Source organism: Cryptomeria japonica, chromosome 4 (assembly GCF_030272615.1).
Source record: "Cryptomeria japonica chromosome 4, Sugi_1.0, whole genome shotgun sequence".
Taxonomy (NCBI): domain Eukaryota; kingdom Viridiplantae; phylum Streptophyta; class Pinopsida; order Cupressales; family Cupressaceae; genus Cryptomeria; species Cryptomeria japonica.
Genome location: NC_081408.1, coordinates 264,382,596 through 264,526,774, shown reverse-complemented (window position 1 = coordinate 264,526,774; position 144,179 = coordinate 264,382,596).

Here is a 144,179-nt window from a genome sequence, read left to right as displayed (position 1 = left end):
TAAGAGTTTCTAAAATTTCATTCGCCTTGGCCACAAAGGATGATTATACATTTCCAAAGCTAGGTGATACTTATCATGTTGATCATCTTTTCTACACCAAACCTCCATCCTCTATTGAGCTTTATGGAGTCTATAGTACAAGGTATAACCTTGTCACAAAAATCGGCTATGATGGTATAATTTGTGGACCTAATGGACAAGGTGTTCGAATTCCTTTGGAACCTAGACCCATTGTCATAACATTGGACCTGGATATTGACCCACATCTTGTAGGAAAAACCATGGTTAAATGTTAATATGATTTCTATGGGTGTTCTCTCTCTTAAGTGTGTACATCCTGAACACCTCGATAGTGTTGCATCACTTGATGAAGTCCCTTTGGACCTTTTCCCTTCTGAGGAGGCTTTGAAGGAATGTTTGGGCATGTACTATGGATTGCCTTCTTATCATCATAAGTGTTGATTCCCTTATTGATTAAATGATTAAGAATAATTTGGAGATTCCATTATGAATGTTGGTGAAACGCATCCCTTATCTCATGATGAGTAAAATGTAACTTTGTCTCATCTCAAACATTGTAGTATGATCCTTAAAGGAGACAATAATGATGTTATCATAGGTACTAAGGATTTGAGAGAATTTATCAAAATTGGAAAATCTTTATCTTCTGAGGAAGATAAGCTACATTCAGATCTCCTACATCAGTATCATAATGTTTTTCTTGGTTGTATGAGGACATGCCAGGGGTTGTTGAGTATGTTGTGATTCACAATATTGTGTTAATTCCCAATGCCAAGCCTATAAAACAAAATATTTAAAAGATGAATCCTAGGGTATATTTATTAGTCAAGATAGAGATAGAGAAGATTCTAAAAACTGGCTTTATCTGTCATATTGACTACTCTCCTTAGATATCGAATATCATTTTAGTAGGTAAGCCTGATGGTCAAATCTGAATATGCATTAATTTTCATGATATAAATAATGCTTCTCTTAAAGATAAATTTCCACTCCTAAATATCAATATTATTGTTGATTTGATTATAGGTCATGGCTTGCTATTCTTCATGAATGGTTTTTCTAGGTTATAATCAGATTCGTATTAATCTGAAGATCAATACAAGATATCTTTTACAACCCCTTGGGGTACCTTTTCCTATGTATTCATGCCATTTGGGTTGAAGAACATAGGAGAAACCTATCAATGAGAAATGACCCTTAACTTTCATGATTTTACTCATAAGGTCTTAGAAGATTATGTTGATGATATCTTAGAGAAATTAGTGATTCACCAAGTTCACGTTAAAAACCTTCGACAAATATTCGAAAGGCTTCAATTGTATAAGATGAGACATAACCTTCTTAATTTTGTTTTTGGCATGGATCCTGGCAAGCTTTTAATATTTATTATTTCTCTTGAGGAATTAAAGTTGATACAAACAATATTGATGCATTTTTTAACATGACTTCATCCAAGAAGATCTCTTAATTTCATAGTTTGCAAGGGAAGATCTAAGCCATTCATAGATTTGTTTCTCAGTTGGCTGATCATACCCTTACATTCATACTTTTGTTGAAGAAAGGTGCACTATTAAAATGGATTCAAGATTGTTAAGAAGATTTTAATTCTATTTAAGAATATTTGGCTAATCCACCCATCTTAATTCTAGCTATATTGGATAGACCCTTTCTATTGTATATCTTTGCCTCATTTAATGCTCTAGTTTCTTTACTAGCTCAGTATGATGATGATTGTAGAGAAAGTATTGGCAATAACAATGAAGGAAAACTGAGAGAAGGGAGGGTGAATCAGTTTTCACTGGATTAAACAGTTTAAGAACAATCTTATATTTCAATCAACTATAGCTTGAATATAGATAAAGAAAATAAAAACAACACACATAGCACCAAGATTTTTGACATGGAAAACCTAGTTAAGGGAAAAACATGGTGGGAACCTACCCATAATAAGATGATACTCTATAGTAGTATGTGTAAATATTACAATGAGGAATGTACATGTATTCAGGACCACTGCCTAGAGCTCACTGCTCAAAATATGATGACCTAGAAGGCTCCAACCCTCAGGGAAGTTTTACTACCTTACAAAAATATTTGGACTACAAACCAGATTAAATGAACTATAAAGATAGCATCTGCTAATGCCTGATGACAATTTTGATTAAGCTCATTTGTCTGTCCTACACCAATCTCTTCTCAATATACCATACCGAAAGGTAAATGAACACTTATGCATACATACACCACTCTCTGATAATACAAAAACAACATCGACTTCCAAATTTCATGAATATATCACCTATTTATACAAGTCATCAACCTTGACTACAAGGGCGGCCAAACGCTCAACCCTTAATTACAAAATTACATCACACGATACATAAATCAACCACCATACCCATACAATGCCATAGACAACATAGTATGGACCTAAACCAAAACCTCAAACACGCATCACCACTTGAAATCTCACCAAGATCAACCTCAATAGGTGACACCTCCCAAAAATACTACATAAAATGAAGAATATGTTGGCATGATTGGCATAACTGATGCAGATGAAGAATGATGACTGAACCGGTAAAGGAATGTTTGCGATGACATTATGATGAACACATTGAGATTGTAGGATAGGATGAATTTGATAAGTTATTTGTGTTGTCATTGATGGCAACTAATATTTACTATGTTGTATTTTGTCATCTTAGTCTTTTTTGGTCTATCGAAAGGAGCTTACCGGTAAAGAAATAGGAAATTGGGAATTAGGACCTTAAAAGGTAAATGAGGAAATGTTTTGATTAGATTTGGCGATTGGTGATGATTGAAGTGTTGCAGTTTGGAATTGTTAGACACAATGTACCACTGAGAGGAGGGTGAATCCGTGGTTCTCAAACTTTTCCCTTTAACTACCCTATGTGAGTATACTGGTTAATAGATCTAACTGAATACAAACTTATCAGTTAGTGAGGAGACTAATCACAAATTAATTCACACAAGAGGGACATCACATAACACCAACATATACGAGGAAAACCCAAGATGGGAAAAATATCGGTGTGAAATGTTGTTGGAGACTACTACTCCAATCTAGCCTTACAATCAATCTTTGATTACATTATTTAGGGCACCAACCCAAGGAGCAGCAACCCCTGATTTAGGGCACCAACCCAAGGAGCTACAACCCCTGCACCGAGCTCCAACTTAGTGAATACCAAATATAATCATTTACAAGTTAATATCCTTGTTACAAATGGATTTGTAACTCTTCTTCAAATCACTCTACTGGATCTTCTATCCAGTTCACTTTTGGTTCTCTCTCTACCAATTCTCTCTTTTGGTTGCCTCTTCTCTCTACTACTCTGCTTCTCTCCACTGATACTACACTCTTTCGGTTCAATACTTTCCTTCTCTACAGTCTTTTGCAATTATCCTATGCCGGTATGGCCACTGTCGGTTTTCTCATTGTTGTTGCCAGTTTAACACTTCAACCCTGTTCTTCCTCACACTCAATCTATTATACTTCTTCTTTTTCTTCTTCTTCTTCATGAGAACTTGATCAATTTCACCTTACATATAGAAACACTCCCTCATCTAGTGGCATGCTTCAATGATTTAGGCTTGCATATTTATAACCTAGTTTTCCTACCAAAAGCCAATTCAAATTTCAGGCGGTTAGGGTTTTCTCATCAACCTCGAGACAAACCAAATCCAATCAGATCTCATCTGATCTAATCACCTGGATTGATGAACTATAACTCATCAATCAATCCTTCCATTATCGTGCCTTCTTGATCATGCCTTCTATCTTTGGGAACCTTCTTTTGACCTGTCAACTGATTTCTTGGTCGATCACCAAGATTGGTCTTTTGGTTTCCTTCACTTTCCTTGATCTCCTCAATCAATCTGAGCTGGATCTCTATTGTCCTCTTGACCTTGAGCCGCAAACCTCTATAGTGCATCCCATGAATCTCATAGTCGATATAAATGTGGACTTGTCACCATCTACCTCACCACCTGACACTTCATTGACTTAACATACCGACCTGTGCATGAATGCCACTTCACCTCCACATGGAAACTATGTTGACATCCACCTTTACTTGAACATCTATGTTAGTATGGATTGGATCACTGACCAACTCCATTACTGGGTTCATCTACTGGCTTACTAACCCTACAGGTTAAACCCTCAAACCTGTCTATCATCAACCGTACACTCTTCTTCTCTTCCAGTGTAATACTCAACCAGTCAACACTCTTGCTAACCTACCTTATGCACATCTTCATCAGATGGGAAGTATTTTGCATCTACACCTTGTCCATATTACTAGTGGATATACATACTAGTAAATACCTTGATGACACAATGTCATCATCCTTCAACTATTTCCATCTTCAATCCGACCATTTTCTTCTGTCTGCATCTACTCAGCTTTGCCTTCTTCTTGATCATCTCAGACCATGTTTCAACTGGTTTGTCAAAGTGAAAAACCCATCACACTTCATCTCCTTTGGCAACTCATCATGTCTTCTATGTCGGTCTAGTGCATATCTCTGATGTTATGCACTTGAGGCATCCCTTTGGTTTACTGGTAGATTTGGTGTGAGCCTTCAAACATCTGCCTTTACCTCTTCTGTCTTATCTCATAGAACTATGATGCACACTTTACATAATAGGAGATAATCTCCACTTATTGGTGGTAATGAATCCTTGTCATCTGCATCCTACAATGCACTCAAGTGTCTTCCTTGTTTGTGCAACATATCTTCAAACAGAAACATGTGATCCGGTGTGGGCACATTCATTGTTAGTCATTACTTCACATGGTGATTGCATCTTTATTCGGTGGGAGTCTTGTTTTTCAATATCCACACAACATACTAGTGACCTGTACATCCTTCTCCTCGTGTGTTGATTTGATTTGGGTAGTATTCTGCCTCTTCATCACAAACAATAGCTCAAGCACCTTTCTCATCCTTCTTGTACACTAGTCATAAGCTTGCCAGTTGGCAGCTACTCACTATCAACACATCACTTACCGGTTGACATCCTCTCCTTACTGGTGACATACTATACCAGTAACCTATCCATTTAATCCACACAATTCCAACACTAACTTGTGTATTGATGAATGCAGTGGTGATTCATCTAAATGACATTCTATCCCTTACCTTACCGGTGTTCTTCAACAAAAGGTGATATCAAATATATCTCATCCTGTACTCATCCATGACAATGTTGCACATACATCTCTTCTACCAGTAGTCATCCTATATTGGCTGACATCAATGAAAACACAATGCCAACAATCTACCCCTTTGGCATTGATGTTAACTCATGTATTATCTGACTTACTACATAATCTATGTCCCCCTTTGTGTGATCAACCTCTCTCCCTTTGGATAATCTATGGATTCTCACACATGTAGTATTTGGTATACTATAGACTCTTTCTCCCCATTTGACAACAATGGAATAGGGCACTGTCAGGGTCATACTCCTCCTTGTATCTTCCGGGAACTGAAAAAATCTTTCTCCCCTTTTTCTTTACCAGATGTATCTTCCCTTTGGTACATGTTACATCTTCTCAAGTCACAACACTTGAGATGGAGGACTCAACCATCAACTGACACCAATTGAGCATGAAAATATGATACTATTTGTTAAAGCACTCAATTGCAGAAGGAGGTGTTAGAGAATACTACTTACTCGCCGGTCAAACTGCATCGCCTCCTGTTTGATCAAAAATTTCTTTAGAATCAAATGTGATTGTACTATGAATACAACCAACCAAATGACAAGTAGATACCCTTAACCATGAAATTCTCCTAGGTATTCCTACAATAATTTACATCATCTATAGTTTGGGTAGTTCATATCCTCACAAGTTCAAGCATGTCAGTTCAACATAATAATCACTTGAACTCCCCTTGAGTTATACATCTTAGGTCCATAACGCCTATCAGGTCTAATATCAGGGCACCAATTATCTCCATGTACCAGTTGAGTTGTGCAACTATGATCAACTCCATTATATTCACATCCTATGACATGATCCTAGATGTACACAATGCCATACAATGTTATCATCATGCCATGAAACAAACCGGTTAGCCCAAAGCATGCATGCCTGCATGAACAATCAACCGGGCAAACATATGTCATTTAGGTCTTCATCAACACCACGTGAGACAAAACTACTCATTCCATGTTACTAGGTCTAATGCAATGATCTCCATCCTCATTGTCTTATATAACCTGCAAGTACCTGTTAACATTCATGTCGGTAACATCCTGTACATACTGGTTTCTAGTATCAGTCCATTATCACTATCAAAGCACCTTCTTGTAACTCCTATCATTTTGTGTCACTTTGCACTTGGTTTCCAATTGTTAATCTCCATACATTGACGCAAGATTAGTAATCCATCTTTCATTTGTAGGTGTGTAGCCAAGGAAACCACTACACACACTTATCTTCTTATTTACATCATTCATACCGGCAACAACTTGTTCTTTCATATGAGGGGGGTGAATGACAAGTTAAATATATTGCTCCCCCTAAGTAACTGAATCTCCTTTAAATCTTAGGAGATATCACTTGTGCATTGAATGCACAGTGTTAGTCCATGGTCTTCTTCATCCACACCTGCTTGGTCACATTCTTCTTCCCATTTTCAGTCTTGGGAGCAGGTCTTACCTTCTTTTGCTGATGGGTCCTTACATTTTTGGATTCTGCATCACAACCAGAAGTAGTACTATAGAAGCACACAACATCCATCCCAACTTCATGATTGGGGAATCTCTTAACAAACCATTTCGACCATCTTCTTCTGGTCATGTTGTTGTTGTTAGGATAACTGGTGAACAACTGAGAGGGGGGGGTGAATCAGTTGTTAACAGATTATAAATTTTAATCCACAATATAACCTTAGAGAAATAAGAGTACCAGTAAAGAACAAGCAGATGCTAGTAGAAACAAATCCCACTAAACAATACAACTTAACAATTAACCAAATAATCAATGTAATGTAACCATACCACATAACACCATGATTTGTACGTGGAAAACCCAAAAAGGGAAAAACCACGGTGGGAAGCCTATCCAGAGTTAGATGATACTTCTATAGAAAGTATGTGTTACAATGAGGGGCTTGCACTTGTAGGAAGGCACACTACCTAGAGTGTACTACTCATTACAAAAAGAGTCTCACTGACTATAGAGAGGCTACAACCTTCTCACGATAAATGGAAAACAATCCAATAGAGTGAACTGCTAGAAATAGCATCTACTATGCCTGATTACAATCCTAGTTAACCTCAATGCCAAAGGACTAAATCCTCTTATGAAACCAATCTGATCACCAATGATCGATCAACTCCTCTACCTGAATGATACTACAATATTCTCACATTACATTCCTTGACCATGACCTTTTTAATAACCATGATACTTTACAAAGAGTTTCTACCTCTTATTTATATAAAACCTAAGGCCTAAACCAATTGGGTCGGCCACCTAAAGATATTATAATTACATAATTCCTTATTACAATGATATGCCATGTTAGCCTAAGATCAAAATAGTAATACCAAATCCATAAAACATCTTGAATTATCCAGATAACATGTAGAGTACACGTTAGCATGATACTGGTCCATAACCTCGATAGGTACCAACCTATTATGGGTCCACCACACCAAAGCAATGTATTCAAGAGATTAAAGCATGATCAACAAGCATCTTCAACATCTTGAAATCCTTGAAGAAGCTGCACCAACACCAATTGTGCATCCTATCATGATTCCTCAATGAAAGCTCTGTCGGTAAAGCCATAAACCATTGTCGATAAGGGTTTACCAGAGTTTATGGTAACATGCAATTATCAAGCCAATACCAACTAACCAAAACATGCTCATGGAGAATATAAGTCATTAAATCCAATATACTTCATTAATCCAAACATGCCAGAAGTGTCCAACAGATAATCTGTTCTGCCGATAACCTGTCTGCTGGTAACAGCTAGTGTTGACATCAATGACCAAACATCAATGCCACACATAATCAATTCACCCATAATGCCAACAATCTCCCCCTTTGGCATTGATGGAAACACTAGATGTGAAAAACATCTAAGTACCAAGAAATATCAAACAAGTCTCCCCCTGTGGAAGACAACCAACAATCAATATCTCTCCCCTAGTGAATGATATCTCTGTAAGGCTCTGAAAAAATATCTCTCCCCAATGCATACAACTTATCTTTTATTTTCACATCAATATCTCTCCCCCTTTGACATCAATGCTAGAAACCTGACAAAAATATCAAAGCAATGATACAAACTTCTGAATCTCAAAGCTGACTACTTCCCCTGAGTAGTAGCACCATTCATCAATGCCAAAATTAATAATGTTTTTGTAATGCATACCGAACTAATGAGAAAATTCATCAATCAAGTCTTTGTTGGAGGGGTAGAAACCCCTAACCTGTCTCTCAAGTATTCAAATGATTCCTTAGACATCGGTTTAGTGAATATGTCTACAATTTGTTCTTTAGTGTTCACATAAACCAATTTGACTTCCTTTGCTTCTACGTTGTCCTTCAGAAAGTTATTATTTTTTGAAATATGCTTAGTCTTAGAGTGAAATAATGGATTCTTGGACATGTAAATAGCTACAGAGTTATCCCAATAGATAACTACCGGTTCACTACAATTTACCTTAGTATCCTTCAACATTTGCTTCATCCACAAAACTTGAGTGCAATTAGTTGCTGCTACAACATACTCATCTTCTGCAGTAGATAAAGAAATGCATGACTATTTTTTGCTTATCCATGAAACCAGTTTCTTTCCAAGAAAGAAAGCTATATGAGAAGTGTTTTTTCTATCATCAGTATCACCTACCCAATCTAAGTCAGTATTGTTTTTATTTTGGTATGGTTTTGTCATTAATGTCAACACCTACTAAAACTCTAGCACTTTGGAGATCCAACAACATTCACCGGCAAGCGACTTTTGCATAGTCACTGGTATATGGTACACTGGCAGGAAATAATGATCACTGGCACTTGGAATGACTTGGAAAACACTTGGTAATGTCGAAGACATTGTTTGGCCATCTTATCTTGGAGAATTGCTTATTGGCATATTCGTATTTGCATATTTGATGTTACCGACAAATAGGTCTAGGGTTACACCGACGGGATTATCTTTTCCAGATCAGCATGACACGCTATGGAGTTGATTAATTATTGTTGTAAATGCTTTAAGCTGACATGTTCAATCGGTTATTGCATTAGATATTGTAAAGTTTGTAAAATGATTTTATTGTAATATCTTGTAGAGCTGACCTACTAAAATTGGTCTTAGTTTATGGTATAAATGTAAGATCTTAATTGTAAGATCGATGGAGGAATGTGAAAAAGGTTTTGTGTGAAGGTATATGCAAGATTAAGTAGAGCTATACACACAGATATCATTTGAAGGTGAAGCTAGGTTTTTATGATAGCATATCAGAACTACACCGGTACTGAATCTAGCATATGAAGATGCTATTTTGTGTAGTACATTCTTATTGGATTTAACCATCCAACTGAAGTCAGTGTGACTCCCATTTGTGATTGAGCAGTGAACTCTAGGCGCTTGGCCTTTCTACATGTGTAGACCCCATTTATGTACACTTACTATCTACAGTAGTATCATCTGATTGTGGGTAAGGTTTCCCACCATGGTTTTTCCCCTTACAGGGTTTCCACGTACAAACATTGGTGTTATGAGTTGTGGATGATTTTGTCATTTAGTTTCATGCGTGAATCTTTACTGGTATTGTATTTATCTAATAAATATGTCCACCAATATAACAGACTGTTTCACCAGTATTAAGCAATAATTTGATTAAGTTGTTTTTGGTTTAATATTATTAGACAACTGATTCACCCCCCATGTTAGTTGTCTCCAGGACCTAACAATTGGTAACAGAGCCTAGTCCTTTTTTGCAGAAGTTTAACAACTTGAGGAGATCCAATGTCTACTAACTATTTTAGGAAGGACATTCCTAAAATTGATGGAACTAACTATGGAATATGGAAGATTAGAATGGAGACACATCTGAATTACATTGGAAAGGACATCTGGGAAATTATAAAGAATGGTTATACTACTACTACTTCCAGTCAGCCTAATCCACCTAACTTGACTAAAGATGAGGAAAATGATTGCAAAGTAAGAGAAGCACTTTTGAGTGCATTAACAGATCAACAAATCATGGGATTATCAGATAGATCAACTACTAAAGCTATTTGGGATCATTTGGAAACACTGAATGAAGGAGAATCCATAGTCAAAATTGCAAAACTTGAAAGCTTCTGGGTCAAGTATGAAAATCTGAAAATGGAAGAAGATGAAAGGATTTATGCTTTTATGGAAAGAGTTAATGAAATTGTTTCATGTATTAAATGTCGTGGAGGAACCTTAAGTGAAGATGAAATTATTTCAAAAGTTTTAAGAGGATTTCCACCGACATATAAAATGAAGGTCGCTGCTATAAATGAGTTAAGAACAATGCCTAATACATTAGTAACTAGGGATACATTGATTGGAAAACTTTCAGCCTTTGAAATTGAGGAATTTGGTCATGTTGCTACTATAAAGACTAATTTAGCCTTTAAAGAATCAACATCATCTGCATCATCATTTGACAAATCTGATTGGAAAGCTTTTTATGCAAGAGAACTTGAGGAAAGCAGGAAAGAAAATGAAGAACTTGAAGAACTTGAAGCACTATTTGCAAGAAAAATGCCTAAAGGTCCAGTTGGAAGTAAGTATGAAGGTAAAGCACCCTTTAAATGTTTTAACTGTAATAAGATTGGTCATATTGCTTCAAGATGCCCTGATAGACATGCTAGAATAAGAGAAGAAGCTAGAAGGATATACAAGCCTAATCCTGAATATCAGAGATACAGATTTAAGAAGAACAAAGACAAATCTTGTTATGTAGCTGATGAAGGAGTGACTAATGATTCTGATGATGATCCAATAGACAATGGATGGGTTTTTGTTGCTATAACAGAAGATCAACAGGCACCTGCAGTCCAACCGGTAGAGCAGGCCTTGGCAACTAAAATTGAAGTAAAGGATGAATGGATCATTGATTCTAGATGCTCACATCATATGACGGGAGATAAAAGTAAATTCTTGAACTTTCAAGAATATAATGGAGGCTTAGTAATATTTGGAGATGACAAAGCTTGTCAAATCAAAGGTAAGGGGTCAATATCTTTTGATGGTAAGCATAACACTAACAATGTCTACTATGTTGAAGGTTTAAAGAATAATCTTTTGAGTGTTGGACAATTAGTTGAGAAAGGATTTCAGTTACAATTCAAAAATGGAAAACGTAAAATCATGAAAAGAACTGGTTTAGAAATTGCAACCCGTAATCAGACTAGAGGTAATATCTTTCATTTGAATAATAGTGAAAAGACATGCTTGATTGCACACATTGATGAAAGTTGGCTATGGCATAAGAGACTCTGTCATGTAAACTTTGATTGTATGGTAAAAATCAGTACTACTAAGGCAGTTAGAGATTTACCTAAAATTGTCAAACCTCACAACACAGTATGTAAGGAATGTCAATTTGGAAAACAAGCTAGAGCTAGTTTCAAAATTATTCTAGAAAAATCCAATAATGCTCTTGATTTAATTGATACTGATTTATGTGGTCCAACTAGAATTAAAAGCTTACAAGGTGATAGATATTTCATGCTAATCATTGATGACTATTCTAGAATGTGTTGGGTTACTTTTCTCAGAGAAAAATCAGAAGCACTTGGAAAGTTTAAATTATGCAAAGCAATGGTTGAAAATGAAACTGATAAGAAAATCAAATGTTTAAGATCGGATCAAGGAGGAGAATTTACATCTAAGGAGTTTAATGCATTCTGTGAAGTGAATGGAATCAAAAGACAGCTATCAACACCTCAGACACCACAACAGAATGGAATTGTTGAAAGGAAAAACAGAACTATCTTGGATGCAGCCAAAAGTATGTTATCAGAAGCAAACATGCCACATGTATATTGGAGAGAGGCAGTAAGCACAACGGTCTATACATTCAAAAAAATTCACATCAAAGGTGAAACTGGTAAGACCCCTCATGAACTATGGTTTGGTATTACTACTACTCTTAAATATTTCAGAATATTTGGAAGTAAATGTTACATCAGAAGAGATGTGTACATTGGGAAATTTGATCCTAGAAGTGATGAAGGAATATTTCTTGGTTATTCATCTAAGAGTAAAGCATATAGATGTTTTAACAATAGATTGCAGAAAATTGTTGAGAGTACAAATGTAAAGATTGATGAACAATTTAGAGGAATTTCAAGGTATGTAGATTATGAACTAGCAATAGAAATTCTAACAAATGAACCTACACTGAATCCACCGGTACAGAGTGAAGATCCAATTACACTGGTATCATCTGAAAATTCCACTATGACTGAAGAACTACAACAAACAAAGACACGCCGGTATGTAAGATTGAATCATTCTGAAGATCAGATAATTGGAAACAAATACAAAGGAGCTATGACGAGGAAGATTGGAAAATGAAGAGGTATGTCTTATTTCTCAAATTGAACCATCATCAATTAATGAGGCATGTGAAGATAAATATTGGACTAAAGCTATGGAAGAGGAATTAGAGCAAATTGAGAAAAATAACACTTGGACATTAGTTCCCCGGCCTAAAGATAAAAATGTAATTGGAACAAAATGGGTATTCAAAAACAAACTTAATGAAGATGGTAAGGTTATCAAAAATAAAGCAAGACTAGTGTGTAACGGATATTCTCAAAAGGAAGGAGTTGACTATAATGAAACCTTTGCACCAGTAGCTAGAATTGAGGCAGTTAGATTATTTTTGGCCTTTGCAGCACACAAGAACTACAAAGTATATCAAATGGATATTAAATGTGCATTTCTGAATGGAGATCTTGAAGAAGAAGTTTACATTGAACAACCTGATGGATTTTCTTTAACAGATGACAAAGATATGGTTTGCAGGTTAAGGAAAGCTTTGTATGGATTGAAGCAAGCTCCAAGATCTTGGTATGCAAGACTAGATAAGTATCTTTTGAAGATTGGTTTTTCTAAAGGTAATGCTGATAGTAATCTATACTATAAAGTGACTAATGATGACATCTTGGCTATAGAAGTTTCTGTTGATGATATAGTATTTGGAGGAGAAGATGGATTGTGTAAAGACTTTTCTATTAAAATGCAACAAGAATTTGAAATATCTATGATTGGTGGAATAAGATTCTTTTTAGGATTGGAGATTTCATAGACTGACAAAGGTATATTCTTGACTCAATCAAAATACTTAAAAGAGTTACTTAAGAAATTTGGGATGGAGAACTCTAAACCGGTAAGCACACCCATGATTACAAATAACAAACTATCCTTAAGGGATGAAACTACACCTGTTAATCCAACAAGGTAAAAATCTATGATAGGAGGCTTACTGTATTTGACACAAAATAGACCTAATATCATGAATGCAGTATATATTGTTTCAAGATTTCAGAGTAATCCTAGAGAAAATCATGAATCAGCTGTAAAAAGGATTTTCCGATACTTACAAGGCACTACAAATCTTGGATTATGGTATCCTAGAGATGAAAACTTTGACCTATGTGCATACACAGATGCAAATTGGGTAGGATATATTGATGATAGAAAAAGCACCACTGGCGGAGCATTTTTTCTTGGAAGCATACTAGTTTTTTGGTTGAGTAAGAAATAGAGTTGTACATCTTTATCAACAATAGAATCAAAATATGTTGCAGTAGCAACTAACTGTACACAGGTACTATGGCTTAAACAAATGTTGAAAGATTTAAAGGTAAAATGCAAGGAACCTATAACTATCTATTGTGACAACACAACAGTAATTGATATATCTAAGAATCCGGTACTACATTCTAAAACAAAACATATTTCAATCAAACTGAATTTTCTAAGGGAGAAAGTTGAAGCAAAAGAAATAACTGGTTAATGTGAATACTAAAGAGCAGCTTGCAGATATTTTCACCAAACCTTTGCCTAAGGAGACCTTTGAATATCTTAGAGAACAACTTGGGGTCATACCCCCACCGGTAGACACTTAGAGAGTTGATGTCTGTCATCAACCGATAGAATTAATAGAGATATACTCTTACTTTAGCTTTGATGAGGAAGCTACTTCTCAGTTCTTTCTGGGACCTAACAAGTATATGCACATAAAGTGAAACCATCATTTCTGGGATACCATAAACCATATTTTGTTGTTCCTTGCAAATACTGGAATATCCTCTTTACTGCACATTCATGGTTATCTTTAGGATTACTTTGATATCTTGAAACAATACTTACTGCATTCATAATATCAAGTTTAGTCTGAGTTAGATATAACAAACCACCAATCATAGATTTATACCTTGTCAGATTTACCGGTGAAGAAGTATCCTTGATAGATAATTTCTCTCTTGTAGCCATAGGAGTACTTACTAGTTTGGAATTCTCCATACCGAACATTTTCAACAATTCCCTCAAATACTTAGTTTGATAGATAAAAATGCCTTTGTTAGTTTGAGTAATCTACAAACCTAAGAAAAATTTCATCTCACCAATCATGGACATTTCAAATGCATTCTTCATGTTGTTAGCAAATTCCATGCACAATTTATCTTCTCCTCCAAAAATGATATCATCAACAAAAACTTCAATAATCAAAATATCATTATCAGTGATCTTATAATATAGATTACTATCAGCACTTCCTTTAGTAAAACCAAGCTTCAAAAGATATTTATCCAACCTTGCATACCAAGCTCTAGGAGCCTGTTTCAAACCATATAAAGCTTTCTTCAATCTAAAAACCCATGTCTTTGTCATCTATCAGTATAAATCCATCAGGTTTCTCAATGTAAACTTCTTTCTCAAGTTCACCATTCAAAAATGCACATTTTGACATCCATTTGATAAACCTTATAGTTCTTATAAGCTGCATAGGCAAGAAATAGTCTAACAACTTCAATTCTAGCTACAGATGCAAATGTCTCACCATAATCAATTCCTTCCATTTGAGAATATCCTTTACAAACCAATCTAGCCTTGTTCCTTATAACTTGACCATACTCATTCAGTTTATTTCTAAAAACCCATTTAGTTCCAATAACATATTTTTAGGTCGAGAAACTAAAGACCAAGTTTCATTCTTGTCTATTTGATCTAATTCATCTTCCATAGATTTTAACCAATGTTTATCCTTACAAGCTTCAATAACAATTGCTGATTCAATTTGAGAAATAAGACATACCTCTTCATTTGCCAGTTTTCTTCTTGTCATTACTCCCTTATTCGTATCTCCAATAATTTGATCTTCAGAATGATTTAATCTTACATACCTTGGAGTATTTTGAACTTCATGTTCACCACTCTGATTATCAGTCACAGTTGAATGTTCAGACTATACTAGTGTAACTTTTTTAGCTTCCTGTACCGGTTGAGCCATTGCTAGTTCAGTTATGATCATTTCCACTGATGGCTCCCTATCATATGATATAGAATGATTTTTGTACTATTCATCCACTTTCACATTAGCACTTTCCACAATTTTCTGCAATCTTTTGTTATAACATGTATATGCTTTGCTCTGAATTGAATAACCAAGAAATATCCCTTCATCACATCTAGGATCAAACTTTCCAATTGAATCATCTCTTTTGATATAGCATTTACTTCCAAAAATTATGAAATACTTAACAGTAGGTGTATGTCCAAACCATAGTTCATAAGGGGTCTTACCAGTTTCACCTTTAATGTGAACTCTGTTGAATGTTTAGATTGTTGTACTCATTGCTTCTCTCCAGTAGATATGAGGCAATTTGGCTTCCATCATCATAGATCTAGCTGCATCAAAAATGGTTACGTTCTTTCTTTCAACTACTCCATTTTGCTGAGGAGTCCTAGGTGCAGATAGTTGTCTCTTGATTCCATTTGTCTCACAATAACTGTTAAATTCATGCGAAGTGAACTCACTACCATGATCTGATCTTAGACATTTGATTTTGAATCCAATTTCTGTTTCAACCTTTGCTTTAAAGATCTTGAATTTCTCCAAATCTTCAGACTTCTCCCTTAGAAAAGTCACCCACATCATTCTAGAATAGTCATCAATAATCAACATGAAATACCTATCACCTTGAAAGCTTCTAGTCCTTGTTGGACCACATAAATCAATGTGAATCAAATCAAGTACATCATTAGATTTATCATGTATGCTTTTAAAAGAACTTTTGACTTGCTTGCCCAATTAACATTCCTTATATACCAAATTATGAGGCTTCATAATCTTAGGTATATCTCTGACTGCCTTAGTTGAACTGATCTTAATAATACAATCAAAATTAACATGACACAACCTCTTATGTCATAGCCAACTCTCATCAATATGAGCAATCAAACATGTCTTATTACTAGTGTTCAAGTGAAAGATATTACTTCCTATATGAATACAGGTTGCAATCTCCAAACCACTTTTGTTAATGATTTTGCATTTTCTCTACTTAAACTGAAGTTGAAAACCCTTATCAACTAATTGACTAACACTCAAAAGATTATGCCTTAAACCTTCTACATAATAGACATTATCAGTGTTATGCTTTCCATCCAAAGAAATAGTACCTCTACCTTTGATCATACATGCCTTGTCATCTCCAAATATGACTTGACCACCATTGTATTCTTGCAGGAACAAAAATTTCCTTTTATCTCCAGTCATATGATGTGAGCATCCACTATCAATTACCCATTCACCCTTATCTTCAACTTTTGCTACAAGGGCCTTCTCTTCATTTGTGATAGCCTATTCTAGTTCATCTTCCTTCAAAGCATAGAACACCCATTCCTTTCCATTTGCAAATCCACTAGCCGAGTCTTCTGTTGGTTCATCTCCAAAGTCATCAGTTACTCCTTCCTCATCTTCTATGTAGCAGTGTTTGATTTTCTTGAATCTATATCTGTTTGGGTTAGGCTTGAAAGTTTTCTTAACTTTTTCCTCAAACCTTGCATTCCTTTCAGGACATCTATATGCAAAATGACCAATCTTATTACATGCAAAACATTTAAAAGGAGCTTTTCCTTCATACTTACTTCTAGTTGGACCTTTAGGTACTCTTGTAGAAAATAAGGCTTCAAGTTGCTCAAGCTCTTTATCTTCTTTCATAATGTCTTCCAATTCTTTTGCATATAGGGCTTTCCAATCACTTTTATCGATAGATATTGATGATGATGCATGAAAAGTAGGTTCAGACTTCATAGCTCTAGAAGATCCAAATTCTTCAAGCTCAAAAGTAGATAATTTCCCAACTATAATGTCTCTAATGACTGAAGTGTTTGCCATTGCTCTTAACTCATTTATTACAGTTGCCTTCATCTTGTAAGCCAGTGGAAGGGCTCTCAAGACTTTAGAAACTATTCATCTTCACTTAAAAATCCTCCACAACATTGAATTCCCATAATAATCTCATTTACTCTTTCCATAAACATAGCAATTCTTTCATTTTCTTCCATTTTCAAGTTTTCATACCTTACTCAGTAACCATCAAGTTTAGCAATTTTGACAACAGTGTCACCTTCATTCATAGTTTGCAATTTGTCCTATATAACTTTATCCAATGATTTGTCAATCAATCCCATGATTTGTTGATCAGTAAGTACACACAAGAGGGCTTCTCTAGCTCTGCAATCATTTTCAATATTCTTGTCCAGGTCTGTAGGAGCAGGATTGCCGAATGTCGGATCATAAGGTGTGTATCATTTCTCAGTGATCTCCCAAATATCCTTTCCAAGACATTTAAGATTATTCTCCATTTGAATTTTCCATATCCCATAGTTTGTTCCATCAAGCTTAGGGATTTCTCTTCTAAAAATAGCTATCGGTGGATTAGAAGTGTTATCTACCATAAGATCTACCTCAAGTGGTTAAGCTTCTGCAAAAGAGGACCAAATCTCTGATACTGATTGTTAGGATAACCAATGAACAACTAAGAGGGGGGTGAATTAGTTGTTAATAGATTACAAATTTTAATCCACAATATAACCTTAGACAAATAAGAGTACCGGTAAAGCACAAATAGATGTCGGTAGAAACATATACCAGTAAACAATACAACTTAACAATTAACCATATAATTAATGAAATGTAACCATACCACATAACACCATGATTTGTATGTGGAAAACCTAGAAAGGGAAAAACCACGGTGGGAAGCCTACCCATAGTCAGATGATACTTTTCCAGAAAGTATGTGTTACAATGAGGGGCCTACACTTGTAGGAAGGCACACTTCCTAGAGCGTATTACTCATTATAAAAAGAGTTTCACTAACTACAGAGAGGCTATGACCTTCTCAAGATAAATGGACAACAATCCAATAGAGTGAACTACTTGAAATAGGATCTATTATGCCTGATTACAGTACCAGTTGAGCTCAATGCCGAAGGACTAAATCCTCTTCTGAAACCAATCCGATCACCAATGATCGATCAACTCCTCTTCCTGAATGATATTACAATATTCACACATTACATTCCTTTACCATGACCTTTTCAATAACCATGATAATTTACAAAGAGTTTCTACCTCTTATTTATACAAAACCTAAGGCCTAAACCAATTAGGTTGGCCACCTAAAGATATTACAATTACATAATTCCTTATTACAATGATATGCCATGTCATCTTAAGACCAAAACAATAATACCAAATCCATAAAACATCTTAAATCATCCAGATAACATGTAGAGTACACGCTAGCATGATATCGGTCCATAACCTAGATAGGTAGCAGACCTATTCAGGGTCCACCATGCCAAAGCAATGTCTTCAAGCAATTAAAGCATGATCAACGGACATCTTCAACATCTTGAAATCCTTGAAGAAGCCGCACCAACACCAATTGTGCATCCTGTCATGATTCCTCAATGAAAGCTCTACCGGTAAAGCCATAAACCAGTAACAGTAAGGGTTTACCAGAGTGTATGGTAACATGCAATTATCAAGACAATACCAACTAACCAAAACATTCTCATGGAGCATATAACTCATGAAATCCAATATACTTTACTAATCCAAACATGTCGGAAGTTTCCAACAGATAATCTCTTCTTCCACTAACACTAGATCTTATACCGGTAACCTATTTGCTAGTAATATCTAGTTTTGACATCAATGACAAAACATCAATGCCACACATAATCAATTCACCCATAATACCAACAGCTGTGACTGGCAACCAATTCCAAAGGACCTCTTGATTTATATGTTGAGCATAGCTACTACATCGGTAGTCATTTGATTGCAAGTTCATTCTTCTGTAGTTATGAATTTTATGGCCAAAGCCATTACACCTCCAACAGATGACATTATTGTTTCTAGGAAGAACATATTGTCTATTCCTAGACTTCATTTTGAATTCATCTACCCTATGACTATATTCTTCGCATGCAAAATAGTAATTGGAAAGAGGGGGCACATAACTTACAATTTTTTTTTGCTAGACTTGAGGAGACCTTACCGGTTTAGTATATCCATTTCTGCTCCCCTAGGGATGAATCTTGGATTGTCCATGTTTTGCAGCTCTTCCATCCATTCTCTCCTTTTCCCATACATTCTCTATCTTGTGGGAAATAAAATTTCCTTGTTTTCTACCAGGAGGAGGTCTTTTATGCTATCTTCTCATGTTCTTGCTTTTGGTGAAGTTGCCTTCTCTCAACTTCCCTTTTCCTTTTGGATCTACATTGTTCATCCTTGTAAAACTGGTCTTCTTCTTTATGTCCTCACTAGTTGTAGTCAAATCAATCTTATTTCTTGGAGCATTCCTAACCATGAAAGTCTGACCCTTCCATTTCCATTTGAGGAGACAAATTGGGTATCTTTATGGGAGGTCTCCTTACTTGTAGAGCATTCACTAGCAGCATATTCTAATCCTCTGGTATCCTTGGAATATTTTTGCTGATTCAACATTTTGTCCAAGGCTTCTATGCTACCATCATATCAATTCCTTACCTTGAGTTTATTTTTGCACTTCTCAAGGTCTTTCCTCAAATTCTCCATTTCCTCTTTTAGCTTCTGACACTCTTAGTCTATTGTTTTCACTTCTAGCTAGAGATCCTCACATCTTCTCTCCTTAGTATCAAAGACTGATTTAAACTCACTAGTCAATCCTTTTGCCTCTTTTAGTTAAGATGTCAATATACAGATATTGTTATTGATTTTTCAAGGCATATTCTCAACTGACTACATTCTTCATGAACTAAATCTTTGTACCTTTTAAATTCATTTCTAACATTTTGCATCTCTTCTAGTGCACTTAAAAATTCACATTCAAGATCTACTTCATCTTCGTCTTCATCATCACTCCCAAACACATCTTGCTAGTGAGATCTGTCTTCCTTGTTACACTTTGATGTGTGCACTTTACTTTTTGTTTCTTGTGCCATGATGAGATGATTTTCCTCTTCATCAAACTACAATAGCTGATTGATATGCTATCAACACTTTCACACGTGTCTACTTTGTTGTTCTTCATGCTTCCACAATCTGATTCAATAGTGCATGGATCATTTCTATAAAGTTTCTTCAGTCTATCCCATAGACTCTTTACAAATATTCACTTATCCACCTATGAGGAAACATCACTGATAATTCCACTGAATATATCCTTCATTTCTTCTTCATTGCACTAGTTTCTTCTTTCTGCATCTGAATCGGTGGGAGGACAAACTTTACTATGGCATTTATTTACAACAAACATCCACACTTCAAACCCTAGGGAGGACTAGTAGACTTCCATTCTGCAACTCCAAATGGAATAGTTTGATCCATAAAAAACTGGAGAATGGATTAACACTAAACAAACCATTGTGTCCTTAAACCAGAATCTACCCAAGCTGGAGAAAGCTTGTCTAACTAGGAACCTAGGCTTTGATACCAATTCTTAGACACAGTGCACCACTGAGAGGGGCGTGAATCAGCTGTTCTCAAACTTTTCCCTTTAACAACCCAATGTGAGTATAGCAGTTAATAGATCTAACTAAATGCAGACTTACTGATTAGTGAGGAGATTAATCACAAATGCATTCACACAAGAGGGACATCACATAAAACCAACATATACAAGGAAAACCCAAGATGGAAAAAATCTCAATGAGAAATGCTGCTGGGGACTACTGCTCCAATCCAACCTCATAATCAATTTTTGATTAAACTATTTAGGGAACTAACCCAAGGAGAACCAACCCCTAATTTAGGGCACCAACCCAAGGAGCTACAACCCCTGCACCAAGCTCCAACTCAATGAATACAAAACCTAATCATTTACATGTTAATAGCCTTGTTACAAATGGATTTTGTAACTCTTCTTCAAATCTCTCTACTAGATCTTCTATCCAGTTCACTACTGGTTCTCTCTCTGCCAGTTCTATCTTCTAGTTGCCTCTTCTCTCTGCTACTCTACTGCTCTCCATTGGTAATATACTTTGTCAGTTCTATGCTTGCCTTCTCTGCAGTCTTTTGCAATTCTCCTCTGTCGGTATGGCCATTGCTGGTTTTTCTCACTGTTGTTGCCAGTTGAACACTTCAACCCTGTTCTTCCTCACACTCAGTCTCTTTTTCTTCTTCTTAATGACAACTTTATTGATTTCACCTTACATGCAGCAACACTCCCTCATCCAGCAATAGGCTTCAATGATTTTGGCTTTCATATTTATAACCTGGTTTTCCTGCCAAAAGCCAATTCAAATTTTAGGCGGTTAGGGTTTTCTCATCAACCTTGAGATAAACCAAATCTAATTAGATCTCATCTGATCTAATCACCTCAATTTATGAATTGTAAATCATCAATCAATCCTACCATTGTCATGCCTTCTTGATCATGCCTTCTATCTTTGGCAACCTTCTTTTGACCCGTCAGCTGATTTCTTGGTCGATCACCAAAATTGGTCTTGTGGTTTCCTTCACCTACTTCGATCTCCTCAATCAGTCTGAGATGGATCTCTATTGTCCTCCCTACCTTGAGATATAAAACTCTATAGTACATCCCATGAATATTGCAGTTGATATAAATGTTGACTTGTCACCATCTACCTCGCCACCTGACACTTCACCGACTTAACACACCAACCTGTCCATGCATGCCACTTCACCTGCACATGGAAACTATGTCAGCATCCACCTTTAGATGAACATATGTGTTGGTGTGGATTGGATCACTGACCAACTCCATTACTAGGTTCATCTACCAACTTACTAATCCTACAGGTTAAACCCTCAAACTGGTCTGTCATCAACCTTGCACTTTGCTTCTCTTTCGGTGGAACACTCAACTAGTCAGGACTCTTTATAACCTACTTTATGCACATCTTCATTAGATGAGAAGAATTCTACATATGTACCTTGTCCATATTACCATTGGACATACATACCAGTAAACACCTTGATGACACAATGTCATCATCCTTCAACTATTTCCATCTTCAATCTGACCATTTTCCTCTATCTGCATCTGCTCAGCTTTACCTTCTTCCTGATTAGCTCGGACCATGTCTCAATCAGTTTGTCAAAGTGACAAACCTGTCACACTTCATTTGTTCTAGCAACTCATCATGCCTTCTTTATCGATCCAGTGCATATTCCTGATGTCATGCACTTGAGGCATCCCTTTGGTTCATCGGTAGATCCGGTGTGAGCCTTCAAACATTTGCCTTTACCTCTTCTATCTTAACTCATAGAACTATGATGCACACTTTGCATAATAGGAGATAATCTCCACTTACCGGTGGTAATGAATCCTTGTCATCTGCATCTTGCAATGCACTTGTGTGGCTTCCCTATTTGTGCAACATATCTTCAAATAGGCACATGTGATCTAGTATGAGCACATTCATTGTCAGTCATTACTTCACATGGTGACTGCATCTTTATCCAGTGGGAGTCCAACTATTCTATATCCAAATAGCATACCGATGACCTGCACATCCTTCTCCTCCCGTGTTGATGTGATTTAGGTAGCATTTTTCCTCTTCATCACAAGAAGCAGCTTAAGCACCTTTCTCATCTGGCTTGTACACTGGTCATAAGGTTGCCAGTTGGCAACTACTCAATATCAACACATCACTTACCAATTGACATCCTCTCCTTACAAGTGACACACTATACTAGTAACCTATCCATTTCATCCACACAAGTCAAACATTAACTTGTGTATCGATGAATCCAATGGTCATTTATCTGAATGGCATTCTCTCCCTTACCTTACCGGTGTTCTGCAACACAAGGTGATATCAAAGATATCTCATCCTGTACTCATCCATGATAGTGTTGCACATACATCTCTTATACCGATAGTCATCCTATATTGGTTGACATCAATGATAACACAATGCCAACAAGAATGTGAGTTTTTATCATTTTAATATGTATCTGACCAGAACCTCATCATGTTTTGGTTACTAGAAGTCATGTTTATGATTTCTATTGTATTTTTGCTAGGGTTTAAGAAGGGTTTAAGGACCAGTAATGTTTTTTGGTTTGGCGGTGAGCTACATCAAGTTCAAATGTTGGTGATGACATGGTTGGAACCACATGAAGTGTTTGAATGATGTTTTGGCTTGATCAAAGAGTGAATTTGTTGGGAATGTGCGCAGTGCTTAGTGAAATGAGCTAAGGGTTTGAAGGAGTATCAGATCAAGGTGTGATGATCATTCAAAGACTCTAATTGATTTGTAATTAATTTGTAATTAATTATAATGATCCATATAATGATCTATAATGAGTTCTAAAGATCTATTATCAAGCAAGAAGTTAAGTGCTATACCCAGATCATTCACTCTTGTTCCCTAATGGCTGCAGCAGTCAAAATCCCTTAACCGGGTAGGTCCTAATAGGCCTTTCATTGTAAATTCCCTAACAAGGTAGCTCAACATTTGAGTGTTAAATCCTCTTGTGAGGTTGATCCTAACAAGTTAAAGCTCCTAACGGGGCTCATCATCTAAATCCCTTCACCGGGTGACTCCTAATAGGGTCTACTCCTAACAAGGTATCTTTGTAAGCTCCTAACCGAGCTAGGCTCCTAACAGGGTGCATTCCAAAAGAGTGCACAATTTTTGTGGGTACCAATTCCCATCGTGGTTTTTCTGTATTTGGGTTTTGACGTGGAAAACATGGTGTTCATATGGTGAAAGTTTTTATGTGATGTTATGTCTTATTTTCAGTTAATAAATGGTTTATGAACACTTAATATGAAGACTTGATAAATCAGTTTAGCAGATGATTATCAATAGATATCGGTACTATTAAATGGTTTTGTTGTTGGTTATTGTTTAATTTGGTGAAAGTTTTATAAGGTTGAGTTTTAGATTTGAATTTGTTGTTAATAATGATTCACCCCCCCTCTCAATATTAACCGGATCCTCTAAGATTAATAATTGGTATCAGAGCATTGGTCCTTTGTGTGCAAAAAGCTTAACAAATTGAGGGAAAGATCCTAAAGAAAGATGATGAAGAAGGAGGGTCCCAAGTTTACTAAGGACAACTACCAGATATGGAATGACCAGATGAAGATATAGATCAAAGGATTGGGTGCTCAGTATTGGAATCATGTGGCAAACAAGTATGTTGCTCCTACTACCAGCCCCTTGACACCAGATGAGCTTAAAGATAAAAAGAAAACATTCAAGTCTTGGAAGCAATTGTAAGTACTTTATCTAATTCTGAGTATATAGATGTTAATGGATTAGAAATTGCATTTGAGGTATGGGAGAAATTAGAATTGATTTATGGAGGAGATGGACATGTACAAAGAGAAAAAGCAGAAATTTTAAGAGGCAAATTTGATGACATGAAAATGGTTGATGGTGAGAACATTGCACAATATGGTCAAAGGATTAAAGAAGTTGTAGGTGGTATTAAGAGTGATGGAGGTAAGATTGATGATGATGATGTTGTTGTTGTTAGTAAAATGCTTAGAAATCTCCAACCACAATATGCTATTAGAGTTTCTATAATTCAAGAACTGAGATCTATTTCTAAAGATAAAGTCATTGTTGATTCTCTTATTGGAAAGTTGACTATATTTGAGTTAAACATCTTTGATAATAGTGTTTCAAAATCATTTGAATCTTCTTTTAAAGCTTTTGTAGCCAGTACATCTATCAAGAAAGGAAAGGATATTTGTCATAATCATGACTGCAGGTCTAGCCATGTTGGTAGAAAAACTGAGGATGATAATGAAGATCATATGATGGAACTTGAGGTACTATTGGCTAAAAGATTTCCTAGAGTCACTAGTAAGTATAAAGGTAAATTACCCTTGAAGTGTTTTTCCTACAATAAGATTGGACACATTGTTGCAAATTGTCTGAATGGTGATAGAAAAGAAAATTTTGGGAAATTTAAAGGAAAAGGACATAAATATTGTTATGTTGCAATTGATGAAGAAATAATTGATGAAAAATCAAAAGAAGGTGATAATGAGGAGATAGTGTTTGTTGTTGTGAAGGAAGATCTGACTGATGAAAAGGCATTGGTGTCTCTCATGGATAGAAATGATGAATGGATAATAGATAGTGGTTGCTCACACCACATGACCGGTGATAGAAATAAGTTCTTATGTAGTACCCCTACCCTAGTCAGCTTTGTAAAACTGGTTTGACCTTGGTTGAATTTTTATGTGGCAATCTTGAATGGTTGAATTACCATGAGGTAATGTTGTACTCAGATATTATGATTATTGTGCATATATGTTAATGTGCTTTCACATCGATTCTTATGTAAGTTTAAATTGTCCTCCTGATTCTTGTTATTAATCTCAAGCTAACATCTTCATCAATATATATATATATATATATATGTATGTATGTATGTATGTATGTATGTATGTATGTATGTATGTATGTATGTATGTATGTATGTATGCTTGTGTGACTCTTGGTTGCAGGAGATTGCAAGTACAGTACCACCTAGGTGCAAGCTTCGTCTTCACCTGGATTCGCAGGGTTGAGTATACCTTTTTCATCCTTAGAATTTAGGTTTAGATGGTCATAAAACCCTCAGTTTAGCCTAGTCATGCTCAAGTGAGCGTCGCCTATGTTCTGTCAGTTTCCTTTTCATTTGGGTTTGCGAGTCGAGTAATTGGTTGGCTTACTTGGTTTGCGTGTTTGGCGTGTGGTAAATAGAGTATTTAACCCTAAGTATTTATTTTGATTTAATGTGTTCATTTACGCATTAGTAATTAAGAAACTAAAGTAAATAGGTTTCTTTTATATAATTAATCATTTATTTAAACATCACTCTATTTATGTTTGTAGCAAGTTTAATTTAATGGTTAATTTTAAATAACAAATTTATTCAATTTATGCATTTTAAAAAGGAAAGATTTAAATTTATTCGAAATAGAAATGATTTAATCTCTTTTGCTTTTTCGAATAGAAAGGTTAATTTTAATTATTCAAGAAAATCAATTTTGATTAGAAAAGTGAGTTTTATTCATATTTATTTTATATAGTGTGTAAGATTGATTTTGAGAATTTAATTTAATTAAAAATATTTTACCCTCATTAATATTGTGAAATGCAACTATTAGCTTTGTTAATTAAAAATTAAATGAGGGAGAAAATCATTTCTTTTAATCAACTGAATTTAGAATCTCAATGCATAAACAATTCAACTATGAGATAATTCCATAAACTTCATTAATTAATTAATTAAATTAAGTTGCAAGCTGCATGATATTAGAAATATATTTTTATTTTAATTTTAGTGGAAAAATAAATTAGATTAATTATATTTATTGTTCTTAGAATTTTAAATAAATAAATAAAAGAATAAATTAAAAAAAAATGAATAAAAGAATTAATTGGAATTAAAGTATTGTTTTAATTATTTATTTAGAAAATTAATTAATTTGCATGAGAAAAGAAAAGAAAGAATAATGATATTTAATTATTGCATGTTAGCTTAATTTTTGTTATAGAATTAGAAAAAAAAATAAAATTACTTTTATTCTAAATTTAGGTTTTTGAGAAAATGCTATTGAACCTAGAATTTTAGTTTAAATAGGGAATAGGTCTTTATTTTAGTTACACAGGAAACAGGTTTGGAATTTAGGTGAATAAATTTATTGGAAACTTATTGAAAAGATTAGGGCTCTTCTACAGATTTCTTCCAGGAAAGCTATACCAGGTTGGGTGGCTCCTTTGGTTTGTTGATTTTTAAGAAAATAATTCTATTTTTCTCTGAATGGTGTGTGTGTAAATTATTTGTCAGATCCAAAACCCTCTTCTAGTTAATTCAGGTTTTGATTTAAAATTCTTGCCTGATATTAATTTTCTAGTTAAAGGGAGTAGTTTAATTTTGAGAAAATTAGGAAAATTATTATGAAAAAATTATTCTGTCTTGTTGATTTGTTTTGATAGTCCTTTAAATAAATCTCTGTGAAATTAGTTGATTTCTTTAGAAATAAATTTAATTGTGAATTAAATTGATTGGTTTATTTAGTTTAAAGAAAAAGTAATTGGAATAAAATTTTGTGAATGAATTTTATGGAGTTGGGAATTTTATTTCTATGTAAATTCTGTCAAAGGGGTTTTAATGAATTTGAAAATTATTTACAGGTTTAAAAAAAATAATAATAATAAAATAAATAAATAATAATAATATAGTTTGAATGTTTCAGAAAAAGGTTACAATTTTTATAATTGATAATTATGTTAAAATATATTAGGAGAATTATTTCTATGAGATCTTATTTAACTTATTGGACAAATGGAAAATGGATTTCTTTGTATTAAATAGTGGTACTTTCTCATTGTCTGGAAAATCTTTGATTGCAAGTTATTTATGCTTTTGGTTGTTTTAAAAAAAAGATTGTCTGTATTAGGATCTTGTGTAAATGGTGTTTGCAATCAAGCTTAATTTCATTGCAATTCTGGTTGAGTTGTCATTGTGTCCTAGGTTGATATTTTTGTTTGGACCCTGTCGTTCAGATGATTTGGGGTACCTATTTATGTCTTCGATTTCTAGTTTGGTTGTTACCTTGTGATGATGTTTTAACTGGTCCCGTCCTTTATGCAGGTGTCGAGTGTTGATTTGTGGTTGACCATAGTGGGTCAGAGTATTGTTGGGCAGTGGACCTTGTATTAGCTTTTAATATGTTTAGTTGGATCCATTTCTTTGTAGGGATCATTTATGTAATTATTGACCGATGTGGTCGGTTTTTTATTGGTATGATTCACCTCAATGGTAGGAATGTAAATGATGTGGAACTTATGTACCCTAAATTTATTTAATATCAGAGGGGTCTTGCAGTTGAGTAGACCCAGAGATGTAGCCCTCTAGGGGTAAACTCTAAGATCATTTTGGTGTTATGTGTTGCTTTTGTTCTTATGTTTCATGTTTTAGTGTTAGCATGTATGGATGGCATTTTGATAGAATGTGTAAGTGGATTAGATGAAATTAATTGTAAATGCATGTATTCAGTCGTCTTTTAAATGTAGTAAATTGGATCATGAAAGAATGTAGATTAGAATAATGGAATGTATTTAGTTATTGTTAAGGAAATTAAGTATGCATGGAAAGATCTCATTGGTTTATGATGAAATTCAAGTGTGTTATTAAATGGGATGCATGACTCAAATTTTAATGAAAAGTATGGATGAAGGGTATGAATAAACCTTAATGGATGAACTTTATCTTGTGATCAATATTTTGTCTTACTGAAAGAAATTATCCTTGTTTAAGAATTATCTCGTTATAAAGACAGTTGGTTTATTGGATTAATTAGCGAGTTAAGTTAATTGTGTAATAAAGTAATCACGTTGGGAAACTCTTTAGGTGTTAGTTGATGTCTTCCATTGTGTAATTTGAAATTGGATGTCTTGTTGTATCTTAATGTTGTGCTTAACTTTAAAAAAAATTTATTGCACTCCATTCGTGTGTTTTAGCTTTATCCCTTTGGGGTTTCCTGGCGGGGCATTACATTTGGTATCAGAGCCCAAGTTCCAAACACTGGGATCTCTAGTTTTGCTTGTGCCCTTAGTTGGTGTGTGGTGTATCAACCTTATGTGTATGCTTGTCCTCCTTTTTGTATGCATGTGATTGAGAAAACCTTAACTTGTGTGTAACATGTGTATTCACACCTTGTTTTCACCTTCTTGATGTGGGTGTTTTGGAGTGATTGTATATGCATTGTCTTCTTATTGAGGTCTTGGTATATGATTTCTCTTATTCTAAAGGAGAGTCGTATGCACCTTCCTTATTGATTGTTGTACTCTTTTGACTAATCCATTTGGGTTGGTTAGTATTGTCTTGAATCTAAAAGTACGAAATGTGCGTGTTTAAGAGTATGATCTAGTTTAGTGTTGTCCACTTGAAGGACTTGTATTGTAAATATTGAATGCTTATTTTGTAGCAAAGTGAATGATTATCATCCTTCCTCCTCTTTCTCTCTCTATAAATTAAATGTTTTTGTTATATGTGTATTTATCTCTTATGTGAGTTTTCTTATTGCAAGAGAAAGGTTGCGATTTCTTGAGCCCTTGTGTGAGCCTTATAACGCTTATGTTTTTTTAGATTATAAAAGGGCTTTGGTTTGAAAGTGCATATTGAATATTGAGAAAAAAAAAATTGTATGTTTACACTAAAGAATTCTCCATGTGTTTCATAGGACTAATATAATTAAATTCTATCTTAATTAAGGTGCATTAATATGCGAATAGTTGGTTTTGTGAAACTGCTTTGGTTGTAAAAGAATTATTAAAAGGGAACATGTTATAGTAGCTTCGAGAGTTTATTAATGTAATGCTACTAAAGAGTGCATTGATATAAATAGAGTGTTTATAAAACATGTGAAATTGTACTTTTTGTATTTTTGGTTTTTTATGGAAAGATGAAAGTCTTGAGCTTCATAATGAAATTTGCATAGTTAGTAATGTGGTTGTGAATGCTTAATGGATTTATAAAATATATCAGAATGATGTTATTTCCTTATGTAATGGTGAATTGTTGAGAATTTTAGTACTGGTATCTAGAGTAAACTTTATTCAGTGATTCATGTGGAAAGCATAGGTAAAATATTTCTTGAGTAGATGATAGTGTATCAAAAATTACTCCCCGTAAATGTGACTTAACCAGTAATGGTGCTATTTCTTGTGTATTGTGAGAAACCTGTGCTTGCTATGTGTGCCCATGGGATGGTGAAGTAATTAACCATGGAAGATATGTTTGTTTATGAGTATGGGAAAACCATACTATTTATGTGATGTTTCTTATTTGTTTCCTTACTGAAAGCCAACCCACGGGTTGTTGATAATTTGGTTTGTGAAGGGGTAGTATTAGAAGTCACCATTCCTTGAATAGTATGGAACGACATACGAGTAATGTCGATGCGAAGCAACTTTATCTTCTCTATTTTGAGGAAAAATATAGTTTTGTAATGAAACTGTATTATAGGTGTACTCAATACTTCCCTTGTGATGAACCAATTTATAAGGTTCATGTGTGCCAACCTATTCCTATCCTTATATTTGAGCATATTGGTGTCAGATCTTGAGCAGAATGATGGTTTTATTGGAGGATATTTTTCCTTGTCTTCATGAAAGGTATGTTATTTTGCCTTGTCTCCATGAAAGGTATATTATTTTTCATGTAGTACCCCTACCGTAATCGATCTCTAACCTTGGTTTAATTTGGATTAGTTTATCTAAATATTATGTTACAGTTAGATGTTTGAATTAACGCATAGCTATTGATGTGGTTTTCTCACTAGTTGTATGCAGGTTATTCAGTGCCCCTATTTCGTGGTATTAGTATCGGACTAATGATTTCATTAATTTTATATATGTATGCATGTATGATCGTTGGTTGCAGGAGATTTCAGGTACGAAGTCGCATGAGTGCGAGGTTCGTTGTCACCTGGTTTTGCAGGTTTGAGCATACCTTTTAATCCTTAGAGTTGGATTAGGTGGTCGTAAGACCCTAGTCGACCTTAGTCGTGCTCAAGTGAGCATCATCAGTTGTCATCGGTAATCCCTTCTTGTTTGGGTTTGCGAGTTGTCTGTTTGGTTGACCTTCTCGGTTTGTGTGCCTGGTGTGTTTGGTTAATTGATGAATTAGTCCTTAGTAATTTTCTTTATTAAATATATGCATTTGTGCATTGAGGATTAATGGATTAAATTAATCAGGTATTCGTTATGCGATTTTCGTTGTTAATGAATTGCCTATTTTAAATTGGAAGCAAATTTGATTTAATGATTGATTTGGAATATTTAATGCATTTTATATATGCTGTTGAAAAAGAAATTTTTGTATTTTATCGCAATAGACATAATTGCATTCTGTTGGATTCTGAAATTTGAAAGGTTAAATTTAATTGATTGAGGAAATCGAATTTTGAATTGAAAAGGCAAGTTATTTGTTGTGTTTGTGAGAAAGGATTAATTTTTTTGGTATTATTTTTAAATAAAAGTTTTTATTCCAAAAATAGAAAATTTTGGGTCAACTCTTCCATATAACCCAATTTGGGAAATTTGGAGAGGAGGGACATTTTTGGAGGATTTTGGATGGAGAAGGAAGAATTTGGGCAGCTGGAGATTGGGATTCTTCAGCCGGTCTTGCCAGGATTGCGTGTTAAGGTAGGATCCAACTCTCTCAATTTTGGTTTTGTTTGGAATGAAAATGGGGGTTTTATCTTGGTTTTAAATTCTCCATCGAACGCCATGTTTTGAATCAATTTGGTAAATTACCAGCTTGGCTGGAAGTGTTGTTGAGATATTGTTAATTCCTCCTTGCTTTTGGGCGTTTTGTTTTGTAATAGTTCGAACTGTGTTTTTATGGAAATGAGAACATTTAATTTATCATCGAACTGTGTGTTCAACGAAATTTTAAACGTATTTTGTTCTTTTTACGAACTGTGCGTTGTTATTTTAATGGGGAAAGAACATGGGCGTTTTAATCAAATTTGTTTTTTTTTAATCAAATTCATGTTGGGAATGAAAACAGGATTGTGTGTTCCATTTAAAAATTTTAAACGTATTATTTTTGGTCTGGGCGTGTGCGTGTAACAGTGGGTCGGGGTTTGGGAGAGCGGGGAGCGGAGCTCCACCTGCTCCCCTCCCCTTCCCCCGTGCATCCCCCGCTTGTTTCCCCCTCCGTTTCCGGGTTCCGCGTTTTGGGTGCGAGGCCGTGGCGATTGAGGCTCACGACGGTGGCCGCAGGGGCCGCGGTGGCCGCAGGGCGCTGCGGCACCTGCGGGCACCACCGCGAGCGCCGCCCTCCCTTCCCCTCGGCTAGGGTTAGGGCACGACCCCTCCCTCGCTTTCCTTCTTTGACAATGCATTTTGTGCGTTGTTTTTTTTGTTTTAAGCAAAGCTTTTTTTTAAAATAGTTTTTTTTAATGTATTTTTTTATTATTACTTAAAAAAATAAATGCATATGATATTATATCATGTTAATGAGGGTTGTTTTTAATGTTAGGTTTAATTAGTTTTTGATTCTGATTAAGGTAGCTTATATTGGCAAATGTTAATTGGATATGGATTAACCTTATAATGCAGTTTATAAGTGCATTAACTATTCAATCCCATTCCTTGACTTATGCCCTTTTTTTTTTTGATTAAGTTCTAAGACTGTAATTTTGCAATTGAATATTGTCGTTTATATTCTGATTGATCTGGGATTATTAAATCTAGACCTCACCTTCTAGCTGAATAGAGTATTTGGCTAATTGAGAAGTAGTGAAATATTTATCTTTGGGTGTTTGAATTAAACGATGTGCTTTTGGAAATGACTATCTCCATTTAGATTCTCTTTCTACATTTTTATTTCCGTAATCCGTATTATGTAACTGGAATTGAACTTATGAATCTGTAGAGATTGATTTTAGACCAGTATGTCTATGATGCTTGTTGGAGATTAAATATCTTATTTTAATTGTTTAATGGTTGTCAGAATTTGATTAATATGAATTGGTTAAAAACTCCTTACGGCTTAATTTGCCTGTTCGATGTTTTGAACCCTAAGAGTTAGAAAACCAAGAACAACTTATCCCTTGATGAGGTAGATAACTGTAACCTGTTTTTAGATCATATAGAAAACTGGACCGACTTGTAACGTTTAAATCAATTTGAGGAATATTGTCCTTTCTGATTATTGTCGTGCGAGTTTAATTTCTGTATTCGCTTTAATTATGAAATGGCATGTTTTGCTTTGTGTAAAAGGACCCTGTCGTATGGATGATTTGGTGTTCCTGTTTTAGTCCTTGATTTTCGAGTTGACTGTCGTATTGTGATGTTGTCATAGTTGGTCATATCCTCTTTGTGTGAGTCGAATGATGATTCATGGTTAACCTTAGTTGTCAGGTCTCTAGTTAGAGTACCGTCAGTAAGTGATTACTTTTGAGTCATGTGTGACCTGATGATTGTGTCTCTCTTCTTGAACTCCGTTTGTCAGACCATGTGTATTCCCTGGTTTGAGTTCGTCTGAGTTAGTCTAGTGTCGTATGGGAAAGTGGCTTTCGATTGGGGGCCGCACCCAAAGTGGCTGCTGGATAACCCGTCGAAAGTGAGTCTAATAAGTGATAACCTAAGTAGATTAGAAAATAATCTCTAAATAAGATAATGTGCCTCACACATGGGACGAATGCTATCATAGATTCGGCATGCTGTGAGAAGGCCTGAAATGGCAAACCATTTTCCTTGTCTTCACGAGAGGATGTGTGGGTCCACATGAGGCTTGGATGGGCCGGAAGTTCGGATTAGGTTGCCAGGGTTACCAGTGTATGGGCCGGGGCCTATGAAGACTTGCCAGGGTATCCATACCAGGTTGTGTGATGACACTTGTCCCTACGTTCGCTAGTGTGTTGTCGTTTTGTCCCGTTTGAGTACCTTTGTGAGTCGTCCTTTGTCGCTGCCCTTGTGAGTATCGGTTTCATATTAGACCCTTGGGTGGTGATGGCTCAGTGTTATGGATGCTCTCTTGGACCTCTTGTTTAGCTTTGATTATGTTCAGCTGGATCCTGTTCTTTTTAAGGATCGTTTATGTATTATTGACCGTTGTGGTCGTTGTATATTGCTTATGTATCGCCTTGATGGCTGGATTGTATGGTGTAACCTCTTGTACTCTTAACTTTATTATTTATCAGAGGGGGTCTTGCAGTTGAGCAGACCCGGAGATGTAGCCCTTTAGGGGTGAACTCCGAGATCATTATGGTGTTATGTGATGCATTCTCTTATGTCTCTTTATTCAGCTTTATCATGTATGATTAATTTATGTTGAATGGTTAAGTGGATAATTGGAATTAACTTTAAATGCTTATATTCAATTCTATCTTGAATGCCATGTTGTTCGAATGCATAATTGGTTGGGATGCGATTTATCGTAAATGTATGTGTGTAATCGTCCTTTAAATGCATTAAGTTGGAATATGGAAAGAATGTAACTTAGAGTAATGAATTATACTCAGTTGTTGTTAAGGAATTTAAATATGCTTGGAAAGATCTCTTGTGTTATGATGAAATCCTAATGTATTAGATTGTTAGATGTATGGTTTGTAATTTGTAATGAGAAGCTTGAATGGAGATTTTGAATGGATCTTAATGGATGAATCTTTGCTGTGATTATATTTCTGTCCTTCGAAAGAAACTATCCTGATTATGAATTATCTCGTTATTAAGATATTCAGCGTAATGGATTAATTGTGTGAGTTAAATGAATTGTGAAATTTAAGTAATCTCGTTGGGAAACTCTTTAGGAGATTGTTGAAGTCTTCCGCTATGCAATCTGAATCTTTGGTATCTTGTTGCATCTTATGTGTTGTAACTTTAAAAAAAAAAAAAATTTGCACTCTATTCTTGTGTTATAGCTTAATCCCTTCGGGGTTTCCTGGCGGGGCATTACATTTGGTATCAGAGCACATGTTGCAAACATTGGGATCTCTGGTGTCACGTGTGCCCTCTATTTGTGTGAGGTGTATCGACCTTATGTGTATGCTTGTCCTCCTTTGCATGTGAGTGATTGAGCAGACCTTAGCTGGTGTGTAACGCATGTGTGTTCACACCTGGTTTTCGCCTTCTTGATGTTGGAGTTTGAGTGCTTATTTGTGCATTGCGTGCTTATTGACGTCTTGAATCTGAAAGTGCGAATTGTGTGTGTTTAAAGATTATGATTTAGCTTAATGTTGTCCACTTGAAGGACTAGCACGGAAATTATTGTATGCTTATTTTGTAGAAAATTAAATGATCATCACCATTCCTCTCTCTCCTTCTGGAAATTAAAATGATTAGGATATGTGTAATTATCTTTGATTCGAGTTTTCTTGTTTGCAAGAGAGAAAAGGGTGTGACTTCTTGACCCCTTGTATGAGCCTTATGTTGCTTATTTTTTTTTAGATTATTAAAGGGCTATGGGTTTTAAAATTTATTTTGGTTATTGGGAGAAAAACTGTATGTGTACGTTTAAAGAATTCTCCATATGTATCTCGTAGGAGTAGCATGACTAAATTCTACCTTAGTAAGGTGCATTGCTATGCGAATAGTTGAATATGTGAAACTGCTTGGCTTGTAGAAGAAGTATTAAAAGGAGCATGTTATTGTAGCTTCGAGAGAGTATTAATGTGTTCCCTGAAAAATTGTATTATGTGTTTTCCGAAAGATTGTCTTATGTGTTTCATTAAACCAATTTGATTGAAGATTTATTTTAGCAAATGCTCCATTGAACTCGCTTTTGGGTATGTGTAATTACCTTATGTGTTTAAAAAGTGCGAATGGAAAAGCTTGTTTGGTGTGCATGCATTAATATGTTTTAATTGGGTTAATAGCTCCTTGCTTATTTTGATCGTAATGTGATCTTCTCTAGTAGGTTGCAAATTATGACATGTGTCGGAATTGTATTATTATTAGTGAGTGTTCTTAAGAGGTCTTGCATTATCGAAAAGATTGCCTTTATTGATCTCTGCTTGTTTGGAAAACTAGAACCTCCTGTTGCAACCATAATTATTGGAAATAATTTTTGTTAGGCTGATTGTCTTCCATCTAACGGTAGCGAAATGAAAACCGTGTAATTAAATGATGGGCTTATAGTGAGAAATGTTATATTATAGTGTGATCTTGTTTGATCTTGTGTCTTTGCAGGAAATAGTTTGGTTATCAAACTCTCTTTCCCTTCTCTTTGCCTAATCATAAGATTTTTATAAATGCTATTAAAGAGTGCATTGATTTAAATAGAATGTTTATAAAACATGTGAAATTGTGTGTTTGCTTTTTGGCTTCATAGTGATAGATGAAAGTCTTAAGCTTTAGAAATGAATTTGCTTAGCTAGTAATTTAATTATGAATGCTTAGTGAGATTCGAGAAAGCTATAGGAATGATGTTAATTCCTTATATAATTGTAAATTGTTAATAATTTCAGTACTTGAATCTAGAGTAAACTTGATTCAGTTATTTATATAGAAAGCATAATTGGAATCTTCCTTGTATAGATGTTAGCGTACTGAAAAGTACTCCCCGTAAATGTGACTAAACCAGTGCTGGTGTATTTGTGTGTATTGTAAGAAACCAGTGCGTATTCTATGTGCCCATGGATTGGTGAAGTAATCAACCATGGAGGATATGTTGTTTTGAGTATGGGAAACCATACTGTTTATGTGATGTTGCTTATTTGTTTCCCTGCTGAGTACCAAACCTCGGGTTGTGGGTAACTCAGTATGTTAAGGGGTAGTATTCGAAGCGACCGTTCCTTGAATAGTATGGATGGGCATACGAGTAATGTCGGCGCGAAGCGACTTTAGCTTCTCTACTTCGAGGAATGATATAGTTGTACTACTAAACTGTATCAAGGTGTACTCAATACTTTCCCTTTGATGAACCTATTTATAGGTTTATGTGTGCCAGCCTATTCCTCTCCTTTATTTGAGCATATAGATGGCAGTTTTTGAGTTTTTTGTTGGATTCTATTGGAGGATCCTTTGCCTTGTCTTCATGAAAGGTAGGTTTATTCACATGTGCTGCCAGTTAGTATGTGTTGGTGGGCATGTGGGTGGACCATAGTCATGTATACCTCTGACTTACGGCGAGTATCCTTCTAGATACGTCGCTATGCGGGATGTGACCTGCGCGTGCTTTTTCCGCGAGGTGCACTACCATGCGGGATACGTCCATTGTGTGTTTTCTCCACTTGGGGTATTGCCATGCCACGTGACGACGTGATGCGGGGTGATGTCGAGGTGCACACCTCCATGCCATGTGGATAGTGTGACTAGGTCGCACCACATGATGAGCTACTGCAATAGCTAGTCAGTTGTTCCTTCCTTCCTCGTTGGTGGCTAGATGCTAGTCACACAGTGCTGTTATGTGCAGTTGTGATATTCTTTATATTTCTTTGGGGATCAGCAATTTATTCTACTTTGACTGTGAAGGTTTAGCCACGATCTTGTGATCTTTTGCACTTTGATTTGGTGTTGAAATTCCGGATTATTTTCTTACCTTATTGTTGGAATTGATGATTTAGTATCTTTATTCATCTGTACTTTGGTGGCTGAACTGGTTTATCCTTATTGTTTTCGGATGCTGATCTTGTGTCGAAATGTGAAATTCCTCTCCAAGGACGTATGATACAGAATTGGTAGAGTGTGTGCGAGGAAGTTGTTGTAGGGAACCGTGAGGATAGGGGGTATGTGAGGCTGTGACGCAGCTAGTACCCACTACCTACCTATGTGTGGTGACTATCTCTTGGAGGCTAACCACCTTGTTCAACAAGGGATATTCACAAAGGTCTTGTATGGAAGGTAGCACCGCTATGGTGTGCCTAACACCATCAAGCCTTTGAGTGAGATATTGGATTTTTATGATCATATTGTTGATCTGAGATCAGGCATAGAGATGCTGATCGTGCATGTTATCCTTGACCGAGCATTAGACATGCTCACATGTGGCCTTTTCTGTTATGCATTCCAGTTATGTGGATGGTTATTATTTGTATCATGGAGTAAATTGTGTTAACTTGTCACTATGTTATGGGACATAGTCTTTGGAAAGGTTTTCTCATGCCTGGCAAGTGTAACCATTGAGTTATTTATGTTGCTCCTAATTATTGAAAGCTAATTTGGCTGTAGAAATTGATACTTTGAGCTAGTTCTATGTTATTAAATTTTATGATAAAGATAGATTGGTAAAGGAAATTGATCATGATGGCATGTTTTCCTGTCATTTTTGGTCGATGATTATGGTAATTGTTGTTACCTCCTTGTAATGTTTTAATTTGGTGCAATGAAAGGAAGGAATTTCCTGTTTCTCTGCTATGATTGTGGATAATTCCTAGAAAATCTTTAAGGAACGTATGGTTTAGATGTATCTTGCCAATGGATAATGGCGTTTGTAAAGGATTTTGCAATTATATTTCATTTATTTATGGAAAGTTTTCTATGTGCAATTTGATCTTGTTGAATAAGTTTCAGGGCTGATGCGTACGACATGTTCTTCATCTAGCCTTACGACTTCCAGGAGTAAGTCGGAACCTAGGGGGGGAGAATGTAGTACCCCTACCGTAATCGATCTCTAACCTTGGTTTAATCTGGATTAGTTTATCGAAATATTATGTTATAGTTAGATGTTTGAATTAACGCATAGCTATTGATGTGGTTTTCTCACTAGTTGTATGCAGGTTATTCAGTGTCCCTATTTCGTGGTATTAGTATCGGACTAATGATTTCATTAATTTTATATATGTATGCATGTATGATCGTTGGTTGCAGGAGATTTCAGGTACGAAGTCGCATGAGTGCGAGGTTCGTCGTCACCTGGTTTTGCAGGTTTGAGCATACCTTTTAATCCTTAGAGTTGGATTAGGTGGTCGTAAGACCCTAGTCGACCTTAGTCGTGCTCAAGTGAGCATCGTCAGTTGTCGTCGGTAATCCCTTCTTGTTTGGGTTTGCGAGTCGTCTGTTTGGTTGACCTTCTCGATTTGCGTGCCTGGTGTGTTTGGTTAATTGATGAATTAGTCCTTAGTAATTTTCTTTATTAAATATATGCGTTTGTGCATTGAGGATTAATGGATTAAATTAATCAGGTATTCGTTATGCGATTTTCGTTGTTAATGAATTGCCTATTTTAAATTGGAAGCAAATTTGATTTAATGATTGATTTGGAATATTTAATACATTTTATATATGCTGTTGAAAAAGAAATTTTTGTATTTTATCGCAATAGACGTAATTGCATTCTGTTGGATTCTAAAATTTGAAAGGTTAAATTTAATTGATTGAGGAAATCGAATTTTGAATTGAAAAGGCAAGTTATTTGTTGTGTTTGTGAGAAAGGATTAATTTTTTTGGTATTATTTTTAAATAAAAGTTTTTATTCCAAAAATAGAAAATTTTGGGTCAACTCTTCCATATAACCCAATTTGGGAAATTTGGAGAGGAGGGACATTTTTGGAGGATTTTGGATGGAGAAGGAAGAATTTGGGTAGCTGGAGATTGGGATTCTTCAGCCGGTCTTGCCAGGATTGCGTGTTAAGGTAGGATCCAACTCTCTCAATTTTGGTTTTGTTTGGAATGAAAATGGGGGTTTTATCTTGGTTTTAAATTCTCCATCGAACGCCATGTTTTGAATCAATTTGGTAAATTACTAGCTTGGCTGGAAGTGTTGTTGAGATATTGTTAATTCCTCCTTGCTTTTGGGCGTTTTGTTTTGTAATAGTTCGAACTGTGTTTTTATGGAAATGAGAACATTTAATTTATCATCGAACTGTGTGTTCAACGAAATTTTAAACGTATTTTGTTCTTTTTACGAACTGTGCGTTGTTATTTTAATGGGGAACGAACATGGGCGTTTTAATCAAATTTGTTTTTTTTTTATCAAATTCATGTTGGGAATGAAAACCGGACTGTGTGTTCCATTTAAAAATTTTAAACGTATTATTTTTGGTCTGGGCATGTGCGTGTAACAGTGGGTCAGGGTTTGGGAGAGCGGGGAGCGGAGCTCCACCCGCTCCCCTCCCCTTCCCCCGTGCGTCCCCCGCTTGTTTCCCCCTCCGTTTCCGGGTTCCGCGTTTTGGGTGCGAGGCCGTGGCAATTGCGGCTCACGGCGGTGGCCGCAGGGGCCGCAGTGGCCGCAGGGCGCTGCGGCACTTGTGGGCACCACCGCGAGCGCCGCCCTCCCTTCCCCTCGGCTAAGGTTAGGGCACGACCCCTCCCTCGCTTTCCTTCTTTGACAATGCGTTTTGTGCGTTGTTTTTTTTGTTTTAAGCAAAGCTTTTTTTTTTAAATAGTTTTTTTTAATGTATTTTTTTATTATTACTTAAAAAAATAAATGCATATGATATTATATCATGTTAATGAGGGTTGTTTTTAATGTTAGGTTTAATTAGTTTTTGATTCTGATTAAGGTAGCTTATATTGGCAAATGTTAATTGGATATGGACTAACCTTATAATGGAGTTTATAAGTGCATTAACTATTCAATCCCATTCCTTGACTTATGCCCTTTTTTTTTTTTGATTAAGTTCTAAGACTGTAATTTTGCAATTGAATATTGTCGTTTATATTCTGATTGATCTGGGATTATTAAATCTAGACCTCACCTTCTAGCTGAATAGAGTATTTGGCTAATTGAGAAGTAGTGAAATATTTATCTTTGGGTGTTTGAATTAAACGATGTGCTTTTGGAAATGACTATCTCCATTTAGATTCTCTTTCTACATTTTTATTTCCGTAATCCGTATTATGTAACTGGAATTGAACTTATGAATCTGTAGAGATTGATTTTAGACCAGTATGTCTATGATGCTTGTTGGAGATTAAATATCTTATTTTAATTGTTTAATGGTTGTCAGAATTTGATTAATATGAATTGGTTAAAAACTCCTTACGGCTTAATTTGCCTGTTCAATGTTTTGAACCCTAAGAGTTAGAAAACCAAGAACAACTTATCCCTTGATGAGGTAGATAACTGTAACCTGTTTTTAGATCATATAGAAAACTGGATCGACTTGTAACGTTTAAATCAATTTGAGGAATATTGTCCTTTCTGATTATTGTCGTGCGAGTTTAATTTCTGTATTCGCTTTAATTATGAAATGGCATGTTTTGCTTTGTGTAAAAGGACCCTGTCGTATGGATGATTTGGTGTTCCTGTTTTAGTCCTCGATTTTCGAGTTGACTGTCGTATTGTGATGTTGTCATAGTTGGTCATATCCTCTTTGTGTGAGTCGAATGATGATTCATGGTTAACCTTAGTTGTCAGGTCTCTAGTTAGAGTACCGTCAGTAAGTGATTACTTTTGAGTCATGTGTGACCTGATGATTGTGTCTCTCTTCTTGAACTCCGTTTGTCAGACCATGTGTATTCCCTGGTTTGAGTTCGTCTGAGTTAGTCTAGTGTCGTATGGGAAAGTGGCTTTCGATTGGGGGCCGCACCCAAAGTGGCTGCTGGATAACCCGTCGAAAGTGAGTCTAATAAGTGATAACCTAAGTAGATTAGAAAATAATCTCTAAATAAGATAATGTGCCTCACACATGGGACGAATGCTATCATAGATTCGGCATGCTGTGAGAAGGCCTGAAATGGCAAACCATTTTCCTTGTCTTCACGAGAGGATGTGTGGGTCCACATGAGGCTTGGATGGGCCGGAAGTTCGGATTAGGTTGCCAGGGTTACCAGTGTATGGGCCGGGGCCTATGAAGACTTGCCAGGGTATCCATACCAGGTTGTGTGATGACACTTGTCCCTACGTTCGCTAGTGTGTTGTCGTTTTGTCCTGTTTGAGTACCTTTGTGAGTCGTCCTTTGTCGCTGCCCTTGTGAGTATCGGTTTCATATTAGACCCTTGGGTGGTGATGGCTCAGTGTTATGGATGCTCTCTTGGACCTCTTGTTTAGCTTTGATTATGTTCAGCTGGATCCTGTTCTTTTTAAGGATCGTTTATGTATTATTGACCGTTGTGGTCGTTGTATATTGCTTATGTATCGCCTTGATGGCTGGATTGTATGGTGTAACCTCTTGTACTCTTAACTTTATTATTTATCAGAGGGGGTCTTGCAGTTGAGCAGACCCGGAGATGTAGCCCTTTAGGGGTGAACTCCGAGATCATTATGGTGTTATGTGATGCATTCTCTTATGTCTCTTTATTCAGCTTTATCATGTATGATTAATTTATGTTGAATGGTTAAGTGGATAATTGGAATTAACTTTAAATGCTTATATTCAATTCTATCTTGAATGCCATGTTGTTCGAATGCATAATTGGTTGGGATGCGATTTATCGTAAATGTATGTGTGTAATCGTCCTTTAAATGCATTAAGTTGGAATATGGAAAGAATGTAACTTAGAGTAATGAATTATACTCAGTTGTTGTTAAGGAATTTAAATATGCTTGGAAAGATCTCTTGTGTTATGATGAAATCCTAATGTATTAGATTGTTAGATGTATGGTTTGTAATTTGTAATGAGAAGCTTGAATGGAGATTTTGAATGGATCTTAATGGATGAATCTTTGCTGTGATTATATTTCTGTCCTTCGAAAGAAACTATCCTGATTATGAATTATCTCGTTATTAAGATATTCAGCGTAATGGATTAATTGTGTGAGTTAAATGAATTGTGAAATTTAAGTAATCTCGTTGGGAAACTCTTTAGGAGATTGTTGAAGTCTTCCGCTATGCAATCTGAATCTTTGGTATCTTGTTGCATCTTATGTGTTGTAACTTTAAAAAAAAAAAAAATTTGCACTCTATTCTTGTGTTATAGCTTAATCCCTTCGGGGTTTCCTGGCGGGGCATTACATTTCACATGAGCTGTCAATTGTCTAGCGTTGGTAGACATGTGGGTGGACCTTAGCCATGTATACCTCTGGCTTATGGCGAGTATCCTGAGAGGTACGTTGCTATGTAGGGTGTGACCTGCATGTGCATTTTTCATGAGGTACATTGCCATGCGGTATATGTCCATTGCATGCCTTTTCCGATTGGAGTATTGCCATGCTGTACTGAGACACGATGTGGGATGTAGTAGACATTGCCATACAACCTACCGATAAGTTTAGGGTAAAGCCATGCCACGTGACGACATGATGTGGGGTGATGTTGAGGTGCACACCGCCATGCCATGTGGGTAGTGTGACTATGTCTCACCACATGATGAGCGACTGTGCTAGCTAGATGATTGTTCCTTCCTTCCTCATTGGTGGCTAGATTCTAGTCACATAGCGATGCTATGTGCAATTGAGATTTTTTTTTTATTTCCTTGTGGGCCAGCAATTTATTTTATTTTGACTTTGAAGGTTTAGCCACGATCTTGTGATCTTTTACATACTTGATTTGGTGTTGCAACTTATAGATTATTTTATTGCCTTACTATTGGAATTGGTGATTTATTATCTTTATTCTTCTGTACTTTGGTCTCTAAACTGATTTGTCCTTATTGTTTTCATATGCTGGTCTTGTGTTAAAATGTGAAATTCCTCTCCAAGGACGTATGAGACGATCTTGGTTGAGTGTGTACGAGGAAGTAGACGTAAGGAATCTTGAGGATGGGGGTATATGAGGTTGTAAAACAGCTAGCATCCACTACCTACCTATGATTGGTGACTATCTCTTGGAGGCTAACCACCTTACTCAACAAGGGATGTTCACGAAGGTCTTGTATGGAAGGTAGCACCACTATGGTGTGCCCTAGCACCATCAAGCCTTTGAGTGAGATGTTGGATATTTATGATCATATTATTATTTTGAGATCAGGCATAGAGATCTGATCGTGCATGTTATCTTTGACTGAGCATTAGACATTCTCACATGTGGCCTTTTGTGTTGTGCATTCCAGTTATGTGGATGATTATTATGTATAATCATGGAGTAAGTTGTGTTAACTTGTCAATATGTTATGGGACATAGTCTTTGGAAAGGTTTTTATATGCTTGGCAAGTGTAAACAATTGAGTTATTTATGTTTCTCTTATTTCATGAAAGTTAACTTGGTTGTAGAATTTGATATTTGAAGCTAGTTCTATGTGATAAAGTTTTATGAAAAAGATGTATTGGTAAAAGAAATTGATCATGATGGCATGTTTTCTTGTCATGTTTGATAGATGAGTATAGTAATTGTTGCTTACCTCTTTTAATGCTTTAATTTGGTGTAATGAAAGGAAGAAAATTCTTGTTTCTCTGCTATGATTGTGGATAGTTCCTAGAATATTTTAAGAAGTGCATGGTTTTAAATGTGTCTTGCAAATGGATAATGACATTCGTAGAGGATTTAGCAATAATGTTTCAATTGTTGAGAAAATATTTATATGTGCAAATTAATAATTGTTAAATGAGTTTCAGAGCTAATACGTGTTGCAAGATTTTCGTTTAGCTTTATGACTACCGGGAGTAAGTCGGAGCCTAGGAGGGGAGGATGTAGTACCCCTACCCTAGTCAACTTTGTAAAATTGGTTTGACCTTGGTTAACTTTTTATTTGGCAATCTTGAATGGTTGAATTACCATGAGGTAATGTTGTAGTCAGATATTATGATTATTGTGCGTATCTGTTAATGTGCTTTCACATCGATTCTTATGTAAGTTTAAATTGTCCTCCTAATTCTTGTTATTAATCTTGAGCTAACATCTTCATTATATGTATATATATGCTTGTGTGACTCTTGGTTGTAGGAGATTGCAGGTACAGTACTGCCTAGGTGCAAGGTTCATCTTCACCTGGATTCGCAGGGTTGAGTATACCTCTTTCGTCCTTAGAATTTAGGTTAGGTGGTCATAAAACCCTCAGTTTACCCTAGTCATGCTCAAGTGAGCGTCACCTGTGTTTTGTCAATTTCCTTTTCATTTGGGTTTGCGGGTCGAGTAATTGGTTGGCTTACTTGGTTTGCGTGTTTGGCGTGTGGTAAATAGAGTATTTAACCCTAAGTATTTATTTTGATTTAATGTGTTCATTTACGCATTAGTAATTAAGAAACTAAAGTAAATAGGTTTCTTTTATATAATTAATCATTTATTTAAAGATCGCTCTATTTATGTTTGTACCGAGTTTAATTTAATGGTTAATTTTAAATAATGAATTTATTCAGTTTATGCATTTTAAAAAGGAAAGATTTAAATTTATTCAAAATAGAAATGATTTAATCTCTTTTGCTTTTTCGAATAGAAAGGTTAATTTTAATTATTTAAGAAAATCAATTTTGATTAGAAAAGTGAGTTTTATTCATATTTATTTTATATAGTGTGTAAGATTGATTTTGAGAATTTAATTTAACTAAAAATATTTTACCCTCTTTAATATTGTGAAATGCAACTATTAGCTTTGTTAATTAAAAATTAAATAGAGAGAAAATCATTTCTTTTAATTAACTGAATTTAGAATCTCAATGCATAAACAATTCAACTATGAGATAATTCCATAAACTTAATTAATTAATTAATTAAATTAAGTTGCAAGTTGCATGATATTAGAAATATATTTTTATTTTTATTTTAGTGGAAAAATAAATTAGATTAATTATATTTATTGTTCCTAGAATTTTAAATAAATAAATAAAAGAATAAATTAAAAAAAAATGAATAAAAGAATTAATTGGAATTAAAGTATTGTTTTAATTATTTATTTAGAAAATTAATTAATTTGCATGAGAAAAGAAAAGAAAGAATAATGATATTTAATTATTGCATGTTAGCTTATCTTTTGTTATAAAATTAGAAAAAAAAAAAAAATTACTTTTATTCTAAATTTAGGTTTTTGAGAAAAAGCTATTGAACCTAGAATTTTAGTTTAAATAGGGAATAGGTCTTTATTTTAGTTACATAGGAAACAGGTCAAGAATTTAGGTGAATAAATTTATTGGAAGCTTATTGAAAAGATTAGGGCTCTTCTATAGATTTCTTCCAGGAAAGCTATACCAGGTTGGGTGGCTTCTTTGGTTTGTTGGTTTTTAAGAAAATAATTCTATTTTTCTCTGAATGGTGTGTGTGTAAATTATTTGTCAGATCCAAAACCCTCTTCTAGTTAATTCAAGGTTGATTTAAAATTCTTGCCTGATGTTAATTTTCTAGTTAAAGGGAGTAGTTTAATTTTGAGAAAATTAAGAAAATTATTAGAAAAAATTATTCTCTCTTGTTGATTTGTTCTGATAGTCCTTTAAATAAATCTCTGTGAAATTAGTTGGTTTCTTTAGAAATAAATTTAATTGTGAATTAAATTCATTGGTTTATCTAGTTTAAAGAAAAAGTAATTGGAATAAAATTATGTGAATGAATTATATGGAGTTGAGAATTTTATTTCTATGTAAATTCTGTCAAAGGGGTTTTAATGAATTTGGAAATTTTTTACATGTTTAAAATAAATAAATAAATAAATAATAATAATATAGTTTGAATGTTTCAGAAAAGCTTATAATTTTTATAATTGATAATTATGTTAAAATATATTAGGAGAATTATTTCTATGAGATCTTATTTAACTTATTGGACAAATGACAAATTGATTTATTTGTATTAAATAGTGGTACTTTCTTATTGTCTGGCAAATCTTTGATTGCAAGTTATTTATGCTTTTGGTTGTTTTAAAAAAAAGATTATCTGTATTAGGATCTTGTGTAAATGGTGTTTGCAGTCAAGCTTAATTTCATTGCAATTCTGGTTGAGTTGTCATTGTGTCCTAGGTTGATATTTTTGTTTGGACCCTGTCGTTCGGATGATTTGGGGTACCTATTTATGTCTTCGATTTCTAGTTTGGTTGTTACCTTGTGATGGTCTTTTAACTGGTCCTGTCCTTTATGCGGGTGTTGATTGTTGATTTGTGGTTGACCATAGCGGGTCAGAGTATTGTTGGGCAGTGGACCTTGTATTAGCTTTTAATATGTTCAGTTGGATCCATTTCTTTGTAAGGATCATTTATGTAATTATTGACTGATGTGGTCGGTTGTTTATTGGTATGATTCGCCTCGATGGCAGGAATGTAAATGATGTAGAACTTATGTACCCTAAACTTATTTAATATCAGAGGGGTCTTACAGTTGAGCAAACCCGGAGATGTGGCCCTCTAGGGGTAAACTCGGAGATCATTTTAGTGTTATGTGTTGCTTTTGTTCTTATGTTTCATGTTTTAGTGTTAGCATGTATTAATGACATTTTGATAGAATGTGTAAGTGGATTAGATGAAATTAATTATAAATGCATGTATGCAGTCATCTTTTAAATGCAGTAAATTGGATCATGAAAGAATGTAGATTAGAATAATGGAATGTATTTAGTTATTGTTAAGGAAATTAAGTATGCATGGAAAGATCTCGTTGGTTTATGATGAAATTCAAGTGTGTTATTAAATGGGATGCATGACTCAAATTTTAATGAAAAGTATGGACGAAGGGTATGAATAAACCTTAATGGATGGACTTTATCTTGTGATCTATATTTTGTCTTACTGAAAGAAATTATCCTTTTTAAGAATTATCTCATTATTAAGACAGTCGGTTTAATGGATTAATTAGTGAGTTAAGTTAATTGTGTAATAAAGTAATCACGTTGGGAAACTCTTTAGGTGTTAGTTGATGTCTTCCACTGTGTAATTTGAAATTGGATGTCTTGTTGTATCTTAATGTTGTGTTTAACTTTAAAAAAAATTATTGCACTCCATTCGTGTGTTTTATCTTTATCCCTTCAGGGTTTCTTGGTGGGGCATTACATCTTATCTCTTGAAGAATTTGATGGTGGTGTGGTAAGGTTTGGTAACAACTCACCCGGCATGGTTAAAGGTGAAGGAACTATTTCATTGAATGAAAAAAGTAATGCAGATGATGTCTTTTGTGTTGATGGATTAAAACATAACTTTTTGAGTGTTGGTCAATTAAATGATAAGGGATATCTTCTAGAATTTATAAGTGGAGTGTGCAGGATTCTTGGAAGTAATGGAGAATTGATTGCTACTGGAAAGAAGACAAGAGGTAATATTTTTCATCTGAATACTAATGTGAATAGTTGTTTGGTGGCAAAGATTGAAGATAGTTGGTTATGGCACAAGAGGTTTTGTCATGTGAATTTTGACAATTTGATAAAGGTTAGTAAATCAAGTATTATGAGAGGTTTTCCCCTACTTATTAAACCAAATAATGTGTTGTGTAAGGAATGTCAGATGGGTAAGATGACTTCTGTATCCTTTAAGAGTAAGTCTTTCTCTTTAGAAAATATTCTAGATTTGGTTCATACTGATCTTTGTGGTCCTATGAGGACTAAGAGATATTATGGTGATAGATTCTTACTGATTTTCACTAATGATTTTTCCAAGATTATGTGGGTAACTTTTCTAAGAGAAAAGTCTAAGGCATTTAGTAAATTCAAATCATTCAAAGCTTTAGTTGAGAAAGAAACTGAGAAGAATTTGAAATGTTTGAGATCTGACCGGGGAGGAGAATTTACTTAAGATGATTTTGTGAAGTTTTATGATGAACAAGGAATCAAGAAGCAGATGTCAGCTCCTAGAACTCCACAACAGAATGGGATAACATAGAAAAGGAATAGAACAAATGTTGAAGCTGCTAGAACCATGTTGATTCAAGGTGAAGTACCAAAAATATTTTGGAGAGAAGCAGTTAGCATTGTTGTTTACACTTTGAACCAGGTACTTGTCAAGAGAGGTAACAACAAAACACCATATGAATTATGGATGACAAGACTCATAATGTAAGTTAATTTAAAAATTTTTGGGAGTAAATGTTGTTGGCATGTTTGGCATACTGATACAAATTGAGAATGATGACTGAACCGGTACAAGACTATTTGAGATGACATTATGATGAAGAGATTGAGATTGCATGATGGATTACTTTGATTAGTTATTTATGTTTTCATTGATAGAAACTAATGTTTACTTATGTTTTATTGTGTCATCTAAATCTTTTGGTCTACCAGAGAGGGCTTACCAGTAAAGAATCAAGAAATTGAGAATTAGGACCTTAACTGACAAATGAGGAAATATTCTGATTGTATCTGGTGATTACTGATGATTGAGGCCTTTTGGTTTTGAATGTAAGTTTCTATCATTGTAACATGTATCAGATCGGAACTACATGATATTGTGACAAACGAAAGTTATGTTTATAATTTCTGTTGAGTTTTTGCCAGGGTTTAAGAAGGGTTTAAGGACCGGTAAAAAATTCTCTTGACCGGTAATGATTTTTGGTTTGGTGGTGATCTACATCAAGTTCACATGTTGATAATAATATGACACAAACCGCATTATGTGTTTGAAAGATGTTTTGGCGTGTTTGGAGAGATAATTTCTTGGGAATGTGCAAAGTGCTTAGCAAAATGAGCTAAGGGTTTGACTTTGTACCAGATTGATTTGCTATGATGATTTATGATCATTCAATATCTAATACTGATTTGTAATTGATTGTAATGATCCATATGATGACATTTAATGAGTTGTAAAGATCTGTGATGATCTATGTAGTAAGTCTTAGGGTTTTTATGTCGACCTAGTTGTAAAGGTTATTTATGTCGGTAAGTTTGATGTTTTGAAGTGTTGGTGATTTTGAGAAGTGTGTGAAGACGAACTAGGATGTGTGAGAAGATCTGCCAGAGTGATGTAGACTTAGAACTTAATTGGATCTAATCAAGCAAGCAGTTTAGTGCTATACATAAATCATTCACTGTTGTTCTTTAACAATTACAATAACTAAAATCCCTTAACCGGGTAGGTCCTAATAGGCCTCACATTGTCAATTTCCCTAACGCGGTGACTCATTATCTGAGTTCTAAATACTCTTGCAAGGTTGATCCTAACAAATTAAAACTCCTAACAGGGCTGAGGTAAATCCCTTAACCAGGTGACTCCTAACAGGGTCTTCCCCTTATAGGGCATCATTGTAAGCTTCTAACTAGGCTTGGCTCCTAATAGGGTGCATTCCAAAAGAGTGCAAAATATTTGTGGGTACCAATTTCCACTGAGGTTTTTCCCTATTTGGGTTTCCATGTGAAAATCATGGTGTTCATATGGTGAATATTTTTTATGTGATGGTTTTCTTTACTTTCACTTTATGCATGGTTAATAAGCACTTAATGTATAACACTGATATATCAGTGTAGCAAATGTTTATCAATAGATATCGGTATTGATAAATTACTCTAGTTTTGATCTATATTTGATTTGGTAAAAATTTTATGAGTCTGAATTTCTGATTTCAAATTATTGTTAATACTGATTCACCCCCCCTCTCAGTATTAATCAGATCCTCTAAGATTAACAAATGTTTCTTTAAATATGATGATTTCACTGGAAAGTTTGATGCAAAGTGTGATGAAGGTATTTTTCTTGGTTACTCTACAAAGAGTAAGACTTTCAAATGTTATAACAAGAGAACAAAAAGGATCATTGAGAGTGTAAATATGAAGGTAGATGAACTCTCTTATAATTTTGATGAGATTAGCAGATCTAAACTTGAGAAAGATAAAGAAAAACTTGTGTTTATTAAATTGGAAGTACAAAAGAATGATGAGCAAGAAAATGCATAAATAGGTGCTCAACTGGTAAATGAAGAAAGCAATGAAGAACATGAAGCACAAGGCACAACACCGAAACCGGTAATACCAAGGAAAATCATAGAAAACTCTTGTCTGATTTCAACTATTGAGCCTAAAATAGTAAGAGAGGCATTGAAGGATGATGATCGGATTAATGCTATGAATGAGGAATTGGATGGGATAGAGAAGAACAAGAAATGGACACTTATTCCCAGACTAAAAGACAAGAATGTGATTGACACTAAATGGGTGTTTAGAAACAAGTTGAATGAAGAAGGCAAGGTTGTGAGGAATAAAGCAAGGTTGGTATGCAAAGGCTATAGACAAGAAGAAGGAGAAGATTATGGACAAACCTTTGCACTTGTAGAAAGATTAGAAGGAGTAAGAATGCTACTTGCTTATGCTTCTTTTAAAGGATTTAGGGTCTACTAGATAGATGTTAAATGTTCTTATCTTAATGTCATCCTTGAGGAAGAAGTGTACATAGAACAACCAGATGGATTTGCTTTGTCTGAGGATAAAGATATGGTTTTCAAGTTACATAAGGCACTGTATGGATTGAAGCAGGCACTAAGAGCATGGTATGAAAGATTGTATGCACACCTGATCAAGATAGGATTCCAGCCTACCAGTGAGGACAATAACATATATCTTAAGACTGATGGAGACATAGTGTTGATAGCTAAAGTATTTGTAGATGATATAATTTTTGCAGGTGATGATGATTTATGTATGGCTTTTGTTGAGGAGATGAAATTTGAGATGTCTCTTATTGGTTAGATTAATTTTTTCATTGGGTTGTGGGTCCATCAATTGGATGATGGAATATTAATGTCATGCCCAAACTTTTGGGCATGAACGGGATAAATTTTTTTTTTAAATCGCAACTTAAAACATTAATTTTGCTAACATGAAATGCACTTAGCAAGTTTGTCTCAACTAAGTTCGAATTAACTTTAGCCACTAACTCAAGTAAATGAAAATAATTTAAAATTAAATGTGGAATATTAAATGAATTACTTTATTATCTCATCAAATTTAGTCAATAGATTAATTAAATCAAAACTCTCTAAAATATTTGATGAAGATAAAATTAATCTCCAATAACCATTATTTTTTTTTTTTATCTAATTAAATCAGTCCTAGCACTTAGTTTATAATGACTAAAATTTATTTTAATAATAATTAAAATATGATTACACTAGATCGATTATAAGGTCAATTAAATCCATAATGGAAATCGTCCTATAAGGTTTAAACCCAAAAACCTATATCCAAGCATAATAATTAAATTTTAAACATCATTCTTTTAAAAATACCCTTATGGTTATCAAAACATTTAATTGTCCATATGTTTATTAAAACATATATAATTTATACACTTAATAAATTATTTAATCTAAAATTTGTCTTATTCTTTTATATTTTAAACTCTATGTATAATTACACACACACACACACACATATGTATGTATGTATTTATATATATAAATAAATATGTTTTCTCTTTATTATAAGTTATCCATGCAAACCCTAATTAAAAATACATTATAAAAATGCCCCTTTATTTATTTTCATTTCTTAATTCTTCCTTTTCTTTTTGAATACCCTAATTTTATTAATATAAAAAAGAAACCTTTTATATTTTTCATTTCATATCACTCATACTACCCTAGCCCTAATCGGGCTAGGGTTTTATTTTTTTGAATCTTTGAATTGTGCAGGGGTGGGGTTTTAGCGAGCGACAACCATGGGGAGTAGCGGCATGTAAGGGAAGGCGGTGATGGACGTCCCTGAGGACTCCATTGTGGTTACCCATAGTGTCGGTCAGCGTTGCTCACTGTGGGAAACCACAGTGGCGGTCCCGACCACTGTGGTCGCCCACAGTGGCGGCCCTTGGGCCATTCACTATGGGAAGCCACAATGGCAGTACCGACCACTGTGGTTGCCCACAGTGGCAGCCCCTAGGTCGTTCACTGTGGGAAGCCACAATGGTGGCTCCCCCCCGACCATGCCGATCACTGTGTTAAACACAGTGGTTCGGCCCGTCGATACCCTTATGCGTTATTTTTTTATTTTTTTTTATTTTTTTTAATAGAAATATAATATATATATATTTATATACATAATTATATTATATATAGAAATATATTTTAATAGAAATATAAATATAAATATATATATATATATATATATATATATATATATATATATATATATATATATATATATATATATATATATATATATTCTAGACACTCATTAGATTTAGGGCTAAATTTTCTTTTAAGCAACCATATATAGTTTTTTTTTGTTTAAAAATCCAAGTTACTATAGTCTAAAATAATTTATTTAACCTTAGATTAATGACAGAAATCAAAATTTTAACAGCATCTAAATAAAAAAAGATATTAATAAACTAACTAGACTATTTAACTTTAGATTTTATATTCTGCAATAAGTAAATAACAGAGTTTAATAATTCTAATAGCAACTATATAAATATGTGGTTATTTAAATTAGATAGACCATTTAATTTCTAGATTTAGATTTCTGCAATTAAATATGTGATTTTAATTTCTGCAACTTTATTTATCTAGAATCATTTGAATCTATCCTTAGAGATATGCAAATAGGAAATAAACTGAATATTTAATTTCAAGGTAACATGCATGCATTCCATTAAACTTTTAAGAACAATACAAGCTAAAACTCAAAAAAATCATTTCATTTACTCAATAATAAATTAACAGAGATAATGCATTTATTTAAGGCAATTTTAGAATACAATACAGACATTATTACAAGAGGGATAAAATACCCAAACTAGTCCCTCATTTCTATTAAATGAGGACTTCTATTAAAATAGATACATTTTCTTTTCAAAGTAATTACAATCCCTTTCACATTGCTGCACTTTAAAATATAAAATATTTCATTCCCAAATCTTTTTTGCAAACAATAATTCCAACAACCTTCTACTTGTCCTTTTCTTTTCTTCCAAACACCTATAATTAAATCATTGGCTATGACCATGGAGTGCTCACCTCCTAGCCTAGGCTAACTAGTAGCCACCCCCGAGCTTGGAGAACCAAGCCCCAGACAAGTTACACACATGCAAACACAACAAGTAGGGAAAAACAATCACAAACATATTCCCAACCAAGGCTACACCGCACCACACAATGTGATGATTTTACATGGGTGGTAGTGGACCAAATACCCTGAGGAGACTGCAAGTATGGTAAAACACAGAGCCACCTCATGGCAATAAAGATATATCATAAATAGAACAACCCCACATCCTTATGCCCCCCAAGGCATTCATGCCTTATTTCCCTCCTTATGACCCCTAATGCATAAGCAAGCCATGCAGCAAGGGTCACATAAATATCCCTTGAGATCACTCTCATAATAAGAGCCTCTCACTCGAGGGCTATCAAACTTCCACCACCCACAAGACCATCCTCTCTCCCAAGAGTAGGAGGTCTTGGTTACTCCCAAAACATAGAATGCATACAAGAAATAAAAGACATAACACGTAATAATTTTCACAAACTAAAAATGCAAGAGAACAACTTTTTCCACACAAGCAATCTTTCCAAAATAACATGCAACATGAAAGAAAACAATAGAAAGAAAATTTTAACCAACCTTCAACTGCCTCAAAGGTATGCTAGATCTAGTTGAGGATGAGTAGCCCAATTCCACAATTCCTTGCTTCTCTACCCTTAGCCAAATTCCTATACCAAATTTGTCTTTCTTTCATTGTCTCCAAAAATGGAGAGTGGGTGATTACCCACAAAATCTCACATTCTTGCCTAAGAAGACCTTAGTGAGAGTTCTCACAGGTTTCTAAAATTGAAAAAGGAAAAGTCCAAAAAGATCAAAAGGGATCTCTCATCAAAAAGGAAAGTTAACTAACCTAGATGATGCCTTCTAAATTCAATTTTCGCTCACCTTAGGAAACTCACTTTTTGGGATGACTAAGCAATCACATGGGAGTTGTCACATGCCTAAAATTACTCCTAACCCTTAGGTATACCTTATGGGCTTTAGGAAACACCTTTAAACTACCCTTATGAGTCCATTTAACCCTTTTTAAACCCATGTGAAGTTAACTTTCGGGTCAAACTTAAGTTGACCACCCCAAAGATTCTCTACCCAAGGAAAATATAGAACCACATTAAATTATTTTAAAAAGATATGGTTAAAACAAATCCCTCCAAGAGACAATTCAAAAATCAAGACATAAATCAACACATGTGTCAAGTGACACAATAAACATACTTCTACAAAATTACACATGAAATTTTGTCTTTTGTTGGATTTACACAATTTGATAAATTCAATTTAACACACATGCCACATTCACTTTCACAAATAAAATATGATACAAACAGGGTTTTGTCTCTCCAAATAGACAAACCCTGGTTTTATGAACGTACATAGGTCTAGGTTTGGTTCACCATAATGTTTCCATGGTCACATGGATAATTTTCCTGCGCATCTCAATTACACATTAGTAATTTCAAATAACCTCATATAATATAAAACACATGAATAAGAATACACATCAAACACTTTGCATACAATATACATTTATACAAATCAATATATCCTACATCCAAATAATCCACATAAGCAATTATCATAATCCCCATAATTTTAATCCATACGTAAAACATGCATCCTATTTCTATCATCATAGTAAAGTCCTGAAAATCCAATAATGACATATATCATCTCAAAGTAATCCTATTCTAGAATCATGCATAGAAATGAAGCATAAATATATATCAATGTTATCCAATTCATGAACTCATATAAGTTCCAAATCCACAATGTATAAAAATAAAGCAACCATAATAGTCTCAACATGAAAAATACTGAAATGCTAGGATGAGTCGGGGTAGGGCCTCACAATTAATTTGTTAGAGTAAGTATATAAAGGAAGTGTTGAAATTTTTGGTATGGAGGATTATAAACTGGTTGGTACTCCGATGGTGACATGTTGTAAATTGTCTAAATAGGATGATTCACCCTCTATTGATGAAAAATAATACAGGTCCATGATTGGTAAGTTGCATTATGTTGTTCATAGTAGACCAGATATTGCACATGCTATTGGTTAGGTTGCTAGATTTCAAAAGGATCCCAAGGAGACTCACTTTGTAGCAGTGAAAATGATATTCAGATATCTGAAAGGCACAATGGATTATGGCTTATGGTATCCTTATAAAAAAGATTTTTCTTTGGAAGTGTTTATTGATGCAGATTGGCCAGACAATGTTGATGACCGAAAAAGCACTACTAGTGGAGCTTTTCTTCTTGGAGGTATATTGGTTGCCTGGACAAGTAAGAAGAAACCATGTGTATCATAGTCAATAGCAGAGGCATAGTATGTTGCAACATCAATGAATTGCATGCAGGCAATTTGGATGAGACATGCGTTAGAAGGTTTTAAACTCGATATGTCTGAACCAGTAACTATTTATTGTGACAATACAAGTGCAATTAATATTTCAAAAAGTCTTGTATTACATGCAAGAACTAAACACATAGAATTGAAATATCACTTTCTAAGGGAGAGAGTACATAAAAAACAAGTCAGAATGGAGTATGTGACAAGCAAAGAGCAGCTAGCAGACATTTTCACAAAACCATTGCCGAAGACTACCTTTGAGTACCTCAGAGGTAAATCAGGGGTTAAACCCCTACAAAAGAAAAAATAGGATGCAGGAGATGCATCAATCCAATATGCTTATTGAAAAATTTTCACTATGGATTGATAAAATGATGGTTACTCCACAAGGGGAGCAACTTAGATGAGATTTGTAGAGATGTTGAAGACAACAACAACAAATTTGATGACCGGCGATGCATATGCACCTTTGGCATTGTTGTCAAAGGGGGAGAATAAGAAATATGATTGGGGAGAAGAAATATATTAGCCTAAGGAGGAGAAGATATGTAACATAAAGGGGGAGAATAAATGAATATTTAGTTCTAGGTGGAGAAGAAATATATTAGCCTAAGGAGGAGAAGATATGTAACATAAAGGGGGAGAATAAATGAAGATTTAGTTCTAGGTGGAGAAGAGAAGAACTGACATAAGAGTGAAGTGTAGAAGAGAAGTTATAGAACTAAGCAACATGATTTTAGTTGAATATGTTGGTATTTATGTTGGTGTTTCCATCAATACCAAAGGGGGAGAATGTTGGCATGATTGGCATAAATGATGCAGATGAAGAATGATGACTGAACCGATAAAGGATTGTTTGTGATGAGATTGTAATGAAGAGTTTGAGATTTCATGAATGGATGACTTTGATCAATTATTTGTGTTGTCATTGATAGCAAGTGATGTTTACTATGTTGTATTTTGTCATCTTAGTCTTTTTTGGTCTACCGAAAGGAGATTATTGGTAAAGAAATAGGAAATTGGGAATTAAGACCTTAACTAGTAAATGAAGAAATATTTTGATTAGATCTCGTGATTGGTGATGATTGAAGTATTGCAGTTTGGAATGTGAGTTTGTATCATTGTAATACATATCTGACAGAAACCGCATCATGTTTTGGTTACTAGAAGTCATGTTTATGATTTATGTTGTATTTTTGCTAGGGTTTAAGAAGGGCTTAAGGACCGATAGAGAATTCTCTTAACCGATAATGATTTTTGATTTGGTGGTGATCTACATCAAGTTCAAATGTTGGTGATGACATGGCTAGAACCACGTGAAGTGTTTGAATGATGTTTTGGCATGATTAAAGAGTGAATTTATTGGGAATGTGCGAAGTGCTTAGAAAAATGAGCTAAGGGTTTGAAGGAAGATCAGATTGAGGTGTGATGATTATTCAATGGTTCTAATTGATTGTAATGATCTATATGCTGATTTGTAAGGAGTTGTTGTTGAAATGTGGTGACTGATCAACAAAGTACTATACACTCAGCACGTATCCTCACCGGGGTCCAGGGCCGGGCTGGGCCCCGAGCAGGGGTTTGGGGGCAGCAACCCCCAAGAAATTTTTTTTCCCATTTTTCATTGATGAAAACCGACATTGTAATAAAACCCTAAAAAGGCCGAATTTGTTTGTTGCCCTAGAAATGTATGTTATAAGCAGTTGGGATGCTTAAGACATTGTAAGGTTGATGTACTATTTTTGCTGGATAATAAGAAAGATTGGACGGCTATGTATGGTGGACGTAACCCATTCTGGATGAACCATGTTAAATCTCTGTGTTATGTGTGTCCTGTTTTATTTCTTTATCTTTTGTATTTAAATCTGCATATAATTGTTAGTTCATATTTGCTTCGGATCTACTTGAAACCCTAACAATTGGTATCAGAGCGAGGTTTTCTGTAAATTGGCAGGACTTTCAGATTTGAGTGGGAGCAATGGAGGATTCCAAATTCAAGGTCGAAAAGTTTAACAGCCAGAATTATCAGTTATGGAAAACGCAGATGGAGGATTACCTGTATCAAAAGGATTTGTGGCGGCCATTTGAAGGAAAGGCAAAGAAACTGACCATAATATCAGATGAAGAGTGGGACATTTTAGATAGAAAGGCACTGGGATCCATTCGATTGTGCCTTGCGTCGTCTGTAGAATTCAATATAATAGAAGCAAAAATGACTGTAGATTTGATGGCAACATTGGCTAAGTTGTATGAGAAACCCTCGGCTTCGAATAAGGTATTTCTTATGAAGCATTTGTTTAATTTGAAAATGAGTGAGGGAGGATCTATAGCGGAGCACTTAAATGAATTTAATACAATTACTAGTCAATTGTCTTTGGTAAAAATTACCTTTGCAGAAGAGGTTAGGGCTCTCTTGATTTTATGTTCTTTGCCAGAAAGCTGGAATAGCTTGGTTATGGCTGTAAGTAACTCTATCTCTGGTAAAAATACTTTGGTATTTGATGATATTGTTGGTGTTATCCTAAGTGAGGAAATGTGAAGGAAAAGCATAGGTGAGACTTCAACATCATCAGGTAGTATTTTGAATGTGGAGAATAGAGGAAGATCAAAGGAAAAAGGAAAAGGCCCTAGGAATGAGAAGTCATGAGGGAAGTCAAAGAAAGGATGCTCTAAATCTAGAGGAAAGAAAGATTGCTAGTACTGCGAAAAGCCTGGTCATCTAAAGAAAGACTGTTGGTCTCGAAAAAACAAAGAAGGAGACAAAAATGAAAATGATAGTAAGGAAGCTAATATTGCAAGTAATACTTTACAAGATGCTTTAATCTTATGTTTGGATAATGTTAATGATTCCTGGGTAATAGATTATGGGGCTTCATTTCATGCTACACCCCATAGAAAATATTTTCTAGATTATGTTCAAGGTGATTTTGGATAGGTATATTTGGGTGATGATGAGCCCTGTCAAATTGTTGGAAAAGGAAAGATAAAGATCAAGTTGCAGAATGGTAATGACTGGTTTCTGCAGGAGGTAAGACATGTTCCTAATTTAAGAAGAAATTTAATTTCTGCAAGGCAACTAGGTAGTGAAGGTTGCATAGTTACCTTCTCAGACAGTATGTGGAAGGTCACTAATGGATCATTAGTAGTAGCTAAAGGTGCAAAGGTAGGCACATTATATCTGTGTACTAGTAACACTTACTCTACCTTAGCTGCTACAGATAAAGTTACTGTAGGGACAACAACAATAAATGTTGCAAGAACAGATTCGATAATGTGGCACCATAGGCTTAGGCACATGAGTGAGAAAGGGATGAAAATCCTTCACTCCAAAAATCTATTGCCAGGACTAAAGAAGATTGATTTAGAGTTCTGTGAAAACTGTGTTTATGGTAAACAGAAAAGAGTCAGATTTCTCAAGGTTGGGAAAGAGAAGAAGAGTGAGAAGTTAGAGCTTGTACATTCAGATGTATGGGGACCGGCTCAGGTATCATCTCTTGGTGGCTCTTGTTATTATGTTATTGTTATTGATGACTCAACCAGAAAAACATGGGTATATTTTCTAAAACAAAAATCAGATGTTTTTGAAACTTTTAAGAAATGGAAAGCTTTGGTTGAGAATGAGACAGGAAAAAAGTTGAAGTGTCTCAAATCGGATAATGGAGGTGTGTATTGCAGCAAAGCATTTGAAGATTACTGTTCCTTAAGTGGGATTCGAAAGTAGAAGATAGTTCCAAGAACTCCACAGGAAAATGGTGTGTTAGAGAGAATGAATAGGACTATTATGGAACGTGCGAGGAGCATGAGATTGCATGCTTGATTGCCCTTACATTTTTGGGCAGATGTTGTACATACTGCTGTCTATTTGATAAATAGAGGACCTTCAACCCCTTTGGATGGTGGTATTCCAGAGGAGGCATGGACTGGTAAAAAGGTAAATTATTCTTTTCTAAAAACTTTTGGTTGCGAAGATTTTGTCCATGTTGATAAAGAAAACAGAACCAAGCTTGATGCTAAATCTCAGAAATGTACCTTCATTGGATATGGGATAGATGAATATGGCTATCGGTTATGGGATTTTGAAAATAAGAAAATAATTAAAAGTAGAGATATTATATTCAATGAGAAGGTTATGTATAAAGAACAGATGCAAGAAAAGAAGCATGAATAGGACAAACAAGAATATGTGGTGTTGGATAAGATTCCTGAAAATGAAATGCCATAGGTACCTGATGCTCAACAACAACAGATTGTCCCACAAACTCCTGCAAGTGTTAGACGTTCTACAAGGACAAGTAGACCCCCTGAAAGATTTTCTCCTTCTTTGTATTCTATTTTATTAACGGTTTCTGGTGAACCAGAAGAATATGAAGAAGCAATGCAGGTAGATGCCAAACAACAGTGGGAACTAGGCATGAAAGAGGAGATGGACTCCTTGATGAAAAATAAGACTTGGGACTTAGTCCCTTTCCCTTTACCTGTAGAAAAAAGAGCCTTGCCTAAAAAATGGGTTTATCGATTGAAGGAGGAGGAAGGAGGTCAGAAAAGATATAAGGCTAGACTTGTGGTAAAAGGTTTTGCACAGAAAGAGGGTATAGATTATGATGAAATATTTTCTCCAGTTGTAAAAATGACTTCAATTAGAACTGTACTTAGTCTTGTGGCTGCAGATGATTTACATCTTGAACAACTAGATGTCAAAATAGCTTTTCTCCATGGAGATTTGGAGGAGGAAATTTACATGTTGCAACCACAGGGATATGAGGTCAAATGTAAGGGGAACTTGGTGTGCAGGTTGAAGAAAAGTTTGTATGGCCTACAGCAAGCACCCCGACAATGGTATTTAAAATTTGATAGTTTCATGGCTGAACATGGTTATCATAGATGTCATTCTGATCATTGTGTATATTTTAAGAGATTTGATAATGGCATTTATATTATCCTGTTACTTTATGTTGATGACATGCTTGTTGCTAGGTCTAACATGCAACATATAAATGATCTTAAACAGAAATTAGCCAGGTCATTTTCTATGAAGGATTTGGGTGTAGCTAAGAAAATTCTCGATATGAGGATTACACGGGACAGGAAAAATAGAACCTTGAATTAGTCTCAAAGTGAGTATATAAAGAAGGTGTTGAAAAGATTTAACATGCAGGATGCAAAAGCAGTTAGTACACCTTTGGCTAGTCATTTCAAATTGACTAAGGAGATGTGCCCAAAGGCACAAGAAGAGGTTAATAAAATGTCTAACATCCCGTATTCATCAGTTGTTGGCAGTCTGATGTATGCAATGGTATGCACAAGGCCAGATATTGCACATGCAGTGGGAGTTGTGAGCAGGTTTATGAGTAATCCGGGTATGGAACATTGGAATGCTGTGAAATGGATTCTTCGGTATTTGAAAGGAACTGCTACAAAGACATTATGTTTCAAAGGATCTAATGCTTCTCTAAGTGGATTTGTTGACTCTGATCTGGTAGGTGATATTGATTCATGGAGGAGTACTATAGGGTATGTTTTTACTATAGGGGGAACTACAGTCAGTTGGATTTCTAGGCTGCAAAAGGTTGTTGCACTTTCAACCACTGAAGCTGAGTATGTTGCTGCTACAAAAGCCAGCAAGGAGATGATTTGGTTGCAATGTTTTCTAAAGGAATTGGGTCAGACACAAGAGGACAGCCCATTGTATACTGAGAGCCAGAGTGCCATTCATCTTGCAAAGAACTCTGCTTTTCATTCAAGGACAAAGCACATTCAACTCAGGTACCACTTCATCCAGACTGTTTTGGAGGAGGGTCAGTTACGGCTTGAGAAGATTCACACAAGTGAGAATCCTGCCGATATGTTCACAAAGGCAGTTCCACAGGAGAAGCTGATTTCTTCATCAGTTTTTGTTGGTCTTCTTGATTGATAATTGTGAAATTTATACCAGTCAAGTCCTAGTGTTTTATCCAGTGGATGTTGCATGTACAGTGGTGTTGTGTAGTATCAGTCTCCAAGTGGGAGATTGTTTGGTGTGGAGCCTGATCAGTCTCCAAGTGGGAGATTGTTGAAATGTGGTGACTGATCAGCAAAGTACTATACACTCAGCACGTATCCTCACCGAGGTCCGGATATTGTAATTTTTTTTGCCGTTTTTCGTTGATGAAAACTGACATTGTAATAAAACCCTAAAAAGGCCGACTTTGTTTGTTGCCCTAAAAACGCATGTTATAAGTAGCTGGGATGCTTAAGGCATTGTAAGGTTGATGTACTATTTTTGTTGGATAATAAGAAAGATTGGACGGCTGTGTATGGTGGACATAACCCATTCTGGGTGAACCACGTTAAATCTCTGTGTTATCTATGTCCTATTTTATTTCTTTATCTTTTGTATTTAAATCTGCATATAATTGTTAGTTCATATTTGCTTCGGATCTGCTTGAAACCCTAACAGTTGTAAAGATCTATGATGATCTATGTTGTAAGTATTAGTGTTTTGTAACCGATTAAGTTGTAAAGGTTATTTAGGTCGGTACAGTTGATGTTTGTTGTGTCGGTGGTTTTGAGAAGAGTGTGAAGTTGAACCAAAGTGTGAGAGATCTGTTAGAGTGTAGAAGATTTGGAATAGAATTGGATCTGATCAAGCGAGTAGTTAAGTGTTATACCCAGATCACTCATTGTTGTTCCCTAAAAGTTGCAGCAGTCAAAATCCCTTAACCGGGTAGGTCTTAACATGCCTTTCATTGTAAATCCCCTAATAGGGTAGCTTAACATCTGAGTGTTAAATCCTCTTGAGAGGTTGATCCTAACATGTCAAAGCTCCTAATAGGACTCATCACCTAAATCCCTTAACTAGATGACTCCTAACAGGGTCTACTCCTAACAGGGCATCTTTGTAAGATCCTAACCGGGCTAGGCTCCTAATAGGGCACATTCCGAAAGAGTGCACAATTTTTGTGGGTACCAATTACCATAGTGGTTTTTCCCTATTTGGGTTTCCACATGGAAAACATGGTGTTCATATGGCGAATGATTTTATGTGCTATTATGTTTTATTTTCAGTTAATGCATGGCTTATGAACACTTAATGTGAAGACTTGATAAACCAATTTAGTAGATGATTATCAATAGATGTCGGTACTAGTAAATGGTTTTGTTGTTGGTTATTGTTTGATTTTGTAAAAATTTTATAAATTTAAATGTCAAATTTGAATTTATTGTTAATACTGATTCACCCCCCCTCTCAGTATTAACGGATCCTCTAATATTAATAGAATATCACTCTACCCTTAATATCTTCAAGAATGTACACATGGATCAATGCAAACCACCAAAACAAATAGGACACGATCAAGAAACACCAACAAACACATTATAACCATCCACAATAGTTGCACTAACACCACTTAATCAAATCTTCATCGATCAACACACTAACACTCAAGAACACTTATCAGCAACAATTAGGACTAGAAAGATAACTTGCAGATCACCAAATCACAAACCATCTAAAATGAAGATACACATGAACATCCAAAACACTCTCCCAAATCCGCAACCACAACTCAAACAAACCACCACATAGAATCATGGAATCAATAAAGAATGAGGCATCTTTAGTTCATTCAACATCCCAAATAGATAAACCAACCAGATTAACTCACTGCAAGCACTGGATCACCAAAACAATTATCTTCAACACCAAATCATAGGAATTTGTTGGCATCAATGACAACAAAATATCCTAGCAGAAACAATATCGAACAATCTCTCCCTTTGGCATTGATGGCAACATATGAATTTGAAAAATCCAAAGGAATAAATAAACACCAGAAAACTCCAACAAACTCCCCCTAAGATAATGCACACAAAGCTCCAAAGATAAAGAATTTTTTCACATGCTTCTCTCCCCCTTTGACAACAATATCAAAGAAAGAATACGAATCATGCTTCTCTCCCCCTTTATAGGATAATATCTCCCTTTAAGAAGGACAATATCTCCCCCTTAGGATAAAATCACAACTTTGAACATCTGAACTATTCACTGACTACTCTGGTTGAGTAGCAGCACCAGCTCATCAACCCAGATAAGGCTTTGAAATCCACCGGATTGATGCATCTCAATGCATCTAGTTCTTATCAAGAGGGGATAAGACCCCTAACTTGCCTCTCAAATAGACAAATGTATCTATAGGCAAAGGCTTAGTGAAAATATTTGCAATCTAATCCTTTGTAGATACATATTCCAATCTGACTTCTTCATCACTGAATTTATCACTCAAGAAATGATACTTTATTGATACATGATTTGTTTTAGAATGCAACAACATATTCTTGGAAATTTTGATAGCACTTGAATTATCACAATATAAATGAGTAGACTAATATCATTCAATTTTTGCTTCATCCAAATTACCTAAGTACAGTTGCTAGCAACAACAATGTATTCTCCTTCATCAGTAGATAGAGATACAACATCTTGCTTCTTACTGGACCCTGAAATCAACTTATTTCCCAAAAAGAAAGCTCCACCGGTAGTTCTATTTTGATCATCAACATTACCTGCCCAATCAACATCAGTATATGTACATAACATGAAATCATCATTCTTCAAATACCATAAACCATAGTCAACGGTTCCATTCAAGTATTTGAAAATCCTCTTCACAACAAGAACATGAGTCTCTTTAGGATCATCTTGAAATCTAGCGCAAAGACAAACAACATGCATAATGTTTGGTCTAGTCTGAGTTAAGTACAACAATCCGCCAACTGTAGATCTATACAAGGTTTGATTAACTTTGTAAGATTCATTATTTTTAGACAACTTGCATCCAATCAACATAGGAGTTCCAACATGTTTGGAATCCTCTAACCCAAACTTCTTCAATAATTCCTTCACATACTTAGATTGAGAAATGAAAATACCTTTATCGATCTAGTAATCTACAATCCTAAGAAGAATTTCATGTCACCTATCATAGACATCTCAAATTCCTTTTGCATATCATCAACAAACTTCATACTCAAATCATCATCTCCTCCAAAAATGATATCATCAACAAAGAATTCAACAATCAAAATATTATCATTATCAACCTTAAATTATATATTACTATCAACGGTACCTTTACAGAATCCCAACTTCAACAAAGACTTGTCCAATCTAGCATACCAAGATCTATGGGCTTGCTTCAGTACATACAATGATTTCTTCAATTTGCATACCATATCTCCTTCATCTGATAATAAAAATCCATCCAATTGCTCAATGTAGACTTCTTCTTCCAAATCAGCATTCAAAAAGGCTGACTTAACATCCATCTGATATACCTTGAAGTTTTTGTAAGAAACATATGGAAGCAATAATCTAACAACTTCAATTCTAGCTACTAGAGCAAAAGTCTCCTCATAGTCAATACCTTCCATCTAAGAACACCCTTTACAGACTAGTCTTGCCTTGTTTCTAACAACTTCACTAGCTTCATTCAATTTATTCTAGAACACCCACATAGTAAAAACAACATTCTTGTCTTTAGGTCTCAGAACAAGTTCCCAAGTGTTATTTTTCTCAATCTAATTCAGTTCTTCTTCCATTGCTTTTATCCAATTCTCATCTTTACATGCTTCTGCAACATATTTAGGTTCAATCTTTGAAATCAAGCATATCTATTCAGTATAAATCCTTCTCCTAGTCATCACACCTTTATTATTATCACCAATAATCTGATTTTTTGAAAGATTTAATCTAATATACCTCGAAGTCTTTTGATTATTCTAATTTTTTGTCTCTTGAACTTCTTCACCGACAGCAACAATATCCAGATTAATTGTCTCCACTAGATCATTCTGCTTTAAGATCTCAGTCTGCACTACTTTGAAATAACATCTTTATCATCAGACTCATCCATTTAGTCTGATCTTATTTCCAAGACATTCATCTACCTTCACATTTGCACTCTCCACTATCTTCTTCAGTATTTTGTTGTAACATCGGTATGCCATTCTCTTAGTAGAATAACCCAAAAATATTCGTTCATCACTTCTTGCATCAAACTTTCCTATACCCTCATCTCTCTTGATATAACATTTACTTCCAAAAACTTTGGAATACTCCTACTCCTAGAAGAGTTTTTAATCCCTTCGTTTGTGGTCACTGACATTAGGATTCTTCCTATGGGTCTATATCTCATGCATTAGAGATTATTTTGGGGCTTTTTGAACATTTGATGAAATTATCAATCTCTGGGCATATTTTCTACATCTCCATAGGTTTTTCTAGCGTTCATTATCTAATAGCTTAACTTCACTCCTTCAAGTTTCAACTTCTTGTGTGTTGAAGGGAATTTCTCTCCCTCTTCTCATTCACCTTTGATAATATCATATTCATTGTCTTCTACTTAGCATATTCATTGACTTTCTTATCCATTTTCTCTCTTTATCATTTTCCTTTCACTCGTGGCTATTATCTTGGTTGTCTATGGAGGTGGAAACACCAAAGTAAAGGTCTAATTGAGGCAAATCTCTTAACATAGCCCCAACATTTCCCTTTTTTTCTCGTGTGAAGGTTTGTGATCAAAAGAAGGAGATTATCTTGCTGGAGGCTTCAATCATGGACCAATTGTAAGCTTCTTTCATCTTTCTCTATCTCTTTTAGCTTTCCACATTCCATATTGTCTCTTTTGTTCAACATTACATTACTAGTTTAGTAATATTATTGCAATCATGTCTGTATTATGGTCTCTATAATTTGTCCATATGGATGTTAGTGCATTGCGTTAGTGTCCCAGTTCTTTTCTTTCCTCCTGAGAACAAAGACAACAAAGTTTGTTTAAGGAGTTTCTATGGTGTTAGTTATTTAGCTTTGTAGTTTGCATCCCCTAGCTCACCTTTACTACCAGTTAAGTGACATAGAGAGAAGGCTGGTTTGGTCCTTGAGGTTCATCATTTTGAGGTTAGCAATGATAACTTAATGATGAACAAATAGTACCAAACTGGTACTGAGAGGGGGGGGTGAATCAGTACAGACAAAAACACTGTCTTAAACTGGTTTGTCAACTAACACTTATGCATTGATAGACAAACAATAGCATTGGTCCTTCAATAGAGTTCAACCGGCAAAACCCAGTATAACTGAGACAAGCAAAGACCAGTTGACACTTATCTTCTCATATAATCTAACTCTTCATTCCCATTTCACCCTAATGCATGAACAAGTAATCTATCATCATATCTTCACAACAACTAGTTCAACATGTTTTATTGACAGGCATAAAACACAGAACCATCATATGCTTAACAGGCAATAACAAAGCATCACAAGATAAAAGCATCATACATGACACACATATTTTTCATGTGGAAACCCAACTGGGAAAAACCATGGTGGGGATGAATACCCACAAGCTTGTTGTTGAACTCTTTGGAAGTCCTCTCTATTAGGAGCCTTATCCTATTAAAGACAGATATAATAGGTTCTGTTAGGAACCGATCCTATTAGGGATCACCCGGTTAAGGGATGGCTACAATACCCAGTTAAGGGTTAAACCCTGTTAAGGGTACCTTGTTAGAGGATTTCAAGAACTCAATAGCTAAAGGATTTCCAGAGCTCTCTATCTTTCCAGATCTCAATAACTTTGAGTTACCCTGTTAAGGGATTTACAGCAAGTCGGTTAAGGCTACCCTGTTAGGGGATTTTCCAATTGTTGAGGTGGTTAGAGATCAATAGGTATTACAATGATCTAGTAACAACACTCAATGCCAATGCAGATCCACTTAAGCTCCTCTTCACCTTCTGCAATTACACTTTGTAGGTATCACTTCTCTCCTCTGGTTTGGCAAGAATCACGTATCTCTTCTCTTGGATACTCACACACAACTTTTGCCAACAACTTAGAAGGAAACACAACATCGACCTTATAGGACAATAGATAGGTTGGTAACATAAACCCTAAACCCTAGACCTGTTAGGTTAAGGAATTCAAATGGTTCAATCTTGATTGTTGATCATACTATATTAAATGCAACAGATCCTGAGTAAATCTCAAGACATTCTCCATCATTCATTATCCACTAATTTCATGGCGGCTGATAATCCGTCATGCATTTTCACCATTTACAAACTTCGCACATTCTCGAGGTAGATAGGGATAGTCTCCTTTATGCAAGATCCTTCACGCACACAAGACTGACGTGGCAACATGATCTTCTCTTCATTACAATGCTAACTCATCACACAATGTCACCGATTGAGCCATACAGGCTTGAAGCACTTCAACCGGAAACCCTGAAGTTGAGACTACTAACCGGTAGTCATACAACACTTCCATGTGCCAGTTCCCATAACCATATGCCTGTTTACCTTGAACAAGCACACCACTTCACTTTGGCACAAATGCCGGTTCATAGTGTTATACCGGTTCTCACATATGCCGGTTCATACCTCTTCAACATATTGACATCAATGACAACATACAATGTCATTATGTCCACATACCGGTTCACATAATGCCAACAAGAAAATCCCATCCTTTACATTTTGGTGAACCTGATGTGAAGCTAGTTACATTTTTTATTTTCTCATTGTGTGTGTTGTCATGTTTCTAAGAGAAAACAAATAAATATACATAAATACAATTTAACACATAATGAATCTCAAACCAATTTCCTTCATACTAAGTGTTGTAGTGTCATGCCCAAACTTTTGGACACAAACGGAATAATTTTTTTTTTTTAAATATGTAACTTTGTACGACTACCTTAATTAAATTAATGCAAACTAGTTCAGTCTAAACTATGTTCCAATTAAATCAGGCAACTAGATTAATGAGGCAATAAATAATCTATGTTATAAGCGAGCTAATATTTCCCCAAAATAGAGATCTTTAATCTTCTATTAAATAATTAAACTCTCTAGCAAGTAATCTCAAACTAAATATTTAATTTCTAAAATTAATGGATAGAGGAAAATAATAATTTCTTATAGTTCCTTAACTACTTAGGGTCTAAAATTAACTCATCCTAACTCTTTGATTAAATAAATTTATTAAATCAATTATTCATTAACTTAAACAAAGTCCAATAATTTTCAGAATAGAGGGGGCCAACATGGTCAATTTAATCCCCTAAAGTTTACCCTCCCAAGAGTATAAAATCCCCTTTTTTTTTTATACTTTATTAAAATGCTTCTACGTTTATTAATAAATTTAAAAAAATATTACTTAGTTTTACAAATAACTATTTGCTTTCCAAGTAAATAAAGGAATTAAATCACTTATTTATATATATATATATATATATATATATATATTTACCTATAATCTATACATATGCTTATGAATGTACTCAAAAGACAGGGGGGGTTTCTATTTCATTCTATTTATTTACCTCCATTTATATATATATTTACCTATATTTTTTTTTTAAAAGAAAAATCCTTTTAAGTCACATTACTAACCCTACCCCTTCTATTACACTCCCACACATACTCCCTTTTCTTTTTTTTTAAATATAACCAAGTATGTTTGCCCTAACCCGAAATTAGGGTTAGGGCATGTGGTTTTAACATACATATTTATTTTTTTATACTTGTGTGGGTTGGGTGTGTGTGTGTGTGGCGTCTATTTTTTGTTTCTTTTTTTTTAAGTGCGTGTGTGTGTAGGTGTGGGCGCGCAGGGCCAATCCGGGAGTTACTTCTTTTATTTTTCTCATGGCAGAGGGAGGAGAACCGAGCGGTGGTTTCGGGGGATGGCGACGAAATTGGGAAGTGGTGGCGGAGGAGGGTTTGCGTGGGCGGCGAACGGCAGTGGGCAGGGTTTTCCTCGGGCGCCACTGTGGTTACCCACAGTGCGGCTGAGCGCCATCCACTGTGGGTAAACACAGTGGCGGCGGGGGAACCACCACCACTGTGGTTGCCCGCAGTGGGGGACCCGGTGCCGCTCACTGTGGTTTCCCATAGTGGCGGCGTCGAGCTCTCCACTGTGCGCAGCCATAGTGGAAGCATGGCCACGCTGTCCCTGGTTTTTTTACAGGGGTTCGGCCTTGGGGTTATTAAAACCTCTTTTTTTATTATTATTATTATTTTTTTTATTCCTTTTCTTTTTGTTTAAGGTGTTTACAAGGTGTAAAAAAAAATCATTCAAACATAAATATATATATATATATATTAATAAATCCATCTTTTTTTGTTTAAAGGATTAACCAGCAATAATTTTCTATAAGGTATGAACCAGCATATTATATATATATATATATATATATATATATATATATATATATATATATATGTGGATAGATTTAATAAAATACATTCCTGTTTTTATCTGTTGTATAACAGATTATCAGAATGACATTTAAGGAAATAAAATGTTTACATATATATATATATATATATATATATATATTGCTACTTTTAAATCTATGACCCATTTAGGCTTTTATTTGAGTTCATTATTTCTGTGCATCTTTAAAATGCATACAAGATTTTCCTAACATTATTTGCAGATTGAGTAATGAGGAAAAATATATATTTTTTTTTTGATAACAAAGTAAACTAAAGCTAAATGCAATTTTTTTTGAAAAGAAATAGACTACTATAATAAGTTTCATCTCCTGCATTAAATGGGAAAATAAATGACTGTTTTATTTATTTGCAGCAGCATTAATATAGCTAAATGAACATGTAGAAACAGAAATAAATTTTCATTTGCCAAGTAAACATAAATGCAACAACATTTTTTTTTTTGGAAGATTTAAATACAAACTATTTCATTTCCTCTTCCTTTTTGCAAGACTAGCCAAGTAGGAGAAATATTTATATTTCTTTAACAAGTGTAAATACAAAGTATACTTGAAATACAAATGGGTTTGAAAATAAAACAACCATATTTTCCTTCCATGGTAATATGAATACATTATATGCACTTCTCTTTTTTTTTAAATAAATACAACAAAACACTTCTTTTTTTTTTTTTTAAAGCTAATATTGAATATATATTTTTCTTCAACTTTTCTGCAACACAAAATCAGCAACTAGGCTCTTTATTCTTTCTTTTCCCATCCAAGGCACCCTGCAATAAAAACACAACTTGACCATGGAGAGCTCACCTCCCAGCCTAGGCTTACTAGAAGCCACCCCCGAGCTTGGAGAACCAAGCACTAGACGGGTTACAAACAAGCAAACAACACAACATATAGGCATACACTCAACAAACATCTTCCCATCCCAAGCTACACTTCACCACACTTTGTGATGTTCATTCCACGGGTGGAAGTAGACCAAGTACCATTGGGGAGATTGCAAGCCAAAAATTACAACTCAAGCCACCTCATGGCAATACAAAATACAACAAAGATACATCTCCATATCTTATGCCCCCCAAAGGCTCAAAGGCCATATTTTCTCCCCTTATGACCCCCAAATGCATACACAAGGCTATGCAGCAAGGGTCACAAAGGACACCCTTGAGATCACTCTCCATAAGGAGAGCCTCTCACCCAAGGCTATCATACTCCTTCCACCCCAAGACCGTCCTACTCCCCCAAGAGTAGGAGATCTTGGACACTCCCAAAAAAAAACAAAAACACATAAACAAAACATAGAAATGAAAACTACACATTCTTTTCTCCAACAACAATTTACATAAACACATCTTTTCCACGAGCATTTCTTTCCTTCAACAAAACAACATAACAAACATAAACAACATAAATAAGAGGAAATAAAACCAACCTTATTCTACCAATAGGTATGCTAGATTTAGTTGGGGATGAGCTGCCCAATCCACACAAACTCTCCTCCAATCTTTTTCCAAAATCTATTCTACAACTAATTTTCAAAACAAAAGCATAATCTCCAACAATGGAGAGTGGGTGATTACTCACTAAGTCTCCAATTCTTGCCTAAGAAGGCCTCTCACACACTTCCCAACCCCTTGGGTGAGGTGAGAGTTTCCATTGGTTGCTCTTCCCAAACTCTTACACATTACTAAAACTGGAAAGGGAAAAGGTGAGAGGAGGTGGGGAAGAGAGTTTGACATCAAAAGGGAAGGTTGTCTATCCTAGGAGGAACCTTCTAAGTTGAATTTTCGTTCACCTTGGAAACACCACTTTTTGAGGTGACTAAACAGTCACATGGGAGTAGTCACATGTTTCAAAATACCCCTAACCCATAGGTATACCCTTTGGACCTTTGGAAAAGCCTTAGAACTGACCCTAGGAGTCCATTTAACCCCTTAGAAACCCAACTGAAGTTTACCTACGGGTCAAACCTAAGTTGACCACTCCCAAGACTCCCTACCCAAGGCAAATTTGGGACCACACTCATGTTTTTTTGAATGGCTTTGGTAGAAACAAAACTCCCTCCAAGAGACAAGTCAAAATCAATGACACTAATCAGCACATGTGTCAAGTGACACAATAAAAATACAATATAAAAATCACACATGGAATTTGTCTCTTGTAGGATTACACATATACATAAAAATTAATTTTAACACTCAAGCATCATACACTTCACAAATAAAATACATTACAAATGGGGTGTTGTCTCTCCAAATAGACAACCCCTGGCTTAACAAGCGTACATTGGTCTAGGTTTGGTTCTCCATATAAATTCCATGGTCACATGGATAATTTTCCTGCGCATCTCAATTAACACATTAGTAATTCCAAGTAATCACAATTATACATAATTAAATACATGGATTTCATTGCACATCAAACACTGATACATTTGGTAACAATAATTCAATATCTCATTTATTCCAATTCAATTCCACATAGGCAATTAACATAATTCTCAAAATTGAACCATTCATAAAATAAGCATCATTTTTCTATCATCAAAATGAAGTCCTGCAATTCCAATACTGACATTCACCATTTCAATGTAATTCCAATCTAGCAACATATAAAGTTTCATAATCATCATGCATAAAATAAAGCATCATTATATGTCAATGTGATCCAAATCATGAAGTCATATAGGTTCTAAATCCATAAAGCATAAAATAAAGCATCCATAATAGTCTCAATATGCAAATAACTGAAAAAGTCAAACTGAGTCGGGGTAGGGCCTCACATGTAGAATCCTTACAACATCCTTGTAGAATGGTCAAAGTATTGTAGATCTTCTCTATGAGCTTTACAACCTAGCCTACCACAGGAGCCACTGTAAGAAGGATTGCTAGGAAGAGAATTCCCTTGAATTTCTATAGTCCTCCTTAACCAGATCCAATGTTTAATGATCTACTCCTTGATCTGAATGATTTCATAGCCTCTCACCCTATTAGGACCATTTTGACAAGGGGTCATTCTCCATCTAGTTCATGATAAAATTCTTAGAATAACACCCTAACAAATACTCCTCCATCTTCTCCTTTCGATGTTGATCATGACTCCATTGTCACTATTGAGTTTGAATGGATTCATATGTTAGAGGAGAACTTGAGAGATTTCAAAGGCTTCTTAAACTGGGAAAATATCCCCCCTCGAAGCTGGAAATGTTGTGAATACTTTGAGAGATATGTGTTGGTATTATTGTCATTGATGTTAAAAGGATATCAAATGGTTGCAGAGAAATAGGTAGATATTGAAGGGTGTCTATAGGTTGTAGATCATTGAGAAGCAGATTGAGAGGTTGCAGGTCAGTGAGAAGTAGATCAAGAGGTTGTAGGTCACTGAGAAGTAGATTGCGAGAAGTCACACATAACACGTTGTGTTATGCTATAGGGGTTTCAACCAGACTCATCATCATGGTTCTGACCAGGTCCATCATCTTTACATGTCAGTCATATCAGAAATAGTCACCAAGTTGATATCCACATTATAGTCATGAGTGGGCAAGAGACCGTGCAGGATAACTTATGTTAGATGAACAAGGTGGTCCCTCTTATCTCGCGATGTGGAAAAGTTAATGTGCTTGTCGCATGAGATAACTCTTAAGAGGATAAAACAGTGTTATATCTTATCCTGCATTGTCAAAATGTGACTTGTTGAACAAAGTGGCCCCTCTTATATTGCATTATTAAAAGTGATCAACGATGGTTGTCTGGGATAAGAAATTCAAAAGTGGTCAAAGCAGGAAGTTATTCCCTCTTATCTTGTAGTGTCAAAAATGACAAACAAATGTCGTGCAAGACAAGAAACTAAAGGGAAGATTGTGGAATATCTTATCCTCCATGGGATAAGATGCACACAAAATCTTGTGCGGGCTAACAAATGAAAAAATGTCATAAAGAAATCCTTATCCTGTGAAGGTTCATTACAACAAGAAAATTACTGCAAGAGAAGAGTATAGAGGAAAAGGAAAGGTTTCCTTATCCCACACATCTCCGTGAGAATACGAAAAGGGCCACAGGACAAGAAGATGCTTGTCAAGGGAAGAAAAAGCTTATCCTGCAAGGAGAAATAGTGTTATAGTATATAGTGTAGGAAAAGGACAATCAAAGACACTAGGGAGAAGTCTTATCCTATGTAGGAAGAATGTGCATGAAGTTCAATGGATCTGAGTAGCTTGATAGTCCACCTGGGTGTTGACCAAGTATGACCTGATGATATGGCATGTACAAAGTAGATAAGAGGACACCTATCAAAATGATGAAAGGGTATTTTCCTGACAAAGTTGAAGATTGTGATAAACTTGGCAACCATGTTTGCAAGTTGATAAACTCAGAGGTCCACATGGACGGTTGACTAGGATTGACCAAGTGATTTGGACCTGAATAAGAAGGTTTATGCATGCCAATAGGAAAAATTATTGATATGGTGGCTGATCGACCTTGATCGAATGATCTGGACAAAGGAAATGGATACATATGGCTCCCTGGCTGGTCAAAGAAGATATTTGATACACAAAAGTTGATGATGATGAATTCAAGTGTGGTAATTGTTGATCTTGTTTGAGTAGGTCGACAAAGGATGGTGATCTCATTAATGGTGACTGAGTTGTAGGTCAGCTCTGTGGCTCAAGGAAAGACTGTAGATCATTTTGGGCAGAGGAAGATTATTAAACTTAGTAATCCAAGTACAGAGAATGATCTGAAGACAAAAAAGATGCATTTAATTCAGGTAGCTAATCTGAGATCTTATCTAGGGTAGAGAATAAAATCTCTTAAGTTACAGACCTCCAAGACAACCAACTTGAATAAAATATTCAATATTGCAGTAGAAAAATCTGATGAGTACAAAGTCAATCAAATCCAACAATAGTTGTAAATGTGATTTGATATTGGAAGGTGTGGCTGTTGAGATAGTGATAAAGGTGAAAATAAAGACAACTCGATAAGTTGATAGTTATGTAGAGTGAAGTGTTGAAAAAGGGTTGTTACTATTGAGAAGAAATTAGAGCATAGATAGAGAGAGTAAGAGTGAGAGCAGTTTTAGAAATATGTTAGAGAGGGCAGTTGTAGTAGAAGAAGATTAAGTGCATAGTAGTCTGAGAAAGGTGTATCTAAGACAAAGGGTGAAGAAAGAAATAGATCAAGAGTACCAGTAGGCAAAGTGGGTCATTCTCAAAATATGAGAATTTTGTAAGTGTTACAAAATTCATTTGTAACAAGGCTTTATCATTGCATTGTAAATTTGACAATCATTGTATTTCTCTAAGTGGGTTCTCAGAGTAGTGGTAGGTGTTCCTTTGAGTAGGTGCTCATAAAATCAAGGGTTGGTGCTCCCTAGGTTGGTTCCCTAAAGTTTTAGGGGTTGGTTCTCCTTGGGTTGGTGCCCTAAACATTGTAATTTTTTTTCAGTGTGAGGCTGGATTGGAGAAATAGACTCTTGCAACTATTCTCACTGAGGTTTTTCCCACATTGGGTTTTCCTCATATATCCGGTGTTATGTGATGTACTCTTGTGTGTGTGTGTTTATGTCTGCATTACATTCTTAAAATCTGCACAATGAACTTAAAGATTTGAAATACACTGATTCGCCCCCCCTCTCAGTGTCCATTCGTGTTCTTCAATTGGTATCAGAGCTCTATGTTCCCTCTTAGTAAAAGATTTCTCTAGCTTGGGTAGATCCTACTTTTTGAACACAATGGCTAGAAATGAATCCTCCTCTAAAGAACCTATCTTTGATGGCACTGTAGCATCGTAAATTGTACGCACTTGCTAGGGTGGTACAATTTCACACCTAGTTTAGCACCCGCCTTGGCGCATTTTGCATTTTACATTGCATTTCCCCTTTAGCACTTAATTAATTAAATTAATTAGGTCTAGGGTTCTATTTTATCATCTCCCATATCATAAAGTTGGGTCCTTTTCATTAAAGTGTGCCCCTTTCATTTTATTCTTCCAATACATCATTTAATCAAAAACCCTAATTAGGTCCTATTTTGAACTTGGGGGCTTGATTTCGGGGGTCAAAACATCTCGAAATCAGTTGTAACTTCGGGATTCTCTCTAAAATCATCATATCCGACGGCCCTGAAAATTTGGTGAAAAGTTGTCGGGACCATGGCGCCCAGCGTGCACATGGTCCTGGACATTTTTCCTGAAATTTTAGGAGCGCGATCCAATCATAAAATAAAGCTTAACCCCAAGAAATTGGCAGGATATTCAATCTCTAGGTCAGCCAAAAGTTGAAATTAAGACCTAGGGTTTCATATATAAGAGCTCTCTTTCTTCATTTGAAAGGATCAGAATTTTGGCTTTGAGGGACCTTCTATGCAGCGAAGGAGCAGATCTTTGAAGACTTCAACAACATTCAACCTCCTTCTATCAAGCATTTATCAATTTCATTCATCCATTTAGGGCTTGAAAGACATTGAAGAACAATAGGAGATTACCGACTGAAGATTGGCTTGTACTCCTCCCTTGAGGGTTGGGTATGATTTCATGTTGTTTTCATGTCTTTGCATAAGCTTCAATATATCCTTTATTCATGCTTTAGATCACTTTGCATCTTGATTTAGAGCATTTACATTATCATTTACAAGCAATTAGGGTTTACTTTTTAGGTTGCTCTAGTTTGCTTTCTTGCATTTAAGGACCTTGCACACACACTAGGTCTGCACACACAATACATTTTACAATACAACTTGGCTATTCGTGGAGGTGGAAATCACTGAAGTAGGGGTTTGACTAAGGCAAAACCCTATATAGCCGCCCATACCCTTTTCAGATATAAGTGCAGGTTTCAGGACTCGGACGACGCCGCAGGTGACAGATCCGAGAAAAGCAGGTCAAGATAGCACTCCACACCAAATTGCAGAGCAAAAGACCAGGACAGGGGCGTGGGGTGCCCTGGTCCTGCCAGGACAGGGGCACTGGGCGCCCTGGTCCCTGGGACAGGGGCGCTGGGCGCCCTGGTCCTCTTGACAGACAGCATTTTTAGCATTTTTGACAGCTTTTCCAGAGTGCAAAACAGCAGTTTCCGGAGCAGTTTTAGGGGCAGAATCAGGACAGTGGCGCCCGCGCCCTTGTCCCGAACATTTTCAGTCAGATTTTAACTCCGGGTACACATTTACATTCTTGTCTTGTCCTTGTGTTTACAGCTTTCCATTGTTTAAGTTCAATTCTGCAATCTTGTTATTAGTTCATACTTGCACTTTGGGGTTAGGGATTGAACTTGCATCATTTTATCTTTCAATTACAACAAAGGAATAGAAATCCTAATAGGTAGCCCGTGGCTCTCTCTTCCACAAAAAGAAGTAGCCAATTGTGTGATACCTCTAGGCTCTTTCGTATTCCACAAATGTGTGATTGAAAGTGAGATTAGGGCATGTTTGCTTAGTGTCACTTTTTCTCCCACACAGGCACTAATTGTGCCTTCTAGAGTAGAAGAATGGAAACCTACTTGTCTTCCCTTGGGTTTGATGTTTGGATGTCAGTAAAAAATGGATATACTATTCCTCAAGCTCCTCCTACCGATCCTGATGTTATAAGGGAATATGAGAATAATGCTAAAGCTAAGAATGCAATCTTAAGTGGTTTATCAAATATAGAGTTTGTCAAAGTCATGCACTGGACATCAACAAAAGAAACTTGGGACAAGCTACAAAGTGTATATGAAAGAGATACCAGAGTGAAAGAAGCCAAACTGAAAAATCTAAGAGCTCAGTTTGAAAACCTAAAAATGAAAGAAGAAGATAAGATAGTTGATTAGCTGCAAAGAGTGGATGAGACTGCAAGTGCTATAAGTGGACTTGGAGAGGAAGTCAAAGATGAAGTTACTGTAAAAAAGGTTCTGAGATCGTTAACCTCATAGTATGATACAAAAGTCTCAGCTATTGAGGAATCTAAAGACATAAGGACTTTCTCCATGGATGAATTGTTTGGCTCTCTTTTTGCCTATGAGATGAGAACTACAAGTGTTGAACCTTCAAAGAGAGAAGTTGCCTTCAATACCACACATAAAGGAAAAAAACAAGTCACAAATGAGGATGAAAATGATTGTGATGCTATTGTAAAAAATTTTGTTAGGAAACTCAAAAGAGGCCCAGGAAAGTACAAAGGTAATATGCCTTTCAAATGTTTCAACTATGGCAAGATTGGACATTTTGCATCTAAATGCCCTTGTGGATAAAATGATGAAGATGGAAAGAAAACCATGAAGTCTTTTGGAAAGGAAAAGATGAAAAACTCATATATGCCAAGGAGTAGAAGTTTTAAGAATAAGAGGAGTCTTTACACTTTTGCAGATGATGCCTTTGATGAAGAAAGTGTCTCTAAAGATTGTTGCAGTAAATGTGAAAGAGAAGTTAATCTCTTTATGGAACAAGGAGAGTTATCTGGTAAAAAAGTTGCCGATGATGAAGAAGAGGAAATAGAAGTTGAAGTAGATCTTGAAGGTGAACTTGTGAGTGCACTAGAAGAACTTAGAAAAGTAAGAAAATAATATAAAAAATACAAGAATGCTCATGCTGAAGAACAAGAGTTATTAAACACATCCCTTGAGAAATAAAAGAAAATAATTTCTGATTTCAAGACTCAGTTGGAAGAAGCAAAGAGGATGTATGAAGTAACAAAGATAGATTTAGAAAGAGAGGATAAAGAGTATCAAAAGGTGGAGGAATAAATTGTGAATCTTAGAAAAGAACTTGAAAAGTGCAAAGATGAACTCACAGTGAGAATCAAGTATGAGGGCAGCACTGATGCTTTGGATACAATGTTTAGCAAGAAAAAGTACTCCAAAGACACAAAGGGTGTTGGATTTGAAGTTGGTCAATGTTCTAACAATAAAGATTCATCAAACAAGGGGAGACTCTTAAGCTCTTCGAGTGAAAGTTAAGTCAAACAAACCTTCACAGTCAGCAAGCCCGATGAGAAAAAGACATATGTTGCTGCTACAAAGAATCAATCAAGGAACCAACATGTTGATCTTGAAAGAAAAGCCAAAGTTGATAATGGAGGCTTCACAAAGGTCAAGGATACATGAAGGGTGAACTCAAGAAGATTGAGTTATGCTTCTCCAAGGAGATAAATGAGAAACAACTTCACCAATGATTGGTATGTACAACAGTTCCATGGCTACTGTTATAAATGCAATACTTATGGTTATAGAATTGTAGAATGTAGACTTATGCATAGGTATCCACCTAGTTTTGAAAGAAGAAATCAATTTGTAGCCCTTAGGGATATGAATGTTGTTTTTATTATTGTAATGGGTATGGTCATAAAATTATGAATGTAGAAGAAATGTATCTCAATCCTATAATAGATTTTCAAATTCATCATTCAATGTAAATGTAATATGCTATCATTGCCAAAATTTGGGTCATATTGTAAAACATTGTAAGCTTGGGATAGCTAAGAAAAAGAAGACAATGTCAACATTTGAACCTAATGTAAAACCAGAATAAAATGGGACAACACAAAAGAAGAAATAATCTAAACAAGTTTGGACAGAAAAGGATAAAGATAAGGCTGATTCAAGTTTGGTTGTTCAAACTGCCTTACATGCTGAAAGGAAAAACTTGTGGGTAGTAGATAGTGGCTACTCCAACCACATGACTGGTGATAAGAAGAAATTCATCAAATTGGAAAATTGGAATGGTGGTTCTGTGAGGTTTCGAGACAACTCAGAAATCAAAATCAAGGGCAGAGGTACTCTAAACATTGATGGCAAGCTGAAAGCTCATGATGTAAATTATGTGGAAGGTGTGAAACACAATCTGCTAAGTGTGAGTCAAATGTGTGATAAAGGATATAAGTTTACATTTGATTATATTGGCATTGTGTTGTCATTGATGCCAAACGGTATAGAAGGAGAACCAATATGGGAATATTGTTGACATGCAATCATTGATGTCAACTAGTGTTGCATGTCATCAATAAAGAAGAGAATGTTATTCAGAGGAATGATCATTGGAGTCACTAGTACACAAGTTATTATTTTACTTGTGTGAATGAAATGGACAGGTTACCAGTACTGACTGTCACCGCTAAGGAAAGGAAGTCAATTGGTAAGAGTTATGTTGACAGTAAGTAGTTGCTAACCGACAAGATTATGGCTAGTGTACAAGTAGGATGAGCGAGGTGCTTGAGCTGTTGTTTGTGATAAAGAGGTGAAATATTACCTAATTCACATCAACACAGGAGGAGAAGAAAGTATAGGTCACCGGTATGTTGCATGGATGCAAAAAACCAGGACTCCCACTGGATAGAGATGCAGTCACCATGTGAAGTGATGACTGATAGTGAGTGTTCCCAATTGGATCACATGTGCTTATTTGAAGATATGCTGCACAAACATCAAAGCCACATGAGTGCATTTCAGGATGCAAATGATAAGGATCCACTCCCACTAGTAAGTGGAGCTTATCTCCTATTATGTAAAGTATGCATCTTAGTTCTATGAGATAATATAGAAGTAGAAGGAAAGTAATTGAAGGCTCACACTAGATCTACCCATGAAACAAAAGGATGCATAAGGTGTATGTAATCAGAGATGTGCACTATAATTCTCCACCAGGAAATCCTGAAGGGTTAAAGCTAAAACACTCAAATGGAGTGCAAATATTTTTTTTTTAATAATAAGACACAACATTAAGATACATTGGAGTTATCTAATGCTTAGATAACATAGCGGAAGACTAGATGAACCTAAGGAGTTTCCCAACGTGATTACGTAACTTAACACCTAACTCAACTCGCGACATTTGATCCAATTAAGCAGGATATCTTAATTACATGTTATTACTTGAAACATGGATATAATTTGTTTAGTGAATAAACATTATAGAAATTAGGAAGCACTCATCTATTATGGTTGAAGATGAGGCTAACATGAGGAAATTTTACCCATAGAAGTTAAAACATAGATCACATGTAAATTCATCCATTAAGGTTAAAATATGGTTAACTTGACGAGTCTATCCATTTCAGTTACAATATAGCTAATATGACAAAGTTCATTTATTAAGATTAAAATGTACATAACCAAATGGGTTCATCCATTATAGTTAAAATATAGTTAATAAGGTGAAGTTCATTTATTTAGATTGAAATGTAAATAACCAATGAGTTCACCCATTATAGTTAAAGTAATTGCTAAGAAGATGAAGTTCATTTATTAAGGTTAAAATATGAATAAACCAATGAGTTCATCCATTAAAATTGAAGTATAGCTAATAAGCTGAAGTTCATTTATTAAGGTTAAAATGTAAATAACCATATGAGTTCATCCATTATAGTTAAAATATTGCTAAGAAGATGAAGTTCATTTATTAAGGTTAAAATGTAAATAACTAAATGAGTTCATCCATTGTAGTTAAAATATTGCTAAGAAGATGAAGTTAATTTATTAAGGTTAAAATGTAAATAACCAAATGAGTTCATCCATTATATTCGTTATCTATTCATTACATTCAATATTGCATTAAACTCATACCATGCATCTTGATCCAAAACGCTCTATAATATCATCATAACCATGAGGTCTTTTCATGCATACTTATTTTCATTAACATTAACAAGGTACATTCCTTCATGATCCATTTATTACATTTAAAGGATGACTACATACATGAATTACGATAATTCTCATCTAACCCACCTATATATTCTATCAAAATGCCATCCATACATGCTAACACTAACCAAGAAACATAAGAACAAAAGCATCACATAACACCAAGATGGTATCGGAGTTCACCCCTAGTGGGCTACATCTCCGGGTCTGCTCAACTGCAAGACCCCTCTGATCATTTAAATAAGCTGAGATTACATAAGGTTCATGTCATTTACATTCCCGCCTTTTAGGCAAACACAACCAATATACAAACAACCACTTCTGTCAATAAATCCTAAATGATCCCTACATAGAAATGGATCCAACTGAGCATATTAAAAGCTAATACAAAGGTCCATTACCTGATGGTACTCTAACTAGGATCCTGACCAACCTAGGGCCAACCACAATTCAGCCAGATGACAGGGTCTAAACAAACATAACAGGGTCTTGCCATCACTTTAAACAAAGCAAATACAAAATAAATTAAACCTTGCAAAAGCAAAAACCAAAAAAAAAAAAAAATCTTTTCCCATATTGATTTAAACATTTAAAGGTTGATCAAGTTTTCTAAAAGATCTAAGTAGTTTTCCATTTTCTACCCCACTATATTCATATGCATCAAGACATAACATAAATACATCCTTACGAGCTTTTCAACCAAGTTCACATGAATGTAAAACATTAATCATCGAAATATGTTATTTATTCCCTAGATAAACATCATTGACATACTGTTTTAGAACAATACACTAGTCCCCTTTCTAGCAACACGAATTTACCCCTTATAAAAAGGAAATATACATAAAAAGGAAATAAAGAAATGGGAAAACATTTCCCAATGAAATAAAATCCCCTTGCATATACTTAAAACAATTTCACCATCTGAAAATATTAAATGGCACACATATATATATATACCAATATACCTAACTTAATAAAAATTAACAACTGAACAACAATGGTTATTCACTGACAATATTCTCTATAAAGGGACCAAAAATTAATATATGATTAATAATATATATATATATATATATATATATATATAAATTTATGGATTATCTAAATTATCATTTATTTAAAATCCACATTAATCCACAATTAATATTTAATATATATTAATAATATATATATATTAATTAGAGTTTAGTGATAATAAAATATATTAATTTAAAATTTAATCTATCTGTATTTTTTTGTTAAAACAAAGATTTATTAATATTTAAAAAAAAAAAAAAAATTAAGAGTGGAAGGCGGCAACCCTAAGGTAGCCGCAGGCCCACCTCCCATCCATGGGAGTGGGGGCATCTGTGCCCTAGCTATCAAGCCTGCGGCCACCATGGTGGAAGCAGATCCTCGGCCTCCACATAGTGAAGCTGGGGTCTCTGCGGCCATCGTGGGGGTTGTAGACCCTTCGGCCTCCACCTGGTGGAGCGGGGTTGCTGCAGCCACTCATGTGGATGCAGCTCCTCTGCCTCCACACAATGGATGCAGGGGCTCTATGGCCACCATGGGGGTCGCGGAAGCTACCTTCGCAGCTGTACAGGAGGCGGAAAGGGGAGGGGCGTGGGTTGAGCTTCGACTCCCCCCCTTCCAAAACCCCAAATTTTTCTTTTCTCCCTCTTTCAAACTAAAAAAAAATTTGATTTTTACTTTAATAAAATAGAACAAATTTTTAAATAAACATAAACCCTCATAGATGAATAATAAAAAAAACACAGTCTCACACAGGGACTCTAACATATATATTTTTTTTAAATCACAAGTTATCAATACTCAAAAATTTGATGAACAACCAAAACCACAAATGAATTTCTTCAACCAAAGCCTATATTTGGGCAAAAAGAACCATTTTTCACACAATGATTTAACCATCTTTCCACAATCCAAAACAATGCAACCAATTTTTCCAAGGCTAGAACTCAAATCTAAGAACATTCATGGATTCTTAAATCATATTTTTTTTTTTTCATGAAGAACAACCAAACACAAATTCTTGATTTAACAACAGAATAAAAAAAAGGTAAACAAGAATCCTACCTCCTTTAGCATTCCTGGGAATATTTTTTTGAAGAAGAGCCCAACCTGCTGCTGTAGAAAAATCCATCCTTCTAAAATCCCCAATCTCCATCCAAAAATATATTTCTTCTCCCAAAAATAATCAACAACCCCCAAAATATTTTTCCAACCTAGGTTAAAAGAATGAAATTTTGACCTAATTTTCTAATTAAAATTAAAATGCTTGTCTCTCATTTAATTTTAATTTTCTCAATATTAACTAAGGGCAACCCCTTCATAATAGTAGGGCCATAGAATTGTAGGGGCCCCCATTAATCAGCCCCGTCAGAATTGTAGGGCGAGCTCACATTTATATTTCACAATATTGATGAGGATAAAATATTTTAATTAAATTAATTCCCAAAATCAATCTTTCACACTATATCAAATATACATATAAAATTAAACCTATTTTTCTAATAAAAATTGATTTTCTTAAATAAGTTAAATTAACCTTTCTTTTCCAAAATGCAAAAGAGATCAAATTATTTCTATTTCAAATAACTTTAAATCTTTCTTTTTTTAAAATGCATGAACTAATTAAATTCGTTATTTAAAATTAACCATTAAATTAAACTCGCTACAAACATAAATAAAGTGATCATTTATAATTAATAATTAATCACATAAAAGAAACCTATATATTTTAATTCCTTAATTACAAATGCATAAATGAACACATTAAACCAAATTAAATACTCAAACTTGCTACAAACATAAATAAAGCGATCTTTTTAATTAATGATTAATAACATAAAAGAAACCTATTTATTTTAATTTCTCAATTACTAATGCATAAATGAACACATTAAATTGAATTAAATACTTAGGATAAAATACTCCATTTTACCACATGCAAGGCACGCAACCGAAAAAAGCCAACCAATCACACGACACGTAAACCCAAACGAAAAGGGAAACTGACGGACCACACACGATGCTCACTTGATCATGGCTAAGGCAAGATGAGGGTTTTACGACCACCTAATCCAAATTCTAAGGATGAAAGAGGTATACTCAACCCTATGAATCCTAATGACACAAACCTCACACCACAATGGTATTGTACCTAAAATCTCCTGCAACCAAGAGTCGCACAAGCAAACATATATATATATATATATATACATATTTATTTAATGAAGGTGTTAGCTCGAGATCAAAAACAAGAATTAGGGAAACAATTAAACTTACATAAGAATCAATGTGAAAGCACATTAGCAGGTATGCACAATAATCATATTATCTAATCTATAACATTACATCACGGTAAATCAACCAAGGTCAAACTAGTTTTACAAAGCTGACTAGGGTAGGGGCACTACATGCACCGGATCGGAAAGGGTTGGCATATTATTCTACCAGGACAAAAAAGGAAGAGTAAAGAAGTGATGAGTTTGTCACCTTAACAAACCAGCTAGGATGATGTTCGGTCTAATGATGAAGAAGGAAAAGTGGAGCAGTTGCAGATAGAGAGTGCAACCGACAATGCAAATTCCTCAAATAGAAATAGTTGAAGATTGATGGTATGGTGTCATCAAGGTGCCTACCAATAAATATGAGAACCGGTAAGAGAGAAAAGAGGTTAAGTGATGAGCTCCTACCTAATGATAATGTGTATGCTATGGATAGGCATGTCTGGTGACTGGTTAAGGTATTCCACCGATAGATCAGCAAAGTGAAGACATGATGGTTAACCGATAAAGTGTGAGATACCGGCAGGGTTAGAGAGCCACTAGAAAAGAAGGACTGGTTATGTGTTGATTGTCGGTGACTGAGTCTAGCTGACACAAAGATATTTGTTGAGGTGGATATCGACAAGGATGCCACGTGGAGTTGAAGTGGCAAGCTCGTAGAGGTCAGTGAAGTGTCATGTCAGGGAGGTAGCTAGCAGTTGGTCAATATTAAATGTTGACTATGACAATCATAGAGGAGTAGAAGAGGGTTTGCAGCTCGATGCAAACCGAAGATCTAAGTGATGCCATGATCGATGAAAGACATTTTACTATAGATCAGATTTGGTAAAGGCAACTGCGAGATCATTAAATGTGATTGACAGAAGTAGGTCAAGGAACAAGGTCGTGTTTGCTAAACATACCAAGTGTGTATTGGAAGCCACAAGAATGACGGTTGTTGATTGATCTCTTACACATGGTTGATCTCTCGAAGGAGATCTAATTGGATTCGATGTGCCTCATGATCAGTGGAAGAAACAGTAAGGCACCAAGTTTGAATGTTTCTTTTGGCAGGAATGTTCGATCATAAATATGCAGGCTAAAGACAGAATTAGAAGATGCCTCAAAGAGAGATGCTGCCAAGTAATGCCAAAGGCCAAATAGAAAAGTAGATGAAGAGTGATATCTATAGAGGATAATAGAGATCGAGTAGAAGGGAGATAACCTGCAATAGGTTTTAGTAGAGGTTTAACCAGTAAGGTTAAAGTAGCCAACAAGCTGCAAGAGAGTATCCGTGAAGCCAAACAACAATGCTAGAACCAACTGGAAGACAATAGAAAGTGTTGAAGTGCAGAGAAAGTGAAGAGGATTTGATAGAGAAAAAGTAGAAAAAAGTTAGTTGGTAGAATTGATCCAGTCAGCCAGTAGCAAAAGAGTGTAGCAGAAAGCAGAAGATAGTGATCCAGCAAAAATCTAAAGAGAGGCAAAGTGACAGGAAGAGTAGAGAATTGGTAAGGTAGAGAAGGGGTGATACTGGTAGAGAGGTTATATGCAATGGTTTCAAGATTCACTTGTAACAGGTTATTACTTTTGTAATTTGTAGATCATTGGGTTGTAGCTCGGTGTAGGGTTTGTTGCTCCTTGGGTCGGTGCCCTAAATCAGGGGATGGTGCTCCTTCGGTTGGTGCCCTAAACATTATAATCAAAGATTGATTGTGAGGCTAGATTGGAGAAATAGACTCCAACAACATTTATCGCTAAGGTTTTTCCCATCTTGGGTTTTCCTTGTATATGCTGGTGTTATGTGATGTCCTTTTATGTGTGAGTACATTTGTGATTAGTCTCCTTTCTAATCAATAAGTCTGCAATGAGTTAGATCTAATAACTAGTTTACATACATAGGGTAGTTAAAGGGAAAAGTTTGAGAACCACTAATTCACCCCCCTCTCAGTGGTGCATTGTGTCTAACAATTGGTATCAAAGCCCTAGGTTCCCAGTTGATAAGCTTTCTCCAGCTTGGGTAGATTTTGGCTTGAGGACACAATAGTTTGTTTAGTGTCAATTCCTGCTCCGGTTTTTTATGGTTCAAACTATTCCATTTGGAGTTGTAGAATAGAATTCTACCTTTTCTCTCTAGGGTTTGATGTATGGAAGTTTATTGTAAAGGGTTGCCCTAGTAAAGTTAGTCCTCCCACTTGTCCTAAAGTAGAAAGAAGATATAAGTGCAATGTTGAAGCCATGAAGGCTATATTCAGTGGACTTTCCAGTGATGTTCCCTCACAAGTGGATAAGTGCAGATTCTGCAAAAATTCTATGGGATAGGCTGAATAAGCTTTATGAAAATGAACTGTACACTACTGAATCAGATTGTGGAAGCATGAAGAACAACAAAGTAGACACATGTGGAGGTGTTGAAAGTAGATCAGACAACTGTTGCAATAATGATGAAGAGGAAACTCATCTCTTCATGGCTCAAGAGACAAAAAGTGAAGTGCACACATCAGAATGTGACAAGGAAGATAAATCCCACCAGCAAGATGTGTTTGGAAGTGATGAAGAAGATGAAGAAGAAGATGAAGCTGAAATTAATCTAGAAGGTGAGTTGCTAAGTGCCCTTGGTGAACTGAAATCTGTTAGAAATGAATTTAAGAGTTACAAAAAATCAGTTCATGAAGAATGTAATCAGTTAAGAACATGCCTCGAAGAGTCAAACAAAAATGTCTGCATGTTGACAACTCAACTTGAAGACGCCAAAGGAATGATTGATAAATTGAAATCAGACCTTGATGCCGATGAAAGAAGATGTGAGGAGTTGCAGCTAGAAGTGGAGACAAAAGACAGAGAGTGTCAAAAATTGAAAGAGGAAATGGAGAACCTAAGGAAAGACATTGAGAAGTGCAAAAATTAACTCAAGGTAAGAAACTGGTATGATGGCAACACTAAGTCTTGGACAAAATGTTGAATCTGCAAAAACATTCCAAGGATACTGGAGGATTAGGATATGCTACCAGTGAATTCTCTACAAGCAAGGATAACTCCCACAAAGATATCCAATTTGTCTCCTCAAATGGAAATGGTAAGGGTTAGACTTTCACGGTTAGAAATGCTCCAAGAAAGAAGATTGATCTAACTACAACCGATGAGGACACAAAGAAGAACACCAGTGTTGCAAGGATGAATAATGCAGATCCAAAAGGAAAAGGGAATTTGAGAGAAGGAAACTTCACCGAAAACAAGAACATGAGAAGACAACATAGAAGACCTCCTACTGGTAGAAGACAAGGAAAAAATACTTCCCATAAGACAAAGCAAGTATAGGAAAAGGAGAGAATGGATGGAAGAGCTGTAAAGTGTGGACAATCCAAGATTCATCCCCAGAGAAGCAAAAATGGAGATTAAGATCTCCTCGTGCATGGAAAAACAAATTTGTAAGTTATGTGCCCCCTCTCTCCGGTTACTATTTTGCATGCAAAGAATACAACCATAGGGAAGATAAATGGAAAATGAATTCTAGGATTAGACAGAATGTTCCTCCTAGAAACAATAATGTCATCTGTTGGAGGTGTAATGGCTTTGGCCTTAAAAGTCATAACTGTAGAAGGACAAACTTGCAGTTACATGACTACTAGTGTAGTAACTATGCTCAACATAGAAATGGATATAGAGCACATGAGAGACAAAATGCTACATTGAACAAAAGTAGAAGAGGTTTTGTTCCTACAAGATCAAGTGGTCCATCAGTTCCGATTGCAAGATACAATAACATGACCAGAAGAAGATGGTCAAACTGGTATGTTAAGAGATTCCCCAATCATAAAGTTGGGATAGAGGTTGTGTGCTACTATAGAACTATGTCTGGTTATGCAAAAGAGTCCATAAATGATATGACCCATCAGCAGAATAAGTTAAGACCTTCTCCCACAACTGAAAATAGGAAGAAGAATGAGACCAAGTAGGTGTGGAGGAAGAAGACCATGGACCTGAACTGTACATTCAATGTACAGGTGATATATCCTAAGGCTTAAAGGAGATGCAGGACCTTAAGGGGAGTAGTACACTGACCATATCATTCACCCCCTTAGTGGAAGAGGGCAAACTGAAGAACAAGCTTCTGCCAGTATGAAGGATGGATATGAGAAGATAAGTGTGTGTAGAGGTTGCCTTGGCTACATACCTATAGATGAAAGATGGATTGCTACTGCTGTGTCAATGGATGAAGATTAACAATTGAAATTAGATGCATAGTGACACAAATTGTTAGGAGTCACAGGAAGGTGCTTCAGTAGTAATGATGGATCAGTATAGGAAACCTGTATGTGCGGGATGTTACCAGTATGAATGCTAACAAGTACTTTTAGGTTATGTAAGACAATGAGGTTGTCGATCATTGCATTAGCCCCAGTAGCATGGAATGTGGATTTTATGTCTCAGGTGGTATTGGAAAAGACCTGAAAGACATATGTTGGCTTGATTGTCGATCATGTAGGCATGCATGTTTTTGAGCTATCTAATTTAATTTATGGCATGATGATAATATTGTATGGCATTGTGTACATCCAGGATCATGTCATAGGCTATGGTGAATTTAATGGAGTTGAAAGATCATTAGATTGATCACATATGCATAGCTCAATCGGTATATGGTGAAGATTGGAGCTCTAGTTTTGAACATGACCAACAATGTGGACCCGAGATGCATGACTCAGGGGGAGTTTACAACCATGTTTTCTGACTAGTATTAGACTTGTTGGACACAGAGGGTGTGCAAGTGTCTATGGTTGTATCGGTATGTTTGTGTTTTTGGAGGTATCTAATTTTGTGAGATATTTCAATTCCTATTCAATTGAAATCAACTGGATCACCAGGAGTGTTGCTTGCTAAGAGGGAAAGTTACCTGCATAAGAGAACATACATTCGATATTGAAAGAGATACAATTGATATTAGTATTAGTCTCAACACTTAATATCAACAATTTGAGGTAAAAAATGATTCTCCATATCAAGGGGAGATGATGCAATTTGACCAGAAAGTATGGTGTATTCACTGACACATGGGTCTTAAATTGGTTTCAATATTTTATATGCATGTCTTTGGTCTACATATACACTTGGTTGCTTAGAAATTGGTGTTAGATGGTGGTTGTGCCCTCCATCTCAAGTAATGTGACTTGAGAAGATGTAACAAATGATGGTTGAAGGAGGAGGAGCATCCAGTAGAGAAAATGGGGCTAGACCAATCTGTCAGTACCCGGTAGACACAAGGAGGAGTGAAACCCTAACAGTGCCCTTTGCAATTGTTGTCGAAGGGAGAGAGAGATTCTATAGTATGTCGCATACTACATGTGTGAGAATCCATGAATCACACAAAGGGGGAGAGAGAATATGTAGTATGCCGGATACTACATGTGTTGACATCAATGCCAAAGGAGGAGATTATTGGCATTGCGTTGTCATTGATGTCAACCAATATAGAAAGACAATCGGTATGGGAGTATTGTTGACATGCAGTCATTGATGTCATTTAATGCTGAAAGTCACTAGTAAAGAAGAGAATGTCATTTGGAGGAAAGATCACCAGAGTCACTGGTACACAAGTTAGTGCTTGATTTGTGTGAATGAAATGGATAGGTTACCAGTATTGATTGTCACCAGTAAGGAAAGGAAGTTAACTGGTAAGAGTTGTGTTGACAGTAAGTAGTTGCCAATCGGCAAGCTTATGACCAGTGTACAAGCATGATGAGAGAGGTGCTTGAGTTGTTATTTATGATAAAGAGGCAGAATTGTAAAGTGGAAAATTGGATCCTAGTGACTACCCACCTAGGAGAGAGAAAGAAAGCCACTATAATGATTTTCACTTGGAAGGAACTTTACATTCAAAAGAGGGGTTGAATCCACTAGATCTGAATCCAAGGGAGACAAGGATCTGAATACTAAATGGATTGCAAGTGGTTGATGTGTGATTTACCCTCTTTTATAAATGAGAAAGTTGACTTGTTGACTATGTGGAAAAGAGAGAGGAAATAAGTGAAATGAGGTGCTACCAGTTCGGGATCTTATTATAACTTTAGATCTGAGCTAGTTAGAATGATATGGATCTACCTTGCAAATTTGGAGAAAATTCGTCAAGATCATGGGGGGAATGTACATGGTCTGCCACAAAATCCACGAAATGAAAAGGGTTCCTCTATCTCTGCAAATGAAGCCCAAACCTACAATTATAGTTGCGCACCTGCAACCTACACACAAAAAGAGAGGAAAAGGGGGTTGTGGATAGGGGTTTTCCTCAGTCAAACCCCAGTTGAGGAATCAACCTAGAAAGAATGTAATTGAAAATGTTTGAATGTAAACAATGGAGATGTATACCTTGTAGATCTGCAACTTGTTGATGATGATTAGTTTGCTTCTTGAATGTAAGTACAAATTTGTATGAAATGACATGTAACATGATAAAACCCTAACACACACACATGCTTGCAAATGAATGTTGTAATGTTGCTCCAATGGATGAATGAAGAAGACTTGAATGCTTGATGATGACCTTGAAATATTGTATCTTCTCTTTATTCTTTCTATCTCTTATCATCTATCATTTGTCTATGTGCTATCAATCCTTCCATGAATGAGGGTATTGAATTTTGTTTTATACATGCCTCAAGGATTAACTTTCAAGCACCAAAGGCTGACAAAGAGGAATAGCAAACCCCAAGGACAAGAAGTGCATAGGAGATCAGGCAACCCACACACAAGACTACCCTAGGAGGTGGGGACAGGGGTGCCATGCCACTATCCTAGGGGGACAAGGGTGCCATACCCATTTCCTAGGGGGGATAGTGTTGGCATTTGCATGAAGATTGTAGTAATGATTTCTTATGTTGTCATTGATGTCAATAAACCGGTAATGTTATTATTATAATGATGTTTTATTACCGGTAGGAAGAGTTAAGTGAAATGAACTATAACCGATAGGTAATTTTGAGGAGTGATCCAGTATTGCTAGGTGTTGGAGAGTTGAACCAGTAAACCCTACCCGTTGTTTTGATAAAACCTAACCAATTAAGTCTGGTGAATTGGTTATATTGGTTTATGATTTGATGATGAGTGGTAATGATTATGACACATATGCATATTGTATGAGGAGAGTTTCAAAGAGTTTTTGGTGCGTTTAGTTAATGTTTTTTTATCTTAAGAATGATCAAGTATATTGCATGTAATGCAAAGTGCATGATGAGTTACTAAGTTCAATGAAGTGGTGATCAAGGAGCAGTCGAGGCTTTCTTGAATAATGTGCAGAGATTGTTATGTAATCCAACGGTCATACCTAAACTGACTTGTTTGTAATCTCTATGAGAGAATTAGGTTTTTGTTGTGTTACCGACCTAATTAATTTTTTTATAAGGTCGATGAGTTGTTTTAGTTTAAGTGTTGGAAAATTTGAACGTAGTGTGTGGGTGTCAAACCGAATGATATATTTGCAGTTTGAGTAAAGGTAGATATGAGCATGAAAAGGATCTAAACAAGAAAGTGAAGTGCTATTCTAACAGATCAACAAACCCCCATTATTTTCTAACAATTACAACAGTAAAATCCCCTAACCAGGTAAGCTCTAACAAGCTTTATGTTATTGAAATCCTCTAACTAGGTGATCCATTAGCTTGGATTATAAATCCTTTACAAAGGTTACTCCTTATAGTGCATTGCTTGTAACAAGGCATTATAGTCAATCCCTTAATCAGGTGGTCCCTAACATGATCTATTCTTAACAAGACTTTTTGTAAAATCTTTAACAAGCTTGGCTCCTAACAAGGAGAACTTTAGAAGAGTTCAGATAGTTTTCTTATGAGTCTCATCTCACCATGGTTTTTCCCATTTGGGTTTCCACATCAAAAATATTGTGACAAGTGGTGAATGTATTTGTGGTTATGTTTCTATGGTTGAATTGCTTAACTACTTATTTCACTTTGATAAGTTATGTTAACCAGTTTATGTCAAGTAAAAGTATTTGGATGATTGTAAGTTTCAAGTTGTTTACAATTATCTATTGTAATAGTCAAGTGGTTATCTTGACAATTTTATTCTGATAGAGATATTGCATTTATAGTTCAATTGTTTAACTTGTCAGTTTCAAAGTTTACTTGAGAGGTTATTTGTAAGGTGAAAGTTTTTCAGTTTTTCTCTCTACTGATTCACCCCCCCCTCTCAGTAGTTGACCGGATCCTTATTATTTCATCATACCATCAATTGGTATAAGAGCTCTTCTTAGGTCCTATGAGGTCTAAGCCTAACAGCTTGAGGTAAAGATCTTGTAGAACATGATGAAGAAGGAAGGTCCAAAGTTTAACAAAGAGAACGAGAGAATATGGAGTGATAGAATGAAAACTAATATCAAGAGTCTTGGAAATCAATACTGGGAACATGTTAATACTCAATATGTTGCACCTAGTGGAATTATGACTGATGATCAGAAGAAAGAGAAACAAGAAAACAACCAAGCACTGGAGGCTATTATCAGTTCTTTGTCTAATGCAAAATATGTTGATGTCCATGGTCTGGAGACATCATATGAAGTATGGAAGAAACTTGAAGAGATTTATAGTGGTGATGAACATGTGAAGATTGCCAAGGAGAGAGTCTAAGAGGGAAGTTTGATAACATGCAGATGGCTGAAGGTAAGAATATCCAACAATATGGTCAGAGGATAAAAGAGATACTTGGTGAGATCAAGAGTGTTGGTGGTAAAATGGATGATGCCACAGTAGTTAGTAAGGTATTGAGAACCCTGCTACCAGTCTATGATATCCAAGTTGCAACCATTCAGGAGCTAAAATATATTTTCAAAACCAAGTTAACCCTTGACTCCATCATTAGTGATGCAAAGAATCTATCACAAACTATAAAACCTTCAATCAAGAGTATTACAAACCCAAAAATAATACAAGACCTTCAACTTGAATCAAGAGGAATATAAAAAGATAAAACATTCTTCTCAACTCCAAACCAATTTAAAAGATTATATTTCATCCTTAATTCATTTTTTCAGATCATAACATTCACCATAACATGAGAGAACAAATTCTTTATTGCCATGGAATACCCTAGTTCAGGGTTTCATCCTTTAAAAAAATGTTTTTACCAAAATAATCACAAATTATTGAATTATTAACCAAATTAAGTAAGAAAAAAAGAACTGGAAAGAGGCTTCATAGAACTTTCCAACATATATAGCCTTTATTCATTACTATTCCTCATGTGACCACACCAAATGCTGCAACCAGACTTCTATTGCCTTCACTAGTCCACTTTTCACCATGAACTGTAACAAATAGTCATCAATAACATTTTAAATATTGATCCTAAATAAATTCTCTTTAGTAAAACTTTATATTATTGAGTTACACAAGTTCTCTCCAAGTTTCAGCTAGATCCAACAGTTAAATAAAATGTTATGAGCATTTTCCCAAAAACGGGTAATCCTTGGCAGGGTTTTGACAATTATTGTAAAAACAAACATATCTTGCCAAATACTCCACAAAAATGAATAAGAAAGGATCCATCTGAAATATATTCCATTAATATATCATTCAATAACATCTACATATAAAAATTACACCAAATGTGATCCTCCATGGACTATGATAGTCACTGATTCCTTAAAACCTTATGACAGTTTGAGGGTTTGATGGATAATCTTTGTCAAATCCCCTCCAAACTACTCTACCCCCTTGATTTCAACCAAAAATGGTTTTATAAACCATTTCCAACTCCTTCCTAACTAATCTAACCACCTCATGACCAATGGATTTCATTTTTACACTTTTGTTGCACTTTTTGGCAATGTTGCAACTTCGCAATTTTTATAATTTTTGCACCCTTACATGGACATTTTTGACACTTCAAGATGGACCAAATATGATATATTTAGACAAAATATATCATTTATCCTTACATATAATGTTTTAATAGACTCAAATAACCTTAATACATTCTGAATGACTCAAATACAATAAAATTGTTCATATTATGACTTTTGACCTCCTGGTATGCTTGTGTGCTTAGGTGCCTCTACACCATACTCCCAACCTTGGAAAGTTTCCAAGTCCCTTGGAAACATGGGTAAAATGACCTGGAAGAAAAATTTTAAGTGAAATTTTCACCTTTATCTTCATCTTTACCTCTTTATGCCTCTTTATGCTGCTTCTTCCTTCTCGAACAATCGCTTTGTGACTCCTACCAATGGATTTTGTAGTGGCTGCCATCCAAGTGCTTTTACCAACTATAAGTCCACCTCTCCATGCTGCATCACCTCACCAAAAACCTCTATGCCTCACCTAGGAGTTCTCCTTTTTTCATCTATTCCTATTCTTTTGGAAATCAATGGACCATCCCATGGCCCTAGACCATCCCTTTAGCCCTTGATAGACCTTCCTTGTTTTCCTTCTTGCAGCTAGATGGACGTGCACCTTGCAACCAAAAACTCATCAACAAAAACCAAATAACAAATCCTTCTTGGCTAGTTCCTAGTGTGATTTGTCACTCCTTACACTCTCAGGCTCTTCTAGCTCTGATACCAATTTGATGCAGAGCATCTATCACAAACCATAAAACCTTCAATCAAGGGTATTACATACCCAAAAATAATACAAGACCTTCAACTTGAATAAAGAGGCATATAAAAAGATAAAAAATTCTTCTCAACTCCAAACCAATTTCAAAGATTATATTACATCCTTAATTCAAAATTTCAGATCATTACATTCACCATAACATGAGAGAACAAATTATTTTTTGCCATGGAATACCCTAGTTCAAGGTTTCATCCTTTAAAAAATTGTTTTCACCAAAATAATCACAAATTATTCAATTCTGAACCAAATTAAGTAAGACAAAAAGAACTAGAAAGAGGATTAATATACCTTTCCAACACATATATCCTTTCTTCATCACTATTCCTCATGTGACCACACCAAATGTTGCAACCGGACTTCTACTGCCTTCACCAATCCGCCTTTCACCATGAACTGTAACAAACAATCATAAATAACTTTTTAATTATTGATCCTAAAGAAAATATTTTAACTCAGACTTTATATTACTAAGCTACACAATTTTTCTCCAAGTTTCTGCCAGATCCAATAGTTAAATTAAAAGTTATGAGCATTTTCCCAAAAACAGGTAACCCTTGGCAGGGTTTTGACAATTATTGTAAAAACAAACATATCTTGCCAAATACTCCACAAAAATGCATAAGAAAGGATTCATACGAAAGATATTCCATTAATATATCATTCAATAACATCTACATATAAAAATTACACCAAATGTGATCCTCCATGGATCTATGAGAGTCACAGATTCCTTAAAACCTTATGACAGTTTGAGGGTTTGATGGATAATCTTTGTCAAATCCCGTCCAAACTTCTCTACCCCCTTGATTTCGACCAAAAATGGTTTTATAAAATATTTAAAACTCCTTCCTAACTACTCTAACCACCTCATGACCAATGGATTTCATTTTTACACTTTTGTTGCACTTTTTGGCAATGTTGCAACTTTGCAATTTTTACAATTTTTGCATTTTTCATATAAATGACTCTAACCCTTACATGGACACTTTTAATACTTCAAGGTGGATCAAATATGATATCTTTGGAAAAAATGGCTCATTTAGCCTTACATATTATGATTCAATAAACTCAAATAACCTTAATACATTAGGAATGACTCAAATACAATAAAGTTATTCATATTATGACTTTTGACCTCCTGGTATGCTTGTGTGCTTAGGTGCCTCTGCACCAATTGCTAAGATTATTGCTTTTGAATTAAATGGTTATGATGGTAGTGTTTAGAAATCTGAATCAACATTTGAAGCTTCTATTTCTAACCCATCTATGAGGAAAAGTAGAGTTGTTAGTCACTGTCATGAATCTAGATCCAACAGAGAAATTGATGATGAAGACAGTTTGGTTGAGCTTGAAGCATTGTTGGCCAAGCGATTGCCCAGAGGTATCGGTAAATATAGAGGTAAATTATCTTTGAAATGTTTTGCATGCAACAAGATTGGACACATACATGCTAACTATCCTAATGGTGATAATGAGCACAAGTGAGAGAAGTTCAAGAAGTACAAGGCAAAAGGAAAAAGAGATTGTCTTATTGAAGTTGGCGGTGGTATCACTTATGAGGAATCTGATGGTGATGCTAATGAAGACATTGTCTTTGTAGCCATTAAAGAGGAGACATCTGATGAGAAAGCTTTTGTTTCTCACATGGATAATTCTAATGATTGGATCATTGATAGTGGTTTCTCACATCACATGACCGATGACCGAAGAAAATTTATTTCTTTGAAGGAATTTGATGGCAAAGTTGTAAGTTTTGGTAATGACTGACCTTGCATGGTTAAAGGTAAGGGAACTATTTCTCTTAATGGAAAGAGAAGTGAAGATGATGTCTACTAGGTTGAAGGTCTTAAACACAATCTTTTGAGTGTTTCTCAACTCAATGACAGAGGATACCCATTGGAGTTTAAGAACAGTATGTGCAAAATCTATGGGAGCAAAGGTGAACTGATTGTAATTGACAAGAAGACTAAAGGTAACCTGTTTCACCTGAATCTTAAAGTCAACAACTATTTAATTGCTAAAATGGATGATAGTTGGCTTTAGCATAGGATATTTTGTCATTTGAATTTTGACAAGATTGTTAAAGTGAGTAAGTCCAAAATAGTGAGAGGTTTGCCTTAGTTAGACAAACCGATTAATGCTCTATGTAAGGAATGTCAGTTAGGAAAGATGGCATCCTCAACTTTTAAGAGCAAGTCTTTTTCAGCAAAGCATCTATTATATTTGGTTCATATAGACCTATGTGGACCAATAAGGACTACAAGTATTCAAGGTGATAGATATTTCATTATCTTCACTGATGATTACTCAAGGATGATGTGGGTCACATTCTTGAAAGATAAAATACAGGCATTTGGTAAATTCAAGGCATTCAGGGCCTTATTTGAAAAGGAGAGTGGTAAGAAGATAAAGTATCTGAGGACTGATCAAGGTGGTGAATTTACTTCTGAATAATTCACTAGATATTGTGAAGAGAATGGTATCAAATGATAGCTTTCTACACCAAGGACACTACAACATAATGGTATCATAGAGAGGAAAAACCGGTCAGTTGTTGAAGATTCTAGAATGATGTTGATACAAGAAGGTGTAGCGAAAAATTTCTGGAGAGGAGTTGTCAGCATAACTGTCTACACAATGAACAAGACTTTGAGAAAAAGAGCTAAGGATAAGACCCCTTATGAATACTAGTATGGTAGATCACCTAATGTTGGTTATTTGAAGATATATGGTAGAAAATGTTTTATTAAGAGAGATGACTATATTAGCAAGTTTGAGGCTAAAAGTGATGAAGGTATATTTCTTGGTTATTCCACCAAGAGTAAGGCCTACAAATTTTACAACAACTGGAAACAGAGAATCATTGAGAGTGCTGATGTTTGAGTGGATGAGTATCCTAAAGTCTTAGGAGAAACTAGTGTGGAGAAAAAGGATGAAGATCCTTGTATTTTTTTTTTTTGGAACCAGAACCTGTGAAACTTGAAATTGATAAAGCAAATACCGATGCACCAGTTCAACCGAAACATGTAGACTCAGAAGAAGAGGATGATAATGAAGAAAATGAACCTAAAGATAATGATCATGTTATTCTGAGGTATGTGAGACTCAATCACAATCCTAAATAGATTATTAGAGATAAGGATGTTGGAGTACTAACTAGAAGAAGAATTAGAGAAAATTCTTACATGATCTCCACTATTGAGCCTAGAACTGCTAAGGAAGCATTTGGAGATGATCATTGGGTTAAAGTTATGGAGGAGGGGCTTGAAAAAATTGAAAAGAATAACTCATAGACTCTAGTACCTCGACCAGTGAATAAAAATGTAATAGGTACTAAGTGGGTTTTCAGGAACAAGCTAGATGAAGATGGTGTAGTAGTCTGAAACAAAGCTAGATTGGTTTGCAAAGGTTATGCACAAGAAGAAGGAGAAGGTTATGGTGATAATTTTGCATTAGTTGCTAGACTGGAAGGTATCATAACTTTGTTTTCTTTTGCAGCGCATAAGGGATTCAAAGTATATCAGATGGATGTGAAATCTCCATTTTTGAATGGAATACTGGAAGAAGTATACATTGAGCAGCCAGATGGTTATACTTTAACTAATAAAAAGGACATGGTATGTAAGTTGCACAAGGCACTATATGGATTAAAGGAAGCACAGAGAGCATGGTATGAAAGGCTTCATTCACACCTGATGAAGATAGGTTTTTAGAGAACCAATGAAGATAGTAACATATATCTCAAATCTAAAGGAGATAAGATACCGGTTAGTGAAGTATTCGTAGATGATATCATATTTGGAGGAAATAATGACATGAGCAATGACTTTGAAAATGAAATGAAAAGTGAGTTTGAAATGTCTCTAGTGGGAGAGATAAAAAATTTCATAGGTTTGCAAATACAGCAAATGAAGAGTGGTATTTTCATTACATAGTCTAAGTATGTGAAGGAGGTATTAAAAATTTGGTATGAGAGACTGTAAACTAGTTGGGACACCAATGGTTACAGGTTGTAAGTTGTCTAAGGAAGATGATGCTACATCTCTTGATGAAAAAGAGTACAGGTCAATAATTAGAAAATTGCACTATGTTGTTCACAATAGACCTAATATAGCTCATCCAATTGGTCTAGTTGCTATATTTCAGAAGAATCCTAAGGAAACACATTTTATAGCAACCAAGAGGATATTCAGATATTTGAAAGGATTATGGTATCCATATGAAGGAAACTTTGACTTGAAGGTGTATGCAGATGTAGATTGGCAGGTAATGTTCATGACCGAAAAAGTACAACCAGCGGAGCATTCTTTCTGGGAGGAAGACTTGTTTCATGGAGTAGCAAGAAGCAGAGTTGTATTTCACAGTTTATTGCTGAAGCTAAGTACGCTGTTGCTTATATGAATTGTACCCAGCCTATCTAGATGAGACACATTTTGGAAGGTTTCAAGATGAAGTTTATAGAACCTTTAAAGATCTTATGTGACAATACCAATACCATAAATATTTCAAAGAACCCTGTCTTGCACGCACAAACCAAGCACATTGAATTGAAGTATCATTTCTTAAGGGCAAAAGTGTAGAGTAAAGATGTGATCTTAGAGCATGTTTCTACCAAGGAGTAGCTTGCAGATATCTTTACTAAACCTCTACCTAAGACTACTTTTGAGTATCTTAGAAGTTAGCTAGGGTTTGTACCCCTTCATGAGGTCAATTAAGCATTTTATAGCAGGATTGGTATAGGAGTAGAGTTATTCCACAAGGGGAGCATCAAGTTGCCGATTGTTGATGTTGATCAGTGAGTTTGACATTTCATGTTTTACTTTCAATTTGGTATTGTTGTCAAAGGGGGAGAAGAACTATGTGATTATGGGGAGAAGAGCTAGTGACAAGTTAAAGAAAAGGAGAGTACATGATAAAATGTAAACCAGGATTCCTATTCACATCATAGCAATAAATGGTATTGATATTTGTATTGTCATCAATGCTAAAGGGGGAGATTATTGGCATTTGCATGAAGATTGCATTAATGATTTGTTGGTATTGGATCTTACATAATTTTATACAAACCCTAAGGCCTAAACCAATTAGGTTGGCCACCTAAGAGATATTACAATAAGATCATTACATTGATATGCCATGTTAGTTTAAGACCAAAACAACAATAACAAATCCATAAATCCTCCTAAACCATCTTGGTAATGTGTAGAGTACATGTTAGCATGATACCGGTCCATCATGGGGATTATGTATCATGGTCTTGGAATGCAATATCATATGCGAAGGAGATTTGGTTGATCATAGGTGATCAAATTGGGATTAAGGAAGAGGTCAAAGGCCTCCGGTATTGAGCTTAACCAGGACTGTAATCAAGAATGGTAGATGCTATCCCTGACAGTTCACTTTATTGGATTGTTGTCCATTTATCTTGAGGTGGTTTTAACCTATGTAGTCAGTGAGACTCCTCTGTAATGAGCAGTACGCTCTAGGCAGTGTGCCTTCCTGCATGTGCAAGCCCCTCATTGTATCACATACTTTCTATAGAAGTATCATCTAACTGTGGGTAGGCTTCCCACCATGGTTTTTCCCTTTTTGGGTTTTCCACATACAAATCATGGTGTTATGTGGTATGGTTTCTTTGCATTGATTATCTATTTAATTGTTGAGTTACATTGTTTACCAATATCTGTGTCTACCGACATGTGTTTCTGCTTTATCAGTATTTGAATGTTTATGTGCTCCAGTTTAAGGTTGTATATTGGATTAAATGTTATAACTGTTAACAACTAATTCACCCCCCTCCCCTCTCAGTTGTTCACCAGTTATCTTAACAATTGGTATTAGAGCTTTGGTCCTCTTTTTCATAAGCTTAACCACTTGAGGTAGATCCTATGGCAACTAACACTTCTAATCCACCGACAACTATTTTCAAAAGAGAAATTCCTAAGCTTGATGGAACAAATTATGGGATATGGAAAATTCAAATGGAGACTCATCTAAGATGTCTTGGCAAGGATATTTGGGAGATCACTGAGAAAGGTTACACACCTTATGATTCGACATCTGGCAATTCTTCTCCTACAGACTTGGATAAGAATATCGAAAATGATTGCAGAGCTAGAGGAGCCCTCTAGTGTGCACTTACTGATCAGCAAATCATGGGATTTATTGATAAATCATCGGCAAAGGTTATGTGGGACAAATTGAAAACTCTAAATGAAGGTGATCCTATTGTAAAAATTGTTAAACTTGATGGTTATCGAGTAAGATATGAAAACTTGAAAATGGAAGATAATGAGAGAATTGTTGTATCTATGGAGAGAGTAAATGAGATTGTTATGGGAATTCAATGTTGTGGAGGATTTCTAAGTGAAGATGAAATGGTTTCAAAAGTCTTGAAAGCCCTTCCACCAGCTTACAAGATGAAGGCAACTACAATTAATGAGTTAAAAATAATGGCAAACACTTCTATTAATAGAGACATTCTGATTGGGAAATTATCTTCTTTTGAGCTTGAAGAATTTGGATCTTCTAGAGCTATAGAGTTTAAACCTGCTTTTCATGCATCATCATCATCATCTACCAAAAAAAGTGATTGGAAAGCCCTATATGCAAAATAATTGGAAGACATGACAAAAGAAGATGAAGAACTTGACCAACTTGAAGCCTTATTTGCTAGAAGAGTACCTAAAGGACCAACTGGAAGTAAGTATGAAGGAAAAAAACCTTTTAAATGTTTTGCATGTAATAAGATTGGTCATTTTGCATCTAGATATTCTAAAATGAATGCAAGGTTTGAAGAAAAAGTTAAGAAATCTTTTAAGCCTAACCAGAACAGATATAGATTCAAGAAAAGCAAACAATACTACAAAGTAGATGAGGAAGGAGTAACTGATGAATATGGAAATGAACTAGCATAAGACTTTGCTAGTGGATCCGGCAATAGAAAGGAATGGGTTTTCTATGCTTTGAAGGAGGATGAACTGAAACTAGATATCAAGAATGAAGAAAAGGCCCTGGCAGCAAAAGTTGAAGATAAGGATGAATGGGTAATTGATAGTGGATGCTCAAATCATATGAATGGAGATAAAGAAAAATTTCTCTCCCTGGAAGAATACAATGGCGGTCAAGTTAGATTTGGAGATGACAAGGCATGTATGATCAAAGGTAGAGGTATTATTTCTTTGGATGGCATGCATAATACTGATAATGTCTATTATGTAGAAGGTTTAAAGCATAATCTTTTGAGTGTTGGTCAATTGGTTGATAAGGTTCGTGGCTTGATGATGATTGTAATGTAGTCATCATTTGTTGTCATTGATGAAACACTCTCACACACATATATGATTATATTGACTACTGGTGTAACTTCAATTGTTTACTCCGTTAACTGGTATGTTAGAGGTTATACCAAGAGGTTTATCTCTAACCAGTACTTTGTGTCAACCGGTATGTGCATAAGAGACAATCTATGATTATACTAAGTCGACATAAAGATGAAGATCAAGATGCAGATCAAGTGAAGATCTAAGGACAATGGTTCATATGTTTTGTTCAAACAAGTATTTGATTGTTCCAACTAGTATTTGGTAATTTTGTGATGAGTTACCACATTCCATGATGAGTTACTTGCACTGACTGCTTGGCGGCAATTTTTGTGATGAGTTATGATCACTTGTCTAGATACACTACACCTAGAAAATTGTGTTATGATTTCTTAAGGCTGACATGAAATCATAAGGTCTATATATTGATATCGCAATGAATTATTTGATAGAGTGATAGTGAAAAGTGTTATGTGCGAAAGGAAAAAGAGCTGAGTTGCAAAGTTTGCAGAAGAGAAGTGTTGAATATGTTTAGAAGGATCTAATTAAGAAAGTATTGTGCTACTCAAAATAGATCAAAACATTCTTGTTGTTTTCTAACCATTACAGTAGAATCAAATCCCCTAACTAGGTAAGCTCTAACAAGCATCAATGTATAAGTCCTTTAACAAGGTGATCCATTAGTTTGGATTCAAAAATCCTCCACTGAGGTTACTCCTAACAGGGTACTACCTTTAATAGGGTACAAACTTCTAATCAAGCTTTGGGATCTCTAACAAGATTCTCTCCTAGCAGAGCACTTTGTAGACCTTAACCAACCAGCTATCTATTACTGCAGATAGTTAACTTGTGAGTTCCATCTCACCATGGTTTTTACCTATTTGGGTTTTCCACGTACAAACACTTGTGTTATGTTGGATTCTTTACTTTTTGTGGATGTTGTTATACCATTTTGGATTGTATGCATTATGTTTAAAAACATTGATAAGTTCATCTACCGGTTAGTATTTGAAGTAGTTTTATTTTTAGTGTCACTGATTCACCCCCCCTCTCAGTGCTTTTCAAGTCCATCAATTGGTATCATAGCCTAACTTTTTTGAAGCCTAATCACTTATAAGGGAGCCTTGAAACCACCATGGGGGACATGAGCTACTTCGAGATGGCTAGAGAGATAGAAGCTAGTAGAAATGAACTTGAAACCCTTAGGGTCAAACTAAAAGCTTCAGAAGTCAAAAGGAGAGAGCTAACTAAACAACTATTAGAGATATCTAATAATAGTTCTTCAGATGAAGCCAATATTGATGCTTTAGCAGAAGAAGTTGAAAAGTTAAACAATGAGAAACTGAATCTAAGGAGAGAGCTAGAAGGTCTCACTATTCGCATGAGTTAGGAATTGGAAGCCAGAAGAGTTGTTGAAGATCTTATCAAGGAAAGAGATCAAGAGATCACAAAGATCAAATGAGAAAGTGTCACTATGAGTGAGCATTTGATTGCTGAAAGAGAAGACAAGGAGAACCTGTAGCTAGATCTTGAACTAGCATCATCTCTGAGAGGGAACTTGTCAAAGCATAATGAAGGTCTCATCAAAAAGATTACTGAAGCCAATGAGAAATTGGAGAATTTCAAAAGAAGTTCTACCATGTTGGAAGAACAAATTCATTCACAAAGAATGAAGGGTGATATCTCTAGACTTGGTTTTCATAGAACTAAAAAAGGTGAATCCTCCAGTACAAAGAGAAACAATCCTAAGAGAAAATCTTCTCCTAAGATCAACAAGCCTATTGGTAAGAAGGTCTATAAACCTTTTTGTTTTATTTCCCATAAACCCAGTCACACTGCAAATGTTTGTAAAGACAAACCTAACAGAAATGCAAGTTACAACACTAATGCTAGGTATGTGTCCAAGAAATTTGAAGGTCATTACTTTACATGTGGAATGTATGGACATAGATCTATTGAATGGAGATATGGAGAAAACAATCCTGTACCACACATGCATCAGAGACCAAATGGTGACCGGATGAGGAAATTTGACAACCAGGTAAACTTGAACTAGCAAAGACCCTACGACAACTAGTTTAGTCCATTTAAGATGGAAAAGGTAACAAATGTCATTTGTGCCATCTGTAATAACTTTGTTCATGTGGCTATGAACTACAGAAAAAGAGCATGAAGAGGAAATGCAAGACCTTGGAGATCATCTGGTATGGCCTGTTATCACTGTAACAAATCGGAGCACTTAGCAAAATTTTGTAGATCTAGAAATAGCAAATAGGTCAATTCTTCTAAAGATCAAAAAGAAAAGAAGAAAATTAATATTGAAGAAACCAGAGAGGAAATGAATCGGATTTGGAAGAAGAAAAGTGATGACTCACCTGGAGAAGAAACTGTTCCTTCACCCAGTGAAGAGAACCCTCCACCAATGACTTAAGCCTTTTTAATATGGCTAAGGGGAGCTTAACAGTTAAAATACCTCTGGACCCCTTGAGAAAAATGAGCAAGAAAAAAATTTTGAAACATGAAATTTTGATAACATTTTTCAATATGTTATCAATCGGTTTTCCCCTTGAGCGGTGAAATTAGGGTTTGTAACCCTAAATGGGCGAGCATTTAATGCAATAGGTAAAAAGGATAAAAGCAAGTTTTACTTTGTCATTTTTACCCTAACGCATTCAAGAAATAAATTTGGAGTGCTTGCTAAGATGAGAAAGATTGTTTTGTTGTTAATTGCTGAATTGTTTCATGATTTGTGAAATTAAGCTAAATTAAAGGTTGTAGAAGGTCGAACTGGTGTGCACTTGGGAATTTCAACCAATAAACGGGGCAACATGCGCAAAACAAGGTATTTCTTTGAACATATTACTTTGAATCTTGTTCATCTAAAATGGCATCAACTTCAAAGACTGTAGAGAGGTTAATGATTACTTCTGAGCCTATGGAAGCAATAGAGGCAAAACAAATTGTGTTGTATAATGCATTGTCACAAGTTTCAAGTGGAGTTGTGATCAAAGGTGATTTGTCTAGTTACACTAACTACAAGATAGAAGATTTAGGATCTCTATACATTTATACACCATTGAAATCACTTTGTGATAAGAACAAAAAGATTGAAACAAAGTATGCTAGGGTTTTCGAAAAGGGTTTTCATAATGCCACTTACTTTCTTGAATATTTTGAGGATGAGCATATCAGAATAATTTTGAGTCGAGTTCATGGAGAGAATATGTATTTAGAGAGAACTCATGCAATAACTAAGGAATCCATTCAAGATGTAACTAGTTATTTCTCAATCGGTGAAGTACCTGTTCTCAGAAGAATTTTCAAAGACACGATATTCTCTTTATCTAATTCTACTTCTAATACGCATGCCTTTTCTATCAACAATATTAGAGACCCTGTAGTGAAACTACCAGCAATGGTAATAGGTTACCAAGTATTTTACTCTAGTAGACTTAATAGTGTTCCATCTGCAGCAATTCATACTGCTCACAGAATGATTGTTGATAATGCAAATTATGATATCTGTGAAGCCATTAGAAGGCAATTATTTCAAAATTTGCAATCAATTAAAAAGGATAACAGTCAAAAATTCAAGTATGGTCAGCTATTGGTCGGATTATTCTTCTATTTCTAGAACTTTCTACCAGGAATTGGGGACATTGAGTGGTCAAAGGACTCACTGGTCTCAGCACAAATTAAGAACAACATCAAGGTTGTAAAGAATACTTTCCCTGTTGCCATGAATAAGTATTTTAACGAGTTCCAAAAGAAAATGTGTATGAGAATGAGACTACCAGAAGAAGTGGTAAAGAACTTTGAAAAGGATATAATCTTCACCGTTACCACTGATTTTTTCCTAATGCAAGCAATTGAGCCAAGAAAGGAGGAAATGGAAGACATGAGTTGTAATGCCCCGCCAGGAAACCCCAAAGGGATTAAACTAAAACACAAGAATAGAGTGCACTAATTTTTTTTTAAAGTTAAACACAACACAATGATGCAATGAGATATCAAGTTCAGATTACACAGCGGAAGACCAAAACTAACACCTAAAGAGTTTCCCAACGTGATTACTTAATTCCACTTTTAACTTAACTCACGCAAATAGCTTCAATTAAGCTGACTAACTTAATGATAAGATAATACTTTAAGAAGGGAAAAATTTCTTTCAGCAAGACAAAAATATAGATCATAAGATAAGGTTCATCCATTAAGATTTATTCATACCTTACGTTCAAGCTTTTCATTAAAATATAAGCCATGCATCTAATTTTATAACTCACTTGAATTTCATCATAAACTAATGAGTTCTTTCCATGCATATTTAATTTCCTTAACAATAACTGAATATATCCCATTATTCTAATCTACATTCTTTCATGATCCAATTACTACATTAAAAGATGACTGCATTCATGCATTGAAGATTAATTTCATCTAATCCACTCTATACATCTAACATAATGCCATCTAGACATGCAAGAACTAAAAAGGAAATATAAGGACAAAAGTATCACATAACACCAAATTGATATCCGAGTTCACCCCTAAAGGCTACATCTCTGGGTCTGCTCAACTGCAAGACCCCTTTGATCATTAATTAAGTTAAGAATACATAAGATTCACATCATTTACAATCCCACCATCAAGGCAAACATAACTAATATACAAATGACCACATCAGTAAATATATACATAAATGATCCCTAAATAGGAAAGGATCCAACTGAACATAATAGAAGCAAATACAAAGGTCCACTAGAGCATCTGCAAAACTAAGTCATCGCAACCCAAGGTCTAGCATGAAATTAGGTACTCACAAGGGAATAAGCAACAGGATGACTCCATAACAATGTTCCTATCAAGATGACACAACAACACACTAGTGAACCTAAGGGACAAGTGTCATCACACCACCTGGTATGGTTACCATGGCAGGTCTTCATAGGTTCTGGCCCCATACACTAGGTCACTCTGGCAACCTAATCTGAACCTCCAGCCCATCCAAACCTCATGTGGACCCACACATCCTTTCGTGAAGACAAGGATGATGGTTTTCCATCTCAGGCCTTCTCACTGCATGTCGAGTGTGTACTAGCACTCATCCCATGTGTGAGGCACAATTATCTTAATTATTGATTCTATAGTAACACTCTAATATGTTATTAGGTTATCACTTATTAGACACACTTCTGATGGGTTACCCAGCAACCACTTTGGGTGCGACCCCCAATCAAAAGCCACTTCCCCATACGACACTATACTATACTCAAACAAACTCATAAACCAAGGAATACACAAGGTCAAACAAACAAAGTTCAAAATGGAGGAAACAACCATTTGGTCAAACAGGACTTCATAAGAGGTACACTGACTGATGATACTCTAACTAGATACCTGACCAACTATGGTCAACCACGAAACATCATTTGACACCCGCATAAAGGATATGAATAATTACAACACCACCACAAAACAACAGTCAAACTCAAGACTGAGGATAGAAACAAGTACCCCAAATCAATCCATATGATAGGTTCCTATCAAACAAAATAAGCTCTTGCCATTACTTAAGCAACAATGAATACCGAAATTAAACTTGTACAGACAATAACCGAAAAAGAAAATCTTATTTCCTATTGATTTGAACAATAAAATCAATCCAATTTTCAAATTGATCTAAGTTTGATTGCAGTTTGTCTACCTTGTCTAGGCGTAGGTCGTCATAGTTTCTAACTCACTAGAGTTCATTTGTGTCATAAAACTACATAAATACGTCATCATGAGTTTTCAAACCAAATTCGCATTAATATAATTAAATAAACATTAATCAATTAAATTATGATTTTTATTCATCAAAATAAAACATCATTCTCATACTAGTTCGAAAATAATTTCTCAAAATTCATCTTTTCCAAAACCAAGTTACTCTTTTCATATTAAGGAAATATACATTTAATGAAACCAAAAATAGATAAACATCTCCCAAATTACCCAAAATATTTCCTTACGTATATTTAAACAAATATACAAACCTAAGATATTAATTAGTATATATATCTCTAACTATATATACCTTAATTTATAAATTCAATATTTCAACCGCAATTAATATATATTTAAAAAAAAATACATTAATTAATAAAGACAATAAATATATAATTAATAATACTCATTAATTATAATTCACTACAATTAATATATATAATACTAGAAAATTTCTTCAACCAAAACCCATATTTGGGTAAAAAGGAACATTTTTACACAATGATTCAACCATCTTTGCAAGAACACAAGCTATTATGCATAACTTTAAAAACCCAAATCCAAAATCAATCAAGAAATCAATCTCGGAGATTTTTCAACAACAAATGCATACATTTCAAAACCCAAACAATAAATTTTTTTTGCAACAAAGGAACAATTAAGAATCCTACCTCCATTTGCAATCCTGGATGAGATTTGTTGAGGAGCCCAATCCTCCAGCTTAATAAATTCCTTCTCCTCCCAAAATCCCCAAATTTTTCCATCCAAAAATGTTTTCCAAATATATTTTTCCAAAAAAAATCAACCTCCCATATTTTTCCAAAAATCTAGGTTAAAAGGGAGAAGTTTGACCAAATTTTTTATTTTGGATTTAATTATTATTATTTTTATTTAAAATAAATCTCCAAAAACCATTCTTTTAAACTAGATCAATAAATCAAACTTGCTTATCAATTTAAAATTGATTTTCTTAAATAACTGAAATTAACCTTTCTATTTCCAAAATGCCAACAAGATTAAATTAATTCTATTTCAATTAAATTTAAATCTTTCTTTTCCAATAGCATAAACATAATAAATTTAACATTTAAAATCAACCATTTAATTGAACTTGCCACCAACTTGAATTGAGCAATTCAATTAACGATTAATCACATAAACGGGGAGCCTATTTAATTTAGTCCCCAAAATACTAATGCGAAAACACACATTAAATCAAATTAAAGATTAAGGATTAATTACTCGATTAAACCACACACAAAACACGTAACCCAAGAAAGTCAAACAAACAGATGACCCACAAACCCAACCCAAAGGGAATACCAACAACGACTGACGATGCTCACTTGAGCACGACTATGGTCAAATGAGGATATTATGACCACCTAATCCAACTCTAAGGATCAAAGAGGTACACTCAAACATGCAAACCTAGGTGGAGATGAACCTCGCACCCATGCGGTACTGTACCTGAAATCTCCTGCAACCAAGAGTCATATATGCATACATATATAAACTTAATGAAAGTGTTAGCCCGAGATAATAACATGAAATAGGAGAATTAATAACTTGCATGCGAATTGGTGTGAAAACCACATTAATAGGTACACACTAAAATCAAAACATCTAACTATAATCATTATACTATGATAGACTAACCAAGGTCAAACCGAGATTAGAAATTGATTAGGGTAGGGGTACTACATGAGTTATGAAGTAAACTATGATCTACTAGTTGGTTATGCTAATACCCTATTAGCATCACCTAAATACAAAAAGAAGGCAAAATTGGACATTGTGGTAGTCCAAGATGCACCTGCTCAAACTAGTACTGCACCCATTAAAAATGCAAGAGTAAAGAATAAAAAATCCGATGAAGCATCTCAAGAAAAAAAATAGTAGTAGGGTTACCAGGAGTGTCCCAACCAAAAAGGAACTGGAACCCAAAATATATACTAAGAAGGAGACAAAGAAGAGAGGAAGAAAATTAATTTTGCAACCAAAGTGTGAAGGAACGGATTCTGATGAAGAACCAAAGAAGGCAAAAACAACTAGTAGATTATCCAAGAAGGTTAAGGAAATGCCAAAGGCAACTGTGCCTATTGATATAACATCCTTCAAACCAAAAAACCATTTTGAAAGAACAATTAAGACACTAAGGAGGAATAGGTTTGACAATGTAAAAGAGCATTTTGATTCCTTCACTGAAAATGAGAAAGAGAAAGTGATTCAACAAGTAATCACTCATCTATGTCATTACAATAAATATCCACACGAACTAGAAAAGGATATCTCAAATTATGTGTACACTATTCTTTTGAATAAATGGGAGGAAGCTATCAAATTAAAAAAAGAAATCATTGATGAGGTATTTGTACAATATTTCTCTGAATTTTCTAAGGATGATATTAGTGCCTTAGTTGCTCGATACAAATATCAGTTTACATTCAAAGAAAGAAGATTGACGTTACTCAGTGGAAAGAAGGCAATTGTTGAAACTAAGACTCATCAAATAGCTTGTGAAATCAAAAAAATGGATGAACTCATCCAATCCTCTATGAATGAGGATAATGTTGTTGATGATGTTAATCAACCAGAAATGGATGAAGAAGAGAATATTCAACGTGATGAGGTCTATCCTCTGAAGAAAAATGATGACTCCATTATTCATGTTGTTGATGATGACATAGTTGACCTATCTGGAGATAACACTACACCAAATATGGAGCCTCCTGCTAACACTGATGTACAGGTTACCTCAGTTGAACAACCAGAAACTCAACTAAAAGTGGACAATCCACTAGCAACAGAACAACTAGAGAAACCCCAATCTCCATCAGTCATTCAAGCTATTCAAAACAGAAGGAGCCTATTGAAATTATTGTCACATAGTCCTCTGAAAAGGAAACAAAGAAGAATACAAAGAGAGAAATCATTAAGGTTGTATCCCCTGAACCAGCAAAGTAAAAACAACTTGAAGAAGATGATGATGATTCTCTAAGTATCTCAGAACCTATTGACATGAATAATTTGAGCACATAAAAAATGATGAAGATTGGAAATGTCATGCAATCTAGATCACATAAGAAGAGATTGAAAGAGCAGAGGGTTGAAGCTGAAACAATTCAAGCTACAACTGATATTTTATCTGGTCTGCTACCAGAAACATCTACAACTCATCTATCTACACCTATTAGAAAAATTGGTCAGTTAGTTGCAAATACATCTGATCAAATCAAGTCACTAGAAGATGTTGCTCAACTGTATGCTGAAAAGAGTCACAAGAAGAAACATGAAGAAAAATTGGCAAAGCATATTGATAGTGGCAAAATGGCTCTATCACATAATAAAAGTCTGTTGAGTAAAGCTATTGACATAGGAGGAAAGTATCTTTCTTATACCTCCAATGTTACTTTCTTTTATTCTGACATTTCAAAAAGTCAAATTGAAACAAAGCAAGAACTAGAAAGGATATGCAAGGCATATGTCCCACTCCAGGACTCTATACTTGCTTTTAACAAATTTGTACATGATTTGCATAACAGACTAGACATATATGCTAATGAGAAGGGAAAGAGACTTTGATCTCTTAAAGAACTCAAAATTCAACTCACATCACATGTAGACATACTTTAGAGAGCCCACTCCAATGCAGAAGCTATTCTTGCAACCCCTAAAACTTACACACTGGACTCAATGGAAAAATTTCATTCACAACTGTTGTCTAGATTTGAGTATACTGAGAACATATTGGAATCATGGGAAAATGCTTTGTCATAGATGAAGAAGATCTACAATGATATTTTTATGAGATTAGCTAATGCATGAACTTTTAAGTTATTGTTGTATATGATGAACATTTTGATACAAATTATATATATATATATTACCTTTTCAATTTGGCATTGTTGTCAAAGGGGAGTAGAAATATGTATGTGTGTTTTTGAAAATTTTGTATAATGTATGCATTAAGGGGGAGCATGAGTAAATGAGTAAATTTTGTTGTGTATGCACACTTAGTGGTATCACTGTAAAATTTTCTAAGTATTGCCATCAATGCCAAAGGGGGAGATTTTTGGTTTGATGATGATTGTAATGTATTCATCATTTGTTGTCATTGATGAAACACTCTCACACACATATGATTATATTGGCTATCAGTGTAACTTCAATTGTTTACTTTGTCAACTAGTATGTTAGAGGTTATACCAGGAGGTTTATCTCTAACTAGTACTTTGTGTCAACTGGTATGTGCATAAGAGATAGTTTGTGATTATACTAAGTCAGCATCAAGATGAAGATTAAGATGGAGATCAAGCGGACATCTAAGGACAATGGTTCATATGTTTTGTTCAAACTGGTATTTGATTGTTCCAACCAATATTTGGTAATTTTGTGATGAGTTGATGAGTTACTTGCATTGACTGCTTGGCTGCAATTTTTGTGATGAGTTATGATCACTTGTCCAAATATAGTGCACCTAGGAAATTGTGTTATGATTTCTTAAAGTCGGCATGAAATCATAAGGTCTATATATTGACATTGCAATGAATTATTTTATAGAGTGATAGTGAAAAGTGTTATGTGCAAAAGGAAACAGAGTTAAGTTGCAGAGTTTGCAGAAAAGAAGTGTTGAATATGTTTAGAAGGATTTGATTAAGCAAGTATTATGCTACTAAGAATAGATCAAAACATTCTTGTTGTTTTCTAACCATTACAGTATAATCAAATCCCCTAACTAGGTAATCTCTAACAAGCTTCAATGTATAAATCCTTTAATAGGGTGATCCATTAGTTTGGATTCAGAAATCCTCCACTGAGGTTACTCCTAACAGGGTACTACCTTTAACATGGTACAAGCTTCTAATCAAGCTTTGGGATCTCTAACAATATTCTCTCCTAGCAGAGCACTTTGTAGACCTTAACCGGTCAACTATCTATTACTGCAGATAGTTAACTTGTGAGTTCCATCTCACCGTGGTTTTTACCTATTTGGGTTTTCCATGTACAAACACTTGTGTTATGGTGGATACTTTACTTTTTGTGGATTTTGTTATATGGTTTTGGATTGCATGCATTGTGTTCAAAAGCCTTTATTTTTAGTGGCATGGATTCACCCCCCTCCCCCTCAGTGCTTTTCATTTCCATCAAAGGGTTTCCAACTTCAGTTTAAAGATAGAAAATAAAAAATCATTAAAAGGCTAGTTTGGAGATTGCAACCGGTATTCAAACAGGAAGTAATATCTATTACTGCAGATAGTTAACTTGTGAGTTCCATCTCACCGTGGTTTTTACCTATTTGGGTTTTCCATGTACAAACACTTGTGTTATGGTGGATCCTTTACTTTTTGTGGATTTTGTTATATGATTTTGGATTGCATGCACTGTGTTCAAAAGCCTTTATTTTTAGTGGCATGGATTCACCCCCCTCCCCCTCAGTGCTTTTCATTTCCATCAAAGGGTTTCCAACTTCAGTTTAAAGATAGAAAATAAAAAATCATTAAAAGGCTAGTTTGGAGATTGCAACCGGTATTCAAACAGGAAGTAATATCTTCCACTTGAACACTGGTAATAAGACATGCTTAATTTCTCATATTGATGAGAGTTGGCTATGGCATAAGAGGTTGTGTGATTTTAGTTTTGATTGTATTGTTAAAATTAGTTCAACTAAGGTAATTAGAGATATACCTAAGATTATGAAGCCTCATAATCCCGTATGTAAGGAATGTCAATTGGGTAAGCAAGTTAGAAGTTATTTTAAGAGCATACATGATAAGTCTAATGATGTACTTGATTTGATTCATATTGAATTATGTGGTCCAGCAAGGACTAGAAGCTTTCAAGGTGATAGGTATTTCATGTTGATTATTCATGACTATTCTAGAATGATGTGGGTGACTTTTCTAAGGGAGAAGGCTAAAGCTTTTGAGAAATTCAAGATCTTTAAAGCGAAGGTTGAAACTAAAAACTAGATTGAAAATCAAATGTCTAAGATCAGATCAAGGAGGTGAGTTCACTTCTCATGAATTTAATAGTTATTGTGAGACAAATGGAATCAAGAGACAGCTATCTGCATCTAGGACTCCTCGGCAAAGTGGAGTAGTGGAAAGAAAGAATTGAACCATTTTGGATGCAGCAAAATCTATGATGATGGAAGCCAAATTGCCTCATATCTACTGGAGAGAAGTTGTGAGTACAACAGTCTACACATTCAACAGAGTTCACATCAAAGGTGAAACCGGTAAGACCCCTTATGAACTATGATTTGGATGTACACCTACTGTTAAATATTTCATAATTTTTGGAAGTAAATGCTATATCAAAAGAGACGATTCAATTGGAAAGTTTGATCCTAGATGCAATGAAGGGATATTTCTTGGATATTCAATTCAAAGCAAAGGATATAGATGTTATAACAAAAGATTACAAAAAATTGTTGAGAGTGATAATGTGAAAGTGGATGATCAGTACATAAATAATTCTATATCATACGACAAGGAGCTAGAAATGGAAATGATCATAATTGAACTAGCAATGCCTCAACCAGTATAGGAAGATGAGATAGTTACACCGACACAATCAGAAATTCAACTATGACTAATGATCAAAGCAGTGAACCTGAAGTTCAAAATACACCAAGGTATGTAAGATTAAATCATTCTGAAGATCAAATCATTGGAGATAGGAACAAGGGAGTTATGACTAGAAGGAAACTAGCTAATGAAGAGGTATGTCTTATTTCTCAAATTGAACCAGAAACTGTTATTGAAGCTTGTAGGAATAAACATTGGTTAAAGGCTATGGAAGATGAATAAGATCAGATAGAGAAGAATGAAACTTGGACTTTAGTTCTCCGACCTAAAAATAAGAATGTTATTGGAACTAAATGGGTGTTTAGGAATAAACTAAATGAGGATGGTCAAGTTGTAAGAAACAAGGCTAGATTGGTTTGTAAAGGGCATTCTCAAATGGAAGGAATTGATTATGGTGAGAAATTTGCACCTGTAGCTAGAATTGAAGTTGTTAGACTATTTCTTGCCTACGCAGCTTACATAAACTATTATGTCTAGCAAATGGATATTAAATATGCCTTTTTGAATGGTGAGCTTGAGGAAGAAGTATGCATTGAGTAGCCTAATGGATTTTCACTAAAAGATGATAAAGATATCATTCGTAGACTGAAGAAAGCTTTATATGGATTGAAACAAGCTCCTAGAGCTTGGTATGCAAGGTTGGACAAATATCTTTTCAAGCTTGGTTTTACTAAAGGCAATGCTAATAGTAATTTATATTATAAGATCATTGATGATGATATTCTGATTATTGAGGTATTTGTTGATGATATCATTTTTGGAGGAGAAGATAAATTGTGCATGGAATTTTTTAACAATATGAAGAATGAATTTGAAATATCCATGATTGGTGAGATGAAAATTTTCTTAGGTTTGCAGATTACTCAAACTGAGAAAGGCATTTTTATCTATCATACTAAGTATCTGAGGGAATTATTGAAAAAGTTTGGTATGGATAATTCCAAACTGGTAAGTACTCCTATGGTGACAAGTGAGAAATTATCTGTCAAGGATACTTCTACACCGGTAAATCCGACAAGGTATAAGTCTATGATTGGCGGTCTGTTATATCTAACTTAGACTAGACCTGATATTATGAATGCAATAAGTATTGTTTCAAGATATCAAAGTAATCCTAAAGAAAATCATGAATGTGCAGTAAAGAGAATACTCCGATATTTGCAAGGAACAAAAAAATATGGCTTATGGTATTCCAAAAATGATGATTTCACTTTATGTGCATATATTGACTCAGATTGGGCAGGAGATACTGATGACATGAAGAGAACTTTTGGTGGAACTTTCTTTCTTGGAAAGAAACCGGTTTCATGGATCAGCAAAAAATATTCATGCATTTATTTATCTACTACAGAAGCTGAGTAAGTTGCACCAACAACTAATTAAACTCAAGTCTTGTGGATGAAGCATGTCATGCCCAAAATTTTGGGCAAAAATGGAACAACAATTTTTTTTAAAACAACATAAATTCATTAAATAATCTACATTAAAATGAAATCAAATAAGTTTTGTCTTAACTATGGGTTAAGTTTGGGTTAAATAGAGTTGTTTACTAAAATAGATTTAATTAACTAAATCAATATGGCAACAATAATTAGAGAAGACCAATTATTCCCTAAGAGGGTCATCACAACTTAATTTAATTAATCTAATTAATTTAATTAATTTCCTCTAATTAAAATCAAGAGATATTAAATATCTCAATAGTATATAAAATACTCAAGGCTAAATAAAATGATGATAATGTTATCTCAAATTAAAATTAATTAATTGAGTGCACACAAATTCACTTTTTAAATATAACCGTTAAGGTTAACTAATTCAATGATGATATTTGTCAAATAAAAATAATTTATATTAAAGCCAATTTTAAATCCTCTAAGACATTTAAATTTTCAACTATTAATAACTGGCCAATATTGACCTCATAGGCTAGAATTCACATAAAACAATTAATAAATTTCCCCAAATTAAATTTAGCCTAACATCCATATTTAATTAAATATGAAAAATAACTATATAATATTCCTCATTAGTAACCCTAGCTAATAAAATTAAATCAATTATGCAATTAATATAACTATATAAAATTAATCCCCAATTTAAATTATATCTTGATAAAAAAAGGGCTATATTAAAATTAATTTTCTCCCTAGTCAAATAAGGAGTTATAATTAAATTCCACACATGGCTATAATTAAATAGGGAGAAATTCTTTGTCAAATTTAAAAAGAATTCCTGCTCTCCTTATTTTAATTATGAATCCTGATTAGGGTTGAGTTATCCCTTTTTATTTTATTTTAAAAATCAACCCTAATATTTTATTCTTACTAAATGCTAACCCTAACCCAAATGTGGGCTAGGGTTGCATTTCTTATCTTATTTTCTTTTATTTTTATATGTTAACCCTAACCCAAAAATGGGTTAGGGTTGCATATTTTAACATTTCATGTTCTTTGTTCTTTTTTTTTTTGTTTGGTGTGTGTGTAGGGTTTTACAGGAGCGGCGACAGTATGGCAAAGGGAAACCATAGTGAGGTGGCAGTGGAGTAAGGGAGGCGGTGACTGCGGTGGCCACCCATAGTGGTGCCGCGACATCCCTGCAGGTCTCAGATATATATATATAAATCTAGAAGACATCCAAGGGGTTAAGCTTAGTTGGTTAAAGCATTGAGTTCTTAATGTGGAGATCCAAGTTCAACTCCCATGAGGGACACCTTTTTGTAGAATTCTAAGTTGTGACTCTTGGTCTTCCATTGTTGTTTAAAGTGGATTTCTAAGTTGTGACCCTTGGTCTTCCAATTGTTGTTTCTAGTTTGGTGCTCGAAAGGAGCTAGTATTTGTAATAAGTTTGCTCGAAAGGAGCTGATATTTGTAATAAGTTTGTAACGTGGATGCTCGAATGAGAAAAAAAAATGAACTTTGTGATTCTATGATACTTAATACAAAAAAAAATTTAGAAGACATGAATGATTTTAGAAATAAAAACCAGAAACTGAAAATGACATGTATTATTTTCTTTTTCAGAATATGATGTTTCAGATAAACATATATATACATACATATACATACATACATACATACATATAGATATATATATATATATATACATACATACATACATATATACATACATACATACATACATACATACATACATATATATATATATATATGTATGTATGTATGTATGTATGTATATATATGTATATATATACATGAGCATATGCTATTTATTTACAGAATGAGTAATTTTACTGTTTTTATAGAATTAACAGAATTAAAATTATTTTTCCTACTAACATGCATTTCCAGATTTATAACTTTAGCAGAGATGAATTATTTTGCAGTTGCAACTAACAATTTCTAAAATCCATTGATTTGTAACAGTAAGGTAAAATGCAGTATTAACATCTATTTATTTTTCTTCTTTTTCTTTACATGTATTATTTTTTTCATAATGAAAACAAAAATAACTTTCATTCCTGTCTGCATTAATATTTAAAAACAAAATATAACATCATTTTTCCAGCAATTATATCAAAACAGAAATAATCAAAATGCTTTCACTTTATTTAAAGAGTCAATACTTCAATAAAATATAATTTATTAAATGGAAACTTAGTCAATAATACATTTTCTTTTCTGCAATATAAATACAATAGTAAACTTTTTTTATTTTTTCTTTTCTTTATAACTAAAATACAAAAATGAACTTTTTTTCTACAACTAAATACAAAAATGAACTCTTTTTCTGCAACTAAATACAAAAATGAACTCTTTTCCAAGCTTTCCCTTCCAATTCTTTTCCAAAGCAACCTACAATATAAACTTGAGGTTGTAACCATGGAGGCTCACCTCCCAACCTAGGCTTACTAGAAGCCACCCCCGAGCTAGGAGAATCAAGGGCTAGAGAGGTAACACACAAACAACACATACATGTAGAAAAATCAAACACAACAAAAACACACCCAACCTAAGGTTTAAACAATGTCACTTATGTGACTTTTTAAGTGGGGTGAAGGTGGACTAAATACCCTTGAGGAGAATTCTGCAAATAGTGCACATAATACCATAACAAGGCTGCAAATATAACATAACCACAAGTTCCAAACTTGTCCCCTAAATTCCTTATGACCTCCAAGGCATACAAGCCTACAACTCCCCTTATGACCCCCATTTTTATAAACATAATAATATGTAGCAAGGACCACAAAAATCCCTTGAGAATCACTCTCTTCCAAAGAGAGCCTCTCACTCAAAAGGGTTGTCAAACAACCCTTCACCCCAAGGCCACTCTACCCTCCCAAGGGTGAGTTTGGCATTGAAAACTCCCATAAACAAAGACATAAAAACACAACAAAAATACATAAGGAAGATTTCTACTCCTTACTACACATAAAAAGAAACAACAACAATCTAAAAAATAAGAACAACCATAATCTTTTCAAAGAAAACAACATCATATAATAGTTAGAAATTCAACCAACCTTAATCTACCAAAAAAGGTAAGGAAATTTTGTGCGAGAGTTACCCAAATCCACAACTTTTCTCCTTCCAAACTTAGCCCAAAAATCTTCCCAATCCTTGCAAAAATTCTGAAAATTCTAAGTCTCCAAAAATGGAGAGTGGGTGATCAAACTTTTCCCTCCCAAACTATTCCCTATGAAGCCACACCTCACTCTTTCCAACCCACTTGGGAAGGGTGAAGGATGCTTATTGGTTGGTCTTCCCAAAACCTTACACACTCCCTAGCCAAGGCACCTCAAAAAGAAAAATGGAATGGGGAAAAGGAATGACACTCATGAAGTGGGCTATCTAACCAAGGAAGGCTCTTCTAAAGATGAAATTCGGCCAACTTGGGAAACTCACTTTTTGGGGAGGTTAAACAAGTTCTAGGGAGTGGACACATGGCCAAATTTGACCTTCATCCATAGGTACATCATATGGCCCACTAAAAATGCCCCAAACTTGACCCCAGGAGTTAGTTTAACCCCTTGGAAGTCCACCCAAAGTTTACCTACGGGTCAACCCTTAGTTGACCCTTCTAATGGCTCACTATCCTAGGTTTACTTGGGACCATTTTAGGATAATTGAAAATATATGCTTTGGTAAAATAAATTCCTCAAAAAGAGACATGACAATGCCAACTCAACTTACAACACGTGTCAAGTGACACTACAAAAAGAATTACACATCACTAATATAAACATGGCAAATGTCTCTTTTGAAATTTATAAATTAAACAAATTACCAAATTAAACACTCATCCAAGCATAACATTTACAAATTAAAATACATTTACAAATGAGGGGTTGTCTCTCCAAATAGACAACCCTTGGTTTCACAATCCCACATAGGCCTAGGTTTGATTCTCCGAATAATTTCCATGGTCACATGGATAATATTTCTGCACATCTCACTTGCACATTAGTAATTCCAAAATCACATATATTATTATCAAAAATAATACAATTCAGATATCACATAAAATTTCAATTATAAAATCAAGTATCCAATCATCTGATAACATCCACATACAATCATCTACTAAATGGCATCATCCTCATAAACATGGAATTAAATCATTTATAGAGCATGCAACCATAATTTCTAGTATAAAATGAAGTACTACAAATCAATGTAAATGACATAATCATATCAATATTATCCACCACACGAGATCATATAAAATCTATGTCCAAAATGCATCACAATATAGTATCTAAAATAGGTCCAACATGAAAATAACAGAAAAGCTATGATGGCTCGGGATAGGGCCTCACAAAGAAAATGTTGAAGGATTTCAGGGTAAACTATAGTGAACTGGTAGTTATCTACTATGATAACTCTGCAACTATTGACATGTCTAAAAATCTAGTATTTTTCTCTAAGACTAAACATATATCAATAAAGTACAACTTTTTGAAGGACAAGGTAGAAGAAAATGAAGTCAAATTGGTTTATGTGAACACTAAAAAATAGATTGTAAACATATTCACTAAACCACTATCTAAGGAATCATTTGAGTATTCAAGAAATAGGTTAGGGGTTTCTGCCCCTTTGACAGAGACTTAATTGATGAAGTTTGCAATCAATCCAACATGCATTATTAGAGACATTATTCATTTCGACACTGATGAGTGGTGCTACTACTCAAGGGGAGTAGTCAGCTTTGAGGTTTACATTATTGATTTGATATTTTTGTTAGATTTCTGGCATTGATGTCAAAGGGGGAGAGATAGTGATGTGAAAATAAAGAAAAAGGAGTTGTATACATTAGAGGGAGAGATTTATTTAGAACTTTACAAAGATATCATTCACACAGATTGGTGGTTTTCTTCCATGAGGGGAGACTTGTTTGGCACTTCTTGGTACTTAGATGTTTTTCACATCTAGTGTTGCCATCAATGCCAAAGGGGGAGATTGTTGGCATTATGGATGATTTGATTATGTGTTGCATTGATGTTTTGTCATTGATGCCAACACTAGCTATTATGGATGGTTACCAGGAGGCAGGTTTTGGTTACTGGTAGAAGATCTAGTGCTACCGGAAGAAGAGATTATCTGTTGGACACTTCTGGCATGTTTGAATGTGATTGGTTACATGTGATACGTGCTTCTGGAGCATGTTTTGGTCAGTTGGTATTGTCTTGGTATTGGGTACTATCATACACTCTTTTAAACCCTTACTATTATTGGTTTAAGGCTTTACTGACAGAGCTTTCATTGAGAAATCATGACAGGATGCATAAGTGGTGTTGGTGTGGCTTCTAGATAGATTTTAGGATACTAAAGATGTTCTTTGATCATGCTTCAACTGCTTGAAGACATTGTTTTGGCATGGTGGACCCAAAATAGGTCTGGTGCCTATCTAGGTTATGGATTGGTATCATGCTAACGTATACTCTACAGGTTACTGAGATGTTTTGGGAGGGTTTATGGATTTTTTATTGTTGTTTTGGTCTTAAGCCGACATGACATATCAATGTAATATGGAATTATGTAATGATCTTATTGTAATATCTCTTAGATGGCCAACCTAATTTGTTTTGGCCTTAGGGTTTTTATAAAATGATGTAAGATCTCATTGTAGATCATGGGGATTATGTATTGTGGTCTTGGAATGCAATATCATATGCGAAGGAGATTTGGTCGATCATAGGTGATTGAATTGGGATTAAGGAAGAGGCCAAAGTGTTAGGGTTTCAAGCAGATCCGAAGCAAATATGAAGTAACAATTATATGTAGATTTAAATAAAAAAGATAAAGAAATAAAACAGGACACAGATAACACAGAGATTTAACGTGGTTCACCCAGAATGGGTTACATCCACCATACACAGCCATCCAATCTTTCTTATTATCCAACAAAAATAGTACATCAACCTTACAATGCCTTAAGCATCCCAGCCGCTTATAACATGCGTTTTTAGGGAAACAAACAAAGTCGGCTTTTTTAGGGTTTTATAACAATGTCGGTTTTCATCAATGAAAAACGGCAAAACAAAAATTTCTCGGGGGCTGTCGCCCCCAAACCCCGGTAAGGATACATGCTGAGTGTACAGTAATTTGCTGATCAGTCACCACATTTCAACACAAAGGCCTTCGATATTGAGCTTAACTACGATTGTAATCAAGCATGGTAGATGCTATCTCTAGCAGTTCACTTTATTGGATTGTTGTCCATTTATCTTGAGGTGGTTTTAATCTCTATAGTCAATGAGACTCCTTTTTAATGAGCAGTACACTCCAGGCAGTGTGCCTTCCTGCATGTGCAGGCCCCTCATTGCATCACGTACTTTCTGCAAAAGTATCATCTGACTATGGGTAGGCTTCCCACCATGATTTTTGCCTTTCTGGGTTTTCCACATACAAATCATGGTGTTATGTGGTATAGATGCTTTGCATTGATTATCTATTTAATTGTTGAGTTACATTTTTTACTGGTATCTATGTCTACCAGTATCTGTTTCTACTTTACCGATATTTGAATGTTTATGTGCTCCAGTTTAAAGTTGTATTGTGGATTAAATGTTATAACTGTTAACAACTGATTCACCCCCCGTCTCAGTTGTTCACTGGTTATCTTAACAGGATTATGATATGATGATGAGTGATAATAATTATGACATGTATGCATATTGTATGAGGAGAGTTTCAAAGAGTATTTGGTGTATTGAGTTAATGTTTTTTTATCTTGGGAATGAGCAAGTATATTCCATGTAATGCAAAGTGTGTGATGAGTTACCGAGTTCAATGAAGCAGTGATCAAGGAGCGATCAAGGCTTTCTTGAATGATGTGCAAATATTGTTATGTAATCCAACAGTCATACCTAAACTGACTTGTTTGTAATCTATATGAGAGAATTAGGTTTTTGTTGTGTTACCGACCTAATTGATTTGTTTATAAGGTTGATGAGTTGTTTTAGTTTAAGTGTTGGCAAAGTCGAATTAAGTGTGTGGTTTCTGAACCGGATGATGTATCTATAGTTTGAGTAAAGGCATATAGGAGCATGAAAAGGATTTGAACAAGCAAGTGAAGTGCTATTCTAACAGATCGGAAAACTCTTGTTGTTTTCTAACAACTACAATAGTAAAATCCCCTAACTGGGTAAGCTCTAACAAGCTTTGTGTTATTCAAATCCTCTAACCAGGTGATCCATTAGCTTGGATTCTAAATCCTTTACAAAGGTTACTCCTCATAGGGTATTTCTTCTAACAAGGCATTATAATCGATCCCTTAACTAGGTGGTCCCTAATAGGATATGTGCTTAGCATGACTTTTTATAAAAGATTTAATAGGCTTGGCTCCTAACAGGGCAAACTTCAAAAGAGTTCAGATAGTTATCTTGTGAGTCTCATCTCACTGTGGTTTTTCCCATTTGGGTTTCCTCGTCAAAAATATTGTGTCGAGTGGTGAATGTTTTTGTGGTTATGTTTCTATGGTTGAATTTCTTAACTACTTATTTCACTTTGATAAGTTATGTTAACTAGTAACAATCTGAAATAAGGTTTTACTTATGTCAAGTAAAAGTATTTGGATGATTGCGAGTTTCAAGTTGTTTACTGTTATCTATTATATTCATCAACCAGTTTATCTTGATAGTTTTATTCTGATAGAGATATTGCATTTATAGTTCAGTGGTTTAACTTGTCAGTTTAAAAGTTTACTTGAGAGGTTAATTCTGAGTAAGGTGAAATTTTATCAATTTTTCTATCTACTGAGTCACCCCCCCCTCTTAGTAGTTGATTGGATCCTTATTCTTTCATCATAACATCAGACAGGGGCGCCAGGCCCTTGTCCTACCCTATTTTGGGGCCCAAGTAGGGTCTAGAGCAAATACAAGACATGAAGGAGGAAGGGAGAAGGGTTGGAAATGCAAAAATAGGTCCCAGTTAAGGAAGGAGATGGTGTTGCCAAGGTGAGGACCCCAAATGTGGTTAAAATTGCAGGGGTCACAATTTTAAGACACTACATTTAGCCCCCACTTTAGTGGGAGTATGGCTTATGCCACTATTGTCGGTAAAGTAGAAGAAAAGAAAGATGAAGATGGGAGATGCAGAGCCAAACAACAAGGAGTATAAGACATCACTAATATTGAGGAGCAAAAACCCCCAATCTTAGGGTCTCAACTCATGCCAACATATGAAAGAGCACACAAAACAAAAAGGCACAAGACACACAAAATAATGACAAAGCGCAAAAAGACACAGAACAAGAACAAGATGACAAACTAACTAGCCGAAGAGATATCAAGATCAGATGTCTCAACAACTAATCAAGAGACAAAGACCAATGTCATCACATAAACAAGAGAGATCACATTAAAGAGAAACGATGACATCATCCATGAACTATCAATAGTAAAACTATGAGTTCATGAGAGGAAGAAGAGAGAGAACATGAATACACACTTTGGTGATCCATGAGAAGAAGAGAGAAGAAGAAAGAAACCATAGACATCTCACCCCTGAAAATAGGTGATCCATGAAGAGAAGGACATGGAAAATCTTTCCCCTAGAGCTTGCCTAGGTGATCCATGTAAAGAGAGAGAGTGAGAACTCTATTAGTTCCACTCAACCTCATGTGCGTGTGTGCAAGTAAGGTTCGAAGTGCCTCATATGATTCTATGCCTGAGTATGCTACAAACTATATAGAATGTATAGTACAAGTTTCAAGAAAGGTGTGATATCCCACTCTAGGAGACTATGATCTGGTTTCGAGAATAATCACCCCGCATAATAGAAAAGTGGCATCATCTCACTGTAAGAGACCATGCTATGGCTCTAAGAATGACCCTGTACAAAAAGTGACAACATTTTTCTCTAAGAGGTTTCCCTCTGGTTCCAAGAATGTCCCATTGTTCAAGACAAGAAGAAGTGAAGACATCTCGCTCTAAGAGACCATGCTCTAGTTCTGAGAATGACCCACTATACAAAAAGTGATGACATCTTGCTCTAAGAGGTTTCCCTCTAGTTCCAAGAATGTCCCATTGTTCAATGCATAAGAGAAGTATAGTACAAAGGAGTAGTGTGGGTGCCCCCCCTTAAGATGTCAACATTGGCTAATATTTATATCTTAAGTAAAGTAGAACAAGGATACCTACCTTCGTCACAAAGAAGATATCCGCTATACAAACAATGTCATAAATCCAAGATAGAGAGGGAATACTCTTCAAGAAAGGATAAGATATTTGATAAGAGATATCTTGTTGTAAGTATAAAGGTGATACTTGGAGGAGAAGAGATCTTTGTTCAAAAGACATCTACCCCCAAGAGGAGTTGTCTTAGACAAATATAACATCTTCTAGAACAAGAAAAGGAAAGAAAAAGAATGCAATCCTTCCTCCTATTTCTAGGTGAAAGGGATTCTTGATGAGGGATGAATCACACTTAGCCCCCAAAGGGATGGTTGGATTTATCATATATATAGATAACCAAGTGTAAAAGAGGTTGTAGTCAAGGATTAACACTTCTTGTATAAGAGAGAATCCTTAATCCAATAACCAACAATTTTGCACAAGGAATGACATCAAGTAATAGAACTCACACCATCCAATTAATAGGGAAAAGTGGATCCATATAGAAAGAGAGAGATAAGGATCACTTCCCCCCAAGCTAATGGGACAATTAGAAGAGCTTACATAATCTACTACAGAGAGATTAAACATAATAAAATATGCAATGTCAAACTTACATGACCACATGCAAGAAAAGACATTAGTAAATGTAAAATACACATCTCAAGAAGTGGTAATCTTCAAAAATAAGAGAGAAAAATAATCATACATTCCCCAAGGTGGATTAGTCATAAAAGCATACCATTGTAAGAAATGATAATCACATATGAAAAATGCATCCCCTAAAGGAAATAATGATGCAAGGGAAAGGAATGAAAAATACTTTCCCCCCAAATGAGGAGAAGAAGGAGAAATATTACACATTTTCTAATGGTGATTAGTTTCAAGTTATGTGTCATCCTAGTGGAACAAATCCTCTCAAGGAAAAGATACAGGCTTCTCAAGAGATCATTCCCTGCTAAGGGGCATATCATACTTGCGAATAATCGAAACCATAGAAGAGGTAATATTTCCAAGAGAATGAAGGAAAGAGAAGAAGTTCGGTACTCATTTAAGATGACCCACTCTAAGCAAAGAGGAAAACCAAAGAAAAATTATATGCTCACATAGGAATTCCCCTATGCAAGAAAAGAGGTCTAATAATGAATAATACACAAAGATAGAGATAAATGTAAGAAATAAGAAGAAAATGGACTTCATGTTGCTGCCCCAAAGTATGTTAAAGTAAAATACTACCACCACTAATGATAAAGAGCCCCCATTAGATGGGATAATTATTCCATAGGGTGAAGAGTAACATGAAGAGAAAGGAAGTGCTAAAGCATGATATTTTTACCAAGAAAGATAGCTAGATCTTTCGTGAGACAAATGTGTGCAAGATCATATTGTATTTGAACAAATTTCTTAAATGCATAATATTTTTGAATAGAATGTGAATATAAATCATGAAATCAATATTAAATACCTTTCACTTTCTTAATATTTTTGTTTTTATTTTGAGGAGGAAAGGAAATGTTCTTGTCATATTTCAATCTCCAATAGATTCTTGCAGCTAATCTGTCAGGATGGTAAATATCATCTTCCCATGAAGAAGAAGGTTTGTTAGAAGAAGGAGTTTCATTATCTATAATTCTAATTTTGCCACTATCTATTTCATCTTGAATGGATTTTTGAAAATCAAGGCAATCATCAGCATTGTGGTCATGGGTTTGATAAAATGAACCAAAAAGATACTTTGAAGAAGAAGCATTCTTGTGAGCTCTCTTGATTTGTTGTTTTGAAGGTAATATTAAAAGTTGTGAAGTCTAACAAATTCGTCTATAGAAAGATGGGTACCACTTCCTAGGCCTCTTGTAGTAGTTTGTGTAGGAGGGTTTATAGGGACATGAATTCCATGCTCAAATTTCCCAATTCCTTGTCCTTTAAAGCCTTGTTTTATAATGATATGAAAGCCACGACTATAAGAATGTTGCAATTAACAAGATGGAGAAACAAGATCATGAATTTCTTTGAAATCTAATGTGTAAGGAGGTAGAAAAGGATTTGTAGATGAAGGAGGAGTATCATGTGAAATGACAATCTCCTTGCCTTTATCAAGCTTATCCTTTTTGGAAGATTGGGGAAGAACATCTTCATCATCTAAAAGCTCATTTTTAGTGATTTCTAAGTGAGGGGAAAGGTCATGAATAAAATGCATGACATCATCCTCCCTACATAGATTTTGATGTTGAAGATAGGTCCTAGGAGAATAAGGAGGATCTAAATATCTAAGAATGTTGATGTTGTCATATTGCTCAAGGATGTGTGTAGAAGAAAAAGATGGATCCATATTACTTTCCAATGCTTGCTCTCTTGTAAAAAGATCATTGGGTAAAGCATTAGATCTCATTTCAACCACACAAGATACCCCAAGAGAGGTACAAAGATTAGGATCTCTAGGTTTAGGATCTACCAAAGCTTTAAGATTATTAGCATAGGAAATGCATTTTGTTAACAACATCACCATAATGCAACATAAATAATACATGAAATCTTTGAGATCTAATAATTTGGAAATCCTAACAACACAATATGACCAAGTGCTATGAAGAAAGAGAAGCAACAAGAAATGGAAGAAACTCTTATCCGACACATGATAAATATATGCAAAAATTAATGTAATCACATGTGAAAGAGCAAGTAAATCCAATTTATTAATCGCAATTAAAAGTCTCTTAAGTGAAATATGAATTTGTTGGAAAAACAAATCTAAAAATAAGGACCCTTTTATAAAGATTAATTTTAAAATGTGAATTTGATGATATTTGAATTTGTGTTTGATCTTTAAGTGATAAAATTGATAAAGTACGTTGATTTTCTGGATCTGAGCACAAAAATACAATCAATTCCGTCTCCCAAAATTTTGGGAAAAAAGTCAAGGAACGTGGCAGGAATGCACACGATTCGACCAACTTTTTTTGAAATTTTTAGGGATGATAGAGATTATGATTTTAATGTGGAATCCAAAAAAGCAGTCAATTTGGAGATGTCTAGATCAGTCAAAAATGAAAAGATCTTAAAAATTAGGGTTTTATGATTTAACCACTGAATTTTCAAAATAAAGAAACAAATTTGAATTGTAATTTTGAAATAGAAATCAGATCTAAAATAAGTAATTAAAACTTTACCCCTCAAAAGCTTAATTTTCTCAAAATGAAAAATTAGGGTATTTATGCAATTAACCTCTAAAATTTGCAAATAGATCAAACTTGAAAAAACATTTTGAAATTCAAATTGCAATTAATCAGATCTATGAATGAGAAATTAGAATTAATGTGTAAGATGTCGGGTTCACCAAAATGTAAAGTGAAAAATTGGATCCTAGTGACTCCCAATCTAGGAGAGAGAAAGGAAGGCACTAGGATGATTTTCACTTGGGAGGAAAATACATTCAAAAGAGGGGTTGAATCCACTAGATCCAAATCCAAGAGAGATAAGGATCTTGTTGGTGCCCAAAACCACAGATTGGAAAACCCTTCCAAATCCTCAACTAATCCAACTAGCCTTGGCCAACGAATAGGGATCTTTGAAGACCAAATCCCTCTGCACTTATGGATCCACTGAACCTAGGTAGGTATACCTTTCCCTCTCAAGCACAAAAAGAGTTATTTAAAGTGGATTTAAGCTTTCTGACTAGCAAATGCAAAACTGGCAAATGATTGTCTTGCAATTATGCTTTATTGTGTGCTTTAAGTGAATGCCTTTTAAAAGAAAATGAAAATGATTATGATTGTATATTAAGAATAAGAATGCTTTAAGGACTTGAAAGAAATATTAAAATATCGGTTCATATAGGATTTGGCAAGAATGCTTTCTTTATTAAGGACCTTAAATGCATAGAAAACTAGGACCTTAAAAGACGAATAACATACCAATGCCTCTATCCAGGGGTATTTATGATACTTTGTGGATAAGAGAGGTTATCAACTCCAGAGACAATATTAATCATCAACTATGAAGGTTTCAGTATGTGTTACACAAACAATGAAACCCAATCTCACATTTAATGTAACAACATGTGATGACACATCATGGCAAATCAAATGATAGATTTATCAAGAGGACAAAGATAACTCATCAACATAGAAGTATGCACAATATTTGGAAAAGAAACAATGAACCTTGTATATTAATCTTTAATAAATTATTGCATACATAAGCTACACTTGAAGATACTCCATTACAGTTTGTTTGCACAAAAAGATACTTATTATTCCTATACACTTCCTTGATACATATAAATTACAGCCCTTATAGGCAAAAGTGATTGTTTCCTTTTTTGTAATTCTTCTAAATATCCTAGATCCTAAATGTCATCTACATACAAAATGACTCACTACAAATATGTGAATCAATAGGCATAGATGAAAGGACACACCCTTTCACTTTGTTAAACTAAAATCTAACTAAAACCTAACACCTAACTACTTAACTGCTAAGATAACATAAGACAATTATAAAAGCATGAGAAATAATAACTTCAATTCTTTGGATCTAGCTTCTTCACACATTTCCTGATGTGTTTAAGGTAGCCTTCATCTTTGTATGTAATTTTATTAAATATTGTATCCCTATGCGCCATCTCTAACTGGTCCATTGTCTCATTCATATCCGGGGCATCTGCTTGGGCAACACTGAGTGCTGCACTAAGTAAAGCCTTACATTCTAAGATTCATGCACTTTTGTCCTTGATAGCCCCTATCATTAACCAAACTGGAAATCTCACTCTGCAAAACCTCCTGGCACTCCTGGAACTCTTCCCTCAACTCTTTTGTATACTTTTCATGAATTTCAATTAACTCTATTATCCTTCTGACTGTCTTTTCTTTCAATATCTCATCCTATAATAACATATTGAGTTTGTCATAAATCCTTTGGTTAGAGACTATATAATCCATGTTTTTTTTATATACACCCTAAAATTCATCCAAAACCTTTTATAAATTTTCATCGCTCCTTGTCATGAATACACAGGCAGCATCTGTCCTAATAGTTTTCATTTGCTTCTTCATCTTATTTTGTTCCAAGGCTAGTTTTTCAAACTTCCTTTACCATTGGGCACTAGAGTCAGTTATTTGTGGTATTGGATGTCCTCCTCTTTTTCTTCATACAATGCTTTGTACTTATGCTTTTCAACAAGTTCCCATTTCAATTGAGCCTTATTAAACTTGTAAATGTCAATCCCTATATCTATAGTGACAATAGGATCCACCTCTCTGACTTTCAACCTCATCATATGACCAAAAGCCTTATCTACATCTATTATATTAGGTCTCTTATTGGGAGGGTATAGGGCCCATAGCAACATTTCTTCCTCATTTGGATCATACCTTGATCCAATAAAAATATCTTTTACTCTTTGGATATCCAATTTCATATCCCTATTATCCAAGTGCAACAAAGTATCAAAAACAAACAAGGCACTCAAGTCCCATCCCAGAAACACAATTATACCAGCCTCCACTAGTAATTGCCTCCTCTTTTGTGGGGTCATATTCTCCACTTCTACATTGATGTCTTCCTTCAACCTCTTCATTTCTACTTCATTTTCAGGGATAATATTTGGCACTGCTTCCCTTAATTTCTTACCTTTGAAGTGATACAAGAATGACTTGAACTCTTTATATTTTATGAATTGATTATTTGATACAAAAGTGGTGTGCTCAATCATTCTATCATCTATCTCTACATTCAAGATTGTGATTAATTTGTCCTATGCAATAGGATCTTCTTCTCTCTATAAATTTGATACAATTTCATTCTCCCCCAAGTCACTTTTTGCATGTTCCTCTTCTTCACCTTGGAGGTCCTCCAATCTTTGTTTTTTCTATTGTAACCTTCTCTCCAAATCTTCCATCACATTAGCCAATTCATTCACTTCCTTATTTCTGCACAGATCTTCCATATCATCAATAAAATGGATATAACCTTTCAGGGGCTTCCCTTTCCTACACATGTTTATATATCCCTCAGGATCATAATTCTTCCCAAGTGTGTGTAACAAAAAATTGTCTTCATCTGCTAACTTTCTGTCAATGGATTCATAAGCCCTGGTTGATACAATCCTAAAATCTCCAAAGTCCAAAGTCCCTAGCAAAAAGGACTGTTTACGTGCATCCCCAAAGTGAAGAGAATTGGAAACACTAAGTTGTCTAATAATTTCTAAAAATTCAATACGATCAAATGCTAGTTTAGGAAATACATATGGTGAACCCTCAAAACTGAACACTCTCACAAAAGTGAAATTGGCACAGGAAAACCAATTGCCCTAATTATGATTCACTTTCGTATTATGGTGCTCAAATGGTCAAAGAAACTTCTTAATGGTTTTCAAAAAAGATCTTTCAATAGTTTCATTGTGCATTCTAAACAAGGGTTTGACAAAAAATTCTTCAAACTTCACATAATGGGAACTCACATATCTAGAATACCATAAAGAAACCCATAGCTACATAGGTTTCTCCTATTTGTCCTTTCCAAACTGGTTTACTCTCAAACCCTCTAGCCACACTCCTTTGAATTGACCATAAAACAATATTATACACATTAACAGAGAATAATGCTTGAAATGCTTATCAGGGTTGTTCTTTAGGTTCAAAAAACCCTCATGCAATTTGTCTGCCAGATATGCAGTGAAATCAAATGCTCTTGGCTCATGCCTCTGGATATCAACTGCCAAAACCAATAGTCCCATTCTTGCTACATCTAGAGCCTTGACTCCTCCAACCTGTCCACAGGCCATGTAGGTATATTGGAAATATTTTTTGAAAATGTTGATATCATAAGGCAGATCATCTTCCTCTGTTAATCTTCCTTTCTCAACCTTATGAAACACCAAATTCTACCCTTGATATGTGTTGTCCATCTTTCTGTATTCATCCTCCAAATCATCGAAAGATAGAGGCACCTCCATCTCAGAATTCAAACCAAAAACTTCTCGAATTGTTGTTGCTGCAAAACGAATGAAAACAGTCCCATCGGGTAACAACATACTTCTTTTAGTGGCATCATAATTTCTGACCAGGAGCTTGAGCAAGTCTATGTTTACAAATACATTAGGGACTATGAGTTTGCCTAGACCAGTGCTCCATGGGTTATATATAGGAATTACGTCATTTCTCCTAATGTAATGAAACAAGAATAGCTCGTGTCCTCGCAATCTGGTCCATACATCACCTATTTCCTTATACCTATCCTCCAGCTGATCACGAATTGGCAAATTTGTCTTCAACCTTCTAGGCTCTCGGAGAACTAATCTGGTTGATCATTCTTAATTTAGCTTCCTCTTCTTCACAACCTCTCTTGCCTTTGATTTTTTTGATGTGTCCCTAGATATTTCTGTGACCTTCCTTTTTCCTTTCGCACTTGAACCCTCCATTTTACAAATCCTCTGTTCTGCACTCTGTAACTTCAATTAGCACTTCAGAGATAACAAATTGCTTATAGATTACTTTGTGAAAGAAAATGTACATGAGACCCCATATATAAATTTATCTCCATCATAGTTAACATCTGAAACAAAATCCTGGTTAGATTTGCTTTGTGCGATTTCAGGCCTATCTGTTGGATGCATTAAATAATGGCTACCATGTCTAGTTTCACATCAGATTTCTTAATAGCTAATCATTGAAACTTTTCCTGAGAGCTTAATAATTTGGTGCCACCCGTAATCTAAACTTCTTTAATTTCCCTTTTGTCCTTTTGATCAGCATAAGTCACCCCGACAGATCCACCTTTCTTTCCTCTATGGCATCCTGCCCATAGGAAATCAGCATTACTCAAGAAACGCTCATCCCATAGTAGAAGCTACCCCAATGTGTTCTCTTCTATGGTTCACACTTTTTTCCTCTCGGTTTCTTCATTGGGTGTCAGAACAACCTGGTTGATGTTTTACTGATTCCCCAATGACACTGACTTTTAGTTTGCAAAACCCTTCTACCGCTTCGCTCTATCAGCATACCGTTTCCCGATGAAGTCTCCTTGTTTGCATTCTACTTTAACTTCTTCATCGGTCATTGGGACAACATGTAAACATCTCTTGCCAATGGATATAAGTTACCCCAATAAGATTTTGAACTCCACGCTCAGTACTTCTTTATTGACATAACTCCAGCCAATATTGTCACCCGCCTAGCTTTCCTTTATTGGGTATCGGTGTAGCTATTTTGGTTCCCTCCTGAAAGTTAACATTTTCTCTGATGAAACCATCTTACTTTCGGTCTGCACCTTTTCCCTCTTAGCTCCCCTGGTCATCCTATTAAACATTGGGGTAACCCAATATTCCTGTCTCCCGATACTCCGATAATTAAAATATTCCATCCTCACTCTTCCTTATTGGTGAGGGTTATACCGATATCTCCATCAGCTATTAGTGTAACAACTTCCTCCAACTTTTGATATTGAATTCTTTTGCTGATGGATATATCCTCTTACCTACTCCTCGGTATAAGCTACTCTGATAATAGCATCTCACTTCTTTTGCATTTGGCTATGCAGTCCTGTTGGGATAACCTTTACCAATAATTGAAATTTCACAAATTTCAAAACTACTATAAATGTTAATGGCTCCAATTCTTCATATAGGGTGTATGTAAGCCAGAGGAACTTCTAATTTCATCATACTGACTCCTCTTTTGATATCTACCAGAATGTTGATATGATGGACTCTTTATGCAATCTTTACTTAGTGCATGCCCTTAGTGTGTCCAAGTGATACCTTGACACTCCTGAAATAGCTAATCCTTAGAGAACTTTACTCATGCTAGTAAGGTTCTTGCACATGCAAACCAGCAGTAAATGCTCATATGATAGGAAAAAAGGCCTCCATATAGCACAAAATATTTTGTAAAAATATGTGCTAACAGTGGCTCTTTCTGGGGATGTATGTTCTCTTTAAGGACATAGCAAGATCCTAGTTATCTCTAGAAAGGAGACCAAAATGAAAATTGAAAATAGAAAGAAAAAAGAAACTTAAACTACTATGACACAAAAGTACTCCCTACTCATCAAGAGAAGAAATGCTTAAGATATTGAGCATGAACCGGGAACTTCTACACCTGACCATCAATATCTTGCAAGTAGTAAGAGTTTTCTCCACTTTTTTCTGAAATGATGAATGGTCCTAGCCAAAGTGCATCAATATTTCCATGCTTCCCTTTATCCCAATCCTTGGAATTCCACTTTAACACCCTTTCTCCTTCTTCAAATAACCTGTCACAGGCTTTCTTGTCATGTAAAGCCTTTACCATTTGTTGTCTTTGCAGATTTCTTTCTTGAGCCTCTTTTCTACATTCATCCAACTCAGCTAAAGCCATCAATCTATCCCCCATAAAGTTTACTTCTTCTGAACATTCTTCTATAACAAATTTATAAATTGGAAGCAAATTATTTAAGGGTAATCTTGCTTCCTTGCCATATAGAAGCTCGTATGGGGCAATTCCTGTGGACTTCTTGACTATCCCTCTGTCAGCCCATACTATTAAGACCAATTTTGAATCCCAAGCCTTTTTATTATCACCCAACATCCTTCTGATAATCTTCAACAAGTTCATATTGCTTGATTCTTCTTTTCCATTTCCTTGGGGATGGTAAGGTGATGATTAAGATAAAGTGATGCCATAAATTTCACAGAAATCAAAGAACTCCTTAGATCTGAAGCACATCACATTGTCTACCACAATCTTTCGAGGTACTCCAAATCTGGTCAGAATGTTTTCTAAGAGAAACTTTGTCACCACTTTGCTTGTAGCTTGTCTTGTGGGAATAGCTTCAACCCACTTAGTAAAATAATTAGTAGCCACCAAAATCCATTTATGCCCACCACTATATTTATTTGTTATTTCCCCTATGAAGTCAATACCCCACATCTGGAATGGTTCTTCTACATATATAGGTCTGAGAGGAATATCTCCATTATACTTGAGCTTCCCTAAAAAAATTTGACAAGCTTCACATTTTCTGATATAAGTATGACAATCCTTGAAAACTTGAGGCCAATAATAACTGGTATTAATAATTTTATGAGCAATGGTCTTAGCTGAGAAGTGGCCTCCACATACACCTTCTTGTAAGTCTTTTAAAATAACATATGCTTGACACTTATCTAGACACAATAAAAGAATGCCATCTCTATTTTTCCAATATAGTTCTCCATTAAGTGATACATATCTAGATGTTTGAGGCTTTAAAGTTCTTTTTTGACTATCATTTAAACTATCCAGACATTTCATGTATTTCAAGAAATAAACAATATTTGTATACCAAGGACATCTTTCAATGCTCATTTGTGCATCTTCCAACTCCATTTGATTTACTTGTGCTGCTTCAATATTGGATTCTGCCATCAATTTTGCTAGACCCTGGTCTCTTACCAACTTTGTGATTTGCAGATCAATATTGAATTCTTGGATCTGGTTTATCCATCTGCATCTCCTTCCAGTAGTTTCTGATTGTCTAAAGATGTCTTTAACAACAACATTTGGTACATAGGTAATGATGGTTGCACCAACTAGATAGGGTCTTAAAGATTTAACAACTTTCACAAGAGCATAAGCTTGTTTTTCATTTAAATCACAATTCAACTTGGATGCTTGCAATGTTTTTCTAAAAAATGCCACTGGTTGTTCATGACCCTCATCATTCTTTTGTAACAAGACATCAGCAATAGTATGTAATGAAGAAAATGAAAACACTTGAAAAGGCTTAGATAAATCAGGTGATTTTAATATAGGGGATTCCTTTATGTCTCTTTTGATATTTACAAAGGCTTCAAGAGCTTCATTAATTCATTTTATTTCAGCACCTTTTTTCAACATTTTAGCAATAAGCTTTTTGATTTTAGATAAATTTGAAACAAATCTTCTTACAAAGTTAATTTGACCAAAAAAAGATTGAATTACTTTAACTATTTTTGGGATTTTAATTTTATCAATAGCAGAAATCCTTTCTCGATCGATTCTCACACCATCTCTTGAAATAATATGACCTAACAATTTTCCTTCAGTAACCCCAAAAAGATATTTTTTAGGATTCAAAGATATGCCATATTCTAATGCTCTAATAAAAATCTTTCCTAGATCATTACAATGATCTTCTACCTTTTTAGAATAAGCAGTCATATCATCCTGGTAAACTACCAAGATATAATCAATCATACCCTCAAAGGCCACATCCATAGCCCTCTATAATATAGCTCCTGCATTTGTCAGCCCAAAAGGCATCCTAGCATAGACATAGGTACCCCAAGATATAGTGAAAGCAGTTTTGAACTTTTCTGGTTCCCTAACTTTGACTTGATTATAGCCTAAGAAGCCATCCATCATAGATAACAATTCATTTCCTATGACTTTCTACAAAAGAGCCTCCATGTTAGGTAAAGCATAATTATCCTTCAAAGATGAAACATTTAAATTTCTAAAATCCACACACAGTCTGATTGCACAATTCTTTTTTTGGTCTGGGACCAAATTGGATACCCATGTTGAGTGCCTTATAGGCTCAATAATACCAGCATTCCTCATTTTCATCAGCTCCTCCTTCATCTTAGGAGCCAAAGTAGGGTTTATCGGATTTTATTTTTGTCAGAAAGGTTTTGCATCAAGCTTCGAGAGTATCTCATGTTGGAACAAATCTTCCTTGTATGCTTTAAGGTCATCTATGACGAAGTGAAGATGTGCCTGTACTTCCTTAGCAAATTAATCAATTTTGTTCTAATTTTTGTGTGAGATTTTTTCCAATATATACTTCTCTTGGGTTGCTTTCACTTCCCAAGTTTATTTTTTCAAGATCCTCTCATCCTCCTGGATTAGGTCTGAAACTTGCCATGTCTTTATCATCAAACATTTTTTCAAGCTCTACCAATCCTTTTGGGATTCTATTTGTTTTCAACTGCAACACCTCTTGCCCAAGTACATTCTCCTTTCCATCCTTGTCCTCCACAAGTCCATTCCAATTAATCCACTGGTTCTGATATTGATCCTCACAAAATAAAAACTTTAGCGAATCCATTCCATCATCAAATACTTGTCAACTTTTTACATTGTCAGGAACTGACGGTCTAGTTTTGATTTCTACTTGGGTAATATCATCCAAAAGGATATCATTATGATTGATAGCCAAGTTAGCCATGAAGTCTACCCAAATATTATTGGATCTTTCAATCCAATTGATGGAGAAAGTGTCAAATAGTTCGACGTAATCCCAAAATTTGTTCCTATCGCTTCTTAATTTTTCTTTTTTTTGTAGAAAATTTGCCTCTAACTTGTGAAATGGCTATTTCTGAATCACCATAAACTATTAGTAACTTAATGCCATGTTTATTTGCTAGTTTAAGTCCTAATAAGAGGGCCTCATATTCAAAAACATTATTAGTACACTCAAAGGTTAACAAGAAAGAGTATTTAAATTTTTTTCCATTAGGTGAAATAAATACAAATCCTGATCCATTTCCATCCTTACTGTAGGCACCATCAAAATATAATTTCCAATTTAAATTTTCATTTTGTTTAACTATTTTTGTAACTTTATTGATTTTTAAAGGTTTAGAAATACTTACTTGAAAGTTGTCCATATCAGAATGGCAAAAGCAAGTCACTTCATCAGGATCAACCTCTTCTATGAGATATGGAGCTCTTGGTTCTTTGTTTATCCTCACCATTGTCCCTTTTACTGGAATAGTGGCATATGACAAGTCAAGTTGAACATGTCCACCCACTAAGTTGGACCACTGTCTGGACAACAACATCCCATTGTTTGTAGGCACTTGTACAATTGTGATATTTGTTTTGTATGCAGTGTCTAGGCAGGCTAGGAATCTGAAGTCAATGTCCTTCATGATTCCTACTACAAGAACTGACCTATTTTCCATGGTATAGCACTTACCATAAGGTGTATCAATGTGCATTCCCAACTCTTTCATGACATCTTCTGGCATGATATTTACTACCACTCCTAAGTCTATCATGCAAATTTTTAGCATTTTTTATTTATCAACAGTGTTAGTTAGAAAGGATCTACCCGTGTGAGATTTTTGGTAATAGATGTGCCAAGATACACCACAGGAGGATCTTCTTTTGATTTAGGAACCTCCTTACTCACTTCTCCAACATTAGATATAATTTTTAAAGTCTCATTCTTGTAATCTAGAAATTTCATTACTTCTAGCAAAGGCATAGATATCTTCACTTGGGATAGTGCTTGAGACATGAATGAGTTACAATTTGAATTGGGATTACTTACTTGTTTCTTCTCTACAGGCTTAATGAGCTTTGGCATTTCCATTTTTTTAGTCTGTTTTGGTTCTTTCCCTTTCTTGGCACTTGCATCCTTGCCCTTGGCTATGTCATTATTGGTTCCACATGATTTTGTGACCTTGGCAAAAATACCTATTGACTTACCCTACTCATTGTTGACATTCCCATTTCTCAGCTGGTAATTTCTTTTCACTTGTTCTACAACCGCAATAGTGAAAGATTTCTTTTCCTCTTCAGTCAAGTTTCTCAAAGAAGGCATTGCTTCCTCCTGAAATAATTTTCTCAAGGCAAGGATATCTTCATCATCATCAAAAAAAACATGTTGTATGCTATATTGCAAATTCTCTCTTCTTTGATGCATATCATAATATTATTCTTCTTCAGATGAATCCTCATCTCTTCCCCAATATGGATCAGACGAAAGGGCATTCATAGTTGGGCAATCATACATTGTTCTGCAACATGAGGCAAATTACATACATCACACCATGGATACTCATCTACAAAGTTTGTGGCTTTCTTTAATGGATTAGGAGTCTCTTTGTTTATATTAGGTTTTACTGGTTTTCCATCCTTCCAATTTGTGTTATATGGCATGTCATGCAACCTCGGCCTATTGTAATTTATTTGCTTATTGTTTCTGTATGGTGGCCTTTCATTAAGATTTTCTTACCCTTTAGGTCCTTAAGCATGTCCATGATCTTAGTAAAATCATCTTTCTTGGGAACCCTGGAGTTGTACAACTTTGGATTATCTCTCTTAGCAACCTTCCCAACAACCTTCCTATTATTCTCAATAGTATCAGCTATATTGAATGCTTGTTGTAAGGTATCAGGTCTATGAGACAAAACTCATAATGGGTTTTGCTATCAAAATCACTCAAATAAAAGCTAATCAAAAATGAATCAACAGTTCTGGCATCTCTAGGTATTCTATTTAATACTTTATTAAATCTTTTATTAAATTCAGCAACTGATTCATTTTGATTCTTCCTTATACTTGTTAATTCATGGGATGCAAATGAAGGATCATTGTGATTTCCAAATTCTTCCAAGAATAGTGTTACAAATTCCTGCTGGCTGCAAATACATCTATCGGGAAGGCTTCTATACCATTCTCTTGCATCTTCTGTCAAAGATTGAACACACAATTTCATGAATACGTCCTCATGAGGAACCTCAAATTCTTCAATAACATTTTTTACATTAACTACATGTTGCTTTGCTAAATCAATTCTATTTCCTGAGAATTTGGGGATTGTTGATCTTAAAGCATTAGTGATCTGATTTGGATAACCAACAATGCCAGTGAAATCCAACTGTTTGTATCTTTCAATGATCATAGGTCGTCTGCCAACATGATGGTTTTTTTGATTGTTCATACTTCCTCTATTGAATCCACCATTGTTTCCATAAATACCATTGTTCCCATTGTCTCCACCACCACTATTATTGCCATTATTATTACCATTATTATTGTTCCTGCCTCCACCATTTCCATTTCCATAATTGCCATTGTTACCTCTATTATGTCCATTATTTTTATTGCTGCCATACCCATTACTTCCTATATGGTTACCCCTATTTGTGTTATTCCAATTCCCATCATTTTCTCCAGTTTCATTCCTTCTTCCATCCTCCTGCCTTTCTTCACTTTGATCCCTATGCACATCCCTCCATCTTCTACTTTCATTTACCAACGGGTTATCATAAGTTACAAAAGGCTGCTCTATTCTTCTCATATGAGGGGGACTATACTTTGGAACTACTTGTCTACTTGTTTCACCCCTCTCTTCTTCTACCTTGTTTATCTTAGGGCTTGAAATATTATTTCTCTCTATTTTGAGTTTTTTTACACCCAATCTGGTTGCCTTTTAAGTGTCCTCGCCATCTTGGCATCATCTGCATTCATGTCAGCTATTCTAAGAATAAGTTCATCCTACTATTTTGCTTCTTGTTCCTCAGCAGTCAGGATCTCATCATGGCTATGTCTATTATCTTTTGCACTTATTTTATAGAAAGGATTTTCCTCCCTATTTTCAGATTTTCCAATAGATGAAGAATCTTCCTCCCTACTAGGAAATCTCTTATATCCTTCAAACGCCATGTTTCATTTATTCTCTTTGTTCCTTTTCTTGGGACTTAACTAAACAAAATCTTCTTGCCCTTTGTGCAGATACCTCCTCCCGTACATCAATTTTATTAACAAATGTCTAGGGGTTTCTCTTATTTTCTCAAAATACCAACTATTATTCATGTACTTAAATGTAGAGTCGCCACCTCCTAAGAGGACAATAATACCAACTTAACTGACCTTCTAGGATCCTCCCTCTAGTAGAGTCTAAAACAAACTATCAAAGATTTTGAAAAAAATTGAATAACAATTCCCCAGCAATGTCGCCAATCTGTTGGTGCCCAAAACCACAGATTGGAAAACTTAAGGGTTTTCCAAATCCTCAACTAATCCAACTAGCCTTGGCCAACGAACAGGGATGGTCAAAGACCAAAGCCCTCTGCACTTATGGCTCCAATGAACCTAGGTAGGTATACCTTTCCCTCTCAAGCACAAAAAGAGTTATTTAAAGTGGATTTAAGCTTTCTAACTAGCAAATGCAAAACTGGCAAATGATTGTCTTGCAATTATGCTTTATTGTGTGCTTTAGGTGAATGCCTTTTAAAAGAAAATGAAAATGATTATGATTACATATTAAGAATAAGAATTCTTTTAAGACTTGAAAGAAATATGCAAAGATCGGTTCATATAGGATTCGGCAAGAATGATTTCTTTATTAAGGACCTTAAATGCATAGCAAACTAGGACCCTGAAAGATGAATAGCAGACCAGTGCCTCTATCCAGGGATATTTATGACACCTTATGGACAAGAGATGTTATCAACTCCAAAGAAAATATTAATCATCAACTACGAAGGTTTCAGTATGTGTTACACAAACAATGAAAACCCAATCTAAAATTTAATGTAACAACATGTGATGGCACATCATGGAAAATCAAATGATAGATTTATCAAGAGGACAAAGATAACTCATCAACAAAAAAGTATGCACAATATTTGGAAAAGAAACATTGAACCTTGTATATTAATCTTTAGGAAATGATTGCATACGTAAGCTACACTTGAAGATACTATTACAATTTTTTTGCACAAAAAGATACTTCTTGTTCCTATAGAATTCCCTCATACATATAACTTACAACCCTCTCAAGCAGAAGTGATTGTTTCCTTTTTTGTAATTCTTCTAAATATCCTAGATTGTAGATGTCATCTACATACAAACTGACTCACTACAAATATGTGAATCAATAGGCATAAATGAAAGGACACACCCTTTAACTTTTCTAAACTAAAATCTAACTAAAACCTAACACCTAACTACTTAACTACTAAGATAACATAAGACAGTTATAAAAGCATGAGAAATAAAAACTTCAATTCTTTGGATCTAGCTTCTTCCCGCATTTCCTAATGTGTTTAAGGTATCCTTCATCTTTGTATCTAACTACATTAAATATTGTATCCCTAAGTGCCATCTCTATCTTGATTAGGTTCTCTAACTGGTCCACTGTCTCATTCATATCCGGGTCATCTACTTGGGTGACACTGAGGGCTGCACTAAGTAAGGCCTTACATTATGAGAGCCATGCACTTTTTTCCTTGATAACCCCTACATCATTAACCAAACTAGGAATCTCACTCTGCAAAACCTCCTGGCACTCGTGAAACTCTTCCCTCAACTCTTTTGTATACTTTTCATGAATTTCAATTAAATCTGTTATCCTTCTGACAGTCTTTTCTTTCAATGTCTCATCCTGTAATAACAGATTGAGTCTGTCGTAAATCCTTTGGTTAGACACTATATTATCCATGTTTTTTTGATATACACCCCAAAATTCATCCAAAACCTTTTCTAAATTTTCATATCTCCTTGTCATGAATACACAGGCAGCATCCATCCTAATAGTTTTCATTTGCTTCTTCATCTTATTTTGTTCCAAGGCTAGTTTTTCAAACTTCATTTTCCATTGGGCACTAGAGTCAATGATTTGTGGTACTGGATGTCCTCTTTTTAAAGCTTCTTCATACAATGCTTTGTATTTATGCTTTTCAACAAGTTCCCATTTCAACTGAGCCTTATTAAACTTGGAAATGTCATTCCCTATATCTCTAATGACCGTAGGATCCACCTCTCCGACTTTCAACCTCATCATATGACCAAAAGCCTTATCTACATCTATTATCTTAGGTCTCTTATTGGGAGGGTATAGGGCCTATAAAAAAAATTCTTCCTCATTTGGATCATACCTTGATCCAATATGATGTAGAGGTATGGTTCCAAAAACTTGGAAATGCTCCAAGTTGCTCACTTGCTCAACTGGCAACCCAATCCCTTTCAAAAGAGATTTTCCCAACCAGACCTCACACCTTGACAAGAAATAGATCAATGTCTCATTTCAATTTTTTTCATCCCCATAACCTCCCACTGAGACATTTTACAAAGGCTATCAACTTTGGTTTGTCAACCCCACAAGCAAAGTGCTCAAAAGTTGCTCAAATGGTTCTACAAGTCCACAAAGACTCAAATAAAGTTTATTAGGATCCAAAACCCTCCAATGATGTTAAAAAACCCTCATATTGGGTTGATCAAGTCTCAAAGGGGTCAAAGTGCAAAATGGCTATTCTAGCCAACTAGCCCTCAAAAGTGACTTTTTGGTTTCTCTCCCAAAAAATACAAAGGAAAAAGAAATTTTATTTTATATTCACCATTAAA